The 144,179-nt window shown below is 42.1% G+C and overlaps 1 protein-coding gene across 15 annotated transcripts; it reads left to right on the top strand.

Annotated features, from left to right (window-relative positions):
- Positions 1–47,294: 47,294 nt before the first annotated feature.
- LOC125466109 (beta-1,4 N-acetylgalactosaminyltransferase 2-like) lies at positions 47,295–130,252 on the top strand. Of its 15 annotated transcripts, none has more exons than XM_059638708.1 (12): positions 47,295–47,710; positions 58,938–58,986; positions 80,837–81,040; positions 91,249–91,377; positions 96,132–96,238; positions 96,318–96,355; positions 100,910–101,090; positions 103,584–103,670; positions 103,775–103,962; positions 110,073–110,213; positions 120,697–120,922; positions 128,030–130,252. In XM_059638708.1, the coding sequence occupies exons 3-12, from the start codon at positions 80,838–80,840 to the stop codon at positions 128,239–128,241; spliced, it is 1,512 nt and encodes a 503-aa protein (XP_059494691.1). In that variant the 5' UTR covers positions 47,295–47,710; positions 58,938–58,986; position 80,837; the 3' UTR covers positions 128,242–130,252. The 15 variants fall into 15 exon arrangements, with proteins under 15 accessions (XP_059494691.1, XP_059494684.1, XP_059494685.1 ...); XM_059638701.1 differs by having other exon boundaries at positions 58,938–59,027; XM_059638702.1 differs by lacking the exon at positions 47,295–47,710 and adding an exon at positions 47,734–47,940 and having other exon boundaries at positions 58,938–59,027.
- Positions 130,253–144,179: the final 13,927 nt, after the last annotated feature.

Below are 144,179 nucleotides of genomic sequence, written 5' to 3'. Positions count from 1 at the left end.
ACAAAGTTATTTTTCATCAGGGTTGTGGCTCATGATACATTTTCCCATTAACTACTTAAAAGCCAGTTTCTTGGTGAAATTGAGGAGGATGTTTCCAAGCGACTGCAGTAAGAGGGGAAATAAATGATGGCTATGAGATATCGATGTAGTAGCAGGCCATCCAGTCAATCAAGTCTACTAACAATGTCTCCGATATTCCAGCTCTAACCCAATCCCAACAAAGAAGTTAAGCTGACTAGCCTTAATTTACCTGTTTTTTGTTGCTTTCTCTTTTTAAATGAGGGTGTTGCAGTGGCAGTTTTCTAATTGGCTTGGACTTTTCCTGGATCTAAAAGTCAATGGAAGATACCAATAATGCAACGATTAGCTCTGCAGCTACTTCCTTCAAAATCTAAGGATACAATCCATCAGGCCCACATGACTTGTCAGCCTTTGGCTCCATGAGTTTCCCTGGTAAATTTTCCCCAGTAATAGTTATTGTATTTATTTCCTCTTCATCCCCTCTTTAATCCCTTGATTGTTTTGTATTTTGCGAATGCTATTCGTGTCCTGGTACATGAAGGCTAACTCAACTTTTCTGCCATTTCCTAGCCTCCCTTATTATTTCCCTAGCCTCATTCTCAAAGACCCCTTTTTGTTGTCTCTATCTTCCACTTTTTATACATATTTAAAGGAGCTGTTACTGTCTGTTTCTTTGCAGCTCACTAGTTTGCCTTCATAAATTACTTTCCTGCTTCTTTTTCTTTGGTCATCTGTCGTTAGCTGTTAAATCTTTCCCAATTGTTTGATTTACCACAACTCTTTGCTGTATCATATGTTTTCTCTTTCAGTTTAGTACTCTCCTGAATTTTCTAGACAACAACGGTCAGGTTAAGCCTCCTAGAATCCTTCTTCCTCAATCAAATATATCTTTGCTGTGAGTCATGAATTGCTTTCTTACCACCGTTGATAATCAACTGTCTTTTCTGCTAAATTCCTTCCCAAGTCCACTCTAGTCAACACTGCTCTCATTTCCATGCAATTACCCTTATTAATGCTTTGCACAATTGTTTCCAACCCATTGCACAATCTCATTCTCAAACTATTCAATAAATTCAACCGTATTATGGCCACCGATCCAAGTAATCTTTTGCAATGGGATAATTTATTAAGCATGTGTTATTACAGTTACCAGGCACAAAATAGCCTGATGGCTCCACAACATATCATTCTGGGAAACTACTGGGAGTACATTTTATAAATTCTTTTGGCCACCACTGACAATTCGATTTTCACAACTACAGGAAGGTTAACATCAGCCAAGATTAATATACTGCCTTTTGTATATGGCCTCATTATCTTCTTGTTTATTCTCAGTGCTGTTGAACAGCTCTTACAGCTCTTACAGCTCTTACAAAGGGGAGCCAATTCAACATTCCTACTAGTGTCTTCTTCCCCTAATTCTTGGCTACGTCTGACAATATGGATTCTGCAATATCCAATCCATGATCGTTTCTTGCTAACATATTTTTCCATCTCTTACTGACCAAAGTTACCCTACCACCCTTCCATTCCAAACAGTCCCTTTGACCTCTATTTGTGCTGTTAACTCATTTATTTTTGTTCTAAAACCTGTGCATATTTATGTAAAGAGCAATTAATTTTGGCTTTGAAATTTTTTTGTTCACATTTGCTGCCCTCTTTTATATTTGTAATTTCTATCACTTTGTGTTTCATTCTGTATATCATTGTGAAAATAGTCACCTTGCAAAGCCCCCATATGCATTTTGCATTGAGAGCTTAAGTGTCTCAGACCGATCTGAATCTTCCTCTCCTCTAATTAGGTTATATGTCATTGTAGAGACCCAGATATTTGTTATGAAAGGATGCCAGTCCCAGCAGAGTTCAAGTGAAACCTGTGTGATTGGAATCAAAGAATCCTTATAGCATGGAAGCAGGCCGCTCAGCCCATGAAATCCACACCAATACTCCAAAGAGCATCCTACCGAGACCATACTGCTCCCCGCAGCCCCCCAACCTTATGCCTGTAACCCTTGCCTAGCCAGCACATCCCAGGAGGCTGTGGGAAATTTAGCATTGCCATACCACCTAGCCTCCTTCATCCCTTCTTCCCCAACTCTGGTGCTAGTGCTCCTTGAAATGAAATCCAATTCTCCTACACTAACCTTTGAGCCACTTAGTTAAGTCCTCAGCTTCATTTAACCTAAGGCAATTTGTATGTGGCTCAGGTAGTAATCCTGAGATTATCATGATGGCTAGCACATAAAAATTAGTGATATCATAAATATAGACCATGCACAGCTGCAATAAATGTTGCCTATTCCTTCATCTAGCAATGATGAGAAGGTGCAGGTGTTGGACTGGGGTGGATGAAATCAGAAATGAGACAATAACAGGTTACTGTCCCAGAGATAATGGGAACCACAGATGCTAGAGAATCTGGGATAACAAAGTGTGGAGTTGAATGAACACAGCAGGCCGAGCAGCTTCCCAGGAGCACAAAAGCTGATGTTTCGGGCCTAGATCCTTCATCAGAAATGGGGGAGGGGGAGAGGGTTCTGAAATAAATAGGGAGAGAGGGGGAGGCGGATCGAAGGTGGACCAGCACCGCACTTTGTTATCACAGGTCACTGTCCAAAACTTTTATTTGAAATCACAAATGTTCAGAGGATAGCCTTTCATCAGGGGAAGTGAGAGAGAGGCAAACAGACACAGAATTTATACGCAGAGAGATCAAGGGTAGCAAAATCAAAAGATCACACAAATAGTGTGCGTGGAGTATTACATAACATGTCTCTGCAGGTGGCTGAAAGTGTCAGACAGTGTGAGTAAAGTATCAACAGCTGAATTACAAGCGAAGGGTGGCTAATACTCTGATTAGATGAGGCAGAGAAATAATTGCAAAATATTAAAAGTAAGGTGATGCCGGAGACAAACCAAATGGTTGGTATAACATGATAGGAATAAGAGTTGTATGCCAATTAACCCAAAATTGTACAAACTAATTAAGGTACAGCGATCATAACAATTTATCAAGGTGATGGCGTCAAAACAGGACAATAAGGAAGATTTTACTGATACAGAACAGTGTAGCACAACATGGCACTAACCCCAAGTATCAGCAGCAAGCCAATGAGACAACCAATGAACAAGAACAGTTGACAGAGAGATCTGTGGTACAGTGACCAAAGAAGATAGAGTCAAATTGAACCCCTTCAGATGGCCGCTGCCGTGGGCTCAACATATATGCTCATGCCATCAGGAGAAGACTTAACATCAGATTCATCATCTGTGATCACTGATAGTTGCAAAGGGGTAGGCAACTGTTGCTTATTTTCAATATTCCCTCTGCGGTTCATTTCTAAATTGCTCGGTAACATTCCTGTGAAATGCCCTGACTGGCTTTACTACTTAAAAGATGTTCTAAAGGAACAAGGATGGACATTGGGTAACCTCATTTGGATAAATTCAAAGCCAGCATAGGAGTTTTAAATGTGTATTATTGTACTCAATATAGTAAATGTTAAGAGATGAAAAGGAACTATATTTCAAACAATACATTGGAATTAATTTTGCTGTAACAAACTGAACTAAAGACAAAGTGAAAAATTTTATGTTTCTGATGAGAATGATCGAACCGTAAAAGGAACGGTCTGCATTCCTTAGTGCTAATCATCCTAGAATTAGCATAGCAGGAAAGTGAAATGAAACATTAGGTGGTCTTGCAATTTTGAAATAAGGCTTTTTGTTTCAACTTTTATGAAGCTGATAGAACACAATTAAAACATAGCTTTCTGAAGTTTTGAAAATAATCACCAACAATATCAAAAACAATGAGTTGTGTTTTTGTAATACCACAAACATAACAAACCATCCCAAGGTGCTTCACAAGACTATATTAGAGCAAAAAAGACATTAGGGCTGATGTCCAGACGTCTGGTCAAAGATATAGTTTCACTTTACCAACATCTTCCATCCCAACCTTATATTCACCTGGACCATCTCTAATACCTCTCTCTCCTTCCTGGGCCTCTCTCTCCTTCCTGGGCCTCTCTGTCTCCATCTCCGGCAACCTAGAAACTGATATCCATTTCAAGCCCACTGATTCCCACAGCTACCTAGAATACTCCTCGTCCCACACACCTTCCTGCAAAAATGCCATCCCCTGTTCCCAATTCATTCGCCTTCACCGCATCTGCTCCCAGGATGAGGCGTTCCACTCCCACACATCTCAGATGTCCTTGTTTTCCAAGGACGGCAACATCCCACCTCAGTGGTCGAGAACGCCCTCGACCGTGTCTCCCGCATTTCCTGCAACTCATCCTTCATACCCCCTCCCCACAATAAAAACCAAATCAGTATCACCCTCTTCCTCACGTGCCAGCCCATCAATCTCCATATCCAATGCATCATCCTCCGACATTTGCATTATCTACAATCCGACCCCACCAGCAAAGACATTTTTCTCTGCCCACCCTTATCTGCCTTCCAGAGGGACCACTCTATCCGTGACTCCCTTGTCTGATCCACACTCCCCTCCAGCCCTTCCACACCCAGCACTTTTCCCTGCAGCCGTAGGAAGTGCTACACCTGCCCCTACACCTTCTCCCTCACTCCCATCCCAGGCCACAAGAAGACTTTCCACATCAAGCAGATGTTCACCTGCACATCTGCTATTGTGGTAGGCTGCATCTGCTGTTCCCATTGTGGCCTCCTCTACATCGAGGAAACCAAGTGGAGGCTTGGGCACCGCTTTGCAGAACACCTATGCTCAGGTCACACTAAACAACTGCACTTCCCAGTTGCGAACCATTTCAACTCCCCCTCCCATTCTGCAGTCAACATGTCCATCCTGGGCCTCCTGCTGTGCCACAATGATACTACCCGAGGAATGCAGAAACAACAACTCATATTCTGCTTGGGAACCCTGCAGCCCAATGGTATCAATGTGGACTTCGCAAGCTTCAAAATCTCCCCTCCCCCCACCGCATCCCAAAACCAGCCCAACTCGTCCCTACCTTCCTATCCTGTCCTTCCTCCCACCTATCCCCTCCTCCCACCTCAAGCCCCACCCCCGTTTCCTACCTACTAACCTCATCTTGCCCCCTTGACCTGTCCATCCTCCCTGAACTGGCCTATCTCCTCCCTAAATCCCCACCTACACTGACCTTTACTGGTTCCATCCCCATCTCTTTGACCGGTCTGTCTGTTCTCCACCTATCTTCTTCCTTATCCATCTTCTATCCGCCTTCCCCTCTCTCCCTATTTATTTCAGAACCCCCTTCCCCTCCCCCATTTCTGAAGAAGTGTCTCGGCCCGCAATGTCAGCTTTCCTGCTCCTCTGCTGCTGCTTGACCTGCTGGGTTCATCCTGCTCTATACCCTGTTATCTCAGATTCTCCAGTACCGGCAGTTCCTTCTCTCTATGGGTGGAAATTTGGCTTCCCTGATGGTCTGGGCTGTTCACACCACCTTCTGTGTTTCTAATAGTCCTGGGCAGAGCAGTTGCCATACCAGGCTGTTATGTACCCGGGCAGTATGCTTTCAACGGTGCATCTGTAGAAGTTGCTGAGGGGCGTTATGGATATGCCCAATTTACTGAGTCGCCTGAGGAAGAAGAGGCACTGTTGTACCTTCTTAGCTGTCCCATCCGCATGGAAAGTCCACAACAGGTTGTTGGTTGTTTCTAATTTAAAATATTCCTCAACTAGAAATGGCTAAAGACATTCATAATTCTGACTTTAAATAAACAAAGACCTTTTTTTAACTATCCAAGAAGCTTCCTTTACTTAAAATTGAAATTGGCAGGAATAGATTCAACACCATATAAATGATTTGGAAATGAATACAGGAAGCATGATTAGTAAGTTTGCCGATTACACCAAAATAGGCAGTATAGTGGACAGTGAAGAAGGTTATCATTGAGTATTACAAGACTCTGATCAGATGGACCAGTAGGCTGAGGAGTTTAATTTAGACAGATGTGAACTGTTGCATTTTAGTAAGGCAAGCCATGGCAGGACTTACCCAGTTGATGGTAGGGCACTGGGGATTGTTGCCAAAGAAAGAGACCCAGTGGTGCGGATGAGTATATTCTTGAAAGTGGGATTGCAGGGGGACAGGATGGTGAAGAAGGCATTTGGCACACATGCCTTCAGTGTTCAGTGCATTGAGTTTAGGAGCTGGGATGTCATGTTATTGCTGTACATGACATTGTTGAGCCACTTTTAGAAAGCTGCATGCAATTCTGGTTGCACTGTTTTTGAAGGATGTTGTTAAACTTGAAAGGTTGCATAAAATATTTATATCTGGATGCTGACAGAGGATTTGAGCTATTGGGAGAGGCTGAATAGGCCAGGGATTTTTTTTTTGCCTGGAGCATCAGAGGCTGAGGGGTTACCTAATAGAATTGTGTGCGTGGAATGAGCTACCAGTGGAAGTTGTAGAGGTGCGTACAATTATAACATTTAAAAGGCATCTGGATGGGAGAATGGATAGGAAGGCTTTAGAGGGATATCAGCCAAATGCTGGCAAATAGGACCAGCTCAGTTTAGGATATTGGGGCAAGTTGGACCAAAGGGTCTGTTTCTATGCTGTGTGATTCTACGACTCTCTGACTGTGACATTATTTTTCACATGTGGAGATCCATCGTAACTTACACCACTCTGCTGATCTCCTCGTACCAAGAAGAAATTGGCTTCGGAGACCCTATGCCTTTTCTTGGAATCTAGTGTATTTGAATGAATGGTGCATCATCAGAGCTGCCATGACAATGGCAGGAAAGCAATCATGGTCACAATTCAACTGCAGATCAATGTCTTTCTCAGTGCTGGCCTGAACTTTGCCTGCTGACGTTGAGCTCTTCTCTGGCAATTTTGCTTACATTTCCTGAATGGAAACCACTCAATGCTAAGGTTAGAGTTATATTTGGGAAGCAATGTAGTGTATAATCATGAGCAAAAACGTTGGTGGTGCAGCAAGGAATAGAGAGGAAAACTAGTTCAAAAGAGCAGAGCCATTGTGACTGTCAGACTGATGTCTGATACAGCGAATGGAAAGGATCAGCAAATTACTCAAGAATCAACAGCTGATGAGTAAATGCTTCAGAACAGTTGAAGATATAGATATCAATATTTCAAAATACAATGGTTCATTGACTGCAGAAAATTAAAGATCAAAGATTAATTTTGGATTTTATTTGGCTGAGACCGCTGCAATATGGCTGACAAAATAAACTTTCCTGATGCAGCTATCAATAAGTTTGAGCTGCTATATTCGAGAAATTTCCCTAAAATTGCTGGAAAGTCTATGTCATAAGTATCTTCTTCACATCAAACTTTAAGAGTTTGAAATAATCGAAATTTGATTGGTTTATAATGATAATTATCTTCATTAATTTAGAGGAGGATGAGAGATTTGAGATGTGATCGAAAACCTTTACTTAAAAAAAGTTCACTCATTGGGTGCAAGCATTGTTTGCTACGCCAGGACTATGAATATCCTTGATTGTCATTGTGAAAGCGGTGATGAAATGCTTCCTTGAATTGCTGTGGACCATGGGGTACAGTTGCATACACAGTGCTGTTGGGAAATTACTCCTTGGATTTTGACCCAGTGACAGTGAGTGAAAGGTGATACGTTTCCAACTCAAGAGGTGTATGTCTTGGAAAGCACTAACAGGTCATGATGTTCCATGTTTTGCTGCCCCTCTCCATCTGGGTGGTAGAGATCACAGATTTTGAAGCTTCTGTCAAAGGAGCTTTTGAATCTTTATAAATAATATCTTTCTACTATTATGTATTGGTCGTGGAGGAAATAAATGTTGAATTGGAGGACAAGGTGTCAATCAAGTTGCCTACTTTATCCTGAATGCTGTCAAACTTCTTGAGTGTTGTTGGGCCTGTCTAGTAATTATATCTGACCACATATAGTTGTTTTTGTCGCTACTAATCCCCAATAGGCCCAAGACAAAGCAAAGGTAAAGATTGGCTGTAATGAACTAGCTCAAAAAAATCTTACCCAGTATCTTGTACTGCTAGAGTGGAAAATACAGATGGTTAACCAAAGAAGTTACAAATCTCATGAAATTAAAAGGGAAACAAGTGGATTGAGAAAGTGTTCTGTTGACGGAAAATGATATAAGGGAGGAGAAAGTAACCTTCAACAGTAATCAAGCTTGTAGTATGAAAAAGATAGTGAGAATTTCTTTAAATAGGAAGACAGATAACATGGGCCCCTCAATGAATGAGGCTGGGGAAATAACAATAGAGGACCAGGAAAAAAAACAGAGCAGATGAATAAATACTTTGTATCAGACTTCATGATACAAAACACTAATAGCATTCCGAAAATATTAAATAATGAAGGGACAAAAGAAGGGGAGGAAATAAATACAATAACAATCACGGAGGAAAAGAACTACAAATACTAATGAGTCTAAAAGCCGAAACGCCCTCTGGTCTTGATGGTTTTTATTCTAGGACATAGAAGTAGGTAAAGAAACAGGAGGATCGTTAGATTCTGAAGCAGTCCAAAAGTTTGGAAAATTACTATTGTTACACACTTATTGCTAAAGGGGGAGATGCAAAACAATAAGCAATTCTCAGTCAGGTATTTTAACTTCTGATCCTGGGAAATTATTAGTGTCTATTATAAAGGATGTAATACAGAGGATTTAGAAATGCATTACATAATTAAGCAGTCAGAACGGTTTAATGAAGGCAAAATCATGCCTGTCAAATTTATTAGAATTTTTTGAGGAAATAACAAACAGGATAGATAAAAGGAAAGCTGTGAATGTAATTTATTTGGATTTTCAGAAGGCAGTAGATAAGATGCCTCATGTTACACTAATGAGAAAAGAGCCCATGGAATTGTGTTCCTGCGATGCTGCTGGGCCTGCTGTGTTCATCCAGCCTCACATTTTATTATCTTGGAATTCTCCAGCATCTGCAGTTCCCATTATCTCCCATGGAATTGGACGTGGTTTATCAGTATAGATAGAGGATTGTTTAATGGACGAGAGAGTGTTGGGCTAAGGAGGCTATTTTCCGGGTGGCAATCTCTTAGGGATCAGTGCTGCAGCCACAATTATTTACAATATAAATTAATAATTTGGATGAAAGAAATGAAATAGGTGGGAAGTAAAGTAACAAAGATATAGACAGTTTAAGAAATTGGGAAAAAATTTGGCAGATACAATATATCTGGGAACGTCTAAAATTATACACTTTGGCAGGAATAATAGAGGAACTGAATAATTTGCAAATGGAGAAGAACTGCAGAAAGCCACAGACAGAGGAATTCTGGCCATCGTTGTGCGTGATTAACTGAAAGCTAGTATCCAAGTTCAACAGGTAACAGCGAAGGTAAATTGAATATTGCCTCTATTTAAAGAGAATGGGATATAAAAATAGGAAGGTCTTATTAAAATATATAAGCAATAGTTTTATCTTGCCTAGAAAACTGTGAATAGCTTTGGTTATTGTACCTGTGGAAGGATATACCGGCATTGGAGGCAACAAACCAGGATCACTAGGCTGATCTTAGGCATGGAGAGACTTTATTACCAGAGGTTGAGTAGGTTGGGGTTGTACTCATTGTTGTTTAGAAGAATGATAGGCATCCTTATTGGAACATATAACATTCTTATAAGGCTTGACAGGGTAGATATTAAGAAGTTGCTTCCACTTTTGGGAGAGTTTAAGACCCAATAGCATTATGTCAGTGTAAGGGGTCATCCATTTAAGACAGGGAGAAGGACGAATTTATTGTCTCGGAGGGTGGGGAATCTATGAAATTCTTTACCACAGAGAGCTGTCAAAGCTGGCTTATTAAGTTATTCAAGGCTGAGATAGACAGATTTTTAAACAGAAAGAGACTCATAACTTATGCAGATAGGGCAGGAAAGAAGAACTGGAGATTATCAGAACAGCCATGATCTCATTGAATAGCAGAGCAGACTCAATGGGCTTAAGGCATTACTTCTGATTCTGTGTCCTTTGGTCTTATAAAGGTCATCTGGGAAGAAAATACAAGGTAAATTCTGCAATTGTGGAAATTAAGGAAACATTAAAGAGCCATGCAGAGTAAAATGGTAGGTGCATTGGCAGTCTTGCCAGGCAGCTCCCGACACTATTAAGAAACATGCCGGCCTTAAACTGACCAAAGCTTACTATCTCCACGGCCTTTATTCCAAGCTCTGGTCATACTACTGAACCAGAGTCACTGCCAGTGCTGGTCTCATAAGTGCTGCACAGATCACCTGCTCCTCTGTTACAATAACCAAAAGCAGGAGCTCACTGAAACCTCTCCAGCAACACTGCAAGTAACTGATAGGTGCTTTGCAACAGAAATCTGTTGAAAACAAAACAACCTTCACTAACTTCGGGGTTTAAAATAAAGCCATTGCAGGGTCTGGCTTTTCATCTTCTTGCCTTTTTTTGTGATGATCAAACTTCAGTTAGGCCACATGTGGAATATTGTGTACAGTTCCAGCCACCACACTACCAGAAGGAGGCTTTGAAAAGGGTGTAGAAATGGTTTACCAAGATGTTGCCTGGTTAGGAGGGTATTAGGGATGAGGAAAGATTGGGCAAAATTGATTTGTTTTCACTTGAATGTCAAAGGATAAGGTTCAATCTGATAAAAGCTTACAAAATTGTGAGAGGCGTGGATAGAATGGAGCTTTTTCTCTGAGTAGAAATGTTAAGTACTAAAAAAATGTCAAAATGTCAAAGGGAATAAGTTTAAATGAGATAACAGAGGCAGTTTTTTTAACATAGAAGATGGTAAGTGCCTGGAAAGTACTGCTAGAGGAGATGTTGAAGGTGGTTATAAATTCTGGATTCTAATACCTGCCTCACTCACAGGTACACACATGCAAGCTTCTAGCATTTTATGGGTGTTGTTATTTTCTGAAACATGTTATCCAAATATCTCTGCCCTTCTTGACGTTCCACAGTGTGAACAACTCAGACTCCATCTCATTGACTGTAACATCCTTAAACAGTCAATATTTGTTGCAGATGTGGTTAACATGGATTGGATCTGTTTTCAGTAGTTCCGCACGCTACAGTTGCATCACATAGCCTTCCCAGCCAACTCTAATCTACTTAACTAACTACTGAGGACGTTAGATATTTTTAGAGTAAATTTCCTAGCTGAATCCTTCAGCTATAATAAATAGAGGAAGGTCAGAGGACATGACAAGTTTGAGAAGACAGTTGGAAAATCCATTATCATATTCAAATGTAGAGAGAGAGACTCAGAGATGGTCAGAGGGCAATTGCAGAGAGAGATCTCATATGAGGATGTTCAATTTAGATGGAGGTTAAAATCACCAAGGATGCAAAGTTAGTCAGTACACAAGCTGAGAAAGGAAAGTAGTGAACATATGACAGTAAGAAATGAAGTAATTGGGTGAGACTAGCTGAAACTTAGATTTCCTTGGCTAGCTATCCATTTTGTTGAGTATAGACAGAAATCAATATCGTAGAACCCCCAGTGTGGAAGCAGGCCCTTCAGCCCATCAAGTCTGCACTGACCATCCAAAGAGCATCCAACTCAGACCCACCCCTCTACCCTATCTCTAAAACCATGGATCTCACATGGATGCACATCCCTGGGCACTGTGGGCAATTTAGCATAGCCAATCCACCTAGCCTGCATATCTTTGGACTGTAGGAGGAAACTGGGGCACCAGGAGGAAACCCATACAGACATAGGAAGAATGTGTAAATTCTACACAGTCACCTGGGGCTGTAATCGAACCTGGTTCTCTGGCAGTGTGAGGCAGCAGTGCTAACCACTGAGCCACTGTGCCATGAAATCAATTGCCACATATTACCATGTACTTCTCATTAACTTCCTACCTTACCCCTATGGCACCCATCTTGCACAATTCTAGCCCCAGCTTACCACACACCATTCCCAGAATAATTCACTCACAACTCAACATATATCCATTGAAACAGCTGCGCCCTGGCGCCCACACCATATTGAAAAGGCATTTGGGCAACCAGGTGAGCATTTGCATTCTGTAGCTGCCCTGCTCTGTGACAGCATTCATTGAGAATGTGTTGGTGAAGGGAAGAACAACATTTCACATCTTCAACAGGATCTCACAATCACCTCACCTTGACAGCGTTGCAGCTGGCCAAGGAATCCAATCCACTGGCATAGGGCGGACTGTTAGAAACCAGACAACTGCTCAGTCCCAGGCAGTAGAGGGCCCTTTGGTGTCAGCAATTAGGGCCTTCATCCACATTCACAGGCGACAACAGGATCAGCAGTCAATTGTGTGTGAGACAATTGCCTTCTTAGCACAGAGGCTGCTGAAGAACAGCTTCTCTATAGAGACTCAGCCTCTCAATCTTGCAATTGGCTGCTTCAATAAACAGCACTCTCAACATCCTCTGGTGATGCACACAGACCTGCCCTCCACTGTCCCGTTGGTCAATGATCAATGGCCCGCTGGACTAAAGGCATAGCGACAGGAAACGGGGAACTGAGTGCGCTTGCCAGATGCCCTATCCTCAGAAGAAGATGCCAGGAGGCAGAGGGCAGAGGAGGGCACACACACAGACCCCTCTGAAGTCTTATTCAGGATAGTCCAGATGTTGCTGGGCTTCACCCTGACTGTCCCCCTCCAGCCTTTGGAAATTCAAGATGGTTAGTCAATATCATCCCCAACAGTGACTCAAATGGGCTTCACTGTCAAACAGACATCCTATCCCTTCATCCCTCCTTCTCGGTCGTAGGCCCAAGAGAAGCAAAAAAAAATAGGTTATTTTGGTGGCATGGGTGAGAGTGCAGTTTATCACTACTTCATGAATTTTATTGGTTTTGCAACAAGTCTAATTGTTTGAGTCTCTCTTGAGACCTGAGTGTGACAGTGTCACTGTGATGGCTAACTAGGTATCCAAACTGAATGTACCACAAATTGAAATCTGTGTTGAGACCCAGCCGCTGCAGTGTGAGAGCAAGGTGGAAAACGCAGATATCAAGCAATGGGCTCTGCTGGTACCATTGCCCGTTGTGGTCAAACATCACTACTCTTTGCCTGACCTCCGTGTATAAAAGTGTCGGCATGAATGCAGTGCTCAGCAATGTGTGGGACAGGGAGGAGCACATAGGGAGCCAATGCATTCAGATTGCCAGGGGCCTGTAGGTCTGTCTCCTTTGCAGAGCAGAGGTCTGTGAGTAATATTGCTGTTGTCTAAAGGGCTTCTCATGAGTGGGTCTTCGAAATACCAGCTCCCTCACAGGTTAAACTTAAAATGTCACTTCCAGGAGTGCTCACAGTCATTTTCTTTCATATTGCACACTTTCAATTTCTGGAGTGAGGGGATGTGGCAGTGAACATTCTTTGGTCAGTAGTTTCCATTTTCCAGTTCTACATGTCAGCGAGACCCCAAATAATCAAGACCTATTCCTAATGGCTGTCCTCATGAATCCCACAGGCTTCAGACTTCCCCACGTCCACTCCCAAAGCCATCTACAGCTGCCTGCACCTGCCCATTTTCCTCCAAAGCCAATGGCATAACTAGTGGCCATGCCAGGTAAAATCATACAGCATCCCCTCCTCAAGCCCATGCATGAACTACACCACACCACCTTTATTGTATTCTGCCTTTATAAAGTCCGTTGTTCCCTTCCTACCTGTCAGCCCCCTTTTGCCGTCAGCATCCAGTTTCCAGTCCCCACAAGTGCCTTCCTGAGCTTCCTTCCCATGAATGCGGTGCTCAGCAATGTGTGGGACAGGGAGGAGTAGTACCCAGGGATCCAATGTATTTAAACTGCTAGGGCTCAGGGCCTGAAAATCTGCGTCCTTTACACAGCATAGGTCTAAAGGACTTCTCATGAGCGTCTTCCTGCTGTGTGTGAACCAATCCTGGAAACAGGCACGCACTCTGCCTCCATGCCAAGAATACTCATTGTCTAGTTTGTTTGTGAAGGTGGGAAGATGGGAAGCTGAATTCTAATAATGCAAGATGTTGAGTTAATAACACCATTAACAAGCAATAATCCCCTTTCGTAGGCAACTCACCTCTCCTTCGTGAGACTCTCACCTCAATGATGACAACTCAGCTAAAAGATGCAGCAAGCTGCTTCTGACACTGAGAGAGGCCTTGCCTGACTCTGTTACATTTCTCATGAGAGCCCACATCACTCAATCGCCTATAACATTCTGTCCCAATGAGTTTAATTGAATGGTGAGAGAAGTGGAGGCAAGCTGAGGCACTCAAAGGAGAAGTGCCAGAGGAATAGAATGTTTTAGAGAAGGGAGAAATAAAGGTGAACACCATTGATCAAAAGGGATAGATAAAGTTATGATGAAACTTGAAAAACTGATCACTAGTTCAGAAACTCAGCAGTTGGGTCTTAATGCGTAGTCCAGATGACAAGAAAACCAATCTGAGCAAAGATTTTTATGTTAATGAAAGTAAGCAAGTACAGTTCCAAATTCTACATTTAAAACTAGAATACTATCCCTTTGAGAGGAAAGGGCTACATTTGAATATGAAAGTAAGTTCTGTTCTTTTCAAAAGGAGTCCCTATCATAGAATTATGTCCCTATCCATAGAATGGGTATCACTATTTACTATAAATGGTAAGTATTTCAGCAGTTACATTAACATTTTGAAGGCAACCTAATTGTAACTAGATATTCAGAACAATCAGCAGTTATTTAATTCAAGATTATTGCAGATGAAACAAATTAGATTCCATCTACTAAGTAGTATATTATTAAATCTTGCAAAACAGGACTGAGTCACCATGGAAGAAAATAATCAGAGCCCAACCCAATTCTCCTCTAAGCTATCCCATCCATGGAGTTGAAATAATACGTCGACAGTCAATTATCATTCCAAGTGAGGAAGGAGGTGTAGGGGCAGGTGTAGCACTTCCTGCGGTTGCAGGGTAAAGTGCTGGGTGTGGTGGCATTGGAGGGGAGTGTGGAGTGGGCAAGGGAGTCATGGAGAGAGTGGTGTCTCTGAAAGGCAGACAAGGGTGGGGAGGGAAAAATGTCTTTGGTGATGGGTCGGATTGCAGATGGCGGAGATGTTGGAGGATGAGGCATCCACCTCCCTCACCCCCATCCCAGGCCCCAAAAAGACTTTCCACATCAAGAGATGTTCACCTGCACATCTGTTAACGTGGTATACTGCATCCGCTGTACCCGTTGTGGCCTCCTCTAGATCGACGAATCCATGCGGAGGCTTGGGGATCGCTTTGCAGAACACCTACGCTTGGTTCGCAGTAAACAACTGTACCTCCCATTCGCGAACCATTTCAACTCCCCCTCCCATTCCTCAGATGACATGTCCATCCTGGGCCTCCTGCAATGCCACAACGATGCCACCTGAATGTTGCGCGAACAGCAACTCATATTCAGCTTGGGAACTTTGCAGCCCAATCGTGTCAATGTGGGTTTCACAAGCTTCAAAATCTCCCCTCCTGCTACCGCATCCCAATACCAGCCCAGCTCGGCCACAGCTCCGTAGCCTGTTCTTCCTCTCACCTGTCCCCTCCTCCCACCTCATGCCACACCCCCATTTCCTACCTACTAACCTCATCCGAACCCCTTGGCCTGTCCGTTCTCTCTGGACTGACATATTCCCTCCCTACCTCCCCACCTACATTCACCTTTACTGGCTCCATCCCCATCTCTTTAACTTGTCTGTCACCTCTCCACCTGTCTTCCCCTCTATTCATCTTTGATTCGCCTCCCCCTCTCTCCCTCTTTATTTCAGGACTCCCTTCCCTTCTCCCATTTCTGATGAAGGGTTTCGGCCTGAAACCTCAGCTTTTGTGCTCCTCTGATACTGCATGCCCTGCTGTGTTCATCCAGCTCCGCAACTTGATGTCTCGGATTCGCCAGCATCTGCAGTTCCTATTATCTTTTCTTTCAAGTTTGGGTGTGTTTGCATGCGATAAACAGGACTATAAGGTAGGTGCATCTCCGTTTCTTCCAAGTTTTTGTTGGTCTGAAACTGTGGCTGGCAACAGATAGATTTCCTGCACTATGTTCCAGCTGCTCATCTGTACCTGGGAGACCAACCGGGCTGTGGAGCCAGCGTGGCTCAGTGGTAGCACTTTTACTTCAACATCAGAAGATGGTGGGCCCTTGTCTCATTCCAGAATCTGGGCAAGTAATCAAGGCCAATGCTACGGCAAACTACTGAGAGAGTCAGAGACGCTGTCTTTTCGATGAGATTAGATTCTATTCCCGCTAATTAAAATAACTATCACACCAAGAACAGAATTATCCAATATTTGAACTAATAAAAATGAAATGTGGGTGAGAATTTGATGATAAAAATTTTAAATGCTCAATAGTTAACATGTCTTTTCAGCCCTACACACATGCACAAGCCTGCCTGATGAGGCTAAATAATAACTTACATTATTTGCTTGCAAAACCTGCTTTGCATTTAACTAAAAATATTAGCAAGGCAACAACACATAGTCGCATACAAATTCCAGAAAGTAATACCCTAAAATCACGATTAACTATATCAAAAGCTAATGTATAATGCTTTTGTTACTGAATTCAAAATGTTGCAAAGCAATATGGCTGTGTGATAATTAAAGTGTGTGATAATTAAAGTGTGAACCCAGCTCCTTGGAATAGTGTGATAGGTCAGGCACTTGTTTTCCCCACCACACCCCACCATTCCAACTTAAATAAAATCAAACATGGTGAGGGTTTGAATTTTGGATTATGGCTTTTAACACTTTAAGCCCACTCCAACATGATAAAGATTCAAACTTACGTGTGGTTAAATGCACTCACTTTAAGTAAAGGACGACATGCGAGATTGACATGCACATGACCAACCTAGACGTAATGTATTAGTCCTGCCAAACTAGTTTAAATTCCTCCCTTCAACATTAGCAAACTCAACTGGAAGGATGCCAGTTCAGATGAAGACCATCCTGCTTATATGGGTTCAACTTTCCTCAGTGACCCAGGAATTGAAACCTGCCCTTCTGCATCAACTCTTGAGCCCCACATTCATCTGCCTTATTTTCCTACTTTTGTACTTGCTTCACGATGTGCCACAGTATCCCCAGCCACTGCTCAATCTCATGAACACAGAGCTCATGTTTCAGCATTTGGGAGTACTTCACTTCACTTTCATTATATTTCAGAGAATAAATGGTGTAGTCCTTCACTCAACAGATTTTAACTATCACTATCATTTCCACATGTTCAGTTGCACATGCATACTGTAGCATTCTACAAAACTCAACTCTATATTTCAAAGATAACAAAGTGTGGAGCTGGATGAACACAGCAGGCCAAGCAGCATCTCAGAAGCACAAAAGCTGACGTTTCGGGCCAAGACCCTTCATCAGAAATGTGGAAGAGGAAGGGGGTTCTGAAATAAAGAGGGAGAGAGGGGGATGTGGATCGAAAATGAATGGAGGAGAAGATAGGTGGAGAGTATAGGTGGGGAGGTAGGGAGGGGATAGGTCAGTCCGGGGAGGATGGCCAGGTCAAGGGGGCGGGATGAGGTTAGTAGGTAAGAAATGGAGGTGCAGCCTGAGGTGGGAGGAGGGGATAGGTGACAGGAAGAACAGGTTAGGGAGGCAGGGATGAGCTGGGCTGGTTTTGGGATGCAGTGGGGGGAGGTGAGATTTTGAAGCTTGCGAAATCCACATTGATACCGTTGAGCTGGGGAAAGTGCCAGGTGAGGTGGGGTTGGAGGGGAGTGTGGAGCGGACAAGGGAGTCCCAGAGGGAGTGGTCTCTCTGGAAGGCAGATAAGGGTGGGGATGGAAAAATGACTTTGGTGGTAGGGTCGGATTGTAGATGGCAGAAGTGTCAGAGACTGATGCATTGTATGCGGAGGTTGGTGGGGTGGTATGTGAGGATGTGGGGGATTTTCTTTTGGCGGTTATTGCAGGGACGGGGTGTGAGAGACGAGGTGCTGGAAATGCGAGTGACATGGTCGAGGACATTCTCAACCACTGCAGGGAGGAAGTTCCTTGAAGAAGGAGGACATCTGGGATGGATGGGAGTGGAATCGCTCATCCTGGGAGCAGATGTGACGGAGGCAAAGGATTTGGGAATAGGGGATGAAAAGGCCTGCTGTGTTCATCCAGCTCCACACTTTGTTATCTCGGATTCTCCAGCATCTGCAGTTCCCATTATCTCTGCAAATGGGATTAGTTCAGTTTAAGATACCTGGTAGGCACAGATGGCTTAGTCTGAAGAGTCTGTTTCCATTCTGTACAAATCTAAATTTGATTTGAAAGCACAATTCAATGATTTGGTATTATATGAAACCATTCATGATTTCTAATTTGACACCTATCTACTGTAACTTCAACATTAACAGTTCCAATGTAAACTGCAAATATTGCACAAAAATGAATTCAGGTTCATTGAGGATTATTTTCAAGGAACATCCAAAATGAGGATCAAATCCATCAAAGAATCAATCCAGAGATAATGGGAACTGCAGATGCTGGAGAATCCAAGATAACAAAGTGTGAAGCTGGATGAACACAGCAGGCCAAACAGCATCTCAGGAGCACAAAAGCTGACGTTTCAGGCCCGAAACGTCAGCTTTTGTGCTCCTGAGATGCTGTTTGTCCTGCTGCGTTCATCCAGCTTCACAAAGAATCAATCCATTTAGTCTGTCATGGGCTTACTAGGCATTTTGCTTTAATTCCAATCTCCTGCCTTTCCTCTTAGCCCTGTACATTTTCCTTTGTCTTCCAGGCCACAAATATATATTTATATGCCAAAACAAAACACAAAACCCACATTGAGAAGTATTAATCGCAGAAACACTCACTATACAGCCAAGGCATTTTGAAATAGTTTCTGTTCCTGGACCAATCCAATCACATTGAATCTTGCAGGAACTTACAGAAACAATTCAACAGATGCTTCATTCACTGCATTACTCACACATAAAAATGAGTGTCATCAGTAAAGACTGATGCATATCAATCTCCAGTCTGCACGGCCTACTAAAAATCCACAGAAAGCAGGAGTGTATAGGTCAGGAAGATCAAAGTGTACTTTTTAAACTGGAAGACTGCAAGTCAGCTAAGTGGTTTAAGCCACTATCCCACGACACGAACTCCATTGCTATTGCAACATACTGTACCAATGACTGATAGGATTGAGTGTGTTTGCTAACCTTGTCACTTCCATTGATGTTGCTCGGGGGAGACTTGAAGCAGAGGCTTGTAACTTCCCTGTGGATGAGTACTCAACCTCAAATGTAAAACTGGTGCTAAAATTATCCTGTTCATTAATCTCATGAATGAATTTCAAATAAAAGGGCCAATAGAGACAAAGCTTGTCATAAAACATCTTTTTGATAATCAAGAACGGACTATCTATTCTGTTGTGAAATGACCAAAATTTCAGCAGGACAGTACAATAATTAGAACTAACTTTATTTATGAATGCTGATCGAAAGTACAATTCAATGATTTGGATTAATACGATATCATTACTGATTTCTCACCTCCACCACCCATGTATTGTAACATCAAAATTAACAGTTCCAATGTGGACTGCAAATGTTGTACAAAAATCAACTCAGGTGTATTTGGGGTTATTTTCAAGGACCCAAAATGAGGCTCAAGCCCATCAAAGAATCAATCTATTTGGTCCGTCTTTGGCTTTCTAGGCATTTTACCTGAATTCCATTCTCCTGCCTTTCCTCATAGCTCGCAACATTTCAAGCTATACCTCTTGAATGTCTCAGTTGATACTCCCTCCACCAAACTTCCAGGCAATGCAATACAGATTCGAACTACTCACTCTGTTAAAATGTTTCTTCTCATTTCACATTTTCTAAACTATTTGTACTGGGTGGGGACTGTAGAACTGGGAGGCATAGATTGAGCATTAGGACCTGACTATTCAGGAGACATATTAAGAAGCACTTTGACACATAAAGGTATTTGGAACTCTTTTCCATAAAGAGTAGTGGATGCTGAATCAGTTATTAAATTTAAAATTGACATAGATAATTTTTTTGTTAAGCAAAGATGTCAAAGGAAATGGGCCAAAAGTAGGTAGACAGTGTAATGCCACAGATTAACCACGATCGCGTTGAATGGTAGAAGTGAGTTGAGTGGCTTAATGCTATAATCCTGTTCCTATGTTTTTCTTTTGCGGAACACAAGTTTGTGCCCTCTAGCAATTTCTCCCCATCACTTCTGTTCAATCACATTGTGAGCATAAAACCATCTATCAGATATCCTCTTAGTCTTCTCCTCTCCAAGGCAAACAATCCAAACATAAAATGAAGCTTCTTAGCTCACACACTAATCTCAGAAACCTCAGTCAAGCTAGATTTTCCACTTGTCTATTAAGAGTAGCATGATCCTGAGCCATTTTTGGTCCCAGGTTCAATGCCATGAATCCAACAAGCAGCAAGTCTCAAGTCAATGCCTTATACAGCTCATGTGATCTAGAATGATGAGCACTTGGTCAGTTCACCAACTGAGCCTGCTAACAGGTGATGTCATGGGAGCTAGGAGTGGGGTGAGGTTAGCCTGAGCTTTCTGGCTTTTGTGAGATGCTCAGTTGAGTAAATATGAAAAGAATAGCATCATTTTATATCACATGGAACTTCAAGTTCTGATTCTCCAGATGTGAGCTGCTTTCAGTGCTAACCATTCTTGAACTGAAGATTCAAAACAGCAAATATGGATTTATATCGATATATGCTCAGTGGTAAAGCATATCCTTTTGTCAAACTTTTATGCCAAATACACTGGTAAAGGCTACTCCCACTGTTACTCTTTATTCCCTCTATAGTTTTTTTTGATTTGTCTATCACTCTGGTTTACTCCATTATCTTACAGCACTATCAAAAGCTTAATCCAATCAATCTGATCAAATGCTTTTTCAAAATCTTCAAGACAAATATATACTTCTTGTCCAACCTTTAAACTACATTCTCTCACAAATCATACAATACCAATTGCATCTCGTGTCTCTCTTCCTCCCTGGAACACAAACTGGTCTTCTTTAATTTGATTCTGTCACTTCTAACTCCTGCTCTTGGTCCGAACATTATTATTATTATGAAGGGCAGGGTGTGTATAATACCTGCCAGGCCGGGTCTACTGGGAAGGAACTGTCACTCAGTGCTTATTGGTGCACGTCCTTCTCTAGCGGATGTCCCAAGTTAGGATTCTTGGAAAACAGAACATGGAATAACCATTATTGTCGTGACTGCTCCATTGCAGAAATACAGCGGAATGCTTTTACAATGTCTGCCTCTTACGATGCCATCTTAGATACAAGTACCTAAGGTGCAAGTCTTGGGTACAAAAGAGGAAAGATGCATTACAGAGTTTAAAAAATAAGTTTGAAATAAGGTAACGTAAAGGATTGATGTTACAGTCAGGTAAAATAATTTCAAATTGTAGAAGCTCAGCGCAGGCCTCTGCACACGGTTTGACCACCAGCACGAACACCATGAATTCTGCTCACTTCAGCACACTTCACAATGGTAAGAGCCACAATACCTGCAGGAAATGCCAGTGTACCTGACTTCAAACCATTTCAGCTCTCCACCATTCTATTGTCTGTTGCAACATCCTGCAATGAGGAGGGCAAAACGCCAGATGTTGCGCACGACTGTGTTTGTGGGATTAGCCTTCCATTGTTTTGTAGCTGGAAGCATTACTGGTGGGTGCACAGTGGTAACACGAGAAGGAGTGCGAATTGAAGTACATGTATTTTACTCATGAGTTCTGACCAACAGGAAATTCTGCTTGGTAAATGTTAGCTATGTGATGACTTGATTGGTGGTTGGGCAGTGAAGTAGCGAGAATAAGATGTCACAGAAAGATACATTCACTGACGATTACCACCCACGTGAGTTCATTAAGGTTCTCGTAGCACTGTTGCTAGGTCGTCAAGATTAATTGGCAGCAATTGACATCTGCCAGGCCTCTCCCTGTCCTTTCTGAGGGCAGTCCTTGAGGGAATCCTTTGCCCTGGACACAATGGCATCCATCCTGCAGGCCACCAATACAACTTGCACCTCAAGCACCAAATACTCTTTCTGCGCTTGTCTTCCATTTCCCCTGTTTTAAATCATAGCAATATTATTTAGTGCCATTGCCCATTAAAAGAGACAATCTTCAATCGCACAAGGCTGACTGTAACACATAATGTTCGCTCAATGTTCCACGGTCCCTGCATATTGCAGGGGCAGCCAATCTTATTCACTGTTAACTGGTATGTCAGTTTAATTTCCATTCCAAATTTTGGACAGGATCCTTCAGTATGAAAATATTAGAAGATTTACAAGTTGTTTAGTTGAATTAGAAAAATAGGAGGGATAGAGGGGGGAACTAAATGCTGGAAAATAGAGTAATCTCACAACTATTGCTCACATTTTAAGCTAAACACTTCCTGTAATAAAATTGAGACCAACCCAATTTCAAATAACCATATTCTTCTTCACAGGGACAGTTAGCTGAAAGACACATGGCAGCTCCTCAAGAAACAATTTAAAACCTTCATTGGGTTGATGACAAATTTCTTTATTCACAAAAGATACAAAAGTGGAAAGCCTGAAGGAAGTATTTGAAAACACAGACTTGGATGTGATAAGAATGGAACTGGATATGAAGTGGAAGAATTTCCGCAAATATTTCAGTCTGATGACATTTCAGTTCCATATTTCCAGAAATGAATTTCAATTTGTAGAGAAAATATAGTTATTGATGTTTTAGTCATATTTATACACAAAAATGATTTCTACTTATTACTGTAGAGCTCAACATCAATCATACAACAAAGCCAGCAAACGTTTTTCAAGATTATTTCCTTTATATTACAAGAACTGATCAGTGTGGTTCAGCCTGGAGACTAAATAGTTTGAAATCTGAAGTGGGAACTCAACTTGTCTCAGGTCTACCCATTCCCAGTTTTTTGCCAAAGGTGTTGACCAACTCTCCTCAAGACAGAAACAAAGCAGAAAATGCTGGTGCAACTCAGCAGCTCTGGCAGCATCTGTGGGAAGAAAGCTAGTTTTCTAGTTTCCAGTCTGGTGACTCTTTGTCAACTCCAATGAAGAGTCATTAGACTTTGAACCTTAACTCTCACAGATTTCTTCCCACAGGTGCTACCAGACCTTTTGAATTTCAACAGCCACTATTGTTTTTGTCTCAGATCTCCAGCATTCGGCATTTCTTTACTAAATCTACACAGGACCGTACTGGTTATTTCAATGTTTCAATACATATCTTCATTTAAATGTCCTCATTTTTCCTGGTCTTGAGGTAAACAAGGTAAGAAGTGTAACAACTGCACCTCCCAGTCGCAAACCATTTCCACTCCCCCTCCCATTCTCTAGATGACATGTCCATCATGGGCCTCCTGCACTGCCACAATGATGCCACCCGAAGGTTGCAGGAACAGCAACTCATATTCCGCCTGGGAACCCTGCAGCCATATGGTATCAATGTGGACTTCACCAGTTTCAAAATCTCCCCTTCCCCTACTGCATCCCTAAACCAGCCTAGTTCGTCCCCTCCCCCCACTGCACCACACAACCAGCCCAGCTCTTCCCCCCCACCCACTGCATCCCAAAACCAGTCCAACCTGTCTCTGCCTCCCTAACCGGTTCTTCCTCTCACCCATCCCTTCCGCCAAGACCAAGCCGCACCCCCAGCTACCTACTAACCTCATCCCACCTCCTTGACCTGTCCGTCTTCCCTGGACTGACCTATGCCCTCCCTACCTCCCCACCTATACTCTCTCCACCTATCTTCTTCACTCTCCATCTTCGGTCCACCTCCCCCTCTCTCCCTATTTATTCCAGCTCCCTCTCCCCATCCCCCTCTCTGATGAAGGGTCGAGGCCCGAAACGTCAGCTTTTGTGCTCCTGAGATGCTGCTTGGCCTGCTGTGTTCATCCAGCCTCACATTTTATTATCTAAGAAGTGTTGAATGCATGAGGAAAATGTCTTTATTGCATTGCTTTTTGGCTACGAGGAATAGGAATCTTACTCTTCAGTCCAACAAATTTATTTACAGACCCTTTCCCTGTAATCTCTCTGTGTACTCTAATGCCACTGTCAGAGAGGCAGGTTGGACTTTTTCCCCTTTCGTTCTTTGCTAATAATTAACGTCATCCAAAATTCCGTTTGGTTTATATTTTTCTTTTATCTACAATCTGTTCATTCAAATCATTTGCAAACAGGCCGACAAAACACTGGCATTAGACTTTTTTTGGGAGAGATGTAATAAAACTTGAATGAACAGATTATAGATAAAAGAAAAATATAAACCAAACGGAATTTTGGATGACGTTAATTATTAGCAAAGAATGAAAGGGGAAAAAGTCCTACCTGCCTCTCTGACTAGACTCCACTTGCAGTCAAAAACGACTTCTGTTATTTTCGTTCAGCAATACAAAACAAAACCAACAAAGCAGAGTAAAGTTAAAACGTAATATGATTTGAAGTTTTGGTTAAACCCAACCACTGCCGACCTTCGTGCTTCGGCAGACAGCACCGAAGGGATCGACTTCCTCAAAACCTACGCCATCAGGTGCGGTGTTTCTCGGCCCGAGGCGTCAGCTTTTATGCTCCTGAGGTGCTGCTTGGCCTGCTGTGTTCATCCAGCTACACAATTTATTGTCAAACCTTCAGAATTCCGTTTCTGATATTTTCATTTGTTCAACGCGACCAGTTCAGCAATTCGATTCCATTAGAATTATCGCAATTTTTGTGCGGGGACAAGCGGGTTTTAGAAAAAAATTGCCGTTTCCTCAAACATCATGAATACTTGTCGAACTCAATGTTCGAGAATAAAACTTCCAGATGCTTTTTTTCTGGTTCGGTAATATAACGAGAAGATATTTGAAAATGTAATTGTTGTTATTGTTTCAGACAAGACTGGTTTCTCCGGTTCTTCACAGTTTTCGTGGTGTCCAAAATGGTGACGAGAAATCCTAAACCAATTTAGGAAATGGGCTCATACTGTTCACCATTTTAGAAAAGATCAAAATTTGTGATCGAGAAACAAGTCTTAAGCAGTTTCCTTGCAGTTTTTTTTCACCTTGTGATCTGCTACAGTTACATTATTTATAGTAAATTGGAAACTTTTGTTTACGTTACAAATTAGGTGTCCAAGATATGTTATTTGTAAACAGATATGTTATTCGTGAAGTCTGGCAAGGAATAATTGAGAAATTTTGAGGGTTATTAAATATTTTAATTTCTCTGTGTTGTGAAACCAGTGATAGGGAGGCTGACTTGTTTTGACTTGTTTTCCCTGCATCATAAGGGTTGCTATTAGCTGCATTGCTAAAGGCTGTTGAACTACGCAGGTGTTGTATTACTGGGGCTCATAAGATGTCTTACAACAATGATGGCTGTGTGTAGCTGCTCTCAGAGAAATCCTCAAAGCTGTGAAGCGCTCAGAAGAAGGTGATGCACAATTCATAGTTTCACCACTAAATTAAACTTGTTCTGCATAGTTGGCGGCTCAGAGAAGATCTAGACGAATTGAATGGCTGTGTGTCGTGGTAGCTCGGGAAATCTACAAGTGAGGGACAAAAATCTACTTGAAGTCTACTGTAAAGACAGGTTTACCTTGAAACAGCCCCAGTTCCAGAGGATTGTAGTGAAGGAAAAAGTGAAGTGATAGACACGAGAGGACCATCGGCTGTGCACTCATGAGAGAGACAGAGATGACCGGTGGTGAGTTGAACCTGAGGGTCATCATGTTTCAGACAATGGGTGATGTTGAGAAGGCAGGGTCTGAATGGTGACCTCAGTCAGTATGGGAGCTGAACCCACAGTGTTAGCATGACTCAGTAATACAAAGAACACATCCAGCAACTGAGCCAACAAGGTGTGGAGCTGGATGAACACAGCAGGCCAAGCAGCATCTTGGGAGCATGAAAGCTGACATTTCAGGCCTAGACCCTTCATCGGAATTTTTTTTTCCGAGCTGCTTGACTATCATCAAGGGGGAAGTATATGAGTACATAGGAATATAGCATCAGTAACATCCTGGATGCACTTATGGATTGAGGATTTACAGATGCCACAAACATTCCCAGCTGTTCCCAGCAAGTTTGTCAAGCACAACGTGTCCTTCATGAAAACATGCTGACAGTGGCGAATTGAGCTTTGTTTCCCCACGTGTTTAGTTATCTCCTCCTTTATGATCGTTTTGTACTAATTTGGTGGGGGGTGGGGGGAGTGGGGCTGGGATACAGAGTAATTGTAAACTCAGGAGCAAGGTCCAGTCAGATATGGAAAGACTGCTGGGAAAGTGTAGGTGGCACAGAACACATGAGCAAGACAAGACACATGAGTGGAAAAGAAAATGAAAGAACTGCAGATGCTGTAAATCGGGAACAAAAACAAAGCTTCTGGAAAAGCTGAGCAGGTCTGGCAGCATCTATGAAGGAAAATACAGAGTTAGTATTTCAGGTCTGCTGACCCTTCTTCGGAATGCAACATTCAAAACACGAGTGGGTTTAGAAAACTAATTTGTATCTTTATTAATGCAAGGAAGTTGACTGATACGTGGATGAGCTCAGAGCATTGATCAGAGCGTGAGATGATATTGTTGCAATCACTGAGACACAGTTGAAGGAAGGACAGGACTGGCAGTTCAAATTTCCAGGATGTAGAATTTTCAGGTGTGTTTGGGGGTGAGGGGTGTAAGACAGGTGGGAGCATTACCTTACTGATAAAGGAAGCCATCAATGCAGTAATGAAGGAGGACATCCTGAAACTGTCTTCAAAGGTACCCTGGATGTCAAGGGATATCAAGAGACTGGTAAAGGAAAAGAACGAAGTATATGGTCAGGCACAGCACATTAAAAACAAGGGAGGCCCTTCAGAAATGCAGGAAGTATAGCCAGTTGCTATTAAAGGAAATTAGGAGGCCAAATAAATCTTTGGCAGATGGGATCAAGAAAAGCATCAAGGTTTTCCATAAGTATATTAAGAGTAAGAGGATTATAAGGGAAAGAGTGGGAACTACTAGACACTGAAGGGGCAAATGGATTTGGGTCAGGTCTTTAATCTCATCTGTGCTCACAGGAGGGAAAGATATTATAGCTGGAGATTTCAACTGATATGGTGTTCTGTAGGACACATTAAGATCAGGAAGGAACACGTATGAGATGTTTTTGCAGGCATGAAGGTGCATAAAGCCCCAGGGCCTGGTGAGATGTCCCTCAGATAGCTACAGGAGCCAAGGGCAGAGATTCCTGGGGGCCTGATGACTGAAGGACAGCTAATGTCAAGAAGGGCAGCAGGGATAGGCCAGGCACTTACAGACTAGTAATCAGTCTGACATCAGTGGTGAGGCAATTTTTGGAAAAAAATTTTGAAGGACAGGATTTATCAATACTTGGAAAGGTAGGGATTGATAGTTTGATAGGGATAGTTAGCATAGATTTGTAAGAGGCAAACCCTGCCTGGCTAATTTAATTGAATTTTTTAATATAAAAGTGACTATGTACAATGATGAGGTTCGTGCAGCTGATGTGGTTTTCATGGACTTCAGTAACGTCTTTCATAAAGGTCCCACAGAGAAAGCTGACCCAAAAGATAGGAGCCAATGGGGTCCAAGGCACTTGGGAAAAGGATCCAAAACTGCTGCCAAATATGAGGCAAAGGGAGATGGTGAAGGTTGTTTTTGTGACTGAAAGGTGATGACTAGTGGCGTATCACAAGGATCGCTTCTGATACCTTGCTGTTTATTATGTACATTAAGAATTTGTATGAAGTGTAGAAGATTTGATTGGTAAATTTGCAGGTGACATGAAAATTTGGGGTGTTGCTGAAAGTGAGGAATATTGTGTCAGGCTTATGGCTGAGATTGATCAGTAATAAATTGTGTTGAGCAATTGCAGATGGAATTTAACCCCATAAGTGTCAGGTGATGCATTTTGGGAAGTCTAATAAGGGAATGATACATACAGAGAACGGTAGGTCCCTATGGAGTACGAAGAAACAAAGGGACCTTGATGTATATGACCATAGATCCCTGAAGGTGTCAACAAAGGCAGACAGAGCGGTGAAGAAGGCTTACAGGATGCTTGTCTTCATTAGCAGGGGCAGAGGTTGTAACTTTAAGGTGTGGGTTGGAGAAGCTCTGAGAAATTTTTTTCACAGAGGATGATCGATAAATGGAACATATTGCCAAAGAGGGTGGTGAAGGCAGTTGCTGTTGCAACATTGAAGAAGCATCTGGATGAGCACTTAAAATGCCAGGGTATAGTAAGCTATGGACCAAGTGCAGGTGAAAGGAATGTGATTTGGTGTGTTTTTTTTGCTGAGCATAGCCATGGGGGCTGAAGCGCTTGTTTCTAAGCTGTACGACAATGACTCCCTATGATTCTAATTATGGATGGACAATAAATGTTGTTTTAGCCAGCCGTGACTACATTCCCTAAAGAACTTGAATAAAGGGAAAGCTGACCACTTCGATGCGGCGCTCCAGCTGTCATCTAACAACATCGACAATGCAAAGTTGGAGGCAAAATATCTAATGCTAGAATTTGAAGATAGTGAAATAGATAAATCAAATTTGAAATAGCAAAGACTAGGGCAAAAATTACAAGAAGGAAAAGAAAAATTCAGGACAAACAAAGCGAGAGGTAGAGAAAACAAGCTCAAGGGGCTTCCAAGAAAGGGCAATGGAAGGACAAAGAGAATTCCATGAAAGGGAACATGAAAGAGAACAGGAGTTCATATTGAAACAACTTAGGCGGAGAAAGGCAATTGAAGGCAGCTCTCTTGAGGGAAGTGCATCCAACTCAGATCTGAGAGTTAACGTTTTCAGATTTGACATTTGAATCACTGAGTTTGATGAGGATAAGATAGATGCCTTGGTTATGTTTATTGAAAGGTTCGCACAGCAGTTGAAGTGTCATGTTAAACAGTGCATGCTGCTAATAAGGAGCAAGCTACAGGGAATGCTCGTGAAGGCAATACCGTCTTACTAGAGCAGAGCGGCACTGACGACATGGGTAGCAAAAGGGTTACTTTAGGTGTGTACCAGCTGGGGCCAGGAACGTGTGTGTAAACCATCCTCCCCTTCAAGAAGCAGTCTGCCAGACATTCCTGGAATTTGAACAGTTTAAGCAGCTTGGCTTTGATCAGTGGCTATCGTTACAAACCAGACCAGATTCACTCAAAATATCTTCAGATGCTAGCCTAGACCCTAACTTTGCATTATTCTAAAGGTAAATGTCAAGAGCTGTGTGGCAGATGCAATTCAATTGGTCAAACTACTTGTTGTTAAGCAAAGCACAATTTATTCAAATACTGTAGTTAAAATACAACAAAAGAAAGAAGAATTTGGACTCACAACCTTCTTGGAAAACTTAACCAAATGATAGATTATTTTACTACAAAACAGGAACTGCTCCAATACAGTTATAGCCCATAACCACTCCTTTGACAAAAGAAAAATTCAGAAAACAGAATTGCCTCACATGTCACTCACATAGCAAGCAGAGAGCCCCCAGCTTGTGGCTGCAACCGAGTGAGAAACAAAATAAATACTTCCATCTCTTCTCGACCCCAACAGCGACTGCTGAAAGAAAAACCTAAAATTCCTGGTTCTGTGGGTGGGAGCTTGGCCAGACTTATTAAGGCTGCTTCTATTGTTCCAACTTGAGGAAAAAAGCACCCAAGGATTCACAAGTATCTTCTTGTAGGCTACTGGGCACCTGTCCCCCCATCTCGCTCTAAAAGAAAACAGGACAAAACACACCTTTGAAAGCCGTAAACTATGTGCAGTTAAAATTGAGGTCACCTGTGAAAAGCATTGTGTGGTACTTTCCTTGAGGAATTCAAAAGCTTCAAACAAAATCTCGAAAGCATTCAAAAACTCCATAATAACTTCAAAAAAATCCAAAAATTTCCAACGTCGAAAACTTCATGTCCTGACAAATCCAAATCGACGTTGAGGAACAGTGAGTTACATGGCCCAGATAAGCAGCAATTGTGGCTGGCAGAAAGAAAGAGACTGATAAACCCAGGCAAGCTGTCACAGATCAGAGAGTTGTGCTGACAAGGTAAATACCCCTGAGACAGGCTGTGGAGAAAAGGGAATCCAGGTGGAGCAAACAGAATTGTCTCCAATTATAACAAGAAGAGATCTTGTTAGGAGATCAGTGGGAAACCATTGCAGGTGCTTCAACTGTGGAGAACTGGATTAAGGAAAATGGTTACTCTGGCATTCCCCAAAAATGTACGTTACAAGGTCTGTGTCTGGAGTATTAAATTTGGTCAGTGTATGCTCAGGTGTAACTGTTGTTGAGAATAGCTGTCATGAGTTTGAGTCAAAAGAAATGGTGAGTACTGTCCCTTTTGAAAAAACAGAGAGAAGAATGACAGGTGCACACAGGATTTCCCTACAGTAGAACTTTGTTTCAAATAAAACCAGTGATGCAATGGCTCTGAAATGGGATGAGAAGGGCTTATCAGGGGTGGGGAAACTAGTTCATGAGGTGGGTTTGGTAAGATGCGGTGAGAAAATCCATGAGGACACACAAAGGAAAAACCCCCACGAAGCTCAACAAAAATGACACTTAGCCACAAAAATGTCAGATTCAGCACAAGGGCAGCTTTGAGAGTCTGAACAGGTTGGAGAAAGTCAACAATGAGCAGCTGAGTGGGTGGCCATTAATAGATCCTTGGAACTACCACAGTAGGACAGTATTAAGGACAGTATTACAGTTGCAGGATGTTTGGGGACTCGTCAGCTGAGGTAGTATGGGCTGAGGTTAGAAACAGGAAAGGAGAGGTCACGCTGTTGGGAGTTTTCTATCGGCCTCTGAATAGTCCCAGATATGTAGAGGAAAGGATAGCTAAGATGATTCTTGATAGGAGTGAGAGAGACAGGGTAGTTGTCATGGGGGACTTTAACTTTCCAAATATTGACTGAGAACACTATAATTTGAATACTATAGATTGGTCAGTTTTTGTCCAGTGTGCGCAGGAGGGCTTCCTGACACAGTATGTAGACAGGCCAGCAAGGGGCGAAGCCACATTAGATTTGGTACTGGGTAATGAGCCCAGCCAAGTATTAGATTTGGAAGTAGGTGAGCACTTTGGTGATAGCGATCACAATTCTGTTATGTTTACTTCAGTGATGGAAAGGGATAGGTATATACCACTGGGCAAGAGTGATAGCTGGGGGAAAGGCAATTACGATGAGATTAGGCAAGAATGAGGGAGCATAGGATGGGAAAGGAAACTGCAAGGGATGGGCACATTAGAAATGTGGAGCTTATTCAAGGAAAAGCTCCTGTTTGTCCTAGATAAGTATGTACCTGTCAGGCAGGGAGGAAGTTGTAGAGCGCGGGAGCCATGGTTTACGAAGGAAGTGGAATCTCTGGTCAAGAGGAAGAAGGCAGCTTGTGTTAGGATGAGATGTGAAGGCTCAGTTAGGGTGCTTGAGGGTTACAAGATAGCCAGGAAAGACCTAAAGAGAGAGCTAAGAAGAGTCAGGAGGAGACATGAGAAGTTGCTGGCAGATAGGATCAGGGTAAACTCTAAGACTTTTGATAGGTATTTAAGGAATAAAAGAATGACGAGGGTAAGATGAGGGCAAAATGGGGTTAGTAGTGGGAAGTTGTGTGTTGAGTCAGAGGAGATAGGGGAAGCACTGAATGAATATTTTTCGACAGTATTCACTCTAGAAAGCAACAATTTTGTCGAGGAGAATACTGAGATACGGGCGACTAGACTAGGTGGGATTGAAGTTCACAGGGAAGGGGTATTAGAAATCCTACCGAGTGTGAAGACAGATAAGTCCGCTGGGTTGAATGGGATTTATCCTAGGATCCTCTGGGAAGCCAGGGAGGAGATTGCCGAACCTTTGGCATTGATCATTAACTCGTCATTGTCTACAGGAATAGTGCCAGACGACTGGAGGATAGCAAATGTGGTTCCCCTGTTCAAGAAGGGGAGTAGAGACAACCTTGGTAGTTATAGACCAGTGACCCTTACCTCAGTTGTTGGTAAAGTGTTGGCAAAGGTTATAAGGGATAGGATTTATAATCATCTAGAAAAGAATAAATTGATTAGGGATAGTCAGCACGGTTTTGTGAAGGGAAGGTCGTGCCTCACAAACCTTATTGAGTTCTTTGAGAAGGTGACCAAACAGGTAGATGAGTGTAAACCGGTTGATGTGGTGTATTTGGATTTCAGCAAGGCGTTCGATAAGGTTCCCCACAGTAGGCTATTGTACAAAATGCGGAGGAATGGGATTGTGGGAGAAATAGCAGTTTGGATCAGAAATTGGCTTGCTGAAAGAACACAGAGGGTGGAGGTTGATGGGAAATGTTCATCCTGGAGACCAGTTACTAGTAGTGTACCGCAAGGGTGAGTGTTGGGTCCACTGCTGTTCGTCATTTTTATAAATGACCTGGATGAGGGCGGAGAAGAATGGGTTAGTAAATTTGCAGACGACACCAAGGTCGGTGGAGTTGTAGATAGTGAAGAAGGATGCTGTAGGTTACAGAGAGACACAGATAAGCTGCAGAGCTGGGCTGAGAAGTGGCAAATGGAGTTTAATGCAGACAAGTGTGAGGTGATGCACTTTGGTAGGAGTAACCGGAATGCAAAGTACTGGGCTAATGGTAAAATTCTTGGCAGTGTAGATGAGCAGAGAGATCTCGGTGTCCGTGTACATAGATCCTTAAAAGTTGCCACCCAGGTTTACAGGGCTGTAAAGAAGGCATAGTGTTTTAGCTTTTATCTATAGAGGGATCGAGTTCCGGAACCATGAGGTTATGGTGAAGCTGTACAAAACTCTGGTGCGGCCACAATTGGAGTATTGCATACAGTTCTGGTCACCGCATTATAAGAAGGATGTGGAAGCTTTGGAAAGGGTGCAGAGGAGATTTACTAGGATGTTGCCTGGCATGGAGGGAAGGTCTTATGAGGAAAAGCTGAGGGACTTGAGGCTGTTTTCGTTAGAGAGAAGAAGGTTGAGAGGTGACTTAATTGAGACAAATAAAATAATCCGAGGTTTAGATAGGGTGAAGCAAACAGGACTGAAGCTCAGCTTAAGTGTCAGAAAGGTTCAGGACAGATTCCAAAGCAACTAAAAGGGCTGGAGCCACACTAAAAACTTTAAACGAAGGCAAGAGGTGGCCATGGAAGGTTAAAAAAAGAGAATAGACTAGCATCAGAAATCTAGTTGGCAGGTATCTTAATGAAGAATTACAAGGGAACAAGTGGAATTCTCAAACAGGGACTAGAAATAAATGACAACGATGCCTTACGTAGCAGAACAGCCATGGGAGAGTATGGCAAAAGTTCAACATCCACCTTTTAGTAGTACTTTCCCAGGGAGGCTTCAGCAGATTAGAGGAACACACATTTGCAAAACAAAAAGTGAAGAAAGTGGAACATTAACAACAGCAGGGACCATTGGTGGAGGTCACCACAGGCAGACCAGTGAGCATTACCCACTGAGAGATAAGGGGAACAAAACTAAGTTTCAAACTTCAAACAGTCCAATCCATCACCAATGGTCGCCCGAAATTTGCAGGAACAGCAACTCATATTCTGCTTGGGAACCCTGCAGCCCAATGGTATCAATGTGGACCTCACAAGCTTCAAAATTTCCCCTCCCCCTACGGCATCCCAAAACCAGCTCAGTTTGTCTCTGCCTCCCTATCCTGTCCTTCCTCCCACCTATCCCCGCCTCCCACCTCAAGCCCAACCCCCATTTCCTACCTACTAACCTCATCCTGCCCCCTTGACTTGTCCGTTCTCCCTGGACTGACCTATCCCCTCCCTAACTCCCCACCTCCACTCACCTCAACTGGCTCCATCCCCAACTCTTTGACCTGTCTGTCTCCTCTCCACCTTTCTTCTCCTCTATCCATTCTCTATCTGCCTCCCCCTCCCTCCCTATTTATTTCAGAACTCCCTTCCCCTCCCCAATTTCTGAAGAACGACCGAGGCCCGAAACGTCAGCCTTGCTGTTCCTCTGATGCTACTTGGCCTGCTGTACTCATGCAGCGCTACACCTTGTTATCTCAATCTGAAACCTGAACTGGAAGGAATGACAAATCACTGGCCAGCCCTGAACACAGAGAGAGCTGAGTAATTAAGTTCAGACTTCTTAAAAATATGATGAAAAAATTAACAACACTCCTGATGACATTTTCATCCACGTAGTCTGGTCACAGTGCATTTCCACAAATGAGTTAAAAATTGCTTTTCATACCGGGGTGAGAGGAGAAGACAAGCATTTGGAGTCATTTGAGTCCAGTTGCCTCCTTAACTAAGCTGTTAGTATGGGAACCTTTGCAACCTTTCTCTTCCCACTCATCTTGGACTCCTGAGTGCTTTAAGATTTTGTGGATGTAAGGATCTTTTATTTTATGAGTTTGTTTACAATTGATGCTTAGTGTGCTTAATGAGTCACACCTGGACGTTTGCTCAGAGAAAGGAAAATGAAGTTTGAGAAAGAGCCAGAACCTAAAGCTAGAAGCATGAAGTCGATATTTTAAAACACCGTAAACAAAATCTGTTACGCACATAGGAATTAGTGTAACATTTGTATAAATCAGAGATGCAAAATGTGCAACATCTCTGAAATAGGATGATTGTCCTTCATCTGCTTAATTCTGCGCTTAATTCTGCAATTCTTTACCAAGTATGTAGCCACACTGCTTGTCTTTCATCCTTGAAGACACAAGTTAAAATCAATCTCCTTGCCAATCTTTTAGCCTTCAGCTCGACAATATCCTTTGCATTTTGGTCAGCATCATTAAGGACTTCCGGAAACATGAGAAAACTATCGATATATAAGTTGTTGCTTTATTGCTGACTGTTGTTATTGCTGACTGGAAATGAAAATAGAGGAGGTTTTCATAAAGCATTAATGCTGTACCCATCTGTTGGACCTGGTGAAAAGGCGAGGAAAGATAGATATCTATAGTCCTGAAACTCCTTCCATCCATGGGCCATGGTGACAGGGCACTCCAGTATGAATTATGAAATGAGAGGGGTTTAAGAACTGTTTTTCGTGCAAATGGCCCAGGAAGAGGGACAAGAATCTAAGTTAATTTGAGGTCAGTTATCTTCTAACCTGAGCTGTTGAAACTTGACACATCGCCTTCTCTTCCCAGTCTTCTTATTTTACTAGTCAGCTTAAGGTTTTGAGAACTTAAGGATCTTGAGTCCTTAAACTGGTTTAAAATTGATGCAGTGCTGCATCCTCCACAGGAATTAAGGAACAGTGCAAGCTGTGTAATTATGTGTTTCCTCAACCACTCCTTACGTCCGTGACAACTGCTTCGTAAAAAATGCACTCTAGTGGCTAGCTTTCAATAAATAACACATGGTCATGTCTCATTACAGATTTACACTTTGTACTAATTTCCGGTATTAACTTTATCCTCTCTTCCCTAAAAGTTAGCTGCATCTCTTAAGAGCACTTTTAGTCTTTGATAAGAAGGGTGAGCAAATTGTTTAAGTTCAAGATGATTTGCTTTCATTTATCTTGTTATTTTGACTTCTCTGACGTTCAGATTAGACATTTCATGTACAGTTTGCAGAATGTAATCGTACGCTAATTGAGTAAACTGCAGATCAATGACTTTCTAAAAACAATCAATTTATTAGGAAACAAGGTGTAGAGCTGAATGAACACAGCAGGCCAAGCTGCATCAGAGGAGCAGGAAGGCTGATGTTTTGGTTTCAGAAGAGCCCAGATCCGAAACATCAGCCTTCCTCTGATGCTGCCTGGCCTGCTGTGTTCATTCAGCTCCACACAGTGTTATCTCAGACTCCAGCATCAGCAGTTCCTACTGTCTCCAATTTATTAGGTTCCCTGTCTCGTTTCATTTGCGCCTTATCCTCATAGCATCTATTCAACAACAAGGCTATCTCATTGTTGACTACATCAGCACTGATAAAATCATTAGTTAAAGGTTTAATTTAAACATGAAGGGCATCAGTTTGCAGGACATGCTTATGGCATCCAGAACCAGAAGACTTCACTTTTGAAAAGAAGCCCAAAAATTTTCAAATTTGAAGATGATTTCTGACCACCCAAGAAATATTTGTCATAAATCAATTGAGACACTTAACTAGATAACTATCTCTGAGAGGAATTAGTTCACAGATGTTCGAATTTAGTTCTGCAGCTCGTCAATTCTACAGTCTATAGCAATGTACCATCGATCTAACGAATAGCTGTTAAGAGATAACAATGTCTCTCACCTAATATTAATGCAGTTAATCTGTCTTAAACTGAAGTAACCTGTTATTTTCATATTACTTAATAAATTACCTTGTGTTCAAGCACTTGCCCATTCTGTGAAGACTAAATAATGGTTAAGCCGTTAGCAATGAAAACTAGGAAGTGTTCCATGGAATTGGATTACAAGAATGATCCGTGGCAGCAGGTCGACTCAACAAAGATCTGATCATAATCGGGTGCCAGTTGCAGGCATCTCTTACAAAACTCACTTTTGTTTGAGCACTTTTTTCACCAATTTTCAGGTTTTTCAGAAAGAAATGAGATCTGTGTTATCTTGCACCTGTCCTCGGACAGCTGTTCCAGTAGTGGAGGCTGTGTCCCAGTGCATTTACTCAACTTCAGTGTTTTCTGCAACTACTGAATGAAGAATATTCAAGGTCACCCGAGTTTATCAACTGAGCGAAGAAGAGTAGTGTAGGGAAAGGAATGACATCTGTCCCATTATAGCAATGTGTAAACTGTGTCTGCCATTTAACACTGTGCCCAAGATTGCAAGGAACATAGTCAGAGAACTCTTTGCATCAAGCGTTGTATATCCACCTGGAAGAATGGATGCATCTGTCACTGTATCCAACTGAAAATTATTCCAATAGTCATAATATCTCCACACACGAATTTGTCTTGCAGTCTGCATAATCAGTGCAGCAAAAATCCTGCAGAGTTTCTGTAACATCACCAAAAACCAATTTATGTTGCCCTTCAGCAACTTCTAATGTCTTGACACTTAAAACCTGTTGTGGTCTCTTTTTTAAATATTGTGCTGCTCTCGAATAGTCTCTCTTGGCAGATTTGACCCACTTTGTTCGTGGCTCAGTAAAACTCTTATTGATGGGTCTTCTTCATGGCCAAGAAATGCCTCTTCTCTGGTTTCTGCTGGTAAACTTTCTGAATACTGTTTTCTTTCTCATATCCTTAAAGGTCTCCGATCTATAGTTCCATATTATTAGCTGCTGCCGACTGACTTTTCAGTTTGATATGTTCCCTGCTGCAGGCTTTTCCACACATTATCATCATTGCATGGCATTTCTCTCACTACACTCTGGTGTCTGGAATGTCCTTGAAATACTTGACCTGTTGTGATTTATTGCTGCACGTTATATCTTCAGACTTCTTATTGCCTTCTATGATCTCTGTGATCACAGATCATTGTAAATCCTTTGAGGTTCAGGGCAAGCTAGATCTGCTGAGAGCTGCAGGCTGATCAGTGAGTTCTCTGTCGGGTGCCATGAGGATTGGCAAGCGTGGGCAATGCAGCCAGCAGAGGCCCAGCATCAGTAAGGAGTGCAGATGTAAGTGAGTGAAAGTTGGCTGTAGAATTTGACATCGGGATTAGAGTGTGCATGCTAGGGTATCAGATGTTGCAGCAGGGAATCACATGTCAGACCCTGCCATACACCAACATCCTCAGCTGTGGCTTTGTTACCAAGCAGAGACTGAGATGAAGCCTGTCTCATGATTGAATTGAATTAAAACTGCGTGATTTTCACCACTGCAGACAGCATTAAATTCAGCCCCATTGTGTGCTGCTGGCTTGTGCTCGTTCCAACACAAAAACAAATCATCCATTTTCTTGTTCCACATCAACATTTAAAATTTAAATTTTAAAATGTGAATATAGTCTTCCAATTTCACAGTAAAGGTATTGCGATGCATTCAATCAAGGGGGTCAAAAGATCTTCTGTCATTAAATTATACCGCAGCACCATCTAACAGCAAACACATACTTCAAATCCTTCATTTACTGTTCTCTAAATATTTGCCTTAAAATTTCATAGTTAAATTGCATTATCAACTCAACAATCATTTGCTTCTTTTTGATTTACCTATTTTTGTACCATTTTGTCAAATAGTAAATTTTTTGAATCGGTGGTTTGTCCGGGAATGTAATTTTGGAATTATTTCATCACGTCAGTACTGTTCTGACCAAATTCTGTACCTTCTGCTCAAATTACAAGCAATGCTTCACCTTACGTGTTTCATGTTTGCTTATCTGATACTCCTGTCACGTGGGTGGATTCAAACATTCCATCAATGTTACCTGATACAAATTGACTGGTTCGGGTTGAACCATAGTCCTATCTGCAGTGCAAAAAAAAATCAAAATTCAGGGAACTGTCTTTGTATTTCTGAAGCGTTTTAAGGTTTTGACGACTGCATGTGTTTTGTCACATCATCACTCCCTTGGCCGCCTTCATCTGTGCCACGAGATTGGTGAAAGAATTTCTGCATCGACATTTTTGGGTTTTGTTGTTTTGAAGTTGCATTAAGAGTATAAATCCTGATATCTGTTGTGTTCACATACAATTTGATCTCTACCTTACCATTTATCTTGCTCAAGCTGAAATAACCCAAATGCAAATTAGAAAACAAGGTCCTGAATCCAAATTATGTGCCTATTTAGTGTCCAATAATTGCATCACACCATCAGACATTTGCTTAAGATATACAGCTCAGAAACGGACCCTTCGGTCCAATTCATCCACGCCAACCAAGTATCCTGAATTAATCTATTCCTTTTTCTCAGCAATTGGCCTATTTTGTTCTAAATCCCTCCTACTCATTACTCATTCAGATGCCTTTTAAATGTTGTAAAAGCCAGAAATAGCTGAGCAGCAACAATGGCAAAGTAGGCGTGCTTTGTGCGCAATCATTTGGAATGATTAAAAATCCCAACTCTGCACCCTAAATTTCGAAACAGTAATGATCTACTTTGATATAAAACACTTCACCACTGGTTGGAACTGAGTGAGATCGGTAAAGCAATTAAGTCAGGACACCACACCCTGTATATTTCAACATTGAAATTACATTCAACCCATTGAATGAGTGTGCAATTCAACTCACAGTTGCAGACGTCAATCTGCAGCAAATATCAAAGCAGATGATAAACCCTTTGAACAGTGTCGGTGCCTGAGGTGTCTGTTTACTGAAAGTTCAGTATGCAGCAAGAAAACTGAACACCTGCAGTCTATGTCCGCTCCACACACTCAAGGTTACAGAATTGGTTTTACAATAAAACAAAAGTGTACGGCACTAAAAAAATAGAAATGAGGCCAATAAGCTATCTAAATATAATATTGTTTGAACTATTTTAAATATGCGACAAAACAAAATCCTATCTATTCAACACCAGCATTTATCAATTCATCAAAATCTACAAATGTTTGTTCTTATACAGTCTGTAGGTTTGACTACACTGTTTCTTCTCAATTCCAGTCCAATGAACTAGGAAAGCTTCCCTCATGACTACACACGCAACTAAGATCTCAGACTTTATCAACTTCAAATAACCAATTCAGATTTCTAACCAGCTCCTCCACCAAACGTTTTCTAATCTACACTCTTTTGCTAAAGTAATTTATTTCTTAGCAGCTCTAAACAATCTTCCTTTTCCTGGGAGGGCAACACTTCTATTTATTTTCAGTCGGGTCTCTTTCAGTTTAAGTTAAAGAAATTTGCTCACCTTATCTTCTGCTAAGAGTTTTAATGGATTTAGCTTTCTCTGGTAATTAATCCTTTCCTCCACTGAAAATAAACAAGCATCCACTAACAAGCCAGAATGTGCCTATTGGTTTAAACCCATGGCTCTGAAAAGACTGCCCAGGTTAATTTTTAAACACTTTCATAAAAATAAACCAACACTTATACGCCACTAGTTTAAAATCCAAGCTCATAAGAATTGATATAGCGTATAAATCACACATCTTTCATGATACAATGGATTACTTCCAGTCCAATGTGCTCCAAGTTTGTTTTCGTACTTCACATGGTTAGGTGAGGGGAGCGGGTGGGTGGCTATTAAAATCCAGAAATACTACATTTGTCCTTATCTATGCTACAATTGACACTCTGTAAGATCTGCAACAGATTTGTCAAATATTACTTCATTTTCAAAGATGCTTGATTTCTTTTGAGATGAGGGTGTTGCTGGCTAGGCAGCATTCATAGCCCATCCCTAATTGCCCAGAGGGCAGTTAAGAATCAGCCCCATTGCAGTGGTCCAAAGTCACATGTAGACCAGACCAGGAAAGGAAGGCAGTTTCCTTCCCTGAAGGGCATTCATGAGCCAGTGGGGTTTTATTTTTCCCCAGCAATGGACTCATCGTCATTATTAGATTCCTAATTCCAGATATTTATTGAATTCAAGTTCCACCATGATGAGATTCAAACCCCAGGCCCCAGAACATTATCTGGGTCTCTCGGTTAACAGTCAAATGATAATACCACTAGGCTATTGTCTCTCCCATTGATGTGCTGCCTCCAATCCTACCATTATTTTCTAAATGCAGTTAGCTCAAGGACACTTGTGACTCAGTGATAATGTCTCTATCTCTGACCCAGGAGGTCTAGGTTCAAGGTGTGCCATAACACATATGCACAAGTTGACTAAAATAAATTAGAGAGGTCTTGTGGTGCAGTGGCAGTGTCCTTGTCTCTGAGCCAGAACATCTGGGATTAAGTCCTACCAGGTGCAGAGCTATACTGGAACATATTTGAGCAAGTTAATTAAAAATACTGACAGCTATCTCACCTTATTGCAGATTCTAACATACCACTGACAGCAAACTAATAGATGAGTCGTTGTCAGTTTTCTTTCTCCATCCCTTCTAAAATGGAGACAAGGACACGACATATCCTCGTTTTGAGATTGCAGGAAGTTTCAGAATCTATTGATTTTTAAAGGATTAGCACCTATGCACAAATTACCTCCATTGTCACCTTCTTCATCATCTGGGAGATAACTCATCTGTCCAGATGATTTATTAAACTTCATCCCAATTAATTTTGCAGATACTATCTTTTCATTCATGTTAATTTCTTTAACTATAGGTGGGAAGGTAGGGATGGGATAGGTCAGTCCGGGGAGGATGGTGAGGTCAAGGGGGCGGGATGAGGTTCGTAGGTAGGAAATAGAGGTGCGGCTTGAGGTGGGACGAGGGGATAGATGAAAGGAAGAACAGGTTAGGGAGGCGGGGACGAGCTGGGCTGGTTTTGGGAAGCAGTGGGGAGAGGGGAGATTTTGAAGCTTGTGAAATCCACATTGATGCCATTGGGCTGCAGGATTCCCAAGCAGAATATGAGTTGCTGTTCCTGCAACCTACAAGGTGGCATCATTGCTGCACTGCAAGAGGCCCAAGATGAACATGTAGTGTAAGGAATGGGAGGGGGAGTTGAAGTGGTTCGCAACTGGGAGGTGCAGTTGTTTACTGCAAACCGAGCATAGGTGTTCTGCAAAGCATCCCCAAGCCTCCGCTTGGTTTCTACAGTGTAGAGGTAGCCACAACAGGTACAGCGGATGCAGTATACCACATTGGCAGATATGCAGGTGAACATCTGCTTGATGCAGAAAGTCATCTTGGGGCCTGGGATGGGGGTGAGTGAGCAGGTGTGGGGGCAAATGTAGCACTTCCTGCGGTTGCAGGGGAAAGTGCCGGGTGTGGTGGGGTTGGACGGGAGTGTGGAGCAGGCAAGGGAGTCCCGACCAGAGTGGTCTCTCCAGAAGGCAGACAAGGGTGGGGATGGAAAAATGTCTCTGGTGGTGGGGTCGGATTGTAGACGGTGGAAGTATCGGAGGATGATGCTTTGCATCCGGAGATTGGTGGGGTGGTATGTGAGATCGAGGGGGATTCTATTTTGGCGGTTATTGCGAGGACGGGGTGTGAGGGATGAGTTGCGGGAAATACGGGAGACATGGTCGAAGGTATTCTCGGCCACTCAAGGGGGGAAGTTGCGGTCCTTGAAGAATGAGGACATCTATGATGTATGGGAGTGGAATGCCTCATCCTGGGAGCAGATGCGGCAGAGGAGAAGGAATTGGGGATGGGGATGGAATGGCCTGCTGTGTTCATCCAGCTCCACACTTTCTTATCTCGGATTCTCCAGCATCTGGTGTCCCTGTTATCACTGCAAAGTTCAGTTTACCTGGTAGGCATGGATGGCTTGGACTGAAGAGTCTGTTTCCATGCTGTACAAATCTAAGTTTGATTTGAAAGCACAATTCAATGATTTGGTATTGTATGAAACCATTCCTGATTTATAACTTTGCTGCCTATGTACTGTAACTTCAATATTAACAGTTCCAATGTGAACTGCAAATATTGCAAAAATTAACTCAGGTGTATTTGGGATTCTTTTCAAGGAACATCCAAAATGAGGCTTAAGCCCATCAAAGAATCAATCAATTTGGTCTGTCATTGGCTTTCTAGGCATTTTACCTGAATTCCAATCTCCTGTCTTTCCTCATAGCTCGCAACATTGTTCTTTTCAAACTATACCTCTTGAATGTCTCAGTTGATACTCCCTCCACCAAACTTCCAGGCAATGCAATACAGATTCGAACTACTCACTCTGTTAAAACGTTTCTTCTCATTTCATATTTTCTAAACTATTTGTACTGGTTGGGGACTGTAGAACTGGGAGGCATAGTTTGAGAATTAGGGCCAGACCATTCAGGAGAGATATTAAGAAGCACTTCTACACGTAAAGGGTGGAAGATATTTGGAACTCTTTTCCACCACCAGTAGTGGATGCTGAATCAGTTATTAATTTTAAATCTGAGATGGATAAACTTTTGTTACCAAAGATGTCAAAGGAAATGGGCCAAAGGTAAGTAGACAGAGTTATGCCACAGATTAACCACGATCGCGTTGAATAGTAGAAGTGAGTTGAGGGGCTTAATGCACGACTCCTGTGCCGACGCTCTTCTTTTGCGGAACGCAAGTTTGTGCCCTCCAGCAATTTCTCCCCATCGCTTCTGCTCAAACACATTGTGAGCTTAAAAACCTCTATCAGATATCCTCTTAGTCTTCTCCTCTCCAAGGCAAACAATCCAAAATTCTTCAATCTATCCTCATAAAATGAAGCTTCTTAGCTCACACACTAATCTCAGAAACCTCAGTCAAGCTAGATTTTCCACTTGTCTATTATGAGTAGCATGATCCTGAGCCATTTTTGGTCCCAGGTTCAATGCCATGAATCCAATAAGCAGCAAGTCTCAAGTCAATGCCTTATACAGCTCATGTGATCTAGAAGGATGAGCACTTGGTCAGTTCACCAACTGAGCCTGCTAACAGGTGATGTCACGGGAGCTGGGAGTGGGGTGAGGTTAGCCTGAGCTTTCTGGCTTTTGTGAGATGCTCAGTTGAGTACAAATCATACAATACCAATTGCATCTCGTGTCTCTCTTCCTCCCTGGAACACAAACTGGTCTTCTTTAATTTGATTCTGTCACTTCTAACTCCTGCTCTTGGTCCTAACATTATTATTATTATGAAGGGCAGGGTGCGTATAATACCTGCCAGGCCGGGTCTACTGGGAAGGAACTGTCACTCAGTGCTTATTGGTGCAAGTCCTTCTCTAGCGGATGTCCCAGGTTAGGATTCTTGGAAAACAGAATTTGGAATAACCATTATTGTCGTGACTGCTCCATTGCAGAAATACAGCGGAATGCTTTTACAATGTCTGCCTCTTACGATGCCATCTTAGATACAAGTACCTAAGGTGCAAGTCTTGGGTACAAAAGAGGAAAGATGCATTACAGAGTTTAAAAAATAAGTTTGAAATAAGGTAACGTAAAGGATTGATGTTACAGTCAGGTAAAATAATTTCAAATTGTAGAAGCTCAGCGCGGACCTCTGCACACGGTATGACCACCAGCACGAACACCATGAATTCTGCTCACTTCAGCACACTTCACAATGGTAAGAGCCACAAACCTGCAGGAAATGCCAGTGTACCTGACTTCAAACCATTTCAGCTCTCCACCATTCTATTGTCTGTTGCAACATCCTGCAATGAGGAGGGCAAAACGCCAGATGTTGCGCACGACTGTGTTTGTGGGATTAGCCTTCCATAGTTTTGTAGCTGGAAGCATTACTGGTGGGTGCACAGTGGTAACACGAGAAGGAGTGCGAATTGAAGTACATGTATTTTACTCATGAGTTCTGACCAACAGGAAATTCTGCTTGGTAAATGTTCGCTTTGTGATGACTTGATTGGTGATTGGACAGTGAAGTAGCGAGAATAAGATGTCACAGAAAGATACATTCACTGACGATTACCACCCACGTGAGTTCATTAAGGTTCTCGTAGCACTGTTGCTAGGTCGTCAAGATTAATTGGCAGCAATTGACATCTGCCAGGCCTCTCCCTGTCCTTTCTGAGGGCAGTCCTTGAGGGAATCCTTTGCCCTGGACACAATGGCATGCCTCCTGCAGGCCACCAATACAACTTGCACCTCAAGCACCAAATACTCTTTCTGCGCTTGTCTTCCATTTCCCTTGTTTTAAATCATAGCAATATTATTTAGTGCCATTGCCCATTAAAAGAGACAATCTTCAATCGCACAAGGCTGACTGTAACACATAATGTTCGCTCAATGTTCCACGGTCCCTGCATATTGCAGAGGCAGCCAATCTTATTCACTGTTAACTGGTATGTCAGTTTAATTTCCATTCCAAATTTTGGACAGGATCCTTCAGTATGATAATATTAGAAGATTTACAAGTTGTTTAGTTGAATTAGAAAAATAGGAGGGAAAGAGGGGGGAACTAAATGCTGGAAAATAGAGTAATCTCACAACTATTGCTCACATTTTAAGCTAAACACTTCCTGTAATAAAATTGAGGCCAACCCAATTTCAAATAACCATATTCTTCTTCACAGGGACAGTTAGCTGAAAGACACATGGCAGCTCCTCAAGAAACAATTTAAAACCTTCATTGGGTTGATGACAAATTTCTTTATTCACAAAAGATACAAAAGTGGAAAGCCTGAAGGAAGTATTTGAAAACACAGACTTGGATGTGATAAGAATGGAACTGGATAAGAAGTGGAAGAATTTCCGCAAATATTTCAGTCTGATGACATTTCAGTTCTATATTTCCAGAAATGAATTTCAATTTGTATAGAAAATATAGTTATTGATGTTTTAGTCATATTTATACACAAAAATGATTTCTACTTATTACTGTAGAGCTCAACATCAATCATACAATAAAGCCAGCAAACGTTTTTCAAGATTATTTCCTTTATATTACAAGAACTGATCAGTGTGGTTCAGCCTGGAGACTAAATAGTTTGAAATCTGAAGTGGGAACTCAACTTGTCTCAGATCCACCCATTCCCAGTTTTTTGCCAAGGGTGTTGACCAACTCTCCTCAAGACAGAAACAAAGCAGAAAATGCTGGTGCAACTCAGCAGCTCTGGCAGCATCTGTGGGAAGAAAGCTAGTTTTCTAGTTTCCAGTCTGGTGACTCTTTGTCAACTCCAATGAAGAGTCATTAGACTTTGAACCTTAACTCCCACAGATTTCTTCCCACAGGTGCTACCAGACCCTTTGAATTTCAACAGCCACTATTGTTTTTGTCTCAGATCTCCAGCATTCGGCATTTCCTTACTAAATCTACACAGGACCGTACTGGTTATTTCAATGTTTCAATACATATCTTCATTTAAATGTCCTCATTTTCCCTGGTCTTGAGGTAAACAAGGTAAGAAGTGTTGAATGCATGAGGAAAATGTCTTTATTGCATTGCTTTTTGGCTACAAGGAATGGGAGTCTTTTCAGTCCAACAAACTTATTTACAGACTCTTTCCCTGTAATCTCTCTGTATACTCTAATGCCACTGTTGGATTACCCTGGCTGTTATCACTCTACAATGAATCAGTGTCCCTCTCCTCCAGAGATCGTAAGTGCACGCGTGGACACTATAGGAGCCCAACAATCAGAACTACAGGCTGCAGAAATGTCCAGGACATTTGCGAGCCAACAAGCTTATAGCAATTTGATGAATAAATGTAAATGTCACCTGGAATGTTTTAGTTTCTTTATTCATTCATGGAATGAGGCTGTCACTGGCTAGACCAGTATTTATTGTCCATCCCTAATTGCCTACAAGCAGTTAAACGTCAACCACATTGCTTTGGGTCAAGAGTCACATGTCGGCCAGACTGGGTAAGGATGGCATATTTCCTTCCCTAAAGGACATTAGTGAACCAGATGTGTTTTTCCATAAATAGGCAATGATTTCATGGTGATCATTAGGCTCTTCATTTCAGATGTTCTCTTACTCAGATCATATTCCAGCATCTGCAGTGACAGGATTCAAACCCTCATCCCCAGAACATTATCTGGGTCTCTGGATTAAAAATCCAGTTTGCCATCAAAAAAATCATTCCGAGGAAAAGGCACTGTCTTTTCTTGTTATTCATTCAATGGGATGTCCAGGCCAGCATTCATTGTCCATCCCTAATTACCCAGAGGACAGTTATCAGTCAACCACATTGCTGTTGGCCTGGAGTCACATATATGCCAGACCAGGTAACAATGGCACTTTCCTTCCCTAAAGGACATTTATGAATGAGATGGGTTTTTTTTCCTGACAGTCAACAATGTTATCATGCTCATCATTAGAATCTTAAATTCAAGATATTTACTGAATTCAAGTTCCACCATCTGGCCAGGCACAACATTACCTGGGTTGCTGGAGTAATACTCTGGTGTTAATACCAACAAGCTGTCACTTCTCCTTACAAAGGTATAAATCGAATTTGGGCTCACTGTGGTCTTTGCTCCCTGAGTCAAGAATCAACTGATTTAAACAGCCCCTTTCCAAACACACTGGCTTCAGTTTCACGCCACCTTTTGAGATTAAATTCTTGGAGAACTAACATTGTCCTTGTTTAGTATTGAAGCTGTTCGCAGTTCGGTGGCAGTGACACACACCCTTTACTGATGTGATACTGCTTTTCTGATAATCTTAACCTCAGCCAGTTCAGTGCTTCTATTTAATAGCAAGCTGGCAGGCTAAAAAGCCACTTATGACAAAAGATAACCCAGAAACACGAAGGATCCGGCTTGGAGTAGACTTCTTCACTCCCACAGCAAATAATTATCCTGTCACTGTAGAATACTATTCTGAAGAATGGGACTTAGACCAGCTGACGTCAATTACTACCAGTCAGATTGCACAATCCCTGACAGCACAATTGAGCATCTCATACATTATCTGGCCACACGTTCGTCCTCACAACAGCAGGATTTGTCTTTCTATTGCTACAGAAAACGAAAGACCTCCCGTTTGACACTTAGTGCACCCGAGGGCACCGAGGGAACAGTCCGTGAAGCTGGGCTATCCGTTTGCACTACTTGTAGCCATTCCCGATCTTCTTCCTTCCAAATATCGCCAAGGAACTGTGTCTTCAATTGTTCACCGAGCTGTTATCACGTGTGGCTATTGAGTGACGCCTGGCAATGTACATTCTTGGCGGAATCAAAAGCCGGCAAATAAATGATGAAAGGGTGCGAAAGTCAAATAAATGTTGACAATAAAAATTAGCAGTCGATGCTGGGATCAAAGATAAACAAATTGGGCTGAAGAAGGATAATACAGGAAATGTTGAAGTCTCCTTTCCCTCAGATACTGCCAAGCTCGGTGGGTTCTTCCAGCCTCCTGTTTGTTCACCTTGACTCATGCCACCCAGTCACTGCTTCAAATCTGGGAATTTGCACCGATCCTGTCGGTTGCTACGCAATGCTGGACTCATGTCTGAGCCATTGTGTAACAGTTGAGAATTTACAAAAGAGAGATGCTTGTCCCAATGCGACATGAAAAGTGTCTCGATAGCCGGGAGGTGGAACTCGAGAAACACCGCACCTGATGGCGTAGGTTTTGAGGAAGTCGATCCCTTCGGTGCTGTCTGCCGAAGCACGAAGGTCGGCAGTGGTTGGGTTTAACCAAAACTTCAAATCATATTACGTTTTAACTTTACTCTGCTTTGTTGGTTTTGTTTTGTATTGCTGAACGAAAATAACAGAAGTCGTTTTTGACTGCAAGTGGAGTCTAGTCAGAGAGGCAGGTAGGACTTTTTCCCCTTTCGTTCTTTGCTAATAATTAACGTCATCCAAAATTCCGTTTGGTTTATATTTTTCTTTTATCTATAATCTGTTCATTCAAATCATTTGAAAACAGGCCGACAAAACACTGGCATTAGACTTTTTTTTGGGAGAGATGTAATAAAACTAAAACCTTCAGAATTCCGTTTCTGATATTTTCATTTGTTCAACGCGACCAGTTCAGCAATTCGATTCCATTAGAATTATCGCAATTTTTGTGCGGGGACAAGCGGGTTTTAGAAAAAAATTGCCGTTTCCTCAAACATCATGAATACTTGTCGAACTCAATGTTCGAGAATAAAATTTCCAGATGCTTTTTTTTTCTGGTTCGGTAATATAACGAGAAGATATTTGAAAATGTAATTGTTGTTATTGTTTCAGACAAGACTGGTTTCTCCGGTTCTTCACAGTCTTCGTGGTGTCCAAAATGGTGACGAGAAATCCTAAACCAATTTAGGAAATGGGCTCATACTGTTCACCATTTTAGAAAAGATCAAAATTTGTGATCCAGAATCAAGTCTTAAGCAGTTTCCTTGCCGTTTTTTTTCACCTTGTGATCTGCTACAGTTACATTATTTATAATAAATTGGAAACTTTTGTTTACATTACAAATTAGGTGTCCAAGATATGTTATTTGTAAACAGATATGTTATTCGTGAAGTCTGGCAAGGAATAATTGAGAAATTTTGAGGGTTATTAAATATTTTAATTTCTCTGTGTTGTGAAACCAGTGATAGGGAGGCTGACTTGTTTTGACTTGTTTTCCCTGCATCATAAGGGTTGCTATTAGCTGCATTGCTAAAGGCTGTTGAACTACGCAGGTGTTGTATTACTGGGGCTCATAAGATGTCTTACAACAATGATGGCTGTGTGTAGCTGCTCTCAGAGAAATCCTCAAAGCTGTGAAGCGCTCAGAAGAAGGTGATGCACGATTCATAGTTTCACCACTAAATTAAACTTGTTCTGCATAGTTGGCGCCTCAGAGAAGATCTAGACAAATTGAATGGCTGTGTGTCGTGGTAGCTCGGGAAATCTACAAGTGAGGGACAAAAATCTACTTGAAGTCTACTGTAAAGGCAGGTTTACCTGGAAACAGCCCCAGTTCCAGAGGATTGTAGTGAAGGAAAAAGTGAAGTGAAAGACACTATAGGACCATCGGCTGTGCACTCATTAGAGAGACAGAGATGACCAGTGGTGAGTTGAACCTGAGGGTCATCATGCTTCAGACAATGGGTGATGTTGAGAAGGCAGGGTCTGAATGGTGACCTCAGTCAGTATGGGAGCTGAACCCACAGTGTTAGCATGACTCAGTAATACAAAGAACACATCCAGCAACTGAGCCAACAAGGTGTGGAGCTGGATGAACACAGCAGGCCAAGCAGCATCTTAGGAGCATGAAAGCTGACATTTCAGGCCTAGACCCTTCATCGGAATTTTTTTTTCCGAGCTGCTTGACTATCATCAAGAGGCAAGTATATGAGTACATAGGAATATAGCATCAGTAACATCCTGGATGCACTTATGGATTGAGGATTTACAGATGCCACAAACATTCCCAGCTGTTCCCAGCAAGTTTGTCAAGCACAACGTGTCCTTCATGAAAACATGCTGACAGTGGCGAATTGAGCTTTGTTTCCCCACGTGTTTAGTTATCTCCTCCTTTATGATCGTTTTGTACTAATTTGGTGGGGGGTGGGGGGAGTGGGGCTGGGATACAGAGTAATTGTAAACTCAGGAGCAAGGTCCAGTCAGATATGGAAAGACTGCTGGGAAAGTGTAGGTGGCACAGAACACATGAGCAAGACAAGACACATGAGTGGAAAAGAAAATGAAAGAACTGCAGATGCTGTAAATCGGGAACAAAAACAAAGCTTCTGGAAAAGCTCAGCAGGTCTGGCAGCGTCTATGAAGGAAAATACAGAGTTAGTATTTCAGGTCTGCCGACCCTTCTTCGGAATGCAACATTCAAAACACGAGTGGGTTTAGAAAACTAATTTGTATCTTTATTAATGCAAGGAAGTCGACTGATAAGTGGATGAGCTCAGAGCATTGATCAGAGCGTGAGATGATATTGTTGCAATCACTGAGACACAGTTGAAGGGAGGACAGGCATGGCAGTTCAAATTTCCAGGATGTAGAATTTTCAGGTGTGTTTGGGGGTGAGGGGTGTAAGACAGGTGGGAGCATTACCTTACTGATAAAGGAAGCCATCAATGCAGTAATGAAGGAGGACATCCTGAAACTGTCTTCAAATGAGTGCTGAAGTTAAATATCTAAATTGGGCGGAAGGCTGATTTCAATATCAGTTGACAGAATCTGGCAAATATGGAAACGTAAGTTTACATTTATAAAGTGGAAGTAGTACAGTGACTATTCGGGGTCAGCTGGCCTTTGCAAGAGTGAATGGCAATGGAAGCAAGTCCAGGGTACCCTGGATGTCAAGGTATATCAAGAGACTGGTAAAGGAAAAGAACGAAGTATATGGTCAGGCACAGCACATTAAAAACAAGGGAGGCCCTTCAGAAATGCAGGAAGTATAGCCAGTTGCTATTAAAGGAAATTAGGAGGCCAAATAAATCTTTGGCAGATGGGATCAAGAAAAGCATCAAGGTTTTCCATAAGTATATTAAGAGTAAGAGGATGATAAGGGAAAGAGTGGGAGCGACTAGACACTGAAGGGGCAAATGGATTTGGGTCAGGTCTTTAATCTCATCTGTGCTCACAGGAGAGAAAGATATTATAGCTGGAGATTTCAACTGATATGGTGTTCTCTAGGACACATTAAGATCAGGAAGGAACATGTATGAGATGTTTTTGCAGGCATGAAGGTGCATAAAGCCCCAGGGCCTGGTGAGATGTCCCTCAGATAGCTACAGGAGGCAAGGGCAGAGATTCCTGGGGGCCTGATGACTGAAGGACAGCTAATGTCAAGAAGGGCAGCAGGGATAGGCCAGGCACTTACAGACTAGTAACCAGTCTGACATCAGTGGTGAGGCAATTTTTGGAAAAAAATTTTGAAGGACAGGATTTATCAATACTTGGAAAGGTAGGGATTGATAGTTTGATAGGGATAGTTAGCATAGATTTGTAAGAGGCAAACCCTGCCTGGCTAATTTAGTTGAATTTTTTTATATACAAGTGACTATGTACAATGATGAGGTTCGTGCAGCTGATGTGGTTTTTATGGACTTCAGTAACGTCTTTCATAAAGGTCCCACAGAGAAAGCTGACCCAAAAGATAGGAGCCAATGGGGTCCAAGGCACTTGGCAAAAGGATCCAAAACTGCTGCCAAATATGAGGCAAAGGGAGATGGTGAAGGTTGTTTTTGTGACTGAAAGGTGATGACTAGTGGCGTATCACAAGGATCGCTTCTGATACCTTGCTGTTTATTATGTACATTAAGAATTTGTATGAAGTGTAGAAGATTTGATTGGTAAATTTGCAGGTGACATGAAAATTTGGGGTGTTGCTGAAAGTGAGGAATATTGTGTCAGGCTTATGACTGAGATTGATCGGTAATAAATTGTGTTGAGCAATTGCAGATGGAATTTAATCCCATAAGTGTCAGGTGATGCATTTTGGGAAGTCTAATAAGGGATGGATACATACAGAGAATGGTAGGTCCCTGTGGAGTACTAATAAACAAAGGGACCTTGATGTACATGATCATAGATCCCTGAAGGTGTCAACAAAGGCAGACAGAGTGGTGAAGAAGGCGTACAGGATGCTTGTCTTCATTAGCAGGGGCAGAGGTCGTAAGTTTAAGGTGTGGGTTAGAGGGGATCTGAGAACTTTTTTTCACAGACGATGGTCGATAAATGGAATATATTGCCAAAGAGGGTGGTGAAGGCAGTTGCTGTTGCAACATTGAAGAAGCATCTGGATGAGCACTTAAAATGCCAGGGTATAGTAAGCTATGGACCAAGTGCAGGTGAAAGGAATGTGATTTGTTTTTTTTTTGCTGAGCATAGCCATGGGGGCTGAAGCGCTTGTTTCTAAGCTGTACGACAATGACTCCCTATTATTCTAATTATGGATGGACAATAAATGTTGTTTTAGCCAGCCGTGACTACATTCCCTAAAGAACTTGAATAAAGGGAAAGCTGACCACTTCGATGCGGCGCTCCAGCTGTCATCTAACAACATAGACAATGCAAAGTTGGAGGCAAAATATCTAATGCTAGAATTTGAAGATAGTGAAATAGATAAATCAAAATTGAAATAGCAAAGACTAGGGCAAAAATTACAAGAAGGAAAAGAAAGATTCAGGACAAACAAAGCGAGAGGTAGAGAAAACAAGCTCAAGGGGCTTCCAAGAAAGGGCAATGGAAGGACAAAGAGAATGCCAGGAAAAGGAATGTGAAAGAGAACGGGAGTTCATATTGAAACAACTTAGGCTGAGAAAGGCAATTGAAGGCAGCTCTCTTGAGGGAAGTGCATCCAACTCAGATCTGAGAGTTAACGTTTTCAGGTTTGACATTTGAATCACTGAGTTTGATGAGGATAAGATAGATGCCTTGGTCATGTTTATTGAAAGGTTCGCACAGCAGTTGAAGTGTCATGTTAAACAGTGCACGCTGCTAATAAGGAGCAAGCTACAGGGAATGCTCGTGAAGGCAATACTGTCTTACTAGAGCAGAGCGGCACTGACGACATGGGTAGCAAAGGGGTTACTTTTGGTGTGTACCAGCTGGGGCCAGGAATGTGTGAGTATAACATCCTCCCCGTCAAGAAGCAGCCTGCCAGACATTCCTGGAATTTGAACAGTTTAAGCAGCTTGGCTTTGATCAGTGGCTATCGTTACAAACCAGACCAGATTCACTCAAAATATCATCAGATGCGAGCCTAGACCCTAACTTTGCTTTATTCTAAAGGTAAATGTCAAGAGCTGTGTGGCAGATGCAATTCAATTGGTCAAACTACTTGTTGTTAAGCAAAGCACAATTTATTCAAATACTGTAGTTAAAATACAACAAAAGAAAGAAGAATTTGGACTCACAACCTTCTTGGAAAACTTACGATAGATTATTTTACTACAAAACAGGAACTGCTCCAATACAGTTATAGCCCATAACCACTCCTTTGACAAAAGAAAAATTCAGAAAACAGAATTGCCTCACATGTCACTGACATAGCAAGCAGAGAGCCCCCAGCTTGTGGCTGCAACCGAGTGAGAAACAAAATAAATACTTCCATCTCTTCTCGACCCCAACAGCGACTGCTGAAAGAAAAACCTAAAATTCCTGGTTCTGTGGGTGGGAGCTTGGCCAGACTTATTAAGGCTGCTTCTATTGTTCCAACTTGAGGAAAAAAGCACCCAAGGATTCACAAGTATCTTCTTGTAGGCTGCTGGGCACCTGTCCCCCCATCTCGCTCTAAAAGAAAACAGGACAAAACACACCTTTGAAAGCCGTAAACTATGTGCAGTTAAAATTGAGGTCACCTGTGAAAAGCATTGTGTGGTACTTTCCTTGAGGAATTCAAAAGCATCAAACAAAATCTCGAAAGCATTCAAAAACTCCATAATAACTTCAAAAAAATCCAAAAATTTCCAACGTCGAAAACTTCATGTCCTGACAAATCCAAATCGACGTAGAGGAACAGTGAGTTACATGGCCCAGATAAGCAGCGATTGTGGCTGGCAGAAAGAAAGAGACTGATAAACCCAGGCAAGCTGTCACAGATCAGAGAGTTGTGCTGACAAGGTAAATACCCCTGAGACAGGCTGTGGAGAAAAGGGAATCCAGGTGGAGCAAACAGAATTGTCTCCAATTATAACAAGAAGAGATCTTGTTAGGAGATCAGTGGGAAACCATTGCAGGTGCTTCAACTGTGGAGAACTGGATTAAGGAAAATGGTTACTCTGGCATTCCCCAAAAATGTACGTTACAAGGTCTGTATCTGGAGTATTAAATTTGGTCAGTGTATGCTCAGGCGTAACTGTTGTTGAGAATAGCTGTCATGAGTATGAGTCAAAAGAAATGGCGAGTACTGTCCCTTTTAAAAAAACAGAGAGAAGAATGACAGGTGCGCACAGGATTTCCCTACAGTAGAACTTTGTTTCAAATAAAACCAGTGATGCAATGGCTCTGGAATGGGATGAGAAGGGCTTATCAGGGGTGGGGAAACTAGTTCATGAGGTGGGTTTGGTAAGATGCGGTGAGAAAATCCATGAGGACGCACAAAGGAAAAACCCCCACGAAGCTCAACAAAAATGACACTTAGCCACAAAAATGTCAGATTCAGCACAAGGGCAGCTTTGAGAGGCTGAACAGGTTGGAGAAAGTCAGCAATGAGCAGCTGAGTGGGTGGCCATTAATAGATCTTTGGAACTACCACAGTAGGACAGTATTAAGGACAGTATTACAGTTGCAGGATGTTTGGGGACTCGTCAGCTGAGGTAGTATGGGCTGAGGTTAGAAACAGGAAAGGAGAGGTCACGCTGTTGGGAGTTTTCTATCGGCCTCTGAATAGTCCCAGATATGTAGAGGAAAGGATAGCTAAGATGATTCTTGATAGGATTGAGAGAGACAGGGTAGTTGTCATGGGGGACTTCAACTTTCCAAATATTGACTGAGAACACTATAATTTGAGTAGTATAGATGGGTCAGTTTTTGTCCAGTGTGCGCAGGAGGGCTTCCTGACACAATATGTAGACAGGCCAGCAAGGGGCGAAGCCACATTAGATTTGATACTGGGTAATGAGCCCGACCAAGTGTTAGATTTGGAAGTAGGTGAGCACTTTGGTGATAGCGATCACAATTCTGTTATGTTTACTTCAGTGATGGAAAGGGATAGGTATATACCACTGGGCAAGAGTTATAGCTGGGGGAAAGGCAATTACGATGAGATTAGGCAAGAATGAGGGAACATAGGATGCGAAAGGAAACTGCAAGGGATGGGCACATTAGAAATGCGAAACTTATTCAAGGAAAAACTCCTGTTTGTCCTAGATAAGTATGCATCTGTCAGGCAGGGAGGAAATTGTAGAGCGCTGGAGCCGTGGTTTACGAAGGAAGTAGAATCTCTGGTCAAGAGGAAGAAGGCGGCTTGTGTTAGGATGAGATGCGAAGGCTCAGTTAGGGTGCTTGAGGGTTACAAGGTAACCAGGAAAGACCTAAAGAGAGAGCTAAGAAGAGCCAGGAGGAGACATGAGAAGTTGCCTGCAGATAGGATCAGGGTAAACCCTAAGGCTTTCTATAGGTATTTAAGGAATAAAAGAATGGCGAGGGTAAGATTAGGGCCAAATGGGGTTAGTAGTGGGAAGTTGTGTGTGAGGTCAGAGGAGATAGGGGAAGCACTAAATGAATATTTTTCGACAGTATTCACTCTAGAAAATGACAATGTTGTCGAGGAGAATACTGAGATACAGGCTACTAGACTAGGTGGAATTGAAGTTCACAGGGAAGAGGTATTAGAAATCCTACCGAGTGTGAAGATAGATAAGTCCCCTGGGCTGGATGGGATTTATCCGAGGAGCCTCTGGGAAGCCAGGGAGGAGATTGCCGAGCCTTTGGCATTGATCATTAACTCGTCATTGTCTACAGGAATAGTGCCAGATGACTGGAGGATAGCAAATGTGGTTCCCCTGTTCAAGAAGGGGAGTAGAGACAACCCTGTTAACTATAGACCAGTGAGCCTTACTTCAGTTGTTGGTAAAGTGTTGGCAAAGGTTATAAGGGATAGGATTTATAATCATCTAGAAAAGAATAATTTGACTAGGGATAGTCAGCACGGTTTTGTGAAGGGAAGGTCGTGCCTCACAAACCTTATTGAGTTCTTTGAGAAGGTGACCAAACAGGTAGATGAGTGTAAACCGGTTGATGTGGTGTATTTGGATTTCACAAGGCGTTCGATAAGGTTCCCCACAGTAGGCTATTGTACAAAATGCAGAGGAATGGGATTGTGGGAGATATATCAGTTTGGATCGGAAATTGGCTTGCTGAAAGAACACAGAGGGTGGTGGTTGATGGGAAATGTTCATCCTGGAGACCAGTTACTAGTGGTGTACCGCAAGGGTCAGTGTTGGGTCCACTGCTGTTCATCATTTTTATAAATGACCTGGATGAGGGCGGAGAAGAATGGGTTAGTAAATTTGCAGATGACACCAAGGTCAGTGGAGTTGTAGATAGTGAAGAAGGATGCTGTAGGCTACAGAGAGACACAGATAAGCTGCAGAGCTGGGCTGAGAGGTGGCAAATGGAGTTTAATGCAGACAAGTGTGAGGTGATGCACTTTGGTAGGAGTAACCGGAATGCAAAGTACTGGGCTAATGGTAAAATTCTTGGTAGTGTAGATGAGCAGAGAGATCTCGGTGTCCATGTACATAGATCCTTAAAAATTGCCACCCTGGAAGAAGGCATACAGTGTTTTAGCTTTTATCAATAGAGGGATCGAGTTCTGGAACCAAGAGTTTATGCTGCAGCTGTACAAATCTCTGGTGCGGCCTCAATTGGAGTATTGCATACAGTTCTGGTCACCACATTATAAGAAGGATGTGGAAGCTTTGGAAAGGGTGCAGAGGAGATTTACTAGGATGTTGCCTGGCATGGAGGGAAGGTCTTATGAGGAAAAGCTGAGGGACTTGAGGCTGTTTTCGTTTGAGAGAAGAAGGTCGAGAGGTGACTTAATTGAGACAAACAAAATAATCCGAGGGTTAGAAAGGGAGAGCCTTTTTCCTAGGATGGTGACAGCGAGCACGAGGGGGCATAGCTTTAAATTGAGGGGTGATAGATATAGGACAGATGTGAGAGATAGTTTCTTTACTCAGAGAGTTGTAAGAGAATGGAACGCTTTGCCTGCAACAGCAGTAGATTCGCCAACTTTAAGTACATTTAAGTCATCGTTGGATAAGCATATGAATGTACATAGAATAGTGTAGGTTAGATGTGCTTCAGATTGGTATGACAGGTCAGCACAACATCGAAGGCTGAAGGGCCTGTACTGTGCTGTAATGTTCTATGTTCTATGAAACAGTAAGAGCCTTGGAGATTTAAGTAATTCAAGAAGGCCATTCCAACAAAGAGGCGGGCAAACAAGGGAGGCTCAGTAGCTGTACAGGAGGGTAGTAAAACCCAGGAGGGGTGGGGTGCATCCAGAAAGGTGTCAGTTGAAGCAAACAGGACTGAAGCTCAGCTAGAAGTGTCAGAAAGGTTCAGGACAGATTCCAAAGCAACTAAAAGGGCTGAAGCCACACTAAAAACTTTAAACGAAGGCAAGAGGTGGCCATTGAAGGTAAAAAAAAGAGAATAGACGAGCATCAGAAATCTAGTTGGCAGGTATCTTAATGAAGAATTACAAGGGAACAAGTGGAATTCTCAAACAGGGACTAGAAATAAATGACAACGATGCCTTACGTAGCAGAACAGCCATGGGAGAGTATGGCAAAAGTTCAACATCCATCTTTTAGCAGTACTTTCCCAGGGATGCTTCAGCAGATTAGAGGAACACACATTTGCAAGACAAAAAGTGAAGAGAGTGGAACATTAACAACAGCAGGGACCATTGGTGGAGGTCACCACAGGCAGACCAGTGAGCATTACCCACTGAGAGATAAGGGGAACAAAACTAAGTTTCAAACTTCAAACAGTCCAATCCATCACCAATGTTGCCCGAAATTTGCAGGAACAGCAACTCATATTCTGCTTGGGAACCCTGCAGCCCAATGGTATCAATGTGGACCTCACAAGCTTCAAAATTTCCCCTCCCCCTACGGCATCCCAAAACCAGCTCAGTTTGTCTCTGCCTCCCTATCCTGTCCTTCCTCCCATCTATCCCCGACCCCCATTTCCTACCTACTAACCTCATCCTGCCCCCTTGACTTGTCCGTTCTCCCTGGACTGACCTATCCCCTCCCTAACTCCCCACCTCCACTCACCTCAACTGGCTCCATCCCCAACTCTTTGACCTGTCTGTCTCCTCTCCACCTATCTTCTCCTCTATCCATCCTCTGGCTGCCTCCCCCTCTCTCCCTATTTATTTCAGAACTCCCTTCCCCTCCCCAATTTCTGAAGAACAGTTGAGGCCCGAAACGTCAGCCTTGCTGTTCCTCTGATGCTACTTGGCCTGCTGTACTCATCCAGCGCTACACCTTGTTATCGCAATCTGAAACCTGAACTGGAAGGAATGACAAATCACTGGCCAGCAGTGAACACAGAGAGAGCTGACTAATTAAGTTCAGACTTCTTAAAAATACGATGAAAAAATTAACAACACTCCTGATGACACTTTCATCGACGTAGTCTGGTCACAGTGCATTTCCACAATGAGTTAAGAATTGCGTTTAGTACCGGGGTGAGAGGAGAAGACAAGCATTTGGAATCATTTGAGTCCAGTTGCCTCCTTGACTAAGCTGTTAGTATGGGAACCTTTGCAACCTTTCTCTTCCCACTCATCTTGGACTCCTGAGTGCTTTAAGATTTTGTGGATGTAAGGATCTCAGATCACTATGGTGCTTTAGAAATGTTTTTGTGCTGCGCCCTCTCCAGCATATGTGCCCTATCACACACAGCACGTGGCTGATTGAACCAGTTCACACTGACGTGACACCAATTGAAAGGGTTTTCAATTTAATACTCAGACAGCTGCAGCCAGCAAGAACCAGCTCAATTGCCTGGATGTGAAGTGAGGTCCGCAGTAGTCAGGGTGGGGATGGACTGGCTAGTAGAAACGTACTCTGAAAGGTTATTGCTGCTTGCCTGAAATTATCGACGTTGAGAAAAACTGACCTGTGTGAGTAACCACATGTTTCCTTCACTAATCACAGGAGCACTGGGCTGGATCTTCCCTGGGAGTTTCTGAACCACATGAGGAGGGTAAGAACACAGCAGCAGGTACTGACAGAAGGTTAATAAGGGTAAGGATACTTCAAATGAAGTAGCCCTTTATGACCTTTTTTTTGAAGTCTAAATGAATAAAACCAAATTTTAAAAATGTACAAATTAGGATAAACCAATCTATTATCATAAAGTGCAAGTTTAAACGTTTTGAAATACATGGTAAATTTTAATTCCGTTATTCCTATCCACAGTCCTTTGCAGTCCGCACAGCAGAGTGAATTCCTGCTCAGTCACACTCAGAGGGCTTAATTTGAATTGTGGCTTCAATTCACTGCTTTGAGAATCTGATAGCTTCTTTCCTTGAATTTTCATATCATTAAGCTCAGACGTTCTCAGCTTCAAATCACCTCTTCAGTGTTTTAGTCAAGCACATCTGGTCAGGACCTTTCAAACCATGGGCACAGAGGTTCAGTAGCTAGCACTGCTCTCTCACAGTGCCAGGGATCTGGGTTTGATTCCACCTTCGGTGACTGTCCTTGTGGAGTTTGTGCATTCTTCCTGTGTCTGTGTGAGTTTCCTGACTGTGTCTGCCATTTAACACTGTGCCCAAGATTGCAAGGAACATAGTCAGAGAACTCTTTGCATCAAGCGTTGTATATCCACCTGGAAGAATGGATGCATCTGTCACTGTATCCAACTTAAAATTATTCCAATAGTCATAATATCTCCACACACGAATTTGTCTTGCAGTCTGCATAATCAGTGCAGCAAAAATCCTGCAGGGGGTCTATAACATCACCAAAAACCAATTTATGTTGCCCTTCAGCAACTTCTAATGTCTTGACACTTAAAACCTGTTGTGGTCTCTTTTTTAAATATTGTGCTGCTCTCGAATAGTCTCTCTTGGCAGATTTGACCCACTTTGTTCGTGGCTCAGTAAAACTCTTATTGATGGGTCTTCTTCATGGCCAAGAAATGCCTCTTCTCTGGTTTCTGCTGGTAAACTTTCTGAATGCTGTTTTCTTTCTCATATCCTTAAAGGTCTCCGATCTGAGTTCCATATTATTAGCTGCTGCCGACTGACTTTTCAGTTTGATATGTTCCCTGCTGCAGGCTTTTCCACACATTATCATCATTGCATGGCATTTCCCTCGCTACACTCTGGTGTCTGGAATGTCCTTGAAATACTTGACCTGTTGTGATTTATTGCTGCATGTTATCTCTTCAGACTTCTAATTGCCTTCTATGATCACTGTGATCACAGATCATTGTAAGACCTTTGAGGTTCAGGGCAAGTTAGATCTGCTGAGAGCTGCAGGCTGATGAGTGAGTTCTCAGTCAGGTGCCTTGAGGATTGGCAAGTGTGGGCAATGCACCCAGCATCAGTAAGGAGTGCAGATGTAAGCGAGTGAGAGTTGGCTGTAGAATTTGACATCGGGATTAGAGTGTGCGTGCTAGGGCATCAGATGTTGCAGCACGGAATCACATGTCAGACCCTGCCATGCACCACTATCCTCAGCTGTGGCTTTGTTACCAAGCAGAGACTGAGATGAAGCCTGTCTCATGATTGAATTGAATTAAAACTGCTGTGATTTTCACCATTGCAGACAGCATTAAATTCAGCCCCATTGTGTGCTGCTGGCTTGTGCTCGTTCCAACACAAAAACAAATCATCTATTTTCTTGTTCCACATCAACATTTAAAATTTAAATTTTAAAATGTGAATATAGTCTTCCAATTTCACAGTAAAGGTATTGCGATGCATTCAATCAAGGGGGTACAAAGATCTTCTGTCATTAAATTATACCGCAGCAGCATCTAACAGCAAACACATACTGCAAATCCTTCATTTACTGTTCTCTAAATATTTGCCTTAAAATTTCATAGTTAAATTGCATTATCAACTCAACAATCCATTTCAAGCCCACCGACTCCCACAGCTACCTAGAATACACCTCCTCCCACCCACTCTCCTGCAAAAATTCCATCCCCTATTCCCAATTCCTCCGCCTCTGCTGCATCTGCTCTCACGATGAGGCATTCCACTCCCGCACATCCCAGATGTACAAGTTCTTCAAGGACCGCAACGTTCCCCCCACAGTGGTCGAGAACGCCCTTGACCACATCTCCCACATTTCCCGCAACACATACCTCACACCGCCCCCCCCCCAGCCACAACCGCCCAAAGAGGATCCCCCTCGTTCTCACACACCAGCCCATCAACCTCCGGATACAACGCATCATCCTCCGACACTTCCGCCATCTACAATCCGACCCCACCACCCAAGACATTTTTCCATCCCCACCCCTGCCTGCTTTCCGGAGAGACCACTCTCTCCGTGACTCCCTTGTTCGCTCCACACTGCCCTCCAACCCCACCACACCCGGCACCTTCCCTTGCAACCGCAGGAAATGCTACACTTGCCCCCACACCTCCTCCCTCACCCATATCCCAGGCCCCAAGATGACTTTCCACATTAAGCAGAGGTTCACCTGCACATCTGCCAATGTGGTATACTGCATTCACTGTACCCGGTGTGGCTACCTCTACATTGGGGAAACCAAGCGGAGGCTTGGGGACCGCTTTGCAGAACACCTCCGCTCGGTTCGCAATAAACAACTGCACCTCCCAGTCGCGAACCATTTCCACTCCCCCTCCCATTCTTTAGATGACATGTCCATCATGGGCCTCCTGCAGTGCCACAATGATGCCACCCGAAGGTTGCAGGAACAGTAACTCATATTCTGCTTGGGAACCCTGCAGCCCAATGGTATCAATGTGGACTTCACCAGCTTCAAAATCTCCCCTTCCCCCACCACATCCCAAAACCAGCCCAGTTCGTCCCCTCCCCCCACTGCACCACACAACCAGCCCAGCTCTTCCCCTCCACCCACTGCATGCCAAAACCAGTCCAACCTGTCTCTGCCTCCCTAACCTGTTCTTCCTCTCACCCACCCCTTCCTCCCACCCCAAGCCGCACCTCCATCTCCTACCTACGAACCTCGTCCCACCTCCTTGACCTATCCGTCTTCCCTGGACTGACCTATCCCCTCCCTACCGCCCCACCTATACTCTCCACCTATCTTCTTTTCTCTCCATCTTCGGTCCGCCTCCCCCTCTCTGCCTATTTATTCCAGAACCCTCATCCCATCCCCCTCTCTGATGAAGGGTCCAGGCCCAAAACGTCAGCTTTTGTGCTCCTGAGATGCTGCTGGGCCTGCTGTGTCCATCCAGCCTCACATTTTATTGTCTTGGATTCTCCAGCATCTGCAGTTCCCATTATCACTCAACAATCATTTGCTTCTTTTTGATTTACCTATTTTTGTACCATTTTGTCAAATAGTAATTTTTTTGAATCGGTGGTTTGTCCGGGAATGTAATTTTGGAATTATTTCATCACATCAGTACTGTTCTGACCAAATTCTGTACCTTCTGCTCAAATTACAAGCAATGCTTGACCTTACGTGTTTCATGTTTGCTTATCTGATACTCCTGTCACGTGGGTGGATTCAAACATTCCATCAATGTTACCTGATACAAATTGACTGGTTCGGGTTGAACCATAGTCCCATCTGCAGTGCAAAAAAAAATCAAAATTCAGGGAACTGTCTTTGTATTTCTGAAGCGTTTTAAGGTTTTGACGACTGCATGTGTTTTGTCACATCATCACTCCCTTGGCCGCCTTCATCTGTGCCACGAGATTGGTGAAAGAAGTTCTGCATCGACATTTTTGGGTTTTGTTGTTTTGAAGTTTCATTAAGATTATAAATCCTGATATCTGTTGTGTTCACATACAATTTGATCTCTACCTTACCATTTATCTTGCTCAAGCTGAAATAACCCAAATGCAAATTAGAAAACAAGGTCCTGAATCCAAATTATGTGCCTATTTAGTGTCCAATAATTGCATCACACCATCAGACATTTGCTTAAGATATACAGCTCAGAAACGGACCCTTCGGTCCAATTCATCCACGCCAACCAAGTATCCTGAATTAATCTATTCCCTTTTCTCAGCAATTGGCCTATTTTGTTCTAAATCCCTCCTACTCATTACTCATTCAGATGCCTTTTAAATGTTGTAAAAGCCAGAAATAGCTGAGCAGCAACAATGGCAAAGTAGGCTTGCTTTGTGCGCAATCATTTGGAATGATTAAAAACCCCAAATCTGCACCCTAAATTTCAAAACAGTAATGATCTACTTTGATATAAAACACTTCACCACTGGTTGGAACTGAGTGAGATCGGTCAAGCAATTAAGTCAGGACACCACACCCTGTATATTTCAACATTGAAATTACATTCAACCCATTGAATGAGTGTGCAATTCAACTCACAGTTGCAGACGTCAATCTGCAGCAAATATCAAAGCAGTTGATAAACCCTTTAAATGGTGTCAGTGCCTGAGGTGTCTGTTTACTGAAAGTTCAGTACGCAGCAAGAAAACTGAACACCTGCAGTCTGTGTCTGCTCCACACACTCAAGGTTTCAGATTTGGTTTTACAATAAAACAACAGTGTCTGGCAGTACAAAAGTAGAAATGAGACAAACAAGCTTTCTAAATACAATATCGTTTGAAATATTTCAAATATGCAGCAAAACAAAATCCTATCTACTCAACACCAGCATTTAACAATTCATCAAAATCTACAAATGTTTGTTCTTTTCGTCTGTAGGTTTGAGTAAACTGTTTCTTCTCAATTCTAGCCCAATGAACTCCTCCAGAACTTCCAATTCCCTGGCCCCAACACCTCATTTTCACCATGGATGTACAGTCCCTATACAGCTGCATTCTTCATGCAGATGGCCTCAAGGCTCTCCGCTTCTTCCTGTCCCGCAGGCCCAACCAGTCCCCCTCCACCGACACCCTCATCCGCCTAGCCGAACTCGTCCTCACCCTCAACAAATTCTCCGTCGATTCCTCGCACTTCCTACAGACAAAGGGCGTGGCCATGGATACCCGCATGGGCCCAAGCTATGCCTGCCTCTTTGTAGGTTACGTGGAACAGTCCCTCTTCGCAACCTACACTGGCCCCAAACCCCACCTCTTCCTCCGTTACATTGATGACTGTATCGGCACAGCCTCTTGTTCCCAAGAGGAGCTCGAACAGTTCATCCACTTTACCAACACCTTCCACCCCAAACTCAAGTTTACCTGGGCCATCTCCAACATATCCCTCACCTTCCTGGACCTCTTTATCTCCATCTCAGGCAGCCAGCTAGAAACCGATGTCCACTTCAAGCCCACCGGCTCCAACAGCTACCTAGAATACACATCCTCCCACCCACCCTCCTGCAAAAATTCCATCCCCTATTCCCAATTCCTTCGCCTCTGCCGCATCTGCTGACGGGATGAGGCATTCCACTCCTGCACATCCCAGATGCCCACGTTCTTCAAGGACCGCAACTAACCCCCACAGTGTTCGAGAATGCTCTTGACCATGTCTCCCGCATTTCCCACAATACATCCCTCACACCCCGCCCCCGCAACCACCGCCCTAATAGAATTCCCCTAGTCCTCACATACCACCCCACCAACCTCCGGATACAATGCATCATCCTTTGACACTTCCGCCATCTACAATCCGACCCCACCACCCAAGACATTATTCCATCCCCACCCTTGTTTGCCTTCCGGAGAGACCACTCTCTCCGTGACTCCCTTGTCCACTCCACACTCCCCTCCAACCCCACCACACCCGGCACCTTCCTCTGCAACCAGGGAATTGACCCACACCTCCTCCCTCACCCCCATCCCAGGCGCCAAGATGACTTTCCATATTAAGCAGATGTTCACCTCCACATCTGCCAATGTAGTATACTGTATCCACTGTATCCAGTGTGGCTCCCACTACGTTGAGGAAACCAAGCGGAGGCTTGGGGACCGCTTTGCAGAACACCTCCGCTCGGTACGCAATAAACAACCTGCAGCCCAATGGTATCAATGTGGACTTCACAAGCTTCAAAATCTCCCCTTCCCCCACCGCATCATAAATCCAGCCCGGATCGACCCCGCCTCCCTAACCTGTTCTTCCTATCACCTATCCGCCTCCTCCCACCTCCCCGCCTATCTTCTCCTCCATCCATCTTCGGTCCACCTCCCCCTCTCTCCCTATTTATTTCAGAACCCTCTCCCCCATCCCCCTCTCTGATGAAGGGCCTCGGCCCAAAACGTCAGCTTTTGTGATCCTGAGATGCTGCTTGGCCTGCTGTGTCCATCCAGCTTCACACTTTGTTATCTCAGATTTCTAATCAACCGCTCCTCCACCAAAAGTTTTATAATCTACACTCTTTTGATGAAGTAATTTATTTCTTAGCAGCTCTGAACAATCTTCCTTTTCCTGGTAGGGCAACACTTCTATTTATTTTCAGTCGGGTCTCTTTCAGGTTGTTACAAGAAATTTGCTCATCTTATCTTCTGCTAAGAGTTTTAATGGTTTCTTTCTCTGGTAATTAATCCTTTCCTCCACTGAAAATAAACAAGCATCCACTAACAAGCCAGAATGTGCATATTGGTTTAAACCCATGGCTCTGAAAAGATTGCCCGGGTTAATTTTTAAACACCTTCATAAAAATAAACCAACACTTATATGCCACTAGTTTAAAATCCAAGCTCATAAGAATTGATATAACATACAAATCACATATCTTTCATCATACAATGGAATACTTCCAGTCCAATGTGCTCCAAGTTTGTTTTCCATCTTCACATGGTTGGGTGAGGGTAGCGGGTGGGTGGCTGTTAAAATCCAGAAATACTACATTTGTCCTTATCTATGCTACAATTGACACTCTGTAAGATCTGCAACAGATTTGTCAAATATTACTTCATTTTCATAAATGCTTGATTTCCTTTGAGATGAGGGTGTTGCTGGCTAGGCAGCATTCATAGCCCATCCCTAATTGCCCAGAGGGCAATTAAGAATCAGCCCCATTGCAGTGGTCCGATGTCACATGTAGACCAGACCAGGAAAGGAAGGCAGTTTCCTTCCCTAAAGGGCATTCGTGAGCCAGTGGGGTTTTATTTTTCCCCAGCAATGGACTCATCGTCATTATTAGATTCCTAATTCCAGATATTTATTGAATTCAAGTTCCACCATGATGAGATTCAAACCCCAGGCCCCAGAACATTATCTGGGTCTCTCGGTTAACAGTCAAATGATAATACCACTAGGCTATTGTCTCTCCCATTGATGTGCTGCCTCCAATCCTACCATTATTTTCTAAATGCAGTTAGCTCAAGGACACTTGTGACTCAGTGATAATGTCTCTATCTCTGACCCAGGAGGCCCAGGTTCAAGGTGTGCCATAACGCATATGCACAAGTTGACTAAAATAAATTAGAGAGGTCTTGTGGTGCAGTGGCAGTGTCCTTGTCTATGAGCCAGGACATCTGGGATTAAGTCCTACCAGGTGCAGAGCTATACTGGAACATATTTGAGCAAGTTAATTAAAAATACTGACAGCTATCTCATCCTTTATTGCAGATTCTAACATACCACTGACAGCAAACTAATAGATGAGTCGTTGTCAGTTTTCTTTCTCCCTCCCTTCTAAAATGGAGACAAGGACACGACATATCCTCGTTTCGAGATTGCAGGAAGTTTCAGAATCTATTGAATTTTAAAGGATTAGCACCTATGCACAAATTACCTCCATAGTCACCTTCTTCATCACCTGGGAGATAACTCATCTGTCCAGATGATTTATTAAACTTCATCCCAATTAATTTTGCAGATACTATCTTTTCATTCATGTTAATTTCTTTAACTTTCTCATTTTCACAAGTATTTCTGGGAAATTTTCTCTACCTCCATCTATGAAGACAGAACAAAGTAATTCTAAGTCTGGTTTATAAACTTTCCCACTTCCACCTATAATGTCACCCTTTTACCTTCGCTAACCATTTCCTTTCCATATAAACAATAAACTTTAACCATTCAACTTTATACCTCATCCTAGTTTGCATTCGTATTCACTTTTCCCTTTCTTTATCAGATTCTTGGTCATCATTTTCTGGATTCTAAATTACTCCCAGCCTTCAGGTTGACCACTTGATCCGGCAATCTTAAAAACCACTTACTTTAGCTTTTGTTAACTTTGGTTTATTGGTATTTCCTCTGAGTTTTTGCACCTTAGAGGCATACATCCTTGCTTCTTGTGAACCATGTAACAATTCTTTAAACACTCGCCTTTAGTTGACCATTGCCAATTCTTTTCGTGTACTTTCCCAATCTATCATAGCCAAACTGCTGTCCAAACTAACATAGAGTCACAGAGCCGTACAGCACAGAAACAGACCTTCAGTCCAACCAATCCATGCCGAACATAATTCCAAACTAAGCATGTCCCACCTGCCTGCGCCTGGCTTATACCCGCCCCCCCAAATCCTTCCTATTCATGTACTTATCCAAACGTCTTTTAAATGCTGTAATTGTTCCTGAATCCACCACTTCTTCTGGAAGTTAATTCCACACAAACCACCCAGTGTAAAAAAATTCCCCCTCATGTCATTTATAAATCTTTCTCTTATCACCTTAAAAATATGGCCCCTTGTCATCAAATCACCCACCTTTGGGAAAAGAAACCTACTATTAGCCTCATCTATACCCCTCATGATTTTATAAACTTCTATAAGGTCACTACTCGATCTCCTAAGCTCCAGTGGGAAAGGTACCAGCCTTTCCAGCCTTTCTATGAAACTCAAAACTTCTATACCCGGCAACATCTTCATAAATTTCTTCTGAACCCTCTCCAAGTTAATAAAATCTTTGCTGTAACTGGTCAACCAGAAACTAGACACAGTATTCCAAACGAGGTCTCACTAATTGCCCTATATATAATCTCAATATGACTTCCCAACTCCTATTATTACAAGGACTGAGCAATGAAGGCAAGTGTGCTAAATGCCTTTCTAGTCATTCTGTCTATATGTAAAGCAAACTTCAAAAAATATGTACCTAGACCCCTAAGTTCCTCTGCTCTGCAAAACTATGCAATATTTCCTTTTGCTCAGATTTAAGATGCTAGTTTCAGGATGAACTGGATTATACTCAATCTTAATATAAAATTCTACCATATAATGATGAACTATATACCACAAGGTTCTTTGTAGAAAAATTTCAGAATCCCTACTGTGTGGAAGCAGGCCATCCAGTCCACACTGGCCCTCCAAGAGCATCCCACCCATATCCACAACCCCTTACTCTCTCCCTGTAACCTCACATTTCCCATGGCTAATCCACCTAGCCGGCTCACAATGTTCAATTTAGTACAACCAATCCACCTAACCTGCTCTTTGGACCGTGGGAGGAAAGCAGAGCACCCAGAGGAGACTTATGAAGTCACAGGGAAAATGTGCAAAGTCCACACAGATAGTTACCTGAGGGTGGAATTGAACCTGAGCCCCTGGCACTGTGAGGCAGCACTGTTAACCACTGAGTCACCTTACAACCCCAGATTAATCGTGTAATTTTATATCATTTTGAAAATCTAATGTATCTCGATCCCTAGTTGACTCTTCAACATACAGCTTCACAAAGATATTTCATACATACTCCAGGAATTGCCACAGCATTAATGCTAATCAGGTTTGCCCAGTTTGTATGTAAATCGAAGTTGCCTATTGTTAATGTATCATTCATGCTATACATTTTTCTAATTCCCTGGCATGCATCATGCCCAACATTATCACTATTGTTTAGAGCCTTATAAATAGCTCCCCTAACCACCCCAGGCTGTTTCTTAGTTCCAACCTACATTGCGGTATTTTGATACAGTATTCTGCCTCTCTAATGTTGTGATCTTTACCCATTTTAAGAGTGCTATCCATCTTCCTTTTCCTCCAAACTTATACTTCCAAATGATAAATATCCTTGAATTTTCATGACCCACCCTTCATCACCCTGTAACCATGACTCAGTAATGGCAATTAAATCACACTGATTTACTTCCATTTGTGCCTTCAAATCTTCTACTTTCTAACAAATATTGCATGCATTCAAATAGACTATCCTTAACTAAGTGTGTAGCTGGATGAACACAGCAGGCCAAGGAGCATCTCAAGAGCACAAAAGCTGACGTTTCGGGCCTGGACTCTTCATCAGAGAGGGGAACGGGGAGAGGTTTCTGAAATAAATAGGGAGACAGGGGGAGGCAGACCGAAGATGGATAGAGGAGAAGATAGGTGGAGAGGAGAGTATAGGTGGGGAGAGTATAGGTCAGTCCGGGGAGAACGGACAGGTCAAGGAGGCGGGATGAGGTTGGTAGGTGGGAAATGGAGGTGTGGCTTGAGGTGGGAGGAGGGGATAGCTGAGAGGAAGAACAGGTTAGGGAGGCGGGGACGAGTTGGGCTAGTTTTGTGATGCAGTGGGGGGAGGGGGTGAGCTGGGCTGGTTTTGGGATGCAGAGGGGGAAGGGGAGATTTTGAAGCTTCTGATGTCCACATTGATACCATTGGGCTGCAGGATTCCCAAGCAGAATATGAGTCGCTGTTCCTGTAACCTTCGGGTGGCATCATTGTGGCACTGCAGGAGGCCCAGGATGGATATGTCATCTAAGGAATGGGAGGGGGAGTTAAAATAGTTTGCGGCTGGGAGGTGTAGTTGTTTATTGCGAACTGAGCGGAGGTGTTCTGCAAAGCGACCCCCAAGCCTCTGCTTGGTTTCCCCAACGTAGAGGAAGCCACACCGTGTACTGTGGATACAGTATACTCCATTGGCAGATGTGCAGGTGAACATCTGCTTAATGTGGAAAGTCATCTTGGAGCCTGGGATGTGGGTGAGTGAGGAGGTGTGGGGGCAAGTGTAGCATTTCCTGCGGTTGCAGGGGAAGGTGCCGGGTGTGGTGGGGTTGGAGGGGAGTGTGGAGCGGACAAGGGAGTCACGGAGAGAGTGGTCTCTCCGGAAAGCAGACAAGGGTGGGGATGGAAAAATGTCTTGGGTGGTGGGGTCGGATTGTAGATGGCGGAAGTGTCGGAGGATGATGCGTTGTATCCGGTAATATTGTCCGTTGGTTTCTTCAATACCACAATATGGTCACCTAGTTTCTTATGTGACAAGTGGTAACATCATCATTGTTATAATGGGAGGAGCATCAAGAACTGGTCCCAGTGTCTCAGAAATCTGATATCCTCCTATATATGTTGAACCATCAACCTTGTGTTCAATTGCTCAAACCTCTTATTCTTGTTCACAGTAGCACATGACACTGAATTTACACTTCTGAGGATTTTTTTTTCTTTCCTACTCCCATTAAATCTACATTCAGAGCCATTGGTTCCAATGTAGATCACAAATTGTGGCTGTTCACAACTGCAGAATAAGAAAGAAAATAAATATATAAAGCATATAAGCATATGAAAAGTAAAATCGTTTTAGACTGTTGGAATGATCTGGGATAAAGAAATCAAGCTGTGCAATGAGAAAGTATAGTAGAAGTATTGAACAGTTTGATAGTGAAAGGGATGTGGAGGTGGGAGTAAAATAGGAGGATATGCTGCTCTTCTGTGACAGGCAATTATCTGAACAATTGCCAACTCTTAGAAAAGTGTAGATTAAGATTGTTCTTAGCTACTGCACTAAACCACAAGGAAAAGGAGGCCTCAGGATCCACTCCAACATTGTCCAGTTGGATATGACAACACTTAGCCAGCTCATTCTCATCTATCGACCGTGGCCACAGAATGATATGTATTGGTTTCGCTTTCCCTTCACAAACATTTACCTCTCGTCTGAGTCTACGTTCTATCCAAATGCTAAGGTGGCTGGCAAAGATAGTCACCATTGTGGGAGCATTCACAGGTAGCACTGATGACTCTTGGTGTTCATAGCCTTTACCTGGGTTGTGAATCAGCAATAAGGTTTTGATGGGTTAGAGAAATTGCAAGGGGATTTCCCCCAACTACAGTCAAGACATTTTTGACTGGTATCAAGGTTAATGTGGAGGAAGTTCAGTCCCAGATCAGGTTCAGCATCAGGAGGAAAGTGGTGAAAGATTGCAGACTTTGGCTCCTTCAAAATTGTTGAGAAAGAAACCTGGGGGTAAGTGGTGAAGAAAGTGAAGTTATCAACAGACAGGAAACAATTATTGTGTATAAATCATCACTACTTACAGCTACTTAATAAAAAATATCACAGACAATAAAGTACTGAAACAATGATTTAAACTTTATTGCACGTAACAATCAAAATAAGACCCCTCAAGTAAGCAAGTTAAGCCTCACTGCTCAATTTTACTATTACACAATTAATGGTAGAATTTAGCTGTGATTCCAACTAACAGTGTCTGTCTGTGAATGTGTCCACAGTTCGATCCTTGTGTAGTGTTGTTCTTTGAAGTTCTGCTGCTAAATTGTTCTGGTGTTGATTCTTATACAGTTTTCTCTCTTTCAAGTTTGTGGCATGACATTATTGGGGATCCTTTAGATTTCTTCATACCCGACATTGATTATACTTCTGGAGCCCTCAAATCTGTCATTTGCTTTCTTATCAGAAGAAGCTCCCCTGCTCCTTGTTACATTTGATGTTAGCGGTCTTTTTGAAACAGCCTGCAATTAACTCCCTTACTTCAGGACATTCCTTCTGCCAGCTGTCTAAGTTGCCCATTTGTCACAAGGCAACAGGTTATCAAGTAGTGTTATCTCTTCTGACCCAGGAAGCAAATTGTTTGTTTTGCTTTGACTCCTTCCTGGGGATGGCGAATGACCATGTTGCTTTTAATTCCTTTATAACAGCTTCTTTTGCCCCTTTGATCCTTGGGAAGCAGTTTATTTCAGAAATAATTATTGCTGATTCTTTCATTCCACAGTTGTTAAAGTTCTGATCTTTACATGGTCACAGCCTTTCCTCGTCATTTGTTATTTTTAATCTGATGAACAAACACTTGGAATTCGTCACTTTCCACTATCTCGGTTAATATCCAAGCTGAATTGTTACACCCTATACAACTGAAAAATGCATCATTTCATTATAAGGTACAGGTATATGCAAAGCAATAATCAATAAGTGAATTACAGAATAATGATCAGTAAATAAATCACAAACCAGAAGTAGGTTAATAAGGCTTCACCCATGTAGCTTTAAGATTATCATGTCTTAATTCCCTTTTCACCAACTGCATTTATTGCTGGTGCTAATGGCAAAAAATAACAGTAATAAGATAGACCCAAGTACACAAAGAAACAAAATAACATGGTATGAAACAGCACAAACCCATGTGGCCATGTGTATGTTACTTCCCCAGTTCCAGCTGTTATCCCACCAAGAATGTTCCTTGATGTTTTAACATGAGCCTTGATTCTCCAACTATTCTACTGAACCATAACATGTAACCTGAGCCTTCCACAGAATCCCATTTATTCCTTCCAAATGTTCCCCTAACTGGGCATCTCATGTCCAAATGTCATTTATACGACACTAAGCTACATTTACTTGATGTTGACCGCTCTTTTCTACTTCATTGTTCACTTGATAATTGTGCAGTGATTTGAAATGCAGCACTATTAGTGGTGCCCCCTGCCTGACATCTAAGTTTAGTGTTATCATTGATCGCACCTATTATACTTTTAATCTGAGAAGTTAATTGATTTAATCAATCGCTTATATTAGTGATGTGTAGACCATGATTTGTAGAAATGCCTTTACCATTAATGCCTGCAACATCTCTTACCTAACTTCTGTGCTTCCTGTTTTTCCCCTCAATCGTGTGATCCTCCTGATTAAACAACCTATTGACCAATTCCTTATAAATGCTAGGACACCATGATGGTTACTTGACTACCTGAGAGATACAGAATTATTGGTACTAACCCATGATGGACGTTTTCAAATGATACTTTACCTGTACTTCACATAGCGATCCCTGTTTTGCATCCTTTGTTTCCTACAGGACATTCGATAGGGTTTTAAGTCACTTCTGATGTTAAATGAGCGTGATCTGAAGTTCTGTGCATATCATCAGCACAAATGGATCTGACTTGCAAATTGCATGTAAAATTATTGCAAAAGGTGTGGGTGGACGTGTCTCCCAGTGCTGTCGGTCTATACATATCATGGTTATGTTTACACATCATGTTCACCTTCTTTGAGCGCTGGGTCACTGCTGCTGACTCCCTACTTCATTTGTAAAAACCAAGCCAACCATACAATTCCAATAATCTGCTTCATAGTTTATCTAAAGCTCAGAAACAATAAAAAAAAATTGAGGCAGTTTCTGCTCTTATTTCCAGCTTCACCTTTGCACAAATCCTTAATCCGAAGTTGTCCTTCCAAAACTCATCGAGCTTGTTGTCTGTGAAACATTCGGCACAGACACTTCAAACAATTTATTACCTCAAAAATACATTTACCCAGGTGCTCCTGTTTTATCAGATAAATAAAGTACTGCAGTTTAAACTTAGTTTTATTCATCTTTATATTCTCTCTCTTTAGGGTTCATGACAGGGATGTGGGAATCGGTTGAGATTGGGGTCACGTCTTTGCTATATTTTCATTCCAGTCCCTCTAAGCCAAAGGCGTATCAGAAAATCATTTCACACCACCCAGTCTTTCAGTCCATGAAGTTATTATAGTTCACATTGCCCCCAATTTTTCAGTCCATGAAGTTATTATAGTTCACCCCACCCCCCAATCTTTCAGTCCATGAAGTTATTATAGTTCTGAAGTTTACCTTGTCACATAATTCTGAAGAAAACAGCAACCAGTAAATAAAAGGCTGTAAGTGTAAAAATCAGAACTCAGAGTGGCCAAACCTCTCTGAACAGGGCTGAGCCCACAATACAGTGATCCTTGTTACTTGCGCAGGCTCATTCTCAATAATGATCATTTCAAATTCATGCAACATCAAAATATTGCAGATGCTAAATTTCATTTGAATTGAACATTAATTAAATTGCTGTTTTCTCAGTCAAAATGAAGGTATCTGGTAGGTACTGTACCTCTCTCCACATGCTCACTTTGTGAGCCACATAATGGTGGCATTTATACAATTCACAGCCTTCAGTCTGGTGTAGCAAAACTAATCCAAACGTACTGATTGAAATGTATTTTATCTCTTTTCTCTTGTCTTCTACTGTAGTGCATACAGCAATGAACACTTAAATTGTCTACACTGGCTTTTAACTTTTTCCAAAGATTGTTAACCAAGCTAAATTCACTTAGCAACATCACCTACATTTATATAGTCCAAAAGTTTATTTGAAGACTCAAGCATTCGATGTCTCATGCCTTCTTCAGGTTATCAGTGAGAGAGGTGGCATCAGACACACAATTTTCAAGCAAAGTTCAAAGGGTCATAGAACTGATGCGAATGTGCTGAACAAACCTAAAATGACGATTAAATCTTTAGTCAGTTAGAAAGGATTAAAATGCAAATCCCAGAATTGCTTTCAAGTCACTGCCCTGCAACTACTAAAGATCTTACTTACCAGTTTCCAGAGGTGACATTTCAGGTCAGACAATGAATATTAGGTGTAAAGCCTTGTTTGGAACCTGGCTGTGTATCAGCTTGGGGTCAGACTGGTTTTATTTCCAAAGTAGAAATTTATAAAATGCCACATTGTTGGCAAATTGTGTGCTTTTTGTAAAAAATAGAACGTATCTGCAATTACATATCTGCAAATGCAAATTCACTCCATAGATTTATATGAGGGTGCACATGGCATCTATGTGTGCGCGTGTGCACGTGTGTGTGTGCGCGCGTCTGCACGTGTGTGTGTATGTGTGTTTGTGCATATTTGAGAGAGAATGTGCTTGAGTGTGTGTATGTGAGTCTATGTGTGTGAGAGAGGGTCTGCATGAGTGTGAGAGTATGTGTGTGTGAGTGTGTTTGTGTGAGAATGTGTGTGTATTTGTGTACATGTGAGAGTGTGTAGTGTGATGGGGTCACCTATAATGCGACGTGAACCCAAGGTCCTGGTTGAGGCCATCCTCATGGGTACCAAGCTTGGCTGTCAGCCTCTGCTTGACAAATCTGCATTCTTGTGTTTGCCAGAGTCCAACTTGGAGGACATTTACCTGAAGATCTGAGGGCAAATGTCCTTGACCACTGAAGTGTCCCTCTATCTGGCGATTGTTGCACGGTGTCCATTCATCACACAAGCACACATAAACACACACTCTCTCACACAAACAGATTCAACACACTCACACAGACCTTCTGTCATACACACACTCTGTCTAACACACGCACACACTCTGTCGCCTCTGCAATTTACCAGGAGGCCTCGGTATTTTCTCTGAGTTTCCTGATACTTTACAATTTTGAACCTGTGTCCTGTTGTCTGCTCCCACAGTTACATGTTTTAAGCATTATTTTAGATTTAGTCTAGCTATTCTGTAAACAATCTTACGTACATATGTAAAGTCACCTCTGAGAAGAATTCATCTAAGATGAGTGCATAAGCCAAAAATCCAGCTTGTGTGCATTCCTCATGTTGTCTTTTCATTTACAAAGTGTTGGAAAGGTTGAGTAATATGGAGCCCTTGCAGACAGTGAAGCTAATAGAAGATTCGAAAGCAGTCTTCAAATCTTTAACAAATTTACTGAAAAGAAAAAGAGAAGGAACCTCTTTCACGCAGAAAGATCATGAACCTGAGGACACAGATTTAACATTTTTGTCAGAAACACCGGTGGCACCCTGAGGAAAATAGTGAAATGATGAGTTATCGTGATTTGGAGTGTGTTTCTGTGAACGATGCTGGGAGCAGATATTATAACTGTTTTCTGAAAGAAAAAGCAAAACATAGTGTTAATTGCAAAGCTCTGTCAAGAAGCAAACCAATGAGAAAATAATCCTGCTTTTATGCTATACTTTGACTGAATGAACTGCTTTTATATTTGTCTCATTGTTTTTTTTCCATCAGTTGTTTACGTATAAGGTAGGGAAATAAAAGTTCTTTGTTGGTATCCAATTCTGGTTGTACCCACCTTACCAGCAACTTTTCAGACAGGACAGTGTCGGGGAATTTTACAACGATCAGCCCAACCATCAGAGAAATTTAAAGACAATATTTTAAATAACATGTTCAAAACCGTGAGAATTTATTTAATTTAAAAATAGAAACTGTTTCCAATGATTGTTAAATGAGACAGGTGAGAGACAGGTAGAATTTCTTAACAGAGAGTGGTTAAGGTCTGGAAAGGACTGCCTGAAAGGGCATGGAAGGAGGTAGAACAGTCACTTTCCAAAGGGAATTTCATACAGCCTCTAAGAGGTAAAATCAAAAGGCATGTTCATACAAAGGCAATTTGCCTACAATCATGGCAAACTCATCAGAAATTTGACTTAGAGTTTTCTCCCAATTTGTCCTATGTAATGTTTTTCACGGTCCATGCATGATATTTTGTATATTACGTTAGTTTTATTGGTATGGGATTCTTCACATTTGTCAGTAGCTGTGGCAGGGTGATTGTTGGTTCAAGGGCTACCCTGATACATAGGGGTCTGAGTAGTCTTGTGGTCATCTCTGATATGTCTTGGAAGTTCAGTGGGCTGCCTAGTGTGCCTGGCCGTGTTGTGTCCTCTTGTTGTGGTATGTTGCAGACATAATGGCAAACTGAACGTTTTTGAATATCCATTCCTTTTAAAAACCCCTTATAAGTGCTCCAGTTCTGCCTTGCACAATTACTGGGTTGCTGCAGTGTGTTGTGGCTTGTTTGAATAATGTCCTGATGCAGCTCTGTTTATGGGTGTGGAGGTGGTTGCTGGAGTAATTAAGATTCCGGTTCATAAGTGTTGCCTTTCTTTATAAACTAATCTGGTGTACCCTGTTGTCAGCGATTACTACAAGACTACTCAGACCCCCAGGTATCAGGGTAGCCCACAAGCGAATAACTACCCTGCGACAGCAACTGAGGAACATAAAGAATCCTATACCACAACAATGAAACTAACATAATGACAAAATACCATGCGAGGAATGTGAAAAACATTATATCGGACAAACTGAAAGAAAACTGACAATGAGGATACACAAACACCAAGTAACCACCAAGAGACACAACCAGTTCTCACTGGTCTCAATACGCATGGACAAAGAAGGACATGAATTATACTGGGACAACACATCCATAATTGCACAAGCCAAACAGAGACATGCCAGGGAATTCCTTGAGGCCTGACATTCCAACCAGAACTTTATCCAAAAACACGTTGAAATGGACCTGATATACAGACCACTGAAAAACAGAACTGGAAGTAATGCCGACTATCCCAGTGAACCAAGGCTTATAAATAACAGGCAGGATAGAAAACTGCTTCACCGGAGGCACACCAACGATGCTACCTAGCAAGATGACAAAACATCTGCAATCAAACACACCAGCTCAGTGAGAAAGTCGGTGAACAACCCTAGTTACAATTCTTCTCAAAAACATCAAATAATTCTATGTTTCTTGAACCAATCCAATTGATGAATTTGCACTCCTGCTAGATTGGTCTTCATTTCTCCAATGGTTTTCTGAACCTAACTTTCAAGATCATCAATAGAATAAAAAACGTGAACAGTGTTGTAACCCCAGCTTATGATACCTACTGAATAAGTCAAACCCCAAATGAAATCTGGCTTGATGGATAATATGTTTTATTTTATTTGGTTAATGTAGTGATCATCCAACAAAACATATTCATGTGAGCCTGAGATAGCAAGATGTACAGCTGGATGAGCACTTTTTCTGAAGAAGTGTCTTCAGAAGAAAAGTCAGCTATCCTGTTCCTCTGATGCTGCTTGGCCTGGTGTGTTCATGCAGCTCTACATGTTGTTATCTCAGATTCTCCGTCAACTACAATTCCTACTATCTCATGTGAGCCTGCATGTTTTTCTTCAATGACAGAATAGAGATTTATTACAGAAAAGAAGAAAAAGTAGGATTCCCAAAATGTTTCTTGATATTACCCATTGCAGACTCTCAAGTCCAGGACAACTGCTTCCCCAACTCAACACCTCAAGTTTCTACCTAACTGACTCCTTACTTTGGCAATTCAGTGAGCCTTTTCCCAGTCTACTGACAAGAATTTCTCACAAATCTGAGAATTTAAGCTTTCTCAGTTCTAATAGTCTGCAGATTGCTGATCAAATTATCCTGACTTGGAAGATTCAAAAACTAACTTCTTCCAGTAAGATGACTGGTTCATTGAACTGTCTGGAACTCCTTCTATTGGAGGAACTAAACATGCTTCTGAGCCCATTCTCATGTTTTCTGAATTCAGTTTAAAAAATTGTTCATTCCTAGATTATTCTGAAATGAAATCAAAGCCAGTTCCTCTAAATATAGATTAACAGGCATCTAAACTGGCCGCCCTGCCAAACAGCAGTGATGGAAAAGAAAATCTTAATTGCTTTCTTTCAATCGGACTTGTTTCATGTGGAGGTTTTCAGTAGCTTCTCCCTCTAAATGCAAAGCACTTTCAGTGAACGTCGCATAAGTATGGAGGTCAGAATGTACATTGTACTTACAAATGCATTTCTCCAAACATCTCCCTTTTCATTAAATATCTTAAAAATGCAACATAATGTCAGCTATCTCCATTCTTGCATGCTCCAATTCATCAGTATCGGCACACCCATAACTCTCAACACACCCAAAGGCTTCAATACGAACAATACAAAGAAGTGCTCAGTAAATGGATCCAGCACACTGTCTGACAGTAATAATTTTAACATGTGCTCTGCAGTGCGATTTAAAAAATGAATGTGTTGAATCTAAACGAGAAAGCATGCGCTTTGAAAAGTTGTTTCCAGTTAAGGTGAGGCACGAAAACTGAATGAAGAATTTTATTTTAAAAAATTGAAAGAGAAAAACAAAAGTAACAAAAAACATTTCGTAAAAAGATTATAAAGTGTGAAGCTGGATGAACACAGCAGGCCAAGCAGCATCTCAGGACCTCCTGAGATGCTGCTTGGCCTGCTGTGTTCATCCTGCTTCACACTTTATTATCTTGGATTCTCCAGCATCGGCAGTTCCCATTATCTCTCGTAAAAAGATTGACTTTTTTAAAATTTTTCAACTATAATTAAAATCTGATAAGATGCTTCACATTTTTGGTAAGATTCATTATTTGTCAGTAAAGAAGACCATTAAAAATTCACTTGAGCCTTAATAGATGGCCCTAAATTTATCTGCTATTTTCATTGAATTGCTTTTGTTTAAATATAGAGTGCGTAAAGAAGGCAACTCAGGCAACAATTTGCTGATATTGATGTTTAACATTGTATGTACCTGCCCAAGAGGATGACCATGGAATGACAGGGCTGAACACCACTGTTTATTCCCCAAACATACGGATCAATCAGTTTAACTTCGATGATACTTTGTCGGAATGAATTTGAGCTTATTATTATTATGGAGTCATGGAATCATAGAGATATACAGCACAGAAGCAGATCCTTCATTCTTGCCAACCAGATATCCTAAATTAATCTAGTCCCATTTGCCAGCATTTGATCCAAATCCCTCTAAACCCTTCCTATACATATACCCAACCAGATGCCTTTTAAATGTTGTAATTGTACCAGCTTCCACCATTTCCTCTGGCGGCTCATTCTATACATGCACCACCCACTGTGTGAAAAAGTTGCCCCTTAGGTCCCTTTCAAATCTTTACCCTCTGACCTTAAACCTATGCCCACTAGTTTTGGACTCGCCGATCCTGAGAAAAAGACCTGTCTATTTACCCTATCCGTGCCCCTCATGATTTTATAACCTTGTATAAGGTCACCCCTTAGGCTCCTACACTCCAGGGAAAATAGCCCCAGCCCTACTTATTCTCTCCCTATAGCTTAAACCCTCTAACCCTGGCAAGCTCCCTGTAAATGTTTTCTGAACCATTTCAAGTCTACTAACATCCTTTCTATATCAAGAAGACCAAAACTGAACGCTGTATTCCAAAAGTGGCCAAACCAATGCCTCTGTACACCCACAATATGACATCCCAACTCCTATTCTTAATAGCTACTAATGCAAAATTATGATTACATCACTATTATTCCTATTGGAAAACTCATGCCAATATTTCCACAGTATAATGGAACATGATGCCTCTGCAGAAGATACAAAAAATTCCAAGGTTTGTTTCATTGAAGCAACTGACACCATTGGAATGGGGCTGACAGATAATTGTTCTTGTAGCTGTTATGTTTGAGAAAATTGCTCACAATTACATAGATGCACGCGTAACCATAAAAGATCATATGATAACCATATAAATCAGTAAGCTATCAGACTTCCCATTTGCTGAGCAATACCATGAGGAACATTTAGTTAATCACAGGCTCTTTTTGGACAGCATGTGTCTCAGCTCCAGGGAAGAAACTTTTAATGTGAAAGTAAAAGGGAAGACATTTAATAAATGGAAAACAAAATGGATGACAGTGGAAAGAAATAGTGAAAAGTTAGCACAGTATTGACTAAGAAAAAGAAGGAAAAGGAATACAGGGAAAATAAAACACCAATTAATCCAGAGACGCAAAAGCCAACGAGCAGTATTCATTTCCAAATAGGTAAATAATATCCCGAGTTTTCCAAATTGGCTGACTCAAAACATAATCTACCAAAGACTGACACCTATTGTACAAATGATGTGTTTACTTAAAACTTTCACTGGTTTCTATGCTGGGTTGACATTTATACACAGTATACCTGCCCGGATTCTAAAATTCACCTGCTTAAGATTAACTGAGGGGCACATTATAAGATTTCCTTCAAAACTACAACATCTTTTAGTCATGTACCACATTAAGTTAAATTTGGACAAATTAAAGCAAAATAAATGTGAAATTCTGATTAATAAGTATCATTACAATATTGTACAAATCATTTTAATGATTTTAAAACTATTTTCACCTGTGTTGCTTCAGTTAACCCTTAACTTTGTTTGTTTTTCTTTAGCATGCACCAATTCTTCAGAATTTCTTCCCTAATCATATCCGTGTCGGTGCTGATACTTTGGCTCGGAATGCTCATTTATACGAAATTTACCACGCCGAGCAGTTTACTTCCTGTTGTGAAAATTAAGAAGCACAGTGGTAACTGGCACTTGAATCTCACACCACCGGAAAAGCTAAGCTTTCTGTCTCCATACAGAGAAATCTGGTAAGCCTAGTTGGATATTAATTATGTACTGAATGTAATCCCATTGCAGCAAGGTTAAGATGTATTCTTAATACTGTCTTGGAACTAGCTAAGGAATGTTCTTTTACATCTAAAGATTCTAGTTACCTTTATCAGAAATGAAAATATCAGCAATAATTCTATTACTGAACAGTACTTTTAACATTGGTGGTGATTCCCCATTACATTTCCCCACTCTGCTACCACCCAAGAGCTATTGGCTTTTGCAGATCTTTGGCATCCTTTGGATATTATTTCAATAAGTGAAGTATCCTCCAAGCTGCCAGAGCCAATTACAAGGCCTGCCTACTTTCAAGGAACGAAAATTAATGGACAACTTGGCATTGACCTCCGGATTGGAAGTGACAACTACAAACTCAGCCCCGTCAATTCCAACAGGAACTCCATCAGCAAACACATTGAACTGGACCTGATATACAACCCACTGAAAAACAGAGCCGCATGTAATGCCAACATCCCTGATGCATATAAATTACAAGCGGGGCAGACGCCAACGCTTCACCAGAGGCACATTGACGATGTTACCTAGTGGGGTGACAAAATGTCTGCAACCGAACATATTAGCTCGGTGAGCAAATCTACAAGCTCATCTAGCCTTATTAGAATTTTATACATTTTACTCAGATTCCCTATCAGCCACCTGGAGTTCAGTGAATACAGACTCAGTTGAACCAATCTCTTCTTATACAATAACACTGCCATCCTCAATATCAGCCTAGTAAACTTTCCTGCACTCCCTTAATTGAAGAGATATCCTTTCTTCGGACACCAAAAATCTGCACAATAAGATCATAATATGGAACCAGAATGCGGCCATTTGACCCTTCAAGTCTGCTCCATCATTCAAGCAAGGTTGATATGTTTCTCAATCCCATTCTCCTGCTTTCACCCTGTAATGTTTGATCTGCTTACAAATTAAGAAACTATATCTCTCTCTTAAATACATTCAATGACTTGGCTCCACAACCCTCTTTGGCAATGAGTTCCACAGATTTGCCACCCTCTGGCTGAAGAAATTCCCCCTCATCTCAGTTCTACCGGGTCATCCCTTCACTCTGAAGCTGTGGCCTTGGTTCGTAATCTTTGTGGCTTGTGAAAATATCTTCTACAATCCACTAATTCCAGGCCTCTCAGTTTTCCGTAAGTTTCAATGAGATTTCCCCTCATCCTTCTAAACCCTATCAAATACAGACCCAGAGTCCTCAACCAATCCTCATATGTCAAGCCCTTCAGTCCCAGGATCATTCTTGCAAACACCTTCTGGATCCCCTCCAACACCAACACATCCTTCCTCAGAAACATGGCCCAAAACTGCTCATAATATTCCAGATGTGATCTGACGAGAACCTTATACAGCCTCAGCAGTACATCTCTGCTCTTGTATTGTAGCCTTATTAAAATGAATGTTAACATTGCATTTGCCTTCCTAACCTTAAGAGAATTCTGATGTAGTGCTCCTAGTGCTTTTGTGCTTCAGATTTTTGAAACCTTTCCCATTTAAGATATAGTCTATGCCTGTATTCTTCCTATCAAACTGCATAGCCTCCCACTTTCCAAAATTTCACACAATCTGCCACTTCTTTACCGACTGTCCTAGTCTTTTCAAGTCCTTCTGCAGCCTTCCCACTTCCTGAACACCACCTATCATTCTACCTATCTTTGTATCATTTGCAAACTTAGCAAAAATGCCCTCAGTTCCTTCATCCAGATCGTTAATGTATAATGTGATTAATTATGGTCCCAACACAGACTCCTGAACTGAACTCAATCAGTCATCAGCTGCTATTCTGAAAAAGACTCCTTTATCCACACTCTCTCTACTTTCTGCCAGTCAGCCAATCACCACCCATGCCAGACCAAGGTCAGGCTAACCGACCTACAATTTCCCATCTTCTACCTCCCTTCTTAAATAGAGATGTTACATTAGCTATTTTCCAGTCTTCTGGGACCCTCCCTGACTCCAGTGATTCCAGAAAGATCACCACTAATATCTCCACAATCTCCTGAGTGTTCCCCTTCAGAAGTCTATGGTATTGTCGATCTGGTGCAGGTTATTTAGCTGACTTCAGACCTCTGAGCATCCCCAGCACCTTCTCTTGAGAAATGGCCACTACACTGACCTCTGCCTCTGACTCTCTGGAAGCTCTGGTATGTTGCTGGTGTCTTCCACTGTGAAGACTAATGCAAAGTACATTTTCGGTTTCTCTGCCATTTCTTTGCTCCCCATTACAACTTCTCCAGCCTCATTTTTCAGTGGTTCAAAATCTACTCATTGCCTCATTATTATCATTCACATATCTAAAAAAAACCTCTTACAATCTTCTTTTATATAACTAGTTAGTTTACCCTCACATTTCATCTTCTCACTTCTTACTGCTTCTTTAGTTATCCTTTGCTAGTTTTTAAATTTTAAATCCTCTGGCTTGCCACTAATCTTCATCACATTGTATGCTTTTCCTTTTGCTTTAACTCTGTGCCTGACTTCCCTTGTCAACCATGGTTGCCTTGTCCTCCCTTTGGTATGTTTCTTCTTCCTTGGGATGAATTTCTGCTGTGCCAATTTCAATCTGCACTATAAGCTCATTTATCTTGTTTAGAATGCAGCATGTATTTAAATACAACACCCTTGGTCCTACGTTGACTGCTTCCCTTCTCATAGTTACCCTTTTATCCGTTTTGCCTGAAGTTAGATGACTTAACCATTTCCTGCTCTCTTGAAAAGAATGTTAACATTGCATTTGTCTTCCTAACTGTCAATTGAACCTGCATGTTGTTCTGGGAACTTTAATAATCTCTGCTGATACCTTTGTCCCACCTTTAACTTTTTCCATATTTTCATGCAATTGAATGCCCCTCCTCACTGTTTAGTTTAAAGCCCTATCCATAGCCCTGGTTATGTGATTCAGCAGGCCTATGGTTTCAACATGATTAAGCCAGAGCCCATGCCATTGGAACAACTCTGTCCTTTCCAATACTTCAAGTGCAGTCTTACCAAGAACCTGTACATCTACAATAAGACATCCCTACTTCTCTCAGTTCCAGAGGTGAGGTGAGGTGAGAGTGACAGCCTTTGACATCAAGGCTGCATTTAACCACGAGTGGCATCAGCAGTCCTGGCAAAACTGGAGTCAATTGGTGTCAGAGGGCAAACTCTCCCGTGACTGGAGTCATACTTGACACACGGAAAGATGGTCGTGGTTGTTGGAGGTCAATCATCTCATTTCCAGGATCTCTCTGCAGGAGTTCCTCAGGGTAGTGACATAGGCCCAACCATCTTCAGCTGCTTCATCACTGACCTTCCCTCCATCATAAGGTCAGAAGTGCGGATGTTCGCTGATGATTTCACAATGTTCAGCACCATTCATGATCCCTCAGATATTGAAGCAGTCCGTGTTCAAATGCAACAAGATCTGGACAATATCCAGGCTTGGGTTGACAAGTGGCAAGTGTCATTCATGCCACACAAATGCCAGGCTATGACTATCACCAACAAGAGACAATCTGATCACTGCACCTTGACATTCAATGGTGTTGCCATCACTGAAACTCCCACTATCAACATCCTGGGGGGTACTATTGACGAGAAAGTCAACTGGACTCAGACAGTGGCTACAAGAGCAGATCAGAAGCTAGGAATACTGTGGAGTGTAACTCACCTCATGACTCCTCAAAGCCTGATCACCATCTACAAGGCACAATTCAGGAATGTGATGGAATAGTCCTCACTTGCCTGAATGAGTATAGCTCCAACAACACTCAAGAAGCTTGTTATCATCCCAGACAAAGCAGCCTACTTGATTGGCATGACATCCACAAGTATCCATTCCTTCTACCAACGTTTAGTAGCAGCAGTGTGTACTATCTACAAGATACACTGCAGAAATTCACCAATGATTCTCAGAGAACACCTTTTAAACCCATGACACTTCTATCTAGAAGGAAAGGGCAGCAGACATGGGAACACCACCATTTCCAAGTTCCCCTCCAAGCTACTCACCATCCCGACTTGGAAATCTATCGCCATTCCTTCACTGTCGCCGTGTCAAAATCCTGGAATTCTCTTCCTAATGGCATTGTGCATCAAGCTACAGCAGGTGGACTGCAGCACTTCAAGAAGGCAGTTCACCACCACCATCTCAAGGGCAACTAAGGTTGGGCAAGAAATGCTGCTAGCCAGTGATGCCCACATCCCACAAATGAATAGAGAAAAAAAACTTAAATCCTCTTGCAATGGACAACAAAATGGCAGTCGCCCTACTAATCACTTGCAGTACCTACCTTTCTACTTTCATTAAGTGGTGTACAAGGACGCCCAGATCCCTTTGTGCATCCATGTTTCCCATTACAGCACTATTTAAATAATACTTGGTCTCTCTGTTTTTTCACACCAAAGTGTATAATGCCATATATAGCTTAGATCTGCTATGCATTGCCCACATGCTCTCTTTTCTAAATCAACCTGAAGCTTCATTGAATCTTCCTTACAATTTCCAACCCCACTTAGTTTTGTGCCATGACCAAATTTAGAAGTGTTGCATTTCTAAATGGTTTAGAAATTGGTTTCCTCATTCAAGTCTTTTACATATATATCATGATTAGTGGGGCTTCAAGACTGACGCCTGCAGTACACCACTGGTCACAGATCAATTTATTTTCACTCGCTGTTCCTGGCCCGTCAACTAATTCTCAATCCATACTATTATATTACCCCAATCCCATGTCTTTTAATTTTACCCACTAGCCTCTTATGCGAGACATTATTATAAGCCTTCTTGAAATCCAAATACTCCGCATCCACTGGCTTTCCCTTATCTATTCTACCAATTATATCCACAAAAAACTCCAGTAAATGTTAAGTATAACTTTTCTTTCACAAACCCAGCCCAACTTTGCCTTACTTCATTACTGTTTTCTGAGTATCCATTATCATCTCATTTATAATGGACTTCAATTTTTTCCCCACCTTAACTGACGTTAAGCTAACTCAACTCAGGCGAGATGGCTGGCAGTGGCTATTGGCATACCACAAAATTCAATGCTTGGACCTCAGTTACTCACATACGTCCTCCATTGCCAGAGGATTCAACTACAGATGTAGGGGTGTCTTCCTGCAACTATACAGGTCATTGGGAAAGACCTCAGTTGGAGCATTACATGCAGTTTTGGTCTCTGTATCTCAGGAAGGATGTTCTGACTATTGAGAGATTGCACAGAAGATTTACCAGACCAATTCTTGGGATGGTGGGACGGTTGTATGGGCAGAGCCTGAATCAGTTCGGGCTATATTGACTGGAGTTTAGGAGGATCTCAGGGAAGCCTATAACATTCTAACAGGATTAGGCAACATAGGCTCAGGAATGATGTCCTAGTGTTAACAACACAACACATCTGCAAGGGAAGCAACAAGTTGTAGTGTCACTGACAGCGCAGATGAAAAGAAAACATCAGTAGCAGGAATGTATGAAACCCAAGGATCTCACCCTCTCCCTTCAGGAAGCATCAGTTTGCCCATCTGTGGCACGTTTGTAGATCCAGCGTTGGACTATTTAGTGACCATATGACCCACAACTCCCAAACGAAGGAAAGTCATCCTCAATCCCAAGGGACTGACTAATAAGGAAAAGAAGGGATGTTCAAGGCGGGGGTGAATGAAGTGCCAATTAAGCAGGTTACCTTTTCCATGATGTTAAGCTTCTTGAGTGTTACTGGAGCAGTATTTTTTTACAGGCTATTAGGAAGAATTTCGCCTTACTCTTGAATTGTGATAATTGTAGATAATTGACAGACATTAAGTTAACAGGAACTGAATTAATCATCACAGACTTCCCAGTTTCTAGCATTTATATGGCTTGCCAATTCAGTTTCTGGGCAATAGTAAACACCAGCATGTTCATGGTGGGAGATTCAGTGATGATACCATCATTAAATGTCAAAGGGTGATAGATTCTCTCTTACTGTAGGTAGTCAATGTCTGGTCTTTGTGTGGTGTGATGTTACTTCCATCTTATCAGCCCACACCTGACAGTCCAGATCTGGTTGCTACGGACACTGTTTTCGGTATTGGCAGAGACATGAATCATTCTGATATAAGAATCATTCATCACCGCTGACCTTATGCTGGAAGAAAGGTCAATGATGGTACAGTTAAAGCTGGTTGGATTTAGGACACTGTACTGAGGGAGTCCTTTATTGATGTCCCAGGACTCAAATGATAGGCATCAAACAATCACAACCATCTCTCTTTGTGATAGGTATGACTCCAACCACTCCAACCAATGGTGAATTTCTCCCATGATTCCTCTTGGTTCAAGTTTCGATACAGCTTTTGCAAAGCACACTACATTGGGCAGGAGAAAGCAATCATCTAGAAATGGATTAGCCTTATGCTTTGGATATTGGCATCAAGATTCACAACCTGCCGTTGCCTGGTCTGGTCAAAGTGCCAGCTAAAATTCATCTACCCATTTTAGATGATGGATAGATCTATATGGTGACACAAAGCCAGACACTGACTGCATTGCTGTAGGTTGTTGAATGCTGCTGTTTATTCAAGGGGGGACCCAAGCAGCATTGTTTGTCAACTTTGTGGTAAAGGCAGTCTATTCTTCATAAACTAGGTGGGGAGGCTTTGAGTTACTGATATTATCACTAGACTGTTAATCCAGAGACCCCCGTAATGATCTGGGGATTGAGTTCAATGAAACAAAAATCTGGAAGTAAGTATTTAATGATGGCCATGAAATCAATGTCAATTGTCAGCAAAAACCCATTTGGTTCACTAGTGTCCTTCTAGAAAGGAAATCTGCCATCCTTACCTTGTCTGACCTACCTGTGAATCCAGACCCACAGCAATGTGATTGACTCTTAACTGCTTTCTGGCCAGTTAGAAATAGGCAATAAATGCTGGCCTAGCCAGTGACGCTCACATTCTGTGGAACAATTTATATAAAAGTCCCAATTAAAAATCTCCATTGCTCTCCTAATAGCACTATCTTCAACTCAGGCCCACACCTAACATCGAAATGCCACACCTCATCTTCACACACCTACTTTTGCTGCCAACCACACACACTCACTCCTCTCACATCCTTCACAAGCTTCCAGCTATGCAGCACTTCAACACTGTACTACACAACCACCAATGCCTTGCCCTTTCACTTGCAGGAAGGAAAAGGTTCCCTGCATCATGGGATCTATAGCATTCAGTGAGCTGGAGAACATTTGAGGGTGATGGCATATTCCTCACTAACATACTTTGTCAGGTCTCAGCTCACACTCAACCCCAGTATCTGGCATGGTGGGCAATTTACTGATGGTGAAATTCTGGGCATCTTGTTTTCCACCACAGTACCCACAACACAGAATTATTGAATGGCTACTGTGCACAGAGAGTCCATTTAATTTCAGTTCTCCTCATTCACGTTCATTTTACAAGCCAGAACCATTTCTCCTTTTCTATTTTGTCCAGCCCCGTCATGGTCAAAGAATCATAGAGCCGTACAGCATGAAAACAGACCCTTCGGTCCAACCAGTCCATGTTAAACATGATCCCAAACTAAACTAGTCCCACCTGCCTGCGCCAACCCATATTCCTCCAAACTCTTCCTATTCATGAACTTATCTAAAAGTTGTAATTATACCCACATCCACCTCTTCCTCAGGAAGTTAATTCCACATGTGAACCACCCTCTGTGTAAAAGATTTTCCCATCATGTCTTTTTTTTAAATCTTTCTCCTCTTACCATAAAAATGTGCCCCCTATCTTGAAACCCATGTCCTAGGGAAAAGACAGCTACCATTAACGTTACCCCCATACTCCTCATTACTTTATAAACTTCTATTAGTCACCTCTCAACATCCTGTGCTGCGGTTAAAAAAGTCCCAGCCTATCCAGCCTTTCTTTACAACTCAAACCTCCCATACCTAGCAACATCCTGGTAAATCTCTTCTGAACCCTCTCCAGCTCAATAACATCTTTCCTATAACTATACTGGACACAGTATTCCAGAAGAGGCCTCACCAATGTTCTGTACAACCTCAACAGGATTCCCAACTCCTATACTCAAGGAATGGGCCATGAAGGCAAGCATGCAAAACATCTTTTTAACCACCCTGTCTATATGTGACACAAACTTCAAAGAATTATGTATCCGCACCCCTAGGTCCTTCTGTACTACACTACCCATGGCCCTAACATGAATTGTACAAGCTCTAACCTTGTTTGTTTTACTAAAATGCAATATCTCACATTTATCCAGATTGAACTCCATCTGCCATTTTTCAGCCCATTGACCCATTCGGTCAAGGACCCTTTGTAATCTTTGAAAACCTTCATCACTGTCGACTGAACCAACATCAAATCTTCTCTTAGCCTTCTCCTCTTCAAGGAAAACAAGATCCACCTTTCCTAATTTATCTCCATAACTGAAGTTTCTCATCCCTGCAATTCTCAAAATGCATTTGCATCATTCCTGACGTTTGTTGCCCACTTCTGTTGTACGAAACATACCCTCCAAGTTCTGAAGAAGAGTCGCTGGACTCGAAACATTTACTCTGCTTTCTCTCTGCAGACGCTTCCAGACCTGATGAATTTCTCCAGCAATTTCTGTTTTTGTTTCAAACTTACAGCATCTGCAGTTCTTTGTTTATGTTCCCGATAAGTTCCTGTCTCTAGGCTCCCAAGTACTTCCTACAAACAAAAGCTACAGATGGACGAAAGTGTGCAACAGCCTTGTCCTGTGGAACAGCCCGAGCACTCATGGGCAACAGCTTATCGGTGCTCCATGACCTTGAAAATTGGTACAAAACTGGGAGCACTGTATTCTAAGTCATATAGGCAAGGGTGCAGCCAGATATGTTTGCCCATTCACTAATAGGTAAGATAAGTACTAATAAAGAGAATGCAGATAAAAACCTTGATGGAGGAACATACAGGCAACTGCTGAATAGGAAAGCACATCAAGATATGGGGTGCATTGACAACTTCCTGTTGCTATGGAAGAGCATGGGAATGGCAGCCACCAACTTACCAAAGGAATAACATAAAACCCAGTGTCTGGGCAGCCTCTATTCCATCTTTGTATTATACTGCAGAGCAAGATTCCCTCCCAGCTCTGCCCTCATAACTGTTGCAGACATTGTATGGACAAGTCACCATCTTCTCTGCCATCCCAGCGGGGTTGAGACATTACCTTCTACCAAAGGCAAAAATTCATGAAAACATCTCCAACAATGTTCCAGATTACTGTAAGACACTTTTCAATAGAAGTATTACAAATAATCAAGGTACTTGACGTTTTAAATAATGCTACTACAGGGTCTATCTTTTCATCTTAATGCCTCTCCCTTCATGATCAAACAATGCAGATGGATCCAAAAACAAAGTTGCTGGAGAAGCTCAGCAGGCCTGGCAACATCTGTGAAGGAAAAAGCTGCGTTACCATTTCGTCCAGTGATCCTTCCGGTTCGGAGGAAGGGTCACCAGAGCTTCTCCAGCAACTTTATTTTTGTTCCTGATTTACAGTAACCACAGTTCTTCTGTTTTTTTTAAAGATGGATCCTGTGTTTTATTGCACAAATTTGAGACACTGACTCCACATCAGCTGGTTGGTTGTATACTGGTAGATTAGTCCCTCATCAATATCCTCTGCTCCACAAAAGGACACGGAAGCTCTGCATTCTCCACTAACATTGTCAAGTCAAACCTGTCAGTAATTCATTGTGCCCCTATAAAATGCAGTAGTCTGTTTCTGTCATTGTTGTGGTCCTGAAGTTTGCAGCTAATTATTATTATTATTGCTGATTTTTGAATTTATAGTTGAGGCTGCAATAAGACAAAGGCTTTCTGATTTGAAAGTTCTCTGCTCACTGAGTGTGTGTCTCAATCTCATGTATTTGTCAATCTGAGAGTTTATGAACAAAATGAAGTGGCAGAGTAAGCTATGTCACTGTAAAGGAATTCAAGCCACTTAACCATTTATCTGAAGATATCAATAATTATGACTGATGTTAAACATTTACAAATGAGTTTGGCAAGGGTCATAACAATGATTAAGTGGATCAGTCTCATGAATTGGGAAATGCACGGTGAATAGGTGAAAATAAGTGAACACCTGAATATGTTACCTTTCATTTGTCACTGGCTAACATCAACTTTAAATCTTCAACAGGATTAATGAAAAAAATAATTGCAGCTGTAACATTGGGGCACCATTACCTTTAACAAAGTCTTACGATCAGAAAGACATGCTAGCAATCGAAAAGAGAAGAAAAATACAGTTTGAACAACACAGAAAGAGGTAATTTTGAAGATGTTGTTTGCATAGTGACTGTCGCAGCTGATTTCCCAAAATTCCAAATGTGACCAATGAGGAGGCTGTTTAGAACTTCCTGTACTGCTCCTCAGCTATGCGTCTCAACTCTAAATTCAGAAGGTTCCTATTTCCTAATCCGTTATTAATCCAAATTTTAAAAGTAAACAGAAAGGGTAGAATCCCTGCTGTATTATTCAATAAGATAATGATTCTTCTTTTTATCTCGGCTACATCATGAAGCCCTGATAGTGTCTAAACATTGATTGATATCTGATTTGAATATCTTCATTAACTGAGCAACCACAGTTCTGTAGAGTTGAGAATTCCAAAGAGTGACAAACTGTTGAATGAGAAAAAGTTGTATTCATTTCAAATCCAGAGGGCTGATCTCTAATTTTCAGATGATGAATCCGAGTTCTAGTCTGCCCAGCTAAGGCAAACATCTTTCCAGCTTCTGACTTTAAGAGCCTTAAGGTTCTTAAGTGACATTATTTCTTATTCTAGCAAATGACAGAGACCCCATAAAATATCACATAGTCACTAATGCAAAATTCAGAAGCCTACCAATGAAAAGAGTGGAAAACTGTGGAATTCATTTCCTTAAGGGATGCTCCAGCTGAATAACACAATGAAATATCAAAAGGAATTAGATCAGCAGAAGAATAGCAGCAAATGATAGAGGTCTCACTTCTGTGTCAGAAGTTACAACATTCAAACGCTCAACCAGGTGAATGTGGATGCAGTGAATAACTCCAATTCTCAAGACTGAGATGTCTCAGTTGGACACCAGCATCTGCTGGATTGCAGCTTCCATAAAATAGTCTAGTTGTATCAGACTGACCACTTGATTGACACATACTAATTTAGCTACAGCCATATCAGACTATTAATCAGCAAGATAACAAGCAATGTGACATTTAGAAGAAAAGGAGGAATCGAGAGAGGTGGGAATGAGAAATGTTCCCTTTCTTTCTTTGGAGTGCAATGATTTATATAAGCGCATGGTTCTTGCAAATATCTTGGTAAGCGGCAGATGCAGCTGAATAGATGGTCTCACGCTGAGTAATGAAAATCACCATAAGCCCATTGCACTTGTTTTTCGAGATGGGATTGGAGGTGTCAGGGAGAGTTGTTTAAGAAGGTGGTTTTCAATGTAGAAAAAAAGGTAGGTATTGCTTGTACATTCCAGGATGATCCTAGCATTACGTGGTATGTTGCGTGGAACAGTCCCTCTTCTGCACCTACACTGGCCCAAACCCCACCTCTTACTCCTTACATTGATGACTGTATCGGTGCCGCCTCTTGCTCCCAAGAGGAGCTTGAACAGTTCATCCATTTCACCAACGCATTCCACCCCAACCTCAAGTTCACCTGGGCCATCTCCAGCACATCCCTCACCTTCCTGGATCTCTCTGTCTCCATCTCAGGCCACCAGCTAGAAACTGATGTCCATTTCAAGCCCATGGACTCCCACAGCTACCTAGAATACACCTCCTCCCACCGACCCTCCTGCAAAAATTCCATCCCCTATTCCCAATTCCTTCGCCTCCGCCGCATCTGCTCCCAGGATGAGGCATTCCACTCCCGCACATCCCAGATGTCCTCGTTCATCAAGGACCGCAACACTCCCCCCCCCCACAGTGGTCGAGAACGCCATTGACCGTGTCTCCCGCATTTCCTGCAATAACCGCCCAAAGAGAAGCCCCCAGTCCTCACATACCGCCCCACCAACCTCCGGATACAACGCATCATCCTCTGACACTTCCGCCATCTACAATCCGACTTCACCACCCAAGACATTTTTCCAACCCAACCCTTGTCTGCCTTCCGAAGAGACCACTCTCTCCATGACTCCCTTGTCTGCTCCACACTCCCCTCCAACCCCACCACACCCAGCACCTTCCCCTGCAACCGCAGGAAGTGCTACACTTGCCCCCACACCTCCTCCCTCACCCACATCCTAGGTCCCAAGATGACTTTCCACATCAAGCAGATGTTCACCTGCACATCTGCCAATGTGGTAATCTGTACCCAGTGTCGTTTCCTCTACATTGGGGAAACCAAACGGAGGCTTGGGGACCGTATTGCAAAACACCTCCGCTCAGTTCGCAATAAACAACTGCACATCCCAGTCGCAAACCATTTTAACTCCCCCTCCCATTCCTTAGGTGGCATGTCCATCATGGGCCTCCTGCAGTGCCACAATGATGCCACCCAAAGGTTGCAGGAAGAGCAACTCATATTCCACTTGGGAACCCTGCAGCCCAATGGTATCAATGTGGACTTCAGAAGCTTCAAAATCTTCCCTTCCCCCACTGCATCCCAAAACCAGCCCAGCTCGTCCCATCCCCCCACTGCATCCCAAAACCAGCCTAGCTCATCCCCGCCTCTCTAACCTGCTCTTCCTCTCACCTATCTCCTCCTCCCACCTGAAGCCACACCTCCATTTCCCACCAACCAACCTCATCCCGCCTCCTTGACCTGTCCGTCCTCCCCGGACTGGCATATCCCTTCCCTACCTCCCCACCTATATTCTCCTCTCCACCTATCTTCTCCTCTATCCATCTTCGATCCGCCTCCCCCTCACTCCCTATTTATTTCAGAACCCTCTCCCCAACCCCTCTCTCTGATGAAGGGTCTAGGCCTGAAACGTCAGCTTTTGAGCTCCTAAGATGCTGCTTGGCCTGCTGTGTTCATCCAGCTCCACACTTTGTTATCTTGGATTCTCCAGCATCTGCAGTTCCCATTATCTCTGATCCTAGCATAGCATCATTTTAGTGGAAAGGAGTTAGACACAGTCATACTTTATAGAGGCCAGCCAAGTTAATACCTGTACTCAATGTCTGTCATAAACTTTCAAGCCTGTGATCAAGGACTTAAGAGAGTTGAGATAAGAGTCATGCCAGGAAGAATGACCAGGTTGTGATTCAGTGCTTCAGTAGCTGTCATGGTACTAAGGTTGATGGAGAGAAGGGGAACTAGCTGAAATTTTTAAAGTGCAATCTTAAGTGACTTGGGTGAGAAAATGTATAATGGATGCACACAGAAGAAAGCGGACTTTTGAGTGGAAGGGGAGATGTGGATGTAAAGCAATACAAGAAAATAATCGATTACGGGCTTGCGATTGACACAATGAGAATAGTAAGGTCATGCCAGCTACGAATTTGAATGGTGGAACTTATGTGAAAGGAGAAAATGGAGAAAGTTGGAAGACAGTGAATCCAGGGAGTCTTGAGAGAGAGGTAATGAGTTGAGATTGGTGTTAAAATATTTAAGGATGCAAAGTGATTCATTCAGAAGCTAACAGGCAACAGTAGATAGATATTGCAATTAAAAATTTAGAGTGGTAAATAGGTAATTGGCAGACAACACAATAATTTACAAATGGCAAATGTGATAGAGAAAGGTGAGGTACTCAAAGGAGGAGCTGCAGGAGGAATAGGGGTCACTGCAGGACACGATTTAGTGATTAGGCCAACGCCAAAGTTGCAGCAATATGGGCTGGCCCAACAGCAGAATGTAGAGCCAGACAGGGAAGTCTTTTTTTTAAGGGATGTATGGGAGGGTCATCATCTCTCTGTCAATTTCGTCAAGGCCATGATACAATCATCGACTACAATCTCATTGAAGGCAAGGACCATTTGTACATGTTAATAGACATTCTGGAGGTTAGTATGGATGAGGACTGTAATAGCCTTTATGTTGACAGAGTACCAGAGACAGCATTAGGATGGATTACGGGGGCAGAAGAAAATTTGGAAAGATTAAATCTCGACAGGCACAATGGGCAGGAAGCTCAGCAAGAGAATAAGATGTGGCAGCTGGGGATATTGCTTATAAGGGAGTAGCAATTGATACATCAAGAAACTCTTCCAAAATGTAAAGGCCAGCATGAAGAGACAGTCTAGGCTTTTCAAGGAGATAGTCAAACACAAGGTAGCAGGCAAGTAAAGATGTTGAGGTGGGATTAAATGTTGAGGCAGTAATTAGTTGAGAAATGAAAGGAGATATGCTAAAAGAGAAAAGGTGATTATGAGGTCTGAAGAGAAGAGGCAAGGCTTCTACAATATTTATATAATTGACCACTAAATCCTAGACACAACAGCTGAATGTTGCAGGGTAGTACAAGGGAGAAGTGTCGCCGTAACATTCAGAGAAGGGAAGGAATTTGATAAGCCAAGTTTATATAAAGATTTGTATGCTCACTGAGGTTAAAAAGTGAGATGTACAGCCTGAAGTGCACAGTGACAACTTTAAACTCTAGGGTAAGGCAGAGTTAAGGCTAAAATTCACACTCCATTAGGATCAGAGAAACATAAACAGTAGAAGAGAGAAAATGGTGAGATAAAACTCAAAAGTGAGCAACAGATGGCCAAGGATAGGGTTGAACAGCAGTGCTGCTCCATAGGGAGCGGCCAACCCAAGAGCCATCTTAACAGAGATCTATTTTCCACCGAATGAGTATGAAAATAAAACAAACAAATCTCTTTGAGAGAGATGGTTTAAACTTGAACATGAGCCCAATGGCCTATTCCTTTCAAAAGAGGTCGAGTTGAAAATGGAATGGGTGCCACTATTTATTTTAATGGGTAGTGTTTCAGCTGTTACAATAACGTTTTGAAGTTCATACAATTTTAGCTGGAGATTCAGAGAAAATTAGAAACATTTGATTCAAGCTTATTGCAAATGAAAACATCGCTCATTAATTAAGTGGTACTTAATTAATTATTTCTATGCAGGAATGAATCACCGTTGAAGAACATAATCATAGCTCAACCCAATTCCCCATTAAGCTATCCCACCCATGGAGTTGAAGTAATGCCACTACAGTCAATTGTTATTCCAGGTGAGAATAGCTACTTAAAAAAATGAATTTGTTCATTTTTACTTTTCCATTTTCGATGAAACATAATCTCTTCTTTCAGGTTTAAGTGTGTTTGCAATCAAAAGAGAGGAGTATACGGTATGTATAATCATACGTTCTTTTTTATTTCCACATTTCCTCACTGATTCAGGGGGACAACAGTCCCATAGCTATTGGTAGCCCTTCAGCACATTGTTCAACAAGGTGCTGGTCTGTACTGATGATAGCCAACAGGGCTTTGAGTGCAGCTGGACTCACAACGAGCACTCTTAACCTAGGAATCAGAAGATGTTAAGCTCCAGCCCTGTTATGGAATGTGAGTTCCTAATCAAGAGCAGAGCACTGATTTGCTGGAGACATTACCTTTGGATGAAATTAGATTGCATTCCTGCTAATTAAATACATTTTTGTCCCAAAAAACTGAATTATACAATATTTGAATTATCAAATATATAAGAATGAAATGTGGGTTGCAATTTAGAGTTAAAAATTTTAAGTGTTCAATACTGAAAGTGTCACTTCAACTGTATGTACTTTTGCATCACTGCCTGACAATGCCAAAAGGTCCTTTGTGTTATTCCTTTGTCTAAAGGTTTTATTTCTCTAAAAATATGAATAAGGTGGCACACTGTCACATTCTACATAATTGCCTAAAATCACTATTGAAGGTATTATTGACAAACATTTCATGCTTTTGTCTACCATTCATTTATCAAATTTTGAAAGAGTTTGTCTTCACCCTCTCGTCCCATCAGTTATATCTGCCTATTGCTCTACTTTGATATTCCTTCTTTCTTCATGCTCTCTTTCTCTTCCTTCATTTCTGACTCTTTCATCTCCTCAATGAGGTATCAATTGGTACATTTAACAAAGGAAAATTGCCATAATCCCAGATAATGTTATTATGGTACAAGTCAGATCCTAGACTGAGAGATCCTTCTGTCTTGATACATCATATTTTGCTTTGTTTCTATTTAATGAGGTGGTCCTTCTCTGATGCACAAGCATGCAATGTTGCAGATTTGGCTTTAACAATAAAACAAAAGTACATTATATAAAAGCAAATCAGTTAAAATAGACTAGATGAACACAATTTGAAATATTGCAAACATACTATAACATATTCCATCCATCCCAACAGCACCCCTTTATAGTAATCAAACAGAGGTAATTCCCTGTTCTGTCACATCTAATTTTGAATCAACTGTTGTTTTCAATTCTCAGTCTTAAGTGTTTTATAGTCTCCTCATTGAGTATTCACACACTGAGTATTCCTCAGCTTTAAATAACATCTTCACGATTGAAGCCAAACTTATCTGATCTGGAGCTTACAAATTAAAATCTTTAACTTGAGGGACCCGCATGGGCCCCAGCTATGCCTGCATCTTTGTAGGTTACGTGGAACAGTCCCTATTCCGCACCTACACAGGCCCCAAACCCCACCTCTTCCTCCGTTACATTGATGACTGTATCGGCGCCGCCTCTTGCTCCCCAGAGGAGCTCGAACAGTTCATCCACTTCACCAACACCTTCCACCCCAACCTTCAGTTCACCTGGGCCATCTCCAGCACATACCTTCCTGGACCTCTCAGTCTCCAACTCAGGCAACCAGCTTGTAACTGATGTCCATTTCAAGCCCACCGACTCCCACAGCGACCTAGAATATACCTCCTCCCACCCACCCTCCTGCAAAAATTCCATCCCCTATTCCCAATTCCTCCGCCTCCGCCGCATCTGCTCCCATGATGAGGCATTCCACTCCCGCACATCCCAGATGTCCAAGTTCTTCAAGGACCGCAACATTCCCCCCACAGTGGTCGAGAACGCCCTTGACCGTGTCTCCCGCATTTCCCGCAACACATACCTCACACCCCGCCCCCGCCACAACCGCCCAAAGAGGATCCCCCTCGTTCTCACACACCACCCCACCAACCTCCGGATACAACGCATCATCGTCCGACACTTCCACCATCTACAATCCGACCCCACCACCCAAAACATTTTTCCATCCCCACCCTTGTCTGCTTTCCGGAGAGACCACTCTCTCCGTGACTCCCTTGTTCGCTCCACACTGCCCTCCAACCCCACCACACCCGGCACCTTCCCCTGCAACCGCAGGAAATGCTACACTTGCCCCCACACCTCCTCCCTCACCCCTATCCCAGGCCCCACGATGACTTTCCACAATAAGCAGAGGTTCACCTGCACATCTGCCAATGTGGTATACTGCATCCACTGTACCCAGTGTGGCTTCCTCTACATTGGGGAAACCAAGCGGAGGCTTGGGGACCGCTTTGCAGAACAGCTCCGCTCGGTTCGCAATAAACAACTGCACTTCCCAGTCGCAAACCATTTCCACTCCCCCTCCCATTCTTTAGATGACATGTCCATCATGGGCCTCCTGCAGTGCCACAGTGATGCCACACAAAGGTTGCAGGAACAGCAACTCATATTCCACTTGGGAACCCTGCAGCCTAATGGTATCAATGTGGACTTCACCAGCTTCAAAATCTCCCCTTTCCCCCACCGCATCCCAAAACCAGCCCAGTTCGCCCCCTCCCCCCACTGCACCACACAACCAGCCCAGCTCTTCCCCTCCACCCACTGCATGCCAAAACCAGTCCAACCTGTCTCTGCCTCCCTAACCTGTTCTTCCTCTCACCCACCCCTTCCTCCCACCCCAAGCCGCACCTCCATCTCCTACCTACTAACCTCATCCCACCTCCTTGACCTGTCCGTCTTCCCTGGACTGACCTATCGCCTCCCTACCTCCCCACCTATACTCTCTCCACCTATCTTCTTTTCTCTCCATCTTCGGTCCGCCTCCCCCTCTCTCCCTATTTATTCCAGAACCCTCACCCCATCCCCCTCTCTGATGAAGGGTCTAGGCCCGAAACATCAGCTTTAGTGCTCCTGAGATGCTGCTGGGCCTGCTGTGTTCATCCAGCCTCACATTTTATTGTCTTGGATTCTCCAGCATCTGCAGTTCCTATTATCACTCATGAAAAATAAACCTTGCTCTCTGGCAGTTCAACAGGTTCCCTGCTTGGAACCCTAACCTGATTGAGTCAGGTAGCTTCTATTCAGAATCGGACCATCCCAGAGGTGTCCAAACGGGTCTCCATCCTGGGCTGATGGGTTTGGGGAGGTGATGCTCAATCGCAGGGAAGGTAAAGTTAGGGGCTTCTCAATCCCATGGTCTTGTGATGATGAGATGGAGTTGAATACGTTAGGTGGAGATTGTAATCCTTGGGGGGATATCAGAGGCTGAAAGTGGAATGTTGGAGGGTTAGAAAGTTTTGAAGGACTTTGAGAGGTAGATGGCAGATCAGTAGGTTTGGTGGTTCAAGCTGGGGGAGGATCCAAACATGAAACTTACCCAGCAAAACACAATAGATCCAAAGTTAAATGGAAAGCTGGATATTTTAAGTTGAAATGAAAAGGTTGAAAGCCAAAAAGCTCACAGCCTGATTTTAGTGATTCAAGCGCTAAGCTACTTCCTTGAAGTGTAGCCAAAATTCCAAATCCATTAAAATCAGAAGTTGGTGCAGATTTTGATATTTAATTCTTTTGTCCCTGCAGATATCCCAAGCCCATGCATTTTTGTAGATAAAATTCCCTACATGAGGTTAAAAGGAATCTGCATAACCATATGGTCAGCCAGTAGGCAAACTAATCTATTAGTAGTGACCATGATTCATGAAAATAAACTATATTCCAGTAATTTGAATGCTTATCTTTTGGAAGTTGGATGTTTTACGAGGCTTTCAATGGTACATTACACCTTGAATACGTATCCTGAAGAGGTATGACAGCAACTTGCTAGTCAACAAGGCTTAGAGACTGCAGTTATGGTAATGAATAGGCAATGGAAGGTTTGACTGCTGCCAATCTCACCGTGACTGCTATGGATACGTGTACATCACAAAGCCTGTGTTTACTAGTTCAATTTATCAAATTTTAACCCATTCAATCCACTGTCTTTTATTATCTGAAGTTATAGCAATCTCCAACTACACAGATTCTATACTACTGAATTACACAGTCTAAATAGGGAAAACCTCTTATAAGACTTGAAAAGGAAACCGAAAATCTTGCATTTCCTTGGCATTTTTCATAGTCACTGAAAATCTCAAAACAACTTAAAGCACTAAAATATTCTTGTCAACTACTGTTGCAATGTAGAAATGTAGGAGTCAATTTGTGCACAGCAGTGTCCCACAAAAAGGTTGTAATAGTGAGCAGCTAATCATCTTTTGTGACATTAATTGAGGGATTAATATTTGTCAGATTATCAGGGATGACTGCCCAGTTCTTAGTCACTTTAGTGCTCTGAGATCTTTTACATCTATGCAAGCAAGTAAATGCCACTTCACTTTGCGGTCTCACCTGAAAAACAGCAGCTCTAATGGTGTAGCAGTCCCAGAATGGGATATGGACCAGAAATATTACCGACTGAAACACAAGTGACATTACTTACATTCAATTTCAGAGATTAAATGGAGTGGTTCATCATTAAATAGATATTGACTGTCACTGTTTCCAAGGTGTTCAATTGCGCAAACATATTTTAGAGTTCTACAAACTCTACACCATATAAATGCACTGAAAGGCATTCGTGTGAGGTTAATTACCCATTTTCTCATTCTTTAGGTGAAACTAACAGTTACACAAGGAGTATTTAACACAATTGCTGAGGTCCCACAGGGTGTGCTGAAAGGTTTAGGTGACAAAGAATTAACAATAACAAGCCCACACTTGGAACTCATCAATGCCGTACTTAAATATATTACTTACACAAGCAAAAAATATCACATCAATACAGTAGATATAGGTAAGTACAGTACTTAACATTTTCATTTATTGATATGGTCTCAAGTTACCTTTCAATTTAATCTGAAGATGAAGTTAATTCTCTTGCTTGACTATTTATTCCAGATTGTCTGACATGGTGTAAATGTTAAAAAAGAAAAAAAACAATTTTTACAATTTTTTGGATCACTCTGTAAGGAGACATCTAGCTGATAATATTATTACACTTTGTAATCATAAAACACACTTTTAGTTAGTAGTGGTTAAATCTCTAAATGCAGAGACATCTCGTCACTAACATCTGGTTTGACTTATGTAACATTATCCATCACTGTCTCTGTTTTAGCTCATCTGCACCTGAAATCATCATCTATGTCTTGATTACTTCCATTTGTGCCCACTGAAATGTACTGCTGGTCAATCTTCTACCTTATAACGTTGATTTCATCCAAAGTTCTACTCATATTTAATTTGTACTTTGTATTGTTCATCCATTAACTCAGTGATAGCTGACCTACAATGGCTCTCAGTACATCACTACATAGTTGATGGTGTGGCTTCAGGAACAGTAATGATTTTAAATATCATTAGGAGGGATTAAATTCCACCGTGGTGGAGGTTATCATTGCTTTGCACTTGGTTGATACAAATGTTACTTGCCACTAAGTATCCAAGCCTGAATGATGTCCAGGTCTTGTTGCAAATGGGCACGGGCTGCTTCAGGTTTGAGAAGTCATAAATGGTGTTGAACATTATGCAATTATCACTGAATATCTCCACCTTTGACCTTGTGATTAAATGATGGTCATTCATGAAGCTGCTGAAGGTGGTTGGGCCTGCGGTAATACTCTTAGTAATTCCTGCAGCAACGCTAGAGACCAAAATAATTGGTCTCCAGCAGCCCCAGTCATCTTCCTTTGTGCCAGATATGACTCTCCTAATTGGCACAGGCTTCCGCCATGCTGGGGCTCATTAATGTCACATACCCAGTCAAAAGCTGTTTTGGAATCAGGGAAGACTCTCTTACGTCACCATTTGAGTTTAGCTCATTTTTTTTCCCCGTTTTGAACAAAACAATAGTTAGGTCAGGATTGAATGGCATCACTGAGCATCAGCAAGCTAATTATTGCCATGGAAGTGCCCTGTGATACAAACGTCTATTACCCCTACCATTACTTTGCTGATGATCAATGGAAGACTGGCCGCGTTTTAGTGGCTGGTCTAGATTTGTCCTGCTTTTTAAGAGGATGTACCTGGGTAATTTTTCACATTTCCACTGGTTAGACACCAGTGGTGTAGTTTTATTGGAACAGTTTGACTAAAGATGCATGTCGTTCTGGAGTACAAGCCTTCAATGCTATTAACAACATGTTGTTAAGGCCTGTAGTCTTTGTTATTTCCAATGTCTTCAGCCATTTGTTGATATCAAGTGGAGTGAATCAAATTAGCCGATGACTGATATTTAAGGTGCTGGGGTCCTAAGGAGGAGGCATTACCCACATCATCCAGCTGAACATGGTTGCAAACATTTAGTCTGTCTTTCGTAAAATCCTGGATTATTGCCTCCAGTCTCCCCTCAGTCATTGAGGATGGACGTTTTTGTGGAGCTTCCTTCTCCTCCAATCATTGCTTAATTGTTCATCACCATGAATGTAGCAGGACAGCTGAGCATAGATCAGATCCCTATTGTTAGAAGAATGATATGTTGCTTGCATAATGCAAGAGACCAAACTGTATGAGGAAGTTATTAAATAAAAGCAAAAGCCTGCACTGAGGGATAGCCATCACAGGAGAATGCTGACTGTGCAGACAAAGCATTTTGAAATTGTAGTTCCTCCTTGCCCTGTGGACTAAAGTTGCAAATAATTCAATAGATCCCTCAAACAGCAAGATCAATACAATCAGTAAATACTGATGCATGGTCATTTTTAGTCTGTACAGCCAGCTTAATACCCACAGAAAGAGGAATGCATGGAAAGTAAAATGTATTTTTAAACTTGGAAGACACTAACAAGTTTAAGCCGCTATTCCAGGAGAAGAACCAGGTGGTATTTTAGCATGCTGAACCAGGTTTAATGTGCTTCCTGCTTGTACACAGTTATCTGGGAGACACAAGAAACAAAAGCTAAACACTTCCACATGGCTGAATACTGTATCTCTATCATAAAAACAACATGAAAGTCATTAGCTTCACTGTTCAATTGAAAGGAATTTAAAAGTACATTTGATAGAGTCAAACTATGTCATAAACAAATTTTAGAATTGAGAAGGGACCAAGAGTTTTGAGGGTTATGGCAGAAGCTATCTATCCTAAATTTCAACACAAGCAGAATTGTCATAATGGCTGTAGGAGCAAGATTTTTCATTTAGTTTAAGAACCAGAATAAAACATTTTTTGCACATTATTAGTAACTTAAATTGTTACAGTCTTTCTGTGAGTAAAACTTTACAAATCTTCTACACAGAAAACATATTCTATGGTACCTATTTTACATATGATTTGTTTTTACAAAAGTGTCTTTTCAGTTTGAAGAGCATGTTGCTGAATTTCCGATTATTATCAGGCAGCCCCCAATGCCACGGTTGTTTGATCCTGGGCCAGGTAAATGTGGTTTTATTTTGGGTCATAAAATTTAGAGATTTGATCAATATGTTTAAATAAAATTTGTTTCTTTGATTAACTCGGATTATCTTTCCTCGTTACAGACAATGACATCAATTCCTTGGTAACCATTACAACAAAGACATTTTTAAGATATCACAAGCTTCGAGTCTTGATAGACAGCATTCGGAGATTTTACCCGAACATGACGATAATCATTGCGGACGACAGCGAAGTTCCTGAAAAAATTGAAGGACCCCATATCGAACAATACTTCATGCCATTCGCAAAAGTATAGTAAAGATTTTTGTATTCAGTTTATATCCCTTGAAACAAAAACTAGATCTGAAAGCACATTTCAACAAATTGGGATTGTATGATATCATGATTGATTCCTATCCTTTGCAACCCATTTACTGTAACCTTAACGTTAACATTTCCAATGTGGACTGTGAGTATGGTACAAAGATCAATGCAAGGTTTTGTTTTAATTAAACCTATTTTTTAATCAACCTGTTCAGAGATATTATTACACACTTCTGGAGCAGGTGGGACTTGAACCTGGACCTCCTGCTTCAGGGATTGAATACTACCACTACACCACCAGAGGGCCCCCAGTTTAAGTTTATTCAAGGTTATTTTCAAGTAATAGCCAAATAAGCATGAATTAAATTGACGTTCCATTAATCTATTTATTGTGGTATGAACTTTAGCCACTTTTGAACCCAGGCTCCATAGAATGGTTACTTTGAGCTGTACGCACCAAGCAGAAAAATAAGCATGTCGTTAAAAGGAAACATTCTGTTGAGAATAGAAGGCTAGGTCATGTGGTAGAACCCAGCTCTTAGTAGACTAAAACATATTGATATTTTGTAGAAGCTGAGTTGTATTTGGAGGCAATGGTCTCATGATATTATTGCTAAACTATCAATTCTGTAGAGCCTAGGTAATTTTCTAGGGACCTGGCTTCAAACACTGCCAGAGTGGATGATGAAATTTGAATTCAATAAAATTCTGGAATTAAGAATCTGATGATGAAACCATCACCAATTGTTAGAAAACCTCATCTGGTTCACTAACATCTTTAGGGAAGGAAATTGCTGTCCTTTCCTAGCCCGGCATACATGAGACTCCAGACCCACAGCAATGTGGTTAATTCTGAAATGGCTTTTGGCTGTATAGGGGCAATAAATGTTGGCCTAGCCAGTGATGGTCACATTCCATGAACAAGTAATGGAAAAGAAATTACTTTCCACATTTCTTCCATTATTTTTCCTCGGTCTATCCCTCGATACCTATTATTTTGATTGCATATATTAACTCTACTTTAATAGTTTGCTCATTAATGTAGGATAATTAAGACAATTTGGGCAAGTGTAGGGACATTAAGGACCACTGTAGTAATTTGTCTATGGAGCCAAAGGACGTAAGTAGGGTTCTAAATGAATACTTTGTGTCAGTGTTCACTGGTGAGAGGAATAGAAATCAGGATGAAAAACTGTGATATAATTCAAGAAATTAGCATAGATGGAGATGAGGGTCTGAATGGTCTGTCAGACCTAAAATTAGGTAAACATCTAGGGTCAGGTGAAATATAGTGTAGACTGCTGTGTGAGACAAGGGAGGATATAGCAGAGGTGCTGGCAATAATTTTCAGCTCTTCCTCAGTGACCACAGGAGATGTGCCAGAGGACTGAAGTAGAACAGATGTAGTACCATCATTCAAGAAGGGAGGAAGCTTCAGACCAGTCAATCTGACCTCATTGTGGGGAAACTATTGGAAGCAATTCTGAGGGACAGAATTAATCTGCACGTGGAGAGATGAAGACTAATCAAGAATAATAAGCACAGCTTTGAGAAAGGGAGGTTATGAATGACCAATTCAGTTGTACTTTCCAAAGAGGTCACCAGGTGTGCAGATGAGGGCAGTGTATTTGACGTAGTCAGCCCGAACCTCTGCAAGATTTTTGATAAGGTCCGGCAGTGGTGACAGGGCTGTATAATTCCCTACATTGGCTGCCTGTAAGATCGATAAAGAAGAAAAATTCTCATAAAATTTAAGAAGTATTTAGATATGCATTTGCGATGCCAAGGCATTTAATCTTATGTGCCAAGTGCTGGAAAATGGGATTCGAATGGTTAGCTGCTTGTTTTTGACTGGCACAGACCCAATGAACAAAAGGGCCCTTTTCTGTGTGGAAGCACATAATGACTCTACGACTTTAATCTACAAACCCTAAATCATGTAGAACACAACCTTTCAGCAGGTTCATCAGACCTCGCATCCACCCTCCTCTAACTGTTTTGCAAATTGGAAGTAAATAAAATCCTTAAAAGTATTGAGCATGAACATGCTCCTTGGTAGTAGAATGTTACCTTCAGCAACATATCTTAAATAAGACATTTCATAGAGATACATGCTAAACATTTAATTCTAAAAGTGATGAGGTCAGTAACATTGTACAGTTTTAACTTTTGACACAATATTACCAATAACCGAGTATGTGACACTCTTGCCCCCACCTATATCCCAGTGGTCTGGCACACAAGTTGCAGGCCAGCTGTATTTCCATTAATGAACTGTTTAAATATACTCTAAATGAGATATCCAGCTATCTCTGAATATATGATAACAGCCTACACACATGAAACAGGACATCAAATGTGGATTTGGGTCACATTAATGAAAAGGCCATTACTGCTTTCAGCTTCAGCATGTTTTCTGGCAAAACCATGTACTAAAACTTAGCATACGGCAATAACTTCAAAAGACAGAACTGAAGAATAAATTCACCTGTTTTCTTTCTTAACAGAATCTCAGTATAGAGAAGCTACTTCTATCCGCTAAATTTCAGTGAGTGAAAACATATCCACATTAAAGATATTATGAGTCACAGATATAACGCAATGACAGTTTACAACTTTAAGGCATATGCACAGCCATATTTTTATTAAGTCATTCAGTTTAAACAAATCCATATTTGACTTTGCCTTATACTGCTGGATGTACTATATATTTCATTCTTGAAGGGCTGTGATTAATTTACAGAATTCTACCCTAAAGAATTATGTAATATGGAACCCTGCCAGTTTAAATAATTGATTGATCTTAAAACATAGGCTTATTTTGAAGAAAACAGAAACACCTAACTTTTAATTCTTAATTGACAGAATGTTGCCATTATTCTCTTTCACCAGTAAAAGAATACAATGATCTCAGTATGTGACCCCCACATAATAATAAGAAATTGGCATGAGTTAGGTTTCCATAGAACCACTGGAGACATGACAGGGAGATGGCTTAGACTGTCTATCTGGCAAGCATTGTGTGATGGTATCTGCCAATTTGGAACGAAAATTCTCCAAGCTAATCAGCAGGACAGGAGGCATCTGGCAGGCAAGACAATGAACTCAGCAACATGGTGCTCCTGGCCATCCGAGCCACTCGCTCTGATACTCAGTCCGAGTCCTTTATAGCAGAATTTAGTTACAACCTCATCTTGTGGTGAATTGCTATATAAATTATCCTTTACCCATGGCCCAATGGCATTCCATATATGCCTGCTGACTCACTGACCAAAGATCTATAACAGCTTCTAAAGTACCTACAGTCCCATTATTTTAGCTGACTCCTGCAAGTGTTCCACCAGTGAAGGAGGCCTCCTCATCAATGTTGTTGTATTGCTCTCACCTTTCATCCGGGGACTGCTGAGGCTGGGAAAATGACAGGTCCTGAGTGCCTAGAATGCAAAATCAGAAGGATTGTTAAGGAAATGGGGTGCAAAACAACAAGTCTGTGGTCAATTCATCAGCAAATTTTTTCTCACATTGCTTCTGAGGCTGAATTGGATGCTGAAAATACGTTTAAAGCAGAAATACACTGTCAGCCTCTCAATGATCTCAAAAATGTGGATTTTGTGATGACCATTCTCATAATGCTAAGAGTCGTACTCTTTCATGGGGCTCAGGAGATATAGACATTTCAATCTCTACCAATTTTGCACTGCTCTATTCTATTCCATATCGCAATGTCCCACCAGATAAGGTCCCACAAAGGAGATTAGCATGCAAAATTAAAGTGCCTGAGATTGAGAGTGATGTACTTGCATGGATAAGAGCTATTTGTCAGACAAGAAACTAAAAGTAGGAATGACAAGGAATTCCAAGTGTCAGCCAGTGTCCATTGGGGTACATCAGGGATCAATGCTTGGACCCCATCCATTTACAATATTTATTAATGATTTAGATAACACTAAGGTGGGTGGGAGGGCATGCTGTGAGAAAGATACAGTGAAGCTTCAGTGGAATTTGCATAAGTCAGGTGAATGGGCAGATGCATGACCAATAACATGTAATGTGGATAACTGTAAGAATATCCAGTTTAGTAGAAAAAAAACAGGAAGGCAGATTATCATCTGAGTGATGTTAGATTTGGAAAGGGGAAGGATCTGACAATGTTTGTACACCCGTTGCTAAAAATAAACTTGCAGGTGCATCAGGTAGTCAAGAAAACAAATGGTATGTTGGCTTACATAATGAGAAGATTGTGGGTTTCCTCCAGGTGCTCTGGAGTCCTCCCACAGTCTGAAGATGTGCAGGCTAGGTGGATTGGCCATGCCAAATTGCCCATAGTGTTCAGGGGTGTGTGGGGTATAGGGGGATGGGTCTGGGTGGGATTCTTCAAGGGGCGGTGTGGACTTGTTGGGCCGAAGGGCCTGTTTCCACACTATAGATAATCTAATCTAATCTAATACAGGAGCAGGGATGTGCTGCTGCAGTTGTACAGGGCACTGGTAAGACCACACCTTGAGAACTGTGAGCAGTTTTGGCCCTTTCACCTGAGAAGGGATATGCTGGCTATGGAGGGAGTGCAACAAACAGTTACTGCACTGATTTCTGGGATGGCAGGACTGATGTATAAAGAGAGCTGGGACCTGTTAGACTGTATTCACTGGAGTTCAGAAGAATGATGGGCATCTCATAGAAGGCTATAAATTCTAACAGGACTAGATAAGGTAAATCCAGGCTGGAAGTTCCCAATGACCTGGGCATTAAAAGCCAGTGGTCACAGTTTAAGGATATGAGGTAGGCCATTTAGGACTGAGATGAAGAGAAATTTCTTCACCCAGCCTGTGGTAAGCCTATGGAGTTCACTGCACAGAAGGCGGTGGCCAAAACACTGAATATTTTCAAGAAGGAGTTAGATTTGCTTTTTAAAGAGTGATCAAAGGGTATGGGGAGTAAGTGGGGATACAGTTCCGGGTTGGATGTTCAGCCATGATTGTCTTGAATGGCAGAGCAAGCTTGAAGGGCTGAGTAGCCTACTTCTGCTACTATTTCTACACCTCTGTGAAGAAGGCAAAATGATATTGATGATATGGCACTGTGTTCGTTTTACATTCCTGCAATAACTGAATATCTGCAGGTATAGGGAAACAGCAAGTGCTGGGTACGAGGCTGGCAATGTTTGTCGGAGTCTGAGTTGGAATGGGTTTATTTTAGGCAGGAGTCCTGAGAAACATTGCTTGGTAAGTGTCACGGATGTTTTGCTTTAAACAAAATGAGGGACTGGTAGTGGGGTGGAAAAGAGATATCATGAAAATGTACATTTGCTGATACTGATATCCCACATGAATTCATGAAACTTCTTGTGGCACTGCTGCTGGGTCCTTGAGGTTAAATGTTAAAGCTAACATTCCTAGCGTCAGCTCCCACCCATTCCTGAGTGTTGTCCTAACCGGCTTGCTTTGTCCCTTGGCATCGTGGCAATTCTCCCCTTGCTCATTTCCACTACAGTTCAAAGGATCGCAACACCAAATTGTACTCACACACTGTCATTGCCTCTGCATAGTGCAAAGACAGTTGGCAATGCAGCAGATACTAAGCCCTACAGTAAAACCATGGTTTTGAGGAGACTTCACTAAACATACATTGTATCAACCTCCAAAGAAACTAGTGGAGGCAAATCTCAAATTGCAAACCACTGCACCAAAAAAAAATTGATCCCTATTGCTTCAGGTATAATGGCTAATTATGCTTTTTGCCCAATACATATCACTGTTTGCTTATTCTAGAAGCTTTAGCTTTAGGTGAGCTCCAGTCTTGCCAAAATTCTTGTTTATTGTTAACTGGCATGACAGGTTTTCTTTCCTTTCTAAATTTCGCACCGTATCCTTTATTATTAAAGACTGGGGTATTTAAAAGTATTGTAGCTGTATCTGAAAAATGGGCAGAACAAGGGAAGAAGAAAATGTTTGAGAATGGAGCAATGCTACGACTATTACTGTCACTTAACACTACACAAAATCATTCTTGTAGTATTACTGAGGCCAACCCAATTTCACAGACTCAAATTCTCCTCATTTATTGATCTTAAAACTCTTGGTATGTTCTTCTTCACAGGGATGGTTTGCTGGAAGAAACTTGGCGGCTTCTCAGGTCACAACTAAATACCTTCTTTGGGTGGATGAAGATTTTTTATTTACAAAAGCTACAAAAGTGGAAAAACTGGTGGAAGTTTTGGAAAACACAGACTTGGATGTGGTAAGTACAGACCTGGTTAAAAGTGAAGTAATGTATTTCAAATGTTTTAAATTAGGAACAGGAGTAGATCAATAAGCCTATCAAACCTGCTGTGTTATTTAATTAAATCATGGCTGATCATCTCCCTCAATCCACCTCAATGCCATCAGACCCATTATCTGTAAATTTGTTGGTATCATTAGTCTCCGGAAATATATTGAATTAAGTTTTGAATATGTATAATGACTGAACTTCCACATTTCGTCACCTTCTCTGAATGAAAAAAGAATTCCTCCTCACTTTAATATTAAATAACTTATCCGTTACAATGTCTCCTCTTTCCTGACTCTTGATAAGCTTCAAAGAGGTCACCCCCTCATTCTTTGAAACTCTCGGGATTAGAAATCCAGTCTCCTCAATCACGGCTCATGAAACAGTCCCACCACCCCAGGAATTAATCTGGGATTAAATCTCCATTGATTTCTCTCTATGGCAAGTACATGAAGCAAGACCCTTTCAGACAGCCACTCAAATCCTCTTACAAAGAAGGTCAACACGTTATTTTCCTTCCTTATTAATTGCTCCCTCTGCAAGTTCATTTTAAGATCACTTTGGACACAATCTCTCACCATTTAAGAAGTTCCCTGCCTTGTCTGGGCTACATCTTATAGGACCTTGAACAGTGTGAGCTCTGGCAAGAAATTTGCGAGAATCATGTGAGAAATTAGGCAAGACTTACTCGATGTCGAGAGCAAATTGTTGCAATTTCTAACGGACATTTGGGTGTCAAGACAAGATTCTTGCTAGAAGTGGTGAGATGCCTATTAAAGGGAACTATTCAGACTCATCAACTATAAATCATGTCTCATTAATATGCAGTTTCCTACCCTACCACCTGCCACAGAGAAACTACACGCTGACAATTCCTGAAAGTTGGAGGGGGTACCTGACAGCTTCAATTTGCCACTCGTTCCTCCATGCTGCTGTTTTGCATACCTGGCATCAACCTCAGAGCACAAGCAATGGTCTCAAGATAGCCCCATGACTACCCTGGTCCATCCATGGGCTTTGGCATCTTGACATGTGCCCAGTCTTCCCACATTGTCATGGCATATCTCCGATCCACTTACAGCATGCACTTTAAAGGTGGATCTTGGGGCTCACTGGCAACCATTATTGTATTACTGCTGCAAGGATACCTTACACTCAGGGATATGCAATCAGCTCATAAATTAGACCAGTTACTCATCAAGGCCACTTGCTTGCTGTCTTAGCACTCACTCACTTTGAGCCTTCCAGGATACTCTCAACTTCCCTGCCTCGCCTTACCTTTGTGTGGTGCACATCCTCAGCTGGAGGTACCAGGCTCACAGTACTTCTATATTACCTTGCACAAAGCTTGGAAGCATGCCAATACTTTCAGAGGTTCTTAGTCGGGTCTTGGGAGAGACACCTTTCAGTCAGAGTGTCCCAGCAGAGTAAGTCAAGGGAAGCCTCCAATAAAAGCCCTGGAACTTGGACACAGTCAGCTACTCAGGTCAGAGCGCTCTCCTTGGACTGGGTGAGGAGCCCAACATCCGGCAGCCCACCATGCTTCTTGGATCTTTCTGCCTTCCATTTTGGGCTGCTTTCTCTTGCAACAAGAGAAGCTGAGGTATTAAGGGAGACCGAAGTGGTTGCCATAGCTGGTATACCTCACAGAAAGGTGCTAAGATATTCTGAGAGAGTACAGAGGGAATGCAGGGTAAGTAGTGCGCAGAAATTGGTAAGTGAAAGTAAGTAACATTGTGTGCATTAGTGAGAGAGATAAAGCATAAGCCTTGATGAGGGGGGCATGTAGTTGCAGAGATAGAGTGAGTGTGAAGGAGCAGGAGCAGATGGTGTCTCTTACTCTGGCCAAGAAGATAAGGTTGTTGACTTCTTCCTACATTGCTGGGCATTGCTCCAGCTAACTGACAATGCAATGATAATATCAGACCAGGCTGGCAATGTCCAATGGTATGGCTTCCTCTGCCTGACCTGGGGAAGAGGCATCGCTCCCCATACCACCCCATTCACCAGGATCCCCAACTGCCTGTCCACAAAGTAAGGTGCCAATTTCCCCTTATCTGCCACGTCCAGGAAAAATGTCACAAATAGTGCAGAGCAGCTCCAGAATGATGGTGCTGGTTCGGGTGCACATATTTCAGAGATGGCATGTGTGATTGGGATACCAGTCTACTCCTGGATATCCCAGCATTGGTGAGTCTTTCCAGACACAGCAAGATATAGAATCAGGCAAGCATTTGACAAAAGCATTGCTACAGAGGTAGGATGTACAGTTAATGAGTGAGTTTGAGATCCTCATCCTCCCTTCTTAAATAGTAGGTTTACATTTTCTACTTTCCAATTTGAAGAAACCTTTCCTGAATCTGTAGCATCTTTGAAGATAACTACCAATCCAATTATTATCTCCCTAGTCACTTCCATTAGCACTCCTTGAAGCTTATCTGGTCCAGGGAATTTATCAGCCTTCAATACAATTAACTTATCAAATATTACCTTTCTATTAATGCTGATTCCTTTTAGTTTTTTCGGTTCTGCAAGCCCCTTGGTCTCCTAGCCTTTCTGGGAGATTTTCTGTATCTTATTCCTTAGTGACAAACCTAAAATAACTGTGCAGATTCTCCACTGTTTCCCTATTACTCACCGTAAATTAGTCTGTCTGCCCTAATAAATGGGCCCACAATTTTTCATATACCTAAGAAAGCTTTCATGTTCATCATTAGCTTACATTCATCTTCTTTATTCCTTTTGTAATGGGTGTCTTGGTCATCCTTTACTAGAATCTAAATTGATCCCAATCCGTAGACCATTTTCTGCCTGCTATCCTTAGATTTAATGTGGTTTTTAACTTAGAGTCATAGAGTCATAGAATTGTAAAATGCAGAAACAGACCCTTTCGTCCAATTCATCCATGTTGACCAGATATTCAAACTAGTTCTATTTGCTAGCAATTGGTCCATGTCCCTCTGAAGGCTTCCACATTATGTATCCATCCATCTTTGAAATGTTGCAATTGTACCAGCCTCCATTACTTCCTCTGGTAGCTCATTCCATACACACACCACCCTCTGTGTGAAAAAGTTGTCTCTGAGGTCCCTTTTGAATCATTCCTGTCTCACCTTAAATCTATGCCCACTAGGTTTGGACTCTCCTACTGTGAGAAAATGACCTTGCCTATTCTATCCATGCACGTCATGATTCTGTAAACCTCCATACGGTCACCCCTCCGCCTTCTGACTTCTTTAACTATCCATAATTGATATACCTTTCCCATAGCAGGTTTGTGCATGAAAGGAAAATATATCTGTTACAGACAATGTAACATCATTTTTTAAAAAATACTAGCCATTGCCAATCCACTGACTAATATCTCAGAATACTTTTACAAACCATAATAGAAGATATGCACATTATGCCTTCATAATGTCCTCATCCTCCCTTAATAGCTTTGTGTGTCTACTTAAATCGAATGGACTGCAGTGATTCAAGAGGGAGCTTGCCAAAGGCAACAAGCCCACATCCCTTAAATGAGTAGAAAGATCTTGCTCTCGATTCTGACTTGATTTTGTTTTTAACTGTTGTTCATCTGTCTTCTATTTATACCGTTACATTTCTATTTTGCTTTTACAGGTTTTGTTTCCCTCAAAATCTGAGCTCTCATTTACAGGTACTCAGATCCTTGGCAATCTCTCTTAAAACCTCTGCATTCACACTAATAAGTCTCCCTGTGAAGATGTTAGTCCTGGTCTTGCTATAATGTTGTCCAACCAACATGTACACGTCCCATTTGTCCCTAAATGTGGAAATCTGGTGCTATCTCTCCAGCACCATGTCTCCAGTCACATGTTCAATCACTCAATTTTCCTATACCCATGCTCACGAGCACCTCAGACTGACAGTAATCATAAGGTTACTGTTTTTGAAGTCCACCTTTTCAATCACTTTCCTAACTCCCTATAATATTGAACCTGGCTATATTCTAGCTTAGTCATTGATATTGATGTGGATCATGACCTCTAGCTTTTCATTCATCCCCACAAGAATATGCAGCAGCCATTCTGTAACGTTCTTGAGCCTGATACCAGGGAGGTAACCTGTCATCCCAGATTCATGCCCATGACCATAGAAGTACACATGTGTTCACTTTGCTGCAAATCACCTGTCACAACTACTCTTCCCCTCATTAGAGCTGAGCTGTGAGGCTTGTTACGAACTTACCTCTGACCAAACTCTTCTGAGACACCAATTAATCATAGGATCATAGAATCCTGACAGTGTGGAAACAGGCCATTTGGCCCAACAAGTCCACACCACCCTTCCAAAGAGTATTCCACTCTGACTCCTTCCCCTACCCCGCATTTCCCCATGTCTAACCCAAACACCTCTAAACACCACAGGCAATTTAGCATGGCCAATCCACCTAGCCTGCACATCTTTGGACTGTGGGAGGAAATCCGAGCACCCAGAGGAAACCTCAAATTACCTCAACAGTGTCCAAAACCATTTAGTGAGTGGGACTTTAGTGGAATACTGCACTCTCTGATGGTTACCCATTCTCAGTTTGCCTCCATATTCCGAGCCTGCAATGTAACCAACTCTTTGGACATGCTGTCCATGCAACAGTCAGCCTCCTGGATACACCATAGTGTCTCCAAATGCTGCTCATGCTCCAAAACCTGACGTTCAAGATTCTGCATATGGTGAAACAATTCCTGCAGACACGGTCATTTAAATCATACATAGTTCTCATATTCCACAGGGTACACTTCCACATGACCACGCTGTCCTGCCATGTCTTATTTTACATCACTGATGTTAACTTTGTTTCCGAGATAACAAAGTGTGGAGCTAGATGAACACAGCAGGCCAAGCAGCATCTTAGGAGCACAAAAGCTGACGTTTCGGGCCTAGACCCTTCATCAGAAAAGGGGGATGGGGAGAGGGTTCTGAAATAAAGAGGGAGAGCGGGGGGAGGCGGATCGAAGAAGGATAGAGGAGAAGATAGGTGGAGAGGAGACAAACAAGTTAAAGGGCGTGGGGATGGTGCCAGTAGAGGTGAGTATAAGTGGGGAGGTAGGGAGGGGATAGGTCAGTCCAGGGAGGATGGACAGGTCAAGGGGGTGGGATGAGGTTAGTAGTTAGGAAATTGAGGTGCGGCTTGACGTGGGAGGAGGGGATAGGTGAGAGAAATAACAGGTTACGGAGGTGGGGACGAGCTGGGCTGGTTTTGGGATGCATTTGGGGGAGGGGAGATTTTGAAGCTTGTGAAATCCACATTGATACCATTGGGCTGCAGGGTTCCCAAGTGGAACATGAGTTGCTGTTCCTGTAACCTTCGGGTGGCATCGTTGTGGCCCTGCAGGGGCCCAGGATGGACATGTCATCTAAGGATGTTAAAGGGGTGGGGATGGTGCCAGTAGAGGTGAGTACAGTTGGGAAGGCAGGGAGGGGATAGGTCAGTCCAGGGAGGATGGACAGGTCAAGGGGGTGGGATGAGTTTAGTAGTTAGGAAATGGAGGTGTGGCTTGACGTGGGAGGAGGGGATAGGTGAGAGGAATAACAGGTTAGGGAGGTGGGGATGAGCTGGGCTGGTTTTGGGTTGAAATGGTTTGCGACTGGGAGGTGCAGTTGTTTATTGTAAACCGAGCGTAGGTGTTCTGCAAAGCGGTCCCCAAGCCATCGCTTGTTTTCCCTGATGTAGAGGAGGCCACAACGGGTACAGCGGATGCAGTATACCACATTGGCAGATGTGCAGGTGAACATCTGCTTGATGTGGACCAGGCCTCCTGCCCTCCCTCGACGTCTTCATCTCCAACTGCTGTTGAGACATCAATTGCCTCAACCTCTCCACCCCTCTCACCCACTCCAACCTCTCCCCTGCAGAACGTACAGCCCTCCCATCCCTCCGCTCCAATCCCAACCTCACCATCAAACCCACAGACAAGGGAGGTGCAGTTGTAGAATGGTGCACTGACCTCTACATTGCCGAGGCCAGGCACCAACTCTCAGACACCTCCTCCTCCCGCCCCCTTGATCATAACCCCACCCCCGCATACCAAACCATCATCTCCCAAACCATCCACAACCTCATCACCTCAGGTGACCTCACACCCACAGCCTCCAACCTCATTGTTCCCCAGCCCCGCACCACCCACTTCTAACTCCGTCCTAAAATCCACAAACCCACTGCCCTAATCGACTCATTGTCTCCACCTGCTCCTGCCCCACCAAACTCATCACCACCTATCTGGACTCCAGGTTCTCCCCCTTGGCCCAAGAACTCCCTACCTATGTCCATGACACCACCCACGCACTCCATTTCCTCCAGAATTTCCAATTCCCCAGTCCCCAAAACCTCATTTTCACCACGGATGTCCACTCCCTCTACACCTGTATTCCCCATGCAGATGGCCTAAAGGCCCTCCACTACTTTCTGTCCCACAGGCCCGACCAGTCCCCCTCCACCAACACCCTCATCCGCCTAGCCGAACTCGTCCTCACCCTCAACAACTTCTCTTTCGATTCCTCCCACTTCCTACAGACAAAGGAGGTGGCCGTGGGCACCCGCATGGGCCCCAGCTATGCCTGCCTCTTTGGAGGTTACGTGGAACACTCCCTCTTCCGCACCTACACTGGCCCCAAACCCCACCTCTTCCTCCGTTACATTGATGACTGTATCGGCGACACCTCATGCTCCCAAGAGGAGCTCGAACAGTTCATCTACTTCACCAACACCTTCCAGCCCAACCTCAAGTTCACCTGGACTATCTCCAACACATCCCTCACCTTCCTGGACCTCTCTGTCTCTATCTCAGGCAAACACCTAGAAACCAATATCCATTTCAAACCCACTGACACCCACAGCTACCTAGAATACACCTCCTCCCACCCACCTTCCTGCGAAAATTCCATCCCCTATTCCTAATTTCTTCGCCTCCACCGGATCTGCTCCCAGGATGAGGCATTCCACTCCCATACATCCCAGATGTCCTCGTTCTTCAAGGACCGCAACTTCCCCCCGCAGTGGTCAAGAATGCCTTTGACCGTGTCTCCCACATTTCCCGCAAAAGATCCCTCACACCCCGTCCCCGCAATAACCGCCAAAAGAGAATCCCCCTCGTCCTCACATACCGCCCCATCAACCTCCGAATACAACGCATCATCCTCCAACACTTCTGCCATCTACAATCTGACCCCACCACTAAAGACAATTTTCCATCCCCACCCTTGCCTGCTTGCCGGAGAGACCACTCTGTCCGGGACTCCCTTGTCCGCTCCACACTCCCCTCCAACCCTACCACACCCGGCACTTGCCCCTGCAACCGCAGGAAGTGCTACACTTGCCCCCACACCTCCTGTCTCACCCCCATCCCAGGCCCCAAGATGACTTGCCACATTAAGCAGGTGTTCACCTGCACATCCGCCAATGTGGTATACTGTATCCACTGTACCCTTTGTGGCTTCCTCTACATTGGGGAAACCAAGCAGAGGCTTGGGACCGCTTTGCAGAACACCTACGCTTGGTTTACAATAAACAACTGCACCTCCCAGTCGCGAACCATTTCAACTCCCCCTCGCATTCCTTAGACGACATGTCCATCATGGGCCTCCTGCAGTGCCACAATGATGCCACCCGAAGGTTGCAGGAACAGCAACTCATGTTCCACTTGGGAACCCTGCAGCCCAATGGTATCAATGTGGATTTCACAAGCTTCAAAATCTCCCCTCTCCCCACTGCATCCCAAAACCAGCCCAGCTCGTCCCCGTCTGTTCTTCCTCTACCTATCCCCTCCTCCCACCTCAAGCCGTACCTCCATTTCCTACCTACTAACCTCATCCCGCCCCTTTGACCTGTCCAACCTCCCCAGACTGACCCATCCCCTTCCTACTTCTCCACCTACACTCCTCTCTACAGGCTCCATCCCCGCCCCCTTAACTTGTCTGTCTCCTCTCCACCTCTCTTCGCCTCTATCCATCTTTAATCCGCCTCCCCCTCTCTCCCTATTTATTTCAGAATCCTCTCCCCACCCCCTTTTCTGATGAAGGGTCTCAGCCCAAAATGTCAGCTTTTGTGCTCCTAAGATGTTGTGTTCATCCAGCTCCACACTTTGTTATCTCAGATTCTCCAGTATCTGCAGTTCCCATTATCTCTGATACAATTTTGTTTCAATTTGCTTCACTTACATTAACTTACTTTGCTTGACCTTGACTAATAATCTGTGCTAATAGTTAATAGTAATAAATGTTATAACTATGGATAAACCTCACTAGTTCTGTTAAATCTAATACTTAACACATTTACTAGTTACAATAAATTTAACACCACTTCAGTCATTAAAAAACTCGCATCTACTAATTAATTCAGAAATTTTGAAAGGTGATTGAGCTAAATACTCTCCCTAATCCTTGTGGTGACACTTTTATTTTTCTCTGTGCACTGACACATGATGCTTCTCTAAACTAACAACCTTTTGCATCTGTGTGGTTCAATATCCCTAGGGCTCTCAACCTGATTTAACAGCTCACCAGGTCTTTGCCTTCCGTCCCTGTTTTGACCTCTCTGTCATGTTGTTTTAACTGCTCATCGGGTCTTTCTAGTGTATATCATGAACATTTCAGTTTGACCCATTTCAAAAATTAATTTTAATTCATGTAGAATTTGTAAGTATTGATACTACATTGAATTCTGCGGCCACAAAAATGATTTCCACTAATTAACTTATACCTGGCACTGTCGGTTGCAGGACTGCTTCAATACAGTTCGGACTCTGCTGCTTTAGGCATGCAAGGCCTCGGACTGGAATCAGAGGTTGCCATTGACACACAGTCCCCTGCCCCCCTGACTAAAGGGTGTCTCCCTGCACCACTCCTGTTTAGACTTTGAGAAATTGACGTTTACTTGTAGCATATTCATTGCATTTGGCGAGCATGTACCTGGCACACTAAAGCTTGAGGCAGCCACTGCCAAGGCATAGTTGGGAAAGATCAGCATTGAAATGTCTTCCTGCCAAATATATCAAGCGTCCAAGTTCCAAGGCTCTCTCATTGCCTCCAAAAGAAATGTAAATAGTTTCCTGCATAATTAGGAAATGCCTTTATTTTGCAACTGCATGGAATCTCTGAGAAATGTCAAAAGCCAATGTGTTGCCAATCTCTCTGTCTGCGATGCCTGTACAGATCTAGTTTCGGGCTTTATTGTGTGCACTTTTAGATCATTTCTTATGAGGAAAGCACATTTTTGCAATAAAAAGAATTTGTCAAGTATGCAGCTGGCACATGGTACGGGTACAAACTTGATGCAGCCCAGCCCATCCATTAAGGGTCCAAAGCGCAAAAAGGCAAGAAAAAGATGGGCTACTGTGAACATCCAAGTAGGTACAAAGTGAGTGAGCACTAGGTGAGCAAGCATGCAGTCTGAGCTGCAGCCCGGTCCAATCAATGAATTGAGAGCCTGTACTGCACACATAGTGCCCTGCAGCATATTCTAATAAGAGGAGCCAATGCACACTAAGCGCAGCATTAACTTGCAGAGGTGTACTGTAAGTGGATCAGGGATATGCCATGATGATGCAGTGAGGCCAGTACATGTCAGATGCAAATGGCCGTGAATATGGGGTGCGTGCAGCCACTGCCCAGGGAGACTGCCCTGAGGAGTTAGTGCCCAGTGCCCAAGATGGAAACCCAGAGAAGCAACTGGGATCGTTTGGTAACCATTTTGACTTGTATGTCAAGAATTGTCAGTATCTAGCATCAAACAGCTGGGTGGGAGAATGGGACATACATACTAATGAAGTAAGATTAAGTAGTAAAAGGATTATAATGAGCAATAATCCCTGGTAAGTGGCCTCCACTGCTCACTAACAAGAATCACACCTTTTCTTCTTGGATTTGTTTGGAAAATGCCACATTTTCGTCTCAAAATTGAGATGGTTCTTACTTAACGTTGTACCCAATTTCTCTAACTTTCTCATCATAGTCCACATCATTCAGGACATGGGAAGGTTCCACTCGATGACTTTAGAAGAATTAGAAGCGATCTAATTGTGGTGTATAAAATACTAATGGGGGTTGACAAAGTAGACACGGAGAGGACAATTCTTCTTGTGGGACAATCTGGAACAAAATGCCACTGTTTTAGGATAAGGATTAGCAGATTTATATCAGTGAAGAGGAGAAATTACTTCCCTCAAAAGGCTGCGGATCAGTGGATTTCGCTACACCATAGTGTGGTGGATACTGGAACATTGAGTAAATTTAAAGAGGAAATAGACATTTTTTAAATTACTAATGGGTTGAAGGATTATGGAGAGTAGGCAGGAAAGTGGAGTTGAAACTAAGTTGAGATCAGTTATGAGTGTATCTGTTTGAAGGGCTGAATTGCCTATTGCTGCTCCTAGTTGTTGTGTTCTTACATTATATTGACCAGTTTTCAAATAGTAAGCTATATTAATTTCCATAGGTTGGAGCCTCAGTGAACGGCAATCGATTCCAGTTTAAGTTGTGGTATGAGAAAGGAAATGACGATGATGGAGACTGCTTGTTTTCCAAGCCTGGTTCCTTTTATGCATTGAATGGATTCCCAAACTGTCATCTAACCAGTGTTGTGGTGAACTTCTTTCTGGCCAAGACATCAAAGATACTAAGTGTTGGATTCGACCCTCAATTAGCAAGGGTAGCTCACCCAGGTAAATGAGCTATGCCATTATGTTGTCCGTCTGTTATTAGAGCTACTAGATGGTGATAACTAGCTTTAATTCGGTTTTGTTCATCTTCAAGTCTAAATAATAATCTTAAGGACAAAATTGCCCAATGAACATGGCTGATCTGGCAGTTGTAGGCATTGTGTTTTTTTTTGTGTATTTCAAGGAGATTGAGAGGTCACCTCCCTCTTCAGTGAAGTGCACCCTCTGGTCATTAATTAATCAATCCTTTAAAGATTGTGTCAGCTAATTACTCTGACACATTACAGGTTCAGGTTCCACATCTGATTCCAACTCCAAAGAAAAAATCCAACACATGTTTTCAAATAAACTATTTGATCTGATAAAATCTTAGATTTGTTTTATCTTTAGATCATGAAACTAAAAAGCAAAGATTAAAATTAAACATCAGATAACTGTTTACATTCTCTTCGGGAAGGTTCACATTGGGTTTCTTTAGGCGGATTTTCCTCATATAAAGAAACTTATTTGATTGCAATATTTCCCTGCTCTTCAAGGTGCTGTTCCAAACATGAAGATATATGTACGCTTAGAAATGATTTGTTATGGTGGTTGGCGCATTCTTTAAACTGTAGCACATCTTTGAGTAGTGACACGTTTAATGTAATAAATGCATTTATGGTGTATGGTTGGATAGTTTTGTCTTCACTGATGATAGGTATTGGGTCCACACTTGACAAGGTAATGTAGTATCAGATTGTTTAGGGTTTCACATACAATATTTGTTTAAGAGAAGAAGCCAGTTGAATGTTGCATTGTGGTGAACATTCTCTTTAGAACCTTCTACATTAAATGAAAATTTTGCCTCATAATGCTCCTTGAATAATTTTTAGGCTGTGTATCAATGGCAATTTGGACAGCTTATTCTAGCGGGAGACGCTATTTTGAGCAAACAGGTTCAGTAATTGATTCATCCCAAAGATCAATGAAAATTCTGTTGCAAATGAGAGCCTCTCATGCATTTTTATAGTTGCATGGTTTATTTGAACATTTTTGGCCATGAATGAGGCTACCTACAAGACTCTTCTGTAAATTAGGAACTGCTGCTAAAGTATGATCTCGCCAGTGTCACATGCAAATAAATTACTTGCAAATTAGCAAAGAGATAAGAGCACTGGAGAAGTGAACACATGGCTGAAGAAGCAGTGTGGGAAAAAGGCGTTCCATTTTGTGGGCCACTGACATCAGTATTTTGTCAGAAGGGAACTGCACTGTCAGGAAGGGTTCCACCTGATCTGATCAAGGACCTAGTGTAAAGACTAAATAGGATGGCCACAAGCCATTAAACTAGTTAAAGGAGGGAGGGCTCAGCTAAGGTAATTAAAGTTTCCAGAACAAGTAACAGTACTGACAGTATGGAAGGGGTCAGGAATCTAACTTCAGCCTTTTATGGTGGTGTGTGGACTTTGCATATCCTCAACATGTTTGAAGGGTTACAAGGTGATGAGAGGCATAGATAGAGTGGATAGTCAGAGACTTTTTCCCTGGGCGGAAATGACTATTACAAGGAGGCGTAATTTTAAGGTGATTGGAGGAAGGTATAGGGGAGACGTCAGAGGTAGGTTCTTCACACAGTGAGTGGTGGGCATCTGGAATGTGCTACCAGCTGTGGTAGTGGAGTCAGATACTTTGGAGACTTTTGAGCGACTGTTGGATAGGCACAAGGGGGAGAATAAAATGTTGGGTATGCAGGGTAGATTGATCTTAGTAGGATAATATGTTGGCACAACATTGTGGGCCAAAGGGCCTGTATTGTGCTGTACTGTTCCATGTTCTAAGGGGGCGGCCATAAAGAGACTGAGGGTGTTATCCTTAAATGCATGAAATTGGGTTTGCAGCACAGATTGCAATTGGCAGGTAATATGGTGTGGGCATCACATAAGATTAGTTTCAAGGGTATCAGGATTGAGAACTGAATACACATCCTATCAAAAGAATGGGCGGGGGTGGGTTGCCTCATGAGTAAGACATGAAACTAAATTGATAACAAGATAGCAAGACAAGACATAGAGATGGAAACTATAGAATCTATATGGTAGGAACTGCCATTGAATCCCATGGTTCAAAAATGTAGAGTTTGTGTGGAGATGGGCCATGCTAAAAAAAAACCCTATGGTGCCTAGGGATGTGCAGCTTAGGTAGATTAGCCATGATAAATGCGGGGTTACAGGGTTAGGGTGGCGGACTGGGTCAGATTGGATGTGCTTCGCAGGGTGAATGCAGTCTCGACAGGTCAAATGGCGTCTTTCTACACTGTGATGATTTTATGACTTCAATATCCAGGTGGACTTGGGAGATCCGGTTGGTAGCAAATTCTAAGAAATGGAATTTGTGGAACTTTTTTTGAGGTAAACCCCACTTGGAAAGAGTAATTCTGGATCTGGTGATGTTTAGTAAGGCAAGCTTGATTAGAGACCTTAAGATAAAGGAACTTCTAGGGGGCAGTGACCGCAATATGATAGAATTCACCCTGTAGTTGAAAGTGGGAGAAGCTGGAATCAGATGTAACAGTATTATAATTGAGGGAGGAACTGGTCAGCATTGATTGGAAGGGGAGTCTAGCAGGGAAGTCGGTCAAGCAGCAATGACAGGAGTATCTTGGGATAATTCAGGGGGCACAGCAGAAATTCATCCCAAGGAAGAAGAAACAAGCTAAAGATTAGATAAGGCGACCATGGCTGACAAGGGAAATCAGGGACAGCATCGAAACAAAAGTGAAAGCATACAATGTGATGAAGATTAGTAGGAAGCCAAAAGATTGGGAAATCTTTAAAAGTCTGCAGAGGATAACTAAAACAAAAAAAAAGAGGGAGGTGAAAAAGAAATGTGAGGGTAAGCTAGCTAATGATACAAAATAAGAGTGCAAGAGGTTTTATTTTAGTTTCATAACAAGGTAAGAAAGATGTAAACATGGGTATTGGACCACTGAAGAAGTAGTAATGGAGAGCAAAGAAATGACAAAGGAACTGAATAGGTCCTTTGCATCATTTTTCACAATGGAAGACCCCCAGTAACACACCAGAACGCCAAGAGAGTCGGGGGCCAGAGGTGAGTGTTGTGGCCATCACGAAGGAGAAACTACTAGAGAAGCTGAAAGGTCTGAAGATGGATGTGAAGGAGGTAGATTGTGGAGGCATTGGTGGTGATCTTTCAGAAATCACTAGAGTCAAGGATGGTCCAAGATGACTGGAAAATGGCTAATGTGACATCCTTGTTTAAGAAGGAGGGAAAAGCAGAAGATAGAAGATTATAGACTAATCAGTCTGACCTCAGTTGTTAGTAAGATTTTAGAGTCCATTATTAAGAATGAGGTTGCATAGTAAAATAGAGCTAAGTCAGCACGGCTTCATCAAGGGGAGGTATTACCTGACATATCTGTTCGAATTCTTATAATGTAATGAGTAAATTAGACAAATGACAGCCAGAGGATGTGATTGATTCGGATTTTCAGAAAGCTTTTGACAAGGTGTCACACTGGAGGTTGCTAAATAAGACAAGAGCCTGTGGAGTTAGGGGAAAGGTACTGGCATGGATATAGGATTGGCTGACTGGTAGAAGGCAGACAGCAGGGTTAATGAGATATTTTTCAGGTTGGCAGCAATTGACTATTGAAGTTCTGCAGAGGTCAGTGCGGGACTGCAGCTATTCACCTTGTACATTAACAATCTGGGAAAAGGAATGGAGAGCATTGTTACTTAGTTTGAAGATGACACAAAGATAGGCGGAGGGATACGTAGATTTGAAGAAGTGGACAGGATATGGAAAAAGACTTGGACAGGCTAGGAGAGTTGCAACGAAGTGGCAAATGAGAGACAATATGGGAAAGTATGAGGTTAAGCACTTCAGTAAGAAAAATAGAGGTGGAGAATACTTTCTGAACAGGGAAGGGCTTTGGAAATCAGAAGCACAAGGGACTTCGGAGAACTTGCTTAGGATTCTCTTAAGGTTAACATGCAGGTTCACTTGGCAGTTAGAAAGGCAAATGGAATGTTAGTATTCATTTCAAAAGAGCTAGAACACAAAAGCAACTATATACTGCTGAGGCAGTATAAGGCTCTAGCCAGGCAGCGTTTGGCTGTCGGAATATCATGAACAGTTTTGGACCTGTATCTAAGGAAGGATGTGCTGATTTGGGAGGAGGGTCAGAGGAAAGTCACAAGGATGATCTCAAAGATAAAGGGCTTATCCTATGGGGAGTGGTGGAGGACTCTGGGTCTATACTTGATGGAGTTTAAAAGGATGAGGGACATCTGATTGAAATTTACAGAATACTGAGAGACCTGGACAGAGAAGCAGTTTCTACCAGTAGGAGAGACCAGGACCCGTGGGCACCGCCTCGGAGTGAAGGGACAACCCGTTAGAACTGAGATGAGGTGGAATTTCTTCACTCAGAGGGCGGTGAATCCATGGAATGCATTGCCACAGAAAACTGTGGCCACCAAATTACTGAGTGTGCTAAAGACAGAGATAAATAATAAGGGGATCAAGCGTTATGGGGAGAAGATAGAGGAATGGGGCTGAGAAACATAATGCAGAGCATAATGCATTGATCTGTAAAGCCTAATGCTCCTTTTTCTTATGATATCATGGTCTTATCTTATTTGCCCATAAACTGAAATATTAATTAAAAGCTGGTTAAGGAATGTAATTTGTTTCTCATCAATATTTGTCTAAGTAATTCATGATCAGGTGTTTTCCCATATGTAGTCAGGAAGTGTGCTAACCTGTTTTTCATTTGACTTAAGATCAAATCCTGAAGCTATTTGAAAGTTGAATTTTTCTGGTGGGAGGAGCAGCGCAGGTGAATCTTACTGCGTTGTCTGATCCTTGGGGGATAAACATTTAAAATTGTCAGTTAGTTTCTTGATTTGGATGATGATTCAGCCAGGAGGCTGAAGTGTTAAATGTAGGAGGTTTATTATGAAGGTGTTCACTCAGCAGGGAGCAAGCTTGGAGACAGAGATAACAAAGTGTTAAGCTGGATGAACACAGCAGGCCAAACAGCATCTCAGGAGCACAAAAGCTGACGTTTCGGGCCTAGACCCTTCATCAGAGAGGGGGATGGGATGAGGGTTCTGAAATAAATAGGGAGAGAGGGGGAGGCGGACCAAAGATGGATAGAGGAGAAGATATGCTCTCCTCTCCACCTATCTTCTCCTCTATCCATCTTTGGTCCGCCTCCCCTTCTCTCCCTATTTATTTCAGAACCCTCTCCCCATCCCCTGTCTGATGATGGGTCTAGGCCCGAAACGTCAGCTTTTGTGCTCCTGAGATGCTGTTTGGCCTGCTGTGTTCATCCAGCTACATACTTTGTTATCTTGGATTCTCCAGCATCTGCAGTTCCCATTATCTCTGATCACAAGCTTGGAGACAGAGCTACTTGTAATCCCATAAACTCCAATGGCATCATTGTTATGTCACATGATCAGATTCTTAAAGTGACGGTCCCCTATACAGAAACAAATTGACAAGTTAGGATCTTCATCTCCTGGTACTACATTTGTTGTATCCTTAATTTGTCAAAGTTGATTTTGAATCTGAATCTTTTGTTGTTACAAAGACTATGGTTGCAGTACAAAACAGAAACTGATGAAGTTCCGAGAGGTATCAATTTGCATCTTATGTAAAGATTAGTTCTCTTTTACTAGTCTGGTGCCTGTTTAGATGCGAATGTAGTTATTTGTTTTTCTAAGATGGCCGGTTTATTTATGAAAGATCTGTGGGGAGAAACTTTCTGAAAAGGCTGCGTTAGCTTTTTCCACCACTAACATTAAACTGATTGGTCTACAGTTCTGGGCCAATTTCCTTCTCAGCTTTCATAACATTTGCAATCCTCCCTGACACTACATCCATCTCCTCGGAGGTTTGGAAGATTTTAGTTAAGCCTCTCCAATTTCTGGCATGTAAAGCCTTCATGACCCTGGAGTAAACCTGTAATAATACCATGAAATGCTCTTCACCAAGCTTAAAGAGCAGTTTGTGGAAAGTTAGCTAGATTGGAAGACAGAAACATAGGCAGAGAAGCATGTGGCGTTGATTAACGAGTATGACTGTAATCCAATTGGCCTAATGTCAGTGATGGGAAAACATTTAAAGGCAATAATTTGGAACAAAATTAATTGACCATTGGAAAATATAAGCTAATAAATGGAAGTCAGCACAGAATAGTGAGAACTAGGTGTGGAGCTGGATGGACACAGCAGGGCAAGAAAGTTTTTTGAAGAAGGGTCCAGACCTGAAATGTCAGCTTTCCTGCTCCTCTGATGCTGCCTCATCTGCTGTGTTCACCCAGCTCTACACCTTGTTATCTCAGAGTCTCCAGCATCGGCAGTTCCTACTATCTCAGCACAAGACAACACTTGGGAGAGTTTATGATTAGGTTGACTTCACTGAACAGCCTGAAGTTTTTCATTATCATCTGCAATCACAGTGTAACCCCAGGTCTGAGTTCCTCTAGTTACCTCTTCCCACTGAGTGCTCGGACACCACCTATGGATCCTATTGACAATTCCACACTTCCAACAAGAAGAGCTGGTGGACCTCCCTGTAGTGTTATGCAGGGCCATAGGAGTGTTCACGTAAATGTTGATATTAAGATCAGAGAGGTCTCTGCATCACTGCCTGCTTGAAGCCCACACGCAGCACTTCCAAGTCCAACTCACGCCCCCACTGCATTTTAGAATCAGTAATACAATCTCAGAATACAGAAACTCTTACGGATCATAGCCAGCCAGAAACAATGAACTTAGATAACAAAGTGTGGAGCTTGATAAACACAGCAGGCCAAGTAGCATCTTATGAGCACCAAAGCTGACGTTTCGGGCCTAGACCCTTCATCTCAGTTTATTTTGACAATTGGATTTTATTGAACGCAACTTTCCTTTTGTACATTTAATGGATGTAGAGGCTTTTTGATAGTTGTGGTGGGATGGAGTGGGACAGATTTTTGGTTTGTCTAATATATGAAGGGAATGGGCTTGGCGACTGAGCAGCCTTTTTCATTCTATGACTACGTTTAATTTTCTTATACCAATGACTTTACCAATATGATTGAATTTTAATTCTTCGTAGAGTTTTTCATTGATGGACTTGGAAGACTGCTTGTGGGGTCGTGCAGTGATGTCATCATTAGCCATCAGACAACGATGAGTCCATCAAATAATACGCTGAAAGCAATTGAACAAAAATATGCAAAATACCGAAGACGGGCTCAATGGGAAACAGATCTGAAGCATCGTCTACATTATTTCAAAAACCACTTAAAATGTTATAGCAAGATTTAATGTCTTTGGTTGAATACAATCTCAGGTTTCCTATACTGCTAACTCTACCTCACTCAACCCCACCGGTTGAGAGACTACTTTTTGGCATCTATTCCAGGATGAACAGAAATTTTTGGCAATTAAAGTTATATTTATTCTTTCATGGAATGTTGGCTTCACTGGTTACCTATCCCTAATTACTATTAAGAAGGTGGTGAGCTGACTCCTAGAACCACTATAGTCCATCTGCTTAACATCAGCAAGATAATGCTATTTTCCTTCATTCCTGACATAAGCACCATCCCCTAGCCACCAATTCTATCATTCCTCCCTTTTCCCCCTCAGTCACTGCTCCAACAAACTGCTCATAAATGCGGTGCCCTATTTGAACATAGCTCAGATTCTAACCTCATGCCCTGTCAATCACCAACATTACCTATTTCCACACTTTCCCTTTCATCACCTGTTGAAACCCTCATTCATACTTTCAGCTTTGACTGTCCAAATATTCTTCAGACTGACTTCCCATCTTCCAGCTTCCTTAAACTTGAGCTTATCCAAAATTCTGTTGGCTGTATTCTAATACACACCAAGTCCTGTTTATCCCTCAGCCCTATACCCACTAGCCTACATTGGCTCTTGGTGCACTAATTCCCTAATACTAAAATTCACATCATTGTTTTTAAAATTCCTCTGTGGCCTCACCCCTTCCTATTTCTGTAACCTCCTCCACCTCACCAACCCTCCAAGAATCCTCCAACTCTGCCCTTTTGTGCATCTGCCAACAGTTTTTTTGCTTTACACTGTCAGGTGTACCTTCGACATTCCGATCGCTAAATTCTGATGTTCTCTTCCTAAATTGCTTCTCTTATTTAAAATCTAGACACCTTCTCTGGTATCCTCTTGTTTAACTTGGAGTCGCATTTTGTTTTGTAAGGTTCATAAAAAGTCTATCAGGGCATTTTATTGTGTTGGCTGCTATAAAAACAAAAATTGTTGTTGATATCTGATTATACTTCGTTGGGGCACTTTGTGATACGGTATTTTCATATGATAAAGATGTGATTTTGTGGTTGTGTTTAATTGTCTTTGCACTTCATTTATGACTTGACAAAGCAGAATGTATATAACAACACAGGTAGAGCCCTTTATCTTTTTCCAATATTCAATGTACCCTCAGGATCCACTAGACCTCGCCACAGACCCAGAAAATCACCCCATAAATCCATGGCATCAAAAGTTAAATCACGTGCGTAACTCAACTGGCAATTACTCATGGATGAACCCAAATTAGAAAAGCAAGCAAGTTATTTTCTTCCAAAGCAGAGCAGTTCAGCCAATCTGAATAATTTTTGACCGAATGTTCACACATTTCCGATCAAAGATTCAATGTAGTTTACTAATGAAAATTCTTGATAATATTTCCTTTGCCTAAAAAGAATATGTTTCAGTGGTTTCACACAACTACTGCATACGATTAAATAGATGTCACAAGTAAAATAGAGATATTGGCATCTTTGCCGTGATAAGTAAGAACTAAATCACTCAGTGCTTTCTAATTTAAGCAATTGTCAGCTCACTTATAAAGACTTCTGAAACTCTAAATCCTTGAATAGATATTGAGAAAAGTGCATGTTAAGATTCTGGCTGAACATCTCATATATAGCTAGATCACAATGGCAGATGTGGCACCTTTTTCTAGTTGGTACTTGGAGGATGATTCTAGAGTGAGAACCAGAAAGAATCCTGGTTAAAAGATTCAATTTCAGACTTTCTCTTCACTTTGTCAGGAAATCAATGAATGCTGCGCAATTATTTTCTTCGGATCAAGTAATAATTTTACAATGACCTATTATTTGATGTTATATGTAATGGGGTATTGCTTAAAATAATATTTGTATCAAGCTATCCTGATTCTTTTTTTTAAAGTTGAGGTTCTGTTGAAGAGAAAATTTGCACCATAGAAAATTACAATGATGAAAAATTCCTCCTGTAAATGAAGGCTTCCGTAATAAATGCAAATATGTGTTGAGATTTGAATCAATAGAATTATTTGTGTGTACACATGCATATTTATCATTATTTAGAGCTGCTGCTGCTTTCAGAAGATGACAGTAGTATAGAAATATAGAAACATAGAGGATAGGAGCAGATGGAGGCCATTCAGCCCTTTGAACCTGCTCTACCATACTACATGATCATGGTTGATCATCCAGCTCAATAGCCTAATCCGGCTTTCTCTTCATAATCCTTGATCCCATTCACCCCAGGTGCTATGCCAAGTTGCCTCTTGAATACATTCAATGTTTTGGCATCAACTATTCTTGTGGTAATGAATTCCACAGGCTCACCATTCTTTGGGTGAAGAAGTGTCTCCTCATCTCTGTCCTAAATTGTCTACCCGGAATCTTCATACTGAGACCCCTGGTTCTGGACTCACCCACCACCAGGAACATCCTCCCGGCATCTACCCCGTCCAGTCCTGTTAGAATTTTACAAGTCTATATGAGATTCCCCCATCCAGAAAACTCCAGCGAAAACAATCCTAACCCAGTCAATCTCTCTTCTTACGTCAGACCCGCCATCCCTGAAATCAGCCTGGGGAACCTTCACTGCACGCCCTCAAAAGCAAGAGCATCCTTCCTCAGGAAAGGAGACCAAAACAGAACACAATATTCCAAGTGTAGTCTCACCAAGGCCTGTACAACCGCAACAAAACATCCTTGCTCCTGTACTCAAAGCCTCTTGTAGTGAAGGCCAACATACCATTTGCCTGCTGCACCTGCATGCTTACCTTCAGCAACTGGTGCACAAGGACACCCAGGTCCCACTGTGTATTTCCCTGTCCCAAAGATGGTTTTTAATAAACTGATTAGAAGTATCTACTCAGACTAACAAAAGTTAGCATTAAATGAGCAAATACTTGAAGTTTAATGAGAATATTCCAGGCATTGAACATTATTAGGTGCACATAAACTCCAATTTTACTAATTATTTGTTAGCTGAGAGAGCATGTTCTTTAATGTTTCGGGCCTTTGTGGTGCAGTGATAGTGTCTCTGGCCTAGAAGGTCCAGGTTTAAGCCGCATCTGCTGTATAGATGTGTCATGATATTTCCAAACAGGTTGCACATCCGATAGCAGACATTCAAAAGAACAGGTGCAACGGTAAGATAGAATATTTTTAGCCACTTAATTAACAATTATAAGCATCAATTGAAAATATTTAACCAGAAATTGAGAAAGAAAAACGTTTTAATGTATTAATTTTAATTTGTTCAGGGGACGTGGACATCGCTGGCCAGACCAACCTTTGTTGCCCATCATTAATTGGAGAGTGAGCTGATTTCTTAAAATCCTGCAGTTTCAATCTGTAGAAAAACACACAGAAAGGTAGAAATGGAATGTCTGTATTCTGTTCCTGATACAATGACGGGAATGCATCATAGTCCCAATTCAAACTTTGTTCTGAATGGTGTCAAGTTTCTTGACTGTTGTTGGAGGCTGTAGTTTTCTGATGATGGTGGGTCGGTTGAAGGAGCCGAGTTGGATTTGTCCTGCTTTTCATACAGAGGATGTAGCTCAGCAATTCTCCGTTTTTATAGCCAGAGTCTTTCACAAGCTCAGGGTGTCTTTAGGTGCTTGTCAAACAAGCAAATATTTCTGAAGTGCTGACACTGTTGTAATGTAAAATGCAGGACTTTAGCCGAGACATAGAACATAGAACAGTACAACACGGTACAGTCCCTTCGTCCCATGTTGTTGTACTGACCTATTTTCCTACTCAAACTAACCTGCATACCTTTATTTTACTTTCATCCATATGCCTATCCAAGAGTTGCTTAAATGTCCTTAAATGTATCTGACTCTACCACCACCACTGGCAGAGCATTCCACATGCCCACCACTCTCTGTGTAAAGACCCTACCTCTGACATCTCCCCTATATCTTCCTCTAATCACCTTAAAATTATGCCTCCTCGTGATAGCCATTTCTGTCCTGGGAAAACTTCTCTAGCTATCCACTGTATCTATGCATCTCATCATCTTATACACCTCTATCAAGTCACCTCTCATCCTTCTTCACTCCAATGAGAAAAGCCCTAGTTCCTTCAACCTTTCCTCATAAGACCTGCCCGCCAATCCAGGTAACATCCTGGTAGGTCTCCTCTGCACCCTGCCTAGAGCTTCTACATCCTTTCTATAATGAGGTGACAAGAACTGAACACAATATTCCAAGTGTGATCTAACCAGGGTTTCATAAAGCTGCAGCATAACCTTGTGGCTCAAACTCAACCCCCCTAACATTGAAAACCAACATACAATACGCCTTCTTAACAATCTTATAAACTTGGGTGGCAACTTTGAGGGATCTATGGACATGGACCCCAAGATCCCTCTGTTACTCCACACTGTCAAGAATCCTGCCATTAACCCTATATTCTGCGTTCAAATTCGACCTTCCACAATAAATCACTTCACACTTTTCCAGGTTGAAGTCCATTTGCCACTTATTTGCCCAGCTCTGCATCCTGTCAATGTCCCGTTACAACCTACAACAGCCCTCCACGCTGTCCACAACTCCACCAACCTTTGTGTCATCAGCAAACTTACTAAACCCCCTTCTACTTCCTCATCCAAGTCATTTATAAAGAGCAGAGACTCCAGAATAGATTCTTGTGGAACACCACTGGTCACCGAGTTCCAGGCTAAATACTATCCATCTACTATCACCCTCTGTCTTCTATTGGACAGCCAATTCTGTATCCAGACAGCGAAGTTTCCCTGAATCCCATGCCTTCTTACCTTCTGAATGAGCCTACCATGGGGAATCCTGTCAAATGCCTTGCTAAAATCTACATACACCACATCCACTGCTATTCCTTCATCAATGCGTTTTGTCACATCCTCAAAGAATTCAATAAGGCTTGTAAGACATAACCTTCTCTTCACAAAGCCATGCTGACTATCTCTAATCAAACTATGCTTTTCCACATAATCATAAATACTGTCTGTCAGAATCCTCTCCAATAATTTACCCACCACAGAAGTAAGTCTGGTCTGTAATTCCCAGAGATATCCCTATTACCTTTCTTGAACAAAGGAATAAAATTTGCCACCCTCTAATCATCCGGTACTATGCCAGTGGGCAGTGAGAATGCAAAGATCATTGCCAAAGGGGCAGCAATCTCTTCCCTCGCTTCCCGTAGATACCTTGGGTATATCCTGTCTGGCCCAGGGAACATATCTATCGTTATGTGTTTCAAAATTTCCAGCACATCCTCCTTCCTAACATCAACCTGTTCCAGCATATTGGATGTTTCACACTGTCCTTGCAAATGACAAGTTCCCTCTCACTAGTGAATACTGAAGCAAAATATTCATTAAGGACCTCCCCATCTCCTCGAATTCCAGGCACAAGTTCACCGTATTATCCTTCATCAGCCCTACCCTCACTCTGGCCATCCTCTTGTTCCTTGCATAAGTATGGAATGCCTTGGGGTTTTCCCTAATCTGACCCACCAAGGCTTTTTCATGCCCTCTTCTAGTTCTCCTAAGTCCATTCTTCAGTTTCTTCCTGGTTACCTTGTAGCCCTCTAGAGCCCTGTCCAATCCTTCCTTCCTCAACCTTAAGTAAGCTTCCTTCTTCCTCTTTACTAGATGTTCCACATGTCGCGTCATCCGAGGCTTCTTCACCTTCACATCCCTTCCTTGCCTCAGTGGGACAAACCTATCCAGCACTTGCAGCAAGTGCTTCCTAAACAACCTCCACATTTCTGTCTTGCATTTCCGTGAGAACATCTGTTCCTGCCTAATAGCGTTGTAATTCCCCTCTTCCAATTAAACACTTTCCCACACCGCCTGTTCCTATCCACACTTGGTTTCGTAAAGGTGAGGGAGTTGTGATCACTATCACCGAAATGCTCTCCCACCAAGAGATCTGACACCTGGCCTGGTTTCTTGCCAAGCACCAAGTCCAATATGGCCTCCCACTTGGCCAGCCTATGTGCATATAGAGTCAGGAATCCTTCCTGGACACACCTGACAAAACCTGTTCCATCCAAACTATTTGCACTAAGGAAGCTCCAGTCGATATTAGAGAAGTTGAAGTCACCCAGGACAACAACCCTATTAGTTCTGCACCTTTCAAAAATCTGCCTCCCAATCTGTTCCTCAGTGTCTCTGTTGCTATTGGAGGGTCTATAGAAAACTTCCAACAAAGTGACTGCTCCATTCCTGTTTCTGACTTCCACCCGCACTGACTCACTGCGCAAACCCTCCTCCACGACCTCCCTTTCTGCAGGTATGATAATATCCCTAATTAGCAATGCCATTCCCCTACATCTTTTACCTCCCTTCCTATTACTTTTGAAACATCGAAACCCCGGAACATCCAACAACCATTCCTGCCCCTGTGTTATCCAAGCCTCTGTAACGGCCACAATATCATAGCTCCAAGTACTTCAACCTGTCACTCTGACTGCAACTTTGCCCTACCAACTGTCTGTCCTTCCTCACAGGCACTCTGCATACTGTATCTGCCTGTACACCAGCTGCCCCGTCCTCTGATCTGGAGCTCCAGTTCTAGCCGAACTAGTTTAAACCCTCTCGAAGAGCTCTAGCAAACACCTGTCCAGGATATTGGTGCCCCTCCAGTCCAGGTGCAACCCATCCTTCCTGTACAGGTCACATCTTCCCCAGAAGGTATCGCAGTGATCTACATAACTGAAGCCCTCCCTCCTACAACACCTCTGTTGCCACGTGTTCAGCTGCACTTGTTCTCTTTTCCTAGCCTCACTAGCCCATGGCACCGGCAGTAATCCTGAGATTACTACTCTGCTTGTCCTGCCTTTTAGCTCCTACTATCCCTAAAGAATCCTGAAGACTCGATCTGAGACATCCCTGATCCTGGCACCTGGGAGTCAACATACCATCCCGGAGTCTCTCTCATGACTACAGAGTCTCCTGTCTGTTCCCCTAACCAGTGAATCTTTTACCACTATCGCTCTCCTCTTCTCCCCCCTTCCCTTCTGAGCCACAGAGCTAGGCTCAGTGCTAGAGACCCGGCCACTATGGCTTTCCCCTGGTAGCTCCGCATACACGCACAACAGTATCCAAAGCGGTATACTCATTAATGAGTGTAATGGCCACAGGGGATCCCTCCACTGTCTGCCTATTCCCTTTCTCTCTCCTGACAGTAACTTGGGTGTGACCAGCTCCGTATAACTCCTCTCTATCACCCCCTCAGCCTCCCGAATGATCCGGAGTTCATCCAGCCCTAGCTCCAGTTTCCTAATGCAGTCTGTGAGGAGCTGGAGTTGGGTGAACTTCTTGCAGGTTCAGTCAGCAGGGACACTAGTGGTGACATTTACCTCCCACAATCTACAAGAGCAGCATGAAACTTCCCTAGCTTCCATCCTGTCTGTTCTAATTTTCCAAAAGAGATAAAGAGAAAGAAAAAAAAGGCCACTGCCTGAATATACTAGTTCAGTTACCCAGCTGTCCCCCAAGTCTGCATTTGCTCCTGCTCAGTCTTTGTTCTGCCTATTCACAAGGCAGGTATTTTTTTACACAAATTTACCTTCCCAACTGCCCCTGGCTCACAGACTCAGGACTCCCGCCACAGAAATAGAGGCTATAAGGAGGGCAGCTACATTGCAGTCTATCAGACAGCTAATTTGATCACAAATTCTCCCTCTCTACCCAAGGGAAGAGTGTGAAGTAGCAAAAATCTATCTTTCATCTGATATGATCCCTGCTACAAACAGAATCTAATCCAACTTTTCATTGAGTATATGCAGAAAATGAATACTCTACATGCAAATGGGAAATATGTTCCAAATATTTTCTGACCTCTGGGGAATCAAGAACTGTCTGATATCTAACCTAACCTTACCTTTGCTGTGTGCATAACACCTGGTCATGCTCAATCTTTTGCACTGAAATAATCTGTTTTATAATCATTTGAAGCCTATTATATCCCTTTCCTAAAAGCCTCAAGGAAATCTTTTTACGTACATGGTACTATTACAGGTACTACTCACAAAGTGCAGCTTTTACTATTGTGCTTATAGCACTGTGCTTTCTGGATGATGTTCAAGGTTCATTGAACCATGCTTATGTTTTCACTGGTCTATTTTGGACCAATCATTGGAACCAAACTCCGGGCTGAAGAAAAGCGTAAGTAAACTATATACCATTTCAATTGCCTTTGTTTTTGCTGAGAACTGTGCTAAGTGATCTGTATAGAAATTGTAACAATTTTAAATTCCTATTTTGTTCTCCTATGTACCTCTTCCTTGAATTGATACACCTTAAGGAACCATTTCCGCAGCTAAAACCGTACACATTTAAGGTAAGATATTTTATTTTCAGTTGTGTCGGGAGATTCTTTCTGGTGAAACTGGTTGAAACACATCATTTATCCAGAGAAAGTTGTCTAATCAAAGTAAGCATTAAAGAAGCAACAATGCCTGATTTATTTTAAAATTTGCAAATGCTTTTCTTTTACTACCTCAATTATGGATCAAGTTTTTGGAACAAATGAGATCCTGGAATGCAGTAACCAACTTGAATCAGATCTTTGATTTACATGGGTTTTATTTCCACTAGATTGAAGCTGCCGTTAAAGCATTCAATGCAGTTTCCATTGACGCCACTAGTCTTTTATTATAGTAATTACTCTTACAATGTCTGAAACTTAAACTTTGATTCAGCTTTGGATTTTTAGGATGCTTCTATCGGCTTACTGTTAATGCACTCCACTTTTGATGCTGCAGCGAGTACCTTCCTCTTCAGCAGATCAGGCTGTCTGTTGGTTTTCAGGATTCTGCTGAATCACTCTGTTCAGATAATGAGCCCCAGGACATGAAACTCCAGCATTTGAATGAATCTAACTGCTACCTCAATCTGTTGATGAAAATCAGGAATGGGGAAATTGTGCTGAGTGATTAGTCAATTTGTGAAAAATTGGGTCACTCAGTATTAAGGGAAAGTTTTTTTGTCTAATTCAAAATGTTAAAACAATAGTAGAGTAGGGAAACAAGAATATTTCATGAACATATCTTAAATGTACAAATAACTATTCACTCCAATAGCCGCAACCTTAAAAGTTTTCTCCTGGCATGAAGTTCATTTGTTTTTCTTTGGCTCTGACAATTCTTTTTCAATCATTTTGATAGAGTTTACATTTTTTTTCACTAAGGTACCCTTGGATACCTGGAAAAGGATTTGATGCCAAGTTAAAGATGTTCAGCGTTTTTGAAGTTACTATTATTTATTTTCAAATTGTCCTCATGTGGAGAGCTAGTTCAAGAAGTGCAATCAAATTAAATTTGATCTTATTCTAAAATCATCCTTATTTGTATGTTCCAGATTTCTATGTTGTTGCGCATATTCAGTTTTTTACTGAAAACAAAATGATGGTGTAGCCTCAAATGTACCTCCAGTTTGTCTGAGTTCATCATTTAACCAGCTCCATTCTGATATGCTTGAAGGAATTCTGCCTGATTTTAAATGACTTATTCCAGATCTGGTCACTGATACTCAAAGATAAGGGGAAAGCCTTGTTCCATATTACATGTGTATTAATTTTGCAGTGCTTATAGCAGGAATAACAATACAAGAAAAAGCTAAAATACAAAAGATGTAATTATCATCATTTAGTCAATAATTTGTTGATTAAACAAACCAAAAATCGCAATATTCTGAGATGCTCGTGTACAGATTGCCTTGCTTCCATCTAGGTTATATAATAACATGTTACAAGTGACTAATGACATTCTAATAGAAGGTCACTAAGGTAGTAAGAAAACACAGGCTAAGTAGTTTCATTGGCCAGGATTACTAAAATGTGTTGAAACATTGCTAGACATGCAATTCACATCAGATAGTGGAGAAATATCAACAATTAATTAAACCTGCACCTTAGTTCTTTGCCAGTTTTAAAGTACTATTTAACAAGGTTTTAATTGATCGTGCAGAGCCCCTACATAAAACTAAGAGTGCGAATCAGTACTTTTTAACAATGTTGCTTGTGTTGACAACCTTTAGGAATAGAGAAATGGCAGAGTAGCTGAATGTGTTTATTTTCACTTATAAACACACAAAAAATTTCCCAGAAGTAGAGATCCACATTTCTAGGGAGAATAAGAAGTTGACGTAAGCTAGAATTAGCAAAAATGGTCATACCAGGGAAATAAGAATGTCTGAAAACTGATAAATACCCAGACTTTATAGCCTGCATCCAGAGTGTTGATGGAGATAGGTACAAATATAGTCAATGCATTGGTAATTACCCTCCAAAATTGTATAAATTCTGGAACAGTTCTTTCAGATTGGAAGGTAGCAGCTATTGCCCACTATTTAACAAGGGATAAAGACAGAAAACAGAGAACTACAGGTCTGTTAACTTTACATCCGTGGTAAGGAAAATGGTAGGATCTGTTATAGAAGATAAAATAAATAAACACTTGGATGATAATGATTGATTGGGTATAGTCAGCTTAGTTTTACAAATTGATAATCATGTTTGACAAACTTGATGAGTTTTTCGAAGATGTTACTAACAAGGTGGATTGAGGAGAACTGATGGATTGAGTTTACTTAAATTTTCAAAAGACTTTTGATTAAGTCCCCTGTTAGAAAAATTAAAGCATATGCCAAAACATCTCCACAGAGACCGGTATCCTATCATCAAAACATCCTTTATTTAGACGTGGAATATCCTTGATACTGATTCAGCTTCTTCAGGACCAGCTCTCAGAGAGAGTAAAACCTCTGACACTCCTGTTTACAGCTATCAGCAAGGGCTCCTGAATGGCATCAGGCTAACAGCCCCAATCAGGGGACTCATATTCTTTGTGGTCCATCTGGCCAATATCATCACAATCACTACATATGGGATACAAGGCAATGTGCTTGAATGGATTAATGTTTGGCTAACAAACAGAAAACAGAATGTATGAATAAATGAAACTGAAATTGCTGGAAAAACTCAACAGGTCTGGCAATATCTGTGGAAAGAAAGCAGAGTTAACATTTCAAGTCCAGTGACCCTTCTTCAAAGCTATTTTGAACTAGTTCTAAAGAGGTATTACTAGTCATGCTGAATTTTTCCAGCAATTTCTGTTATTGCTTCAGAATCCACAGATTTTTTTGTTTTATATTAGTAGGAATAAATACGTCATTCTCGTATTGGTAGACTGTGACTAACAGGGAGTCAGATAGTTAATATTTGGGTTCCATCAATACTTTGGAGGTGGTGACCAAATGTAATAATTTCAACTTTGCAGATGATACAGAGCTAAGAGGAAATCTGTATTGTGAGGTTAATAAAGTATGAAGCTGGATGAACACAGCAGGCCAAGCAGCATCTCAGGAGCACAAAAGCTGACGTTTCGGGCCTAGACCCTTCATCAGAGATCTCAGCTTTTTGAAGGGTCTAGGCCCGAAACGTCAGCTTTTGTGCTCCTGAGATGCTGCTTGGCCTGCTGTGTTCACCCAGCTTCACACTTTATTATCTTGGATTCTCCGGCATCTGCAGTTCCCATTATCTCTGTATTGTGAGGGTGTCAGGTTAGACAAAGGAGAGCCAATGGATGTTATCTGCTTGGACTTCCAGAAGGCCTTTGACAAGTTGCCACACAGGAGGCTGCTGAGTAAGATAAGGGCCCATGGTGTTAGAGGCAAGGTCATTCAGTGAAGGAAACATGTTGGCTTAACCTAGCCTGGCCAACCTCTGACTCCAGCCCCCCAACAATGTCATTGACTGTTAGCTGACATTCATCTTTCTGAGACTTTTAAGCAGTTTGAATTGTGAGCTGGAAATGATTTGTGGACACCGGGACAGTTTGTGGTAAAGGGAAAAGAGGAGACTAAACAAGCTTTCTTTGTTGTGAGGCCAGGCATGGAGGCTAATTGTAGACTGAGCCTTAATTAAAAAGGTTCTAACAGACACGCTGATCTTGGAAAGAACACTGTATTTAAATAGTTAGGAGAAACTGGTTATTAATAAGATCAGTGTTTGGGAATTGGTTCTGGCAAGTCTTGAAGAGACCCTTGTTCAAGTAGATGACAGTTATTGAATCAGGAAGAGTTGATTCATCTATCAAGGTGGAACCAGAATTGACACTTTCTTTTTTAAACTATATTTTCTTGGAGATAGTTTCTGGCTTTTTTAAAAATTCATTTGCGGGTTATGGGCATCGTTGACTGGGCCAGCATATATTGCCCATCCCTAGTTGCCCTTGAGAAGGTGGTGGTGAGCTATCTTCTTCAACCTTTGCAGCCCTCCTGCTGTGGGTTGACCCACAATGCCATTAGGGAGGGAATTCCCTGAATCACATGAAGATTTGAAGGCACCTTGCTTAACGTGCAACACCAGTTTCCAAAAGCCCAAAGAGTAGAAAGTGGAGAGAGAAGTGTTGCTGCTTTGGGTGAACTAAGAAGGTCACCCTGATCAATATTTCAGAAAAGTGGCCAAGGAGTCTACACTTATGTCTGTGAAACATAGCATTGTGAAAGCCATTTAAGCAATTGGGCCAGTTTTAGACAGTAGTCAATAGACAATAGGTGCGAGAGTATGCCATTCGGCCCTTTGAGCCAGCACCACCATTCATTATGATCATGGCTGATCATCCACAATCAGTAACCTGTTCCTGCCTTATCCCCATAACCCTTGATTCCACTATCTTTAAGAGCTCTATCCATCTCTTTCTTGAAAGTATCCAGAGACTTGGCCTCCACTGCCTTCTGGGGCAGAGCATTCCATATATCTACCACTCTCTGGGTGAAGAAGTTTTTCCTCAGCTCTGTTCTAAATGGCCTACCCCTTATTTTTAAACTGTGTCCTCTGGTTCTGGACTCACCCATCAGCATGCTTCCTGCCTCCAGAGTGTCCAACCCCTTAATAATCTTATACGCCTCAATCAGATCCCCTCTCATCCTTCTAAACTCAAGTGTATACAAGCCCAGTCGCTCCAATCTTTCAACATACGATAGTCCCGCCATTCCGGGAATTGACCTCGTGAACCTACGCTGCACTCCCTCAATAGCCAGAATGTCCTTCCTCAAATTTGGAGACCAAAACTGCACACAATACTCCAGTGTGGTCTCACCAGGGCCTTGTACAGCTGCAGAAGGACCTCCTTGCTCCTATACTCAATTCCTCTTGTTATGAAGGCCAGCATGCCACAAGCTTTCTTCACTGCCTGCTGTACCTGCATGCTTGCTTTCATTGACTGATGTACAAGAACACCTAGATCTCATTGTACCTCCCCTTTACCTAACTTGACTCCACTGAGATAGAAATCTGCCTTCCTGTTCTTGCCACCAAAGTGTATAACCACACATTTATCCACATTAAACTGCATCTGCCATGCATCCGTCCACTCACCTAGCCTGTCCAAGTCACCCTGTATTCTCATAACATCCTTCTCACATTTCACACTGCCACCCAAGTTTGTGTCATCAGCAAATTTGCTAATATTACTTTTAATGCCTTCGTCTATATCATTCATATATATCGTAAACAGCTGCGGTCCCAGCACCAGACCTTGTGGTACCCACTGGTCACTGCCTGCCATTCCAAAAGGGACCCGTTTATCACTACTCTTTGCTTCCTGTCAGCCAGCCAATTTTCAATCCAAGTCAGTGTTTTGCCCCCAATACCATGTGCCCTAATTTTGTTCACCAATCTCCTATGCGGGACTTTATCAAAGGCTTTCTGAAAGTCCAGGTACACTACATCCACTGGCTCTCCCTTATCCATCTTCATAGATACATCTTCAAAAAATTCCAGAAGATTAGTCAAGCACGATTTCCCCTTCATAAATTGATTTTCTTGTATTTATCCCTCAACTGTGTTTATTTGACTGTCTGTATTTTGTGTGAATTGGGGCTGAAAACAAATGTTTTGGGTTTAAAGCATTGACATTAATCAGCTTACCTTGTTGTTTTTAATTATCTGTCTGCTAAAGTTTGTGTGCATTTAATAAATACTTAAATGTTTTATTTGAGATATAAAAATAACCCAGTGTCTGGTATTAATTATTTACAAAGTCTTATTAGGAACTACTGGAGTGACTATTGGGTGTCCTCAATGGTTTAATAATACTGTGCTGCAAATACAGAGGTTCGGAAGGCTGATTTGGTTTGGCTGTGTATCTCGTTATCATAACACTAGCCGTAGTGATATTGAATGGGACTTGTTGCTGATAATACAATATACTTACAGCCTTGTTAGGTCAAGTGAGGGAAGAGATTAAGTTCAAGATGGATGGTGACATTAATGAACCATAGCAATTTAAGCACATAGCACTGAAACTGGATGGGTCACAGTGATTTTGTATCAATTATTGTAGAGTCTACTCAGTAACAGGTGTGGTTAAAGATTATATAGCTTCAGCCAAACCTAGAAAATATATTTTTACCACTGGAACAAACTGTTTGATTAGCTATAAAGAACCAACGTTTTTAACATTCAGGACAGTTTTTGGATGGCTGCTTTGCTCTGTAAGACAAAAAAACAAAAGGAATATGGGCTGATAACATCAAGACATAATCCAAGCTTCTCTCATCCTGTTGCTCTTAGCTTCAGGATACTGCACCCAAAAGAAAAACAGCTTAGAAAAGCAAACATTCATTGAGATCATAGGGATACCTTAAAACTTCTCCACTGCTAAAGAAACGTGACAACAGTTAAACTGTTGGGACTGAAGTCATTCTCTCCATACAAGAAATTTAATCTACAATTTTTTAAAAGTTATTCATGGGATGAGGGCATCACTGGTAAAGCCAATGTTTATTGTCCATTCCTAATTGCCCAGAGGGCAGTTAGGAGTCAACCACATTGCTGTGGGTCTGGAGTCACATGTAGGCCAGACCAGGTAAGGATGGCAGTTTCCTTTCCTGAAGGATATCAGGGGACCAGGTGGGTTTTTTTGCAATGGATTCATAGGATCATTAGACTGTTAATATCAGATTTTTAATTGAATTCAAATTCTACCATCTCCTGTGGCAGGATTTGAACTCAGGTCCTACAGAACATTATCTGGGTCTCTGGATTAACAGTCCAACAACAATACAATGAGACCATTGCATTACCGTCAATTACCTTCACCCTCCTGTCTGTACGAAGCACATGTACCCACTTACTTTTATGCATGTTTGCTGTTACATTTTTCTTATTTTTCAGGGTTAGCAGTAATAAAATTACCCTTTTTCACTCAAAGAAACCTGGTAACTTGATTCCTTCATTCCTGTTCATACAATTAATTATATTTTAATTTAAATCTGATAGCTGTGTACTAAAAAATAAATTTAAAAACTTTGTTGCAACTAACTAAAGAAGATTAAAATGTAGAGACTGATTACCCCTCCTTTCTTGGTAATTACAATGTTCTTGATAACCCTAACCATCTGGCAACATCATTTTGTATTTTCATGGTCTGTTGTAACCTATTCCACATTGGGCCCAGATCTGCAAACAGTCCCCACTTGAACTTACTGCAAGTGATCAACTAACATTGGGATCAAATCTGTACCTTACCAATTAACACGGTTGGCCCCTCACGGAAAATTAAGTTCAAGATGGAAAATTACATTATTGAACCATACATAATACCTTCAAATCATCTAACATTATAGCACTGAAATTGGATTTAGAAGGTTTAGAAGAAAAAGACAAACATAATTTGTCACTAAACTTGACTTGCTAAAAAAATTAGCAAATTCTATTGACTAACTAAGGAAATAGGAGCTTTTACAACAGCAGTTGTAAAATTATACCATTTGGAATGAAAAATCCACTAGCAACTTTCAAAGGATGAACAAGCAAAGTCATTGAAAGATTATATAGCTTCAGCCAAATATAAGAAAATTATTTACTCGAACAAACAATAAAAATTAAAGCTGGTAGAGAGGCCAGCACTCAAAATGTTGTTGTTGGAGACCCATTAATG

This window comes from Stegostoma tigrinum, chromosome 31 (genome assembly GCF_030684315.1).
Source record: "Stegostoma tigrinum isolate sSteTig4 chromosome 31, sSteTig4.hap1, whole genome shotgun sequence".
Taxonomy (NCBI): Eukaryota; Metazoa; Chordata; class Chondrichthyes; order Orectolobiformes; family Stegostomatidae; genus Stegostoma; species Stegostoma tigrinum.
This window is presented reverse-complemented; position numbering and strand designations above follow the sequence as displayed.

What these genes read in the sequence shown, in the direction of transcription:
- LOC125466109 (XM_059638708.1), top strand. Translation starts at nt 80,838, where the DNA reads ATGCACCAATTCTTCAGAATTTCTTCCCTAATCATATCCGTGTCGGTG. An exon ending in TCAAAAGAGAGGAGTATACG is followed by an intron (nt 96,356 to 100,909) that starts GTATGTATAATC and finishes CTCATTCTTTAG; the next exon opens with GTGAAACTAACAGTTACACA. An exon ending in AGCAAGGGTAGCTCACCCAG is followed by an intron (nt 120,923 to 128,029) that starts GTAAATGAGCTA and finishes AATTCTTCGTAG; the next exon opens with AGTTTTTCATTGATGGACTT.